The sequence below is a fragment of the Calliphora vicina genome, chromosome 5 (assembly GCF_958450345.1).
Source record: "Calliphora vicina chromosome 5, idCalVici1.1, whole genome shotgun sequence".
Classification (NCBI taxonomy): domain Eukaryota; kingdom Metazoa; phylum Arthropoda; class Insecta; order Diptera; family Calliphoridae; genus Calliphora; species Calliphora vicina.
Window position 1 is genome coordinate 26,816,584 of NC_088784.1, and position 122,160 is coordinate 26,938,743.

At 32.0% G+C, this 122,160-nt stretch overlaps 4 protein-coding genes and 1 non-coding gene across 8 annotated transcripts in view; 4 read left to right on the forward strand and 1 right to left on the reverse strand.

The window, feature by feature from the left end:
* The window catches only part of CCHa1-R (CCHamide-1 receptor), a 65,490-nt gene extending 63,024 nt beyond the window's left edge, over window positions 1-2,466 (forward strand). Inside the window, exons 7-8 of the mRNA XM_065512123.1 lie at window positions 1,129-1,245; window positions 1,649-2,466. Coding sequence (XP_065368195.1) covers window positions 1,129-1,245; window positions 1,649-1,820 — 289 coding nt within the window. The 3' untranslated portion in view covers window positions 1,821-2,466. The remainder of the gene's footprint in view (window positions 1-1,128; window positions 1,246-1,648) is intronic.
* Window positions 2,467-44,901: 42,435 nt separating this feature from the next.
* On the forward strand, window positions 44,902-45,007 carry LOC135962580 (U6 spliceosomal RNA). Its single transcript, XR_010576674.1, has one exon. It is a non-coding gene; the product is annotated as a U6 spliceosomal RNA (small nuclear RNA).
* Window positions 45,008-55,735: 10,728 nt separating this feature from the next.
* On the forward strand, window positions 55,736-107,090 carry LOC135960204 (MOXD1 homolog 1). The gene is made up of 11 exons (XM_065511437.1): window positions 55,736-56,152; window positions 91,214-91,369; window positions 94,934-95,116; window positions 95,186-95,298; window positions 99,898-100,091; window positions 100,243-100,344; window positions 105,630-105,793; window positions 105,890-106,105; window positions 106,165-106,468; window positions 106,540-106,706; window positions 106,773-107,090. The coding sequence occupies exons 1-11, from the start codon at window positions 55,736-55,738 to the stop codon at window positions 106,953-106,955; spliced, it is 2,199 nt and encodes a 732-aa protein (XP_065367509.1). The 3' UTR covers window positions 106,956-107,090.
* Window positions 91,476-93,533, reverse strand: plu (plutonium). Its single transcript, XM_065514124.1, has 3 exons — window positions 93,338-93,533; window positions 93,050-93,253; window positions 91,476-91,681 (listed from the first exon to the last, which is right to left on the reverse strand). The coding sequence occupies exons 1-3, from the start codon at window positions 93,480-93,482 to the stop codon at window positions 91,593-91,595; spliced, it is 438 nt and encodes a 145-aa protein (XP_065370196.1). The 5' UTR covers window positions 93,483-93,533; the 3' UTR covers window positions 91,476-91,592.
* A 3,685-nt stretch (window positions 107,091-110,775) lies between the features above and the next one.
* LOC135960995 (protein RER1) lies at window positions 110,776-117,482 on the forward strand. Of its 4 annotated transcripts, none has more exons than XM_065512430.1 (5): window positions 110,776-110,857; window positions 111,200-111,682; window positions 111,751-111,961; window positions 116,148-116,362; window positions 116,430-117,482. In XM_065512430.1, exons 2-5 carry the CDS (start codon window positions 111,608-111,610, stop codon window positions 116,514-116,516), a joined length of 588 nt encoding a protein of 195 aa, XP_065368502.1. In that variant the 5' UTR covers window positions 110,776-110,857; window positions 111,200-111,607; the 3' UTR covers window positions 116,517-117,482. The 4 variants fall into 4 exon arrangements, with proteins under 4 accessions (XP_065368502.1, XP_065368501.1, XP_065368500.1 ...); XM_065512429.1 differs by having other exon boundaries at window positions 110,781-110,857; window positions 111,197-111,682; XM_065512428.1 differs by having other exon boundaries at window positions 110,796-110,924; window positions 111,197-111,682.
* Window positions 117,483-122,160: the final 4,678 nt, after the last annotated feature.

The window sequence follows — 122,160 nt, forward strand, 5'->3', positions numbered from 1 at the left end:
AATTTTACATGTCGAAGGTATCCCCTACTTTGAGCCTGCCCTGGATCATTTGTAGGACCTATTTTAATAAGTTAAACTCGAATACTCCTTGACTACGCCCACGGCAAATTTTATTCCAATCGGATAAAATAACTACAAAATAATGTTTACAAAATAAACGTTTAAAGTGACTACGCGCTAGGTTACTTAGAGCTACTAAAATGGCAATTGACTTGACGCGAGGTTACATGGGATTTCAGTATTCTTAAGTAAAATGAAACTAAACTGTATGAGAATTATATCAACACAATTTGTGTAAAACCAAAAAAATGCAGTACAAAATAAAAGTTTAAAGTGACTACACTCTGGATTACTTAAGTGACAATTGTTTTCACTCTAGATTATATGGGATGTATAAAGTAACCAATTGACTTCTCTCTGCACCACAAAGAGTACATACGTGTCAAAAGACTCAAAATATATAAATTGAAGACAATCAAGTGATCAAACATTAGTGACAATTACTGTCTATCATTAAAACAGATATATAAAAGTATCTGAGATATCCTTTTGTTAAAATATAAATTCAATCGATCCAGCTCGTAAGAAATTATCGATCTATTATCTGGTTTTTATGCAATTAATTGGAAAATTATAGACAAATTAGTTTTGTTCTGAAAGCAGTTTAAATTTTATTAAATTTAGCCAAGTGAAAGGGGTTTGAATCTCCAAAAAAATTTTGACTTTATAAATCTTAAATCTAAATTTTCTCTATTTAATAGTAAACTATTGTCAAGAACCTATCTTAACTATGCTTAATAAAATAATTTACAGCAACGTAATTGAAATTGCATGTATTTAAGTAAAATTTAATATTTCTAAACAAATTAATTTCAATGTTTCTTTAATTATATAAATATAAAAAGCTGCTATTAAATATTATACTTTAATTATGTTATAAACACTACACAAATAATAAATATTAAAAAAAAAATATATAAAAAAAGTTTTGCTTTTAAAACAGATTTTTGGAATATTTAGAAACTTTATCTATCCCTCATAGTCAACTTATTTTTTTGGAAATTTTATTTTTTCTTTTCTCCCTTTACCTTTTATCCAATGTGTTTCATTTTCATTATATGTCTCCAGGTATTTGTTCTGCGAAGGCTCGCGGACAATGTGTAAACATCGCGATACATCGTTGACAGCATCTCGCCGTTACTATCATTCCAGAAGGTCATGTTTTCATCAAAGCACTATACGAAGGTAAATATTTGTTGAAATATGTTTATATTGTTTTAGTTTTTCAATTATGCTGGGTATTTGGGATTGAAAGCTTAAAACTCTAAAGGTTAGAGAGTATAAAAAACTGGCGTATTCTTGGAAATTGAATGAAACTAATAACTAAATTTTGAAGAGTATTTCATTTGAATTGAGATTAAAAATATTTTCACAGAATTTAAATACCGTAAAATGTTAAAAACTTTGCTTACAAATCCTACGAACCAACTGAGCTATTAACACGAAATGTATGATCATGTTAATAGTGAAATAACTTATCCTAAGCCGCTTTGCAATGCCATTTCATTAATACTCCTAAATTATTTTTCGTTTTTATTGTGAAACTCAACATTAAAAACCATTTCCATAATCCTCTTTATATTTTTAGTCGTCTTCAGGAGACCACAATAACAATGCTAACGAATGGCAACAATCATAATGGTTGCAACAATGTTGTGGGTGGCATTGGAGCTAGCAATTGTTCTAACGATGACACAATAGATGTGGCACTCACCAGTGATTACTGTCAGCAACATCAACACTCGCATCAGCTCATGTGAGATTACAGGAATCATCATCATCAGCCCCATCAAAATCAAAATCATCAACAACAATATCATCATAAAACAACTTTAACGGAGGGCTGTCAAAACGAGTGCTACGAAATGGGCACCATGCTAAAAGGTAGACCTTGTCCAGGACGTAGAAAATCTCTGCAACAGTCACAACCATCTGTCGCAGCATCTGCTCTATCATGTAAATATGCTTCGAAAGGACCGGCACCTTTGCATCATTGTAAATGTCAATCTTACAAAAAATCAAAGTCAACAAATGGACACTCTAGAAATGGTCTTAAGTCCCAACAGCAGGCTATGCCTTTGGCTACAATGTGTGAAAGAGTGTAAATGTTTCGTTACAAATATAATAAAAATTATGCAGGGATACAATGATTTCTATGAAGCTAAATAAATATAAGGACTTTTGGAAGTTTAAAAAACTTAATTTTTTATCATCACTTGCTCTATCATTCTTTATTTTTAAACTAAGTTACGTAAAGTAAGAAAGAAACTAAAATTGCATGTAATAAACCTGAAGCTAAATCATAAGTTTAAAGGGAAAAATGGGGAGACTTTAATAACACAGAGATGCAAAAGTGCACGAATCAAAATTATACAGGGGTTTTCTTGCAGTAATTCTGTTTTGTTGGAGTCCATAGAGCTCGAAACATCATAAATATCGCAATGGTTCCTCTAAAGAGCGTCAACTCAAAATTTTTCAATTTTCACTTTATGCAAGAAATCGATGTACAGTGGTCATATCTACCCACTGTAAAAATCTTAAAGTCTTCAAAACAAAAAGTTTTTTGACTCTGCTGAACATTTTTAAATTTTGACTTGACTCTCTTTAGAGGAGCCAGTGCGATATGTCCTTTTAAAACTAACAAACTTTAAAATTGTTTCATTTGTTTGAATGAAATGACTTTTATCTTTTCAACAGAAACAGATTTGTAAAAATCGGTTGGCAAGTGGCTGAGCTGGAAATCTTTTTTAATATGCTTTTTCACCAAAATAAAAAGGACAAACTATTTTACAGCTTCACGATCTACTTTGTTTTTCAAAAATTCAATGTGTGCTCACTATATATTTTATTTTCGCTGTTATGTTCTATATATTGTAGCAAAATTTATAGATTTTTAGTTTGGTTTTTGTCTTCATGTTTCCAATAGTAGTGGCACTATCCTGGATCTACAGTTCAAATAGCAATTTTTTAATTTTTTTCAATAAAATTTGTCGCAATCCAAGATATAATTGGGAGTTAACTTTGCTATCCAATATGTATATTTCCAAGAAGAATAAACCAGCCATTGAATAAAGTTCCATGTTTGAGGATAATTTTCTTTGAGACTTTTCCCGATCCTGGATCTAAAGACCAGTAAATTATGATTTTTATAATGAGACTTGTCCCGATCCAAGATCTAATAGTTAATTTACAATCTGTTCTATCCAAAATATGTACTCCTAAGAAGAATAAAATAGCCATTGAATAAAGTTCCATGTTTGAGGATAATTTTCTTTGAGATTTTTATCGATGCAGGATCTGAAGACCAGTAAACAGTAAAATATGAGTTTTTGTCATAAGACTTGTCCCGATCCAAGATCTAATTATTAATTTATAATCTGTTCTTTCCAAAATATATACTCCTAAGAAGAACAAACCAGCCATTGAATAAATTTCAATGTTTGAGGATAATTTTCTTTGAGACTTGGATGCTGGATCTAAAGAACAGTGAACAGCAAACTATGAATTTTTTTCATAAGACTTGTCCCCATCCAAGATCTAATTGTTAATTTATAATCTGTTCTTTCCAAAATATATACTCCTAAGAAGAATAAACCAGCCATTGAATGAATTTTAATGTTTGAGTATAATTTTCTTTGAGACTTTTCCAGATGCTGGATCTAAAGTACAGTGAACAGCAAACTATGAATTTTTTTCATAAGACTTGTCCCGATCCAAGATCTATTTGTTAATTTATAATCTTTACTATCCAAAATATGTAATCCTAAGAAGAATAAAATAGCCATTAAATAAAGTTCCATGTTTGGTGATAATTTTCTTTGAGACTTTTCTCGATGCTGGATCTAAAGACCAGTAAACTATGAATTTTTGTACTGAGACTTGTCCCGATCCTAAATCTAATTGTTTATTTATAATCTTTACTATCCAAAATATATAATACTAAGAAGAATAAACAAGCCATTGAATAAAGTTCCATGTTTGAGGACAATTTTCTTTGAGACTATTCTCGATGCTGGATTTAAAAACCAGTAAACTATGAATTTTTGTCATAAGACTTGTGCCGATCCAAGATCTAATTGTTAATTTATAATTTTTACTCTCCACAATATGTACTCTTAAGAATAATAAAATAGCCATTGAATAAAGTTCAATGTTTAGTGATAATTTTCTTTGAGACTTTTCCCGATGCTGGATCTAAAGAACAGTGAACAGCAAACTATGTATTTTTTTCATAAGACTTGTCCCGATCCAAGATCTATTTGTTAATTTATAATCTTTACTATCCAAAATATGTACTCCTAAGAAGAATAAACCAGCCATTGAATAAATTTCAATGTGTAAGGATAATTTTCTTTGAGACTTGGATGCTGGATCTAAAGACCAGTAAACTATGAATTTTTGTACTGAGACTTGTCCCGATACTAAATCTAATTGTTAATTTATAATCTTTACTATCCAAAATATATAATACTAAGAAGAATAAACAAGCCATTGCATAAAGTTCAATGTTTAAGAATAATTTTCTTTGAGACTTTTCCCGATGCTGGATCTAAAGTACAGTGAACAGCAAACTATGAATTTTTTTCATAAGACTAGTCCCGATCCAAGATCTATTTGTTAATTTATAATCTTTACTATCCAAAATATGTACTCCTAAGAAGAATAAACCAGCCATTGAATAAAGTTCCATGCTTGAGGACAATTTTCTTTGAGATTTTTCCCGATCCTGGATCTAAAGAACAGTAAACAGCAAACTTTGATTTTTTTTCATAAGACTTGTCCCGATCCAAGAACTCTTCCCGATCCAGAACTTTGCTCATGTCACAGGCATCTATAACTTGACATCCGTCAAAATTTGAAAAAGCTGCGTCATTTAGTTTGTGTTTGACAGCTGACTACCGCGCACAGTGTAAGATTTTGTTAATCTTGCTGGACAAAAGTCGTTTTTTTTTGAGTTTCAATTTGAGTAAATATTTTTATCAAATATGAAAGAGCACTTGTTATCAAATAAGAAAATGCAAAAACTTTGCCTAATTTGACAACAATAACAATATAACGGTACTTTAAACTGTTATTTTTGAGTGAATTGAAATCAACAAAACACTTACATGAAATTGCTCATTTTTAAAAGAGTGTAACCTTTTACTGGAATGAAATTTTTTAACGATTCTTTTTTTTGTTTTGAAGCTCAACTTATTCGCTCTTAATATCATCAGAATTTATTTTTAGAACATAGAAAATTCTTTTAGTACTATTTCACTTAAAAAATTACTATTTTCGTTAAGTTAGGAACAAAAAAACTAAATTCTAAAATCGATAAATTCTTTTCTATATAAGGCTATATCATCAAATTATTTTTAAACGATCGTCTGAAGTACCTGCTTTAAGGCACATATAAAATTATATGCCGAAATTTGCCGATTAAAAAAAAAAATAATGAGTGATAAGACCACATACATACCACGAAATTTTTGATAATAAAAAGTAAGCAGTAGTAAGTAGTTCTAATTCTGATATTGGTTATGAGCAAGTACAAATTTTTGTAAAAAAGGCTAAACCGAACAAAACGTGATTTTTTTTGACAGGTTAAGCATAAACATTGAAATTTCGCAATTTATTTATAACACTCGCCGCTTTTTTACGTTTTGATTAACCGACAGGAATAATATCAGATTTAAATTTTTGCAGTTGTATGGCAGGTGGGCGCGGCAGTGGTCCAATTTCGACAATGGTACATATTGGCCTAGTAACACCTTGTACCAAAATTCATAAGTCTATCTTCATTTTTTTCCAAGATTTGTCTCCCTAGATTGGCTAAATCTTACACTGTGCCGCGTAACTTGGGGTGAAAATGGAAAAAAAGTGAATTTCGTGTGCTCATTAAGCATTTTTTTTGCGGAAAAATAACATCACTCAAAGCAAGGCTACGTTTTATAAATACTATGGGAACTCTGCACCATCAATTTCAATGGTAAAAAAAAGTGATTTACTGTATTTTGTTGTGGCCGTAGAAGGACGGAAGATGCCGAACATTATGAACTCCCAGTTGAGGTTATACACCCGAAACAATTGAAACAAATCACTATCGGAGAATGAAAGTAGAAGATTGTGGAAGTTTTAAATGATCACTTGGGTATGATAAAGCTTTCTTTAAGATATGGCTGTCGCGTTGGCTCACAATCGGGTGCACACATGTGCAGTTTCCATGATTTAGGCTACGAAATACTCCCTCTTCCACTCTATTCTCTGGATTTAGCGCCGAATGACTGTTTAATGTTTCCAAACCTGAAGAAATTTCTCAGCGGAAAGAGATTTGACTCAAATGGTGAAATCATCTCACAACAAATACTTATTTGGATGACCTCGACAAATCTTAGTTTTTGGAATTGATAAACAAATTGCAGAAACGTTGAACAAAGTGCATAGAGCTCATCCAAAAACCTGTGTATCATTCCAAAAGGCACGGACTTTTTGAACCACCTAGTGCCAAACCAATTAACTAACGTTGCTCTGCAATAAAGTTAGTGAATAAAGTTAGTAGTTTGGGAAGGAATTTCATTGATACATGTTTCTATTCATGATCTAAATAATAATTTGCAATTATCATTGATTTAACTTTGAAATATTAAAGAAATTTAACTTCAGACTTGCCCCTTTCCAGGCTCTTAAGTTTAAGTGGACATTTTTAATAAGTAAGTTACATTAATTTGGAGTAACTTTTCTTAAGATCTGCCCAGTTCCTAGTACTAAATGTCAATTAGCTATTGTAAATAAGTAAACCATGATCTGTTGCCATGATACATGTCTCGATTGAAGATCTAAATCTTAAAAATGCATATTTCTGAGAAGTAAAACATTGAAAAAAGTCTACAACAAAAATGTTATGTTTGTGAATGTTTTTCCTAGAGATTTGAACTATGTACATAAACTTACTTGAGACTTGGACCGATCCAGGATCGAATGAACAATTACAAAACATTCGCTATCCAAAACTTATATTGTTAACTTTGAAAGTTTAGAATAAAGGTTCTGAATTCCAATTGCAGCTTTGCTTTGAAGTATTTTTTTAATAAATCTAACAATATCTTTAGTTATAAAATCCTAGAATAACTATTTCCTTAGAAGTTAATATTAAACAAATATCTTCAATCACCTTTAGGTTTTGTATTCGTCTTTCTATTTTTCTTGTGATTGCATTGGTGGGTGATGTGAAATCATGAATTTATTTGGGATTAATTTTCAGAGGATTGAATTTTCTGGTCTAAAATTAAATTAAAAAAAAAACAAAAAAAAATAATTTTTGTTGGAACCAGACAATGCTTTTATTTTATATCCAAAACTAATTAAAGAATATCGGGGTAGGTTTTAGCAGTGGCCAAAAATTGCAATCCAAAAGTGGAACTTTAATTTATTACTATCGGATCATTACAGAATATGGTGCACAGTTAAATATAGCACTTTTACTTTTTTAATATTGAACTCAGATATGAACCCATATGGTGTAAAAGCATCTTTAACACAGGTACAAAATGAAAAATTAAACAAACTCTTGAAATTTTGTCTCCCCATTTTCCCACCAAAGTAAATGTTGCCCAACACTTTGGCTGACAGCAGCTTAAACTTTGACATACGAAAATACGAGTATTAAAATTTAATTTTTCATGCAAAATTTCTCACTTTAATAGAAGAAACTAAAATTAATGAGACCAATTTTTTATACATGGTTTTCAAAATTTAACTTTAAAAAGATGTAGAAAAATAATAAAATCTAAAAAACTTATGATAGACAAAACGTTTTGAAAACCAAATTAAACTATTTTCTTGTTAATATAAAAGTGTGACAGAATTTAATATAAAAAACATGTTAGAGAGCTATATTCGGCTGTGTCGAATCTTATATACCCTTCACCAAATTATACTTTAAAATAAATTTGTTTAAATATTTTTAGGTAAACAAAATTTAATTTTTTTTTTTAATTTTTTTAAAAAAAGTTTTTTCCAAATATTTTAAAAAACAAAAATTTTTAATTTTTTTTTTAGTTTTTAATTTTTTTTTTTTTAAAAAAATGTATGACAAAAAACATTTTTTGATGAAAAAAAATTCGGGTTAAAAAATATTTTTCCCGATATTGACCCATTGTAGGTCCAACTTACTATTGCCTTATCTATATCGTTGCAATGGACTTTGAAATATCTATCATTAGATATCCATATTGTCTATATTAATGACTTAGTAATCCAGATATAGATCAAAAATATGTCAAAAATCGAGGTTGTTCCGGTTTTTTGCTCATATCTCCGTTATTTATGGACCGATTTTGCTGATTTTAAATAGCAAACTTCTCGAAAGCATGTCTGACAGAATTATTGAAGATTTGGATCCCGAAGATATCTGGGGTCTTCTGAAAATTGATTTCAACAGACAGACAGACGGACATGGCTTAATCGACTCCGCTATCTATAAGGATCCAGAATATATATACTTTATAGGGTCGGAAATGAAAAATGTAGAAATTACAAACGGAATGACAAACTTATATATACCCTTCTCACGAAGCTGAAGGGTATAAAAAAAGATTTTTGAATTGTTATTTTAATTTTTTTAATTCGAGTTAAAAAATATTTTTTTCCGATTTTGATCCATTGTATGTGCAATTTACTACGGTCTTATATACGTCTTTGCAAAGGTCTTTGAAATATCTATCATTAGATATCCATATTGTCTATATTAATGACTGGATTACTAATCCAGATATATGTAGGTCAAAAATTGAGGTTGTCCTGGGCATTTGTGGACCGATTTTGCTGATTTTAAATAGGAAACTTCTCGAAAGCATGTCTGACAGAATTATTGAAGATTTGGATCCCGAAGATATCTGGGGTCTTCAGAAAATTGATTTCAACAGACAGACGGACAGAAGACAGGCATGGCTTAATCGACTCCGCTATCTATAAGGATCCAAAATATATATACTTTATAGGATCGGAAAATTATATTGTGGAAATTACAAAGGGAATGACAAACTTATATATGTATACCCTTCTCACAAAGGTGAAGGGTATAATAACATTGAAAGGTCGTTAACAAAACAAAATGAGTAGGTACAGGATTAATTATTGGTAAAATTCGCGATCGTAGATCGTAGCTGACAAAGAGATCTAATAAAACTTCCTAGCTAAAACTTTCAACTAAGCAGTTACAGAACAACTTCTATGTAATGCACACGGTATGTAGTAGTCATTGAAAAGTAAGTTATTGAGTAATTGCCTATTATTATCTAGTTTTTGCTGGATTTTTTTGTTCACTTTTAATAAATTTCATTTAAAATTTTAGCGACAACATCGATAAATAGTAATGTTAAACCTATAATAATATAAATTATAATAAATTGTAAATAAAATAAGTATTTTTTAAATAAAAGTAAATACATTTTAATAAATATTAGTAAAAATAACTAATATTGTTAATTTTAATTAAAATAAAAACTACTTAAATACTAAATACAACTCTGTTTCAAAACAGTATTGCATTTTTAAAATACCTATTTTTATCGAGAAATAAATGTAAATTTTTTCTATGTTAAACCTAAATAAATAAATATTTTATTTAATTGTAAGAAAATTTATAAAATATTTTAAGCTATTTTCCTGTAAAAAAACCTTAAAAGAAAATGATAAACGAAATAAAATTTCATGTTCGTGGTACATGTCTGTTATTTTTATTGTAATATAAATAGTTTTCAAACATTTTCATTGATTATTATTTTGTCAAGACAGAGGAATTGAATTTTGTTCTCAATAAAAATGAAGTCTTATAGAAATAAACTCTTCTGAACATGAAAATTTAAATTTGTGATTCAAACTGGGATCTCTTTAACTCCTTGATGCTGGTGCTATTACATCTCCCCATAAGTTTGTTATATTAAAGAAGTAACGTTTTAATATTTTTGTAGAATTTAAAATGATTTCATCCTAACGTGAATTCTTCCATTGATGATTTACTACTACTTCTATTTCTACTGCTAATCTATTTCTCTATGATGTGTTTCGTGGAAAATACACCAAAAATACTTTTCCAATTTTTCCTTTTCCTAGAAAACTACAATGTATTTTGATATATTTTCGTTGTTCGCCATCACTTGTGCACTTAAACGATTAACTATTGAAGTAAATTTTTTTCAAGAATGTGTCAAAATCTTTCTTGTTAAAATCCATTGAAAAACATATTTCATATTCGACAAACAATTTTTATAGAATAAAATGTTTATAAAAGGGTGTTACTTCGACAGACTTTAAGTTGGCATATTTTTTTTTCTTCTTGGACCAGCACTCAGGGGATGACCCCTACTCATGCAAAGCATTGTATTGGAACTAGGAAAATAGTTTATGGGAGGGAGGAAAGAGGGAGTAGTGTTTGTGGACATTAGATTTGAACTTTCCTACATTGAAAATGACAGGAAACACTTCAGCTCGAAGTTTGTTCCACATACGTACAGTACGGAATTTTCTCTGTAGTGTGTTGTGCGGTCCACTGGCAAGTCGACCACAAAAGAATGTGTTCTTATTTTGGGTAATAGAGTCGCCAATACTTCTCCATTCCTAGAAATGCAAATCCCAAGAATACTCTCATATAGAGAAGAAGGCTGCTTCAGAAAATTATTGACCCAATAGAAAACAAACTAAAGTTTGAGCAAAGATCGCCTTCATACCAAAATCATTAAAAGGGAGCTATGCAAATACAAAAGCCTATGGACCTTGTAGAGAAATGTCCAGATAATTATGTTGATATACATAGAGGGAAGCTTTCAATAATGTTCTGACCATGAATCTTAATGGTTTCTTATTTCTATTGGCTCTTGCAAAAAACGGGTTTCATAATTTAAGCAGAGCACATTCATATGTAGTATCGGTAGAACAGTAAAACACAACCCACATTGTAACGATGTTCCAGCTCTATTGGTTACTGTACGTCACCGATAAGCAACTTCGCACTCTCCTGTAAGCGGTAGAGTAACTCTAAAATAGACATCGAAACACCCACCCATATATGAGAGTTGTATTCCATTTTGGATCGGATATAAGTAGTGAAAATATTAAGGAGATCACATGGGGTTAAGTATTTTCTACACCGTTTTAGAAAATCGAGGCACCCGAATGCTTCCTTCGACACTTGAAAATTGTGGTTTGCACAGCGAACATCTCACTGAATACTCATGCCTAGAACATAAAGAACTTCTGATTCTATTTAATATTATTACATTTTTACCTTTTAACAAGTAATAGAGCTTTATTCGGGTGTGCCGAATCTTATATACCCTTCATCAAATTATACTTCAAAATACAAATTTTAAATATTTTTAGGTAACAAAATTTATTTTTTTTCCAAAGTAGTTTTTTTTAATTTTTTTGGATAAAAAATAATTTTTTGAATTGTTATTTTATAATTTTTTTTAATTTTAAATTTCTTTTTTTTTAATTAAAAAAAAAAATAAATTTTTCAATTTTTTTTGGTGAAAAAAAATTCGGATTAAAAAATATTTTTTTCCGATTTTGATCCATTGTAAGTCCAACTTACTATGGTCTTATATACGTCGTTGCAAAAGTCTTTGGAATATCTAACATTAGATATCCATATTGTCTATATTAATAGACATAGGTAAAAAATAGGTCAAAAATCGAGGTTGTCCTGGTTTTTTCCTCATATCTCAGCCATTTGTGGACCGATTTTGCTGATTTTAAATAGGAAACTTCTCGAAAGCATGTTTGAAGATTTGGATCCCGAAGATATCTGGGGTCTTCAGAAAATTGATTTCAACAGACAGACGGACAGACGGACATGGCTTAATCGACTCCGCTTTCTGTAAGGATTATAGGGTCGGAAAATTATATTGTGGAAATTACAAACGGAATGACAAACTATATATATACCCTTCTTTCGAAGGTGAAGGGCATAAAAACGGGAGTTTATTTCCTTTAAATAATCCGGATACTTATGATTGCAAATAAAAGCCGTTTAGTAGTTGACAAATTGTAACAACTCTTTATTTATTTAAAATGTACAACAACAACAATTTAAATTGTCACTATGTGTTCTAATACACACACACACACACGTTTATAATGTACACGAATTCACTGGGAAATACAACACAATTTAAGGCACACAGCAGATAAAGCTCCATATAAATCGAGAGAAATTATTACCGACACCCTATCGAATGCCTTAGGAATACGGCAAATCTGCCGTAGAACGTCCTCTACGGAAGCCATACTGCCAGTCGATGAGTAAATTGTTCGACTCTAAATATGTAACAGGATAGAAGTTAACCATACTCTCCATAACTATAGAAAGTGCAGAACAAATTGCTATTGGACGATAATTTTTAGAGTTGTTAGCCTCCACCTTTTTAGGATTTGGCGTTACATTAGCAACCTTCCAACATACATGAAAGTGCTGAAGAGTTGATCGAATAATACTTCCTCAAGACCAGTGCTGGCATACCATCAGGCCCAGGAGACTTATTAATGTTGAGTTTATGAGAGCTAAAGAAAATATCCGGAATAATAACTAATACTCTTTCGAGCTCCGGTAGTGATTGATTGCATTAGCTTTTTGAACTCAGTAAATGAATGATTGGCCATCCCTTAAAAGAGTAGGAATTGAGGAAATAGCATTATCCTTTATTCTTTTAACGATTGACCAAAAGCTTTTACTACCACGGAGAGTAGTAAGAACCTTGGCTTAGAGACCCTGCTCATGTAGAGATTTTTCACACTCTTTTGCGCAGCGAATCAGTTACGGTATTTTTGTTATCACACCAGATTCCGAATATTTCCTCTCTGGGTCTGATTACAATTTTGCATTTCTGATTAAACCACATTTTTCCATAGTTTTAATCGAAATTTTCTTTATTGGAATGAAGGTTTTCACACCCATCTTAATTATGTTTTCGACTACTGTCTAAAAACAAAGTTTCGAATTAAAATAAAGAAGCCCAACGATCCTTTTCGCAAATATAAGTTGAACATTTTGTAGCTGTTCGTGAAACGTTACGAAGTTCCTAGAGAAAAAAGGATGCGGAAATGGTACAATGATTCGAATTACCAAGATGTGCAAAAGCTTCTACTTTATATTTGTCAGGGTGTGAAGTTAGGAAATGGTGTTATATTGGTGCCCATCAGTACATGAAATATGTTTTGGTTCATTCACTAGTTGTGCAAGGTAATTGTGCTCCTCGAATAATTCAAGATATTGGCCTTCTGTAGTTGGTGAAGCCAAAAGGAAATCACCAGCAACAACAATTTCACTGTTAGGAAGAATCTCAAGATTCTCTGATATAGAATCGGCATCGAAACAAGATAGAGAAACATAAAATGCGAACAGTGTGCCCTGATTTTGAACTTAACCCAGAGACACACACTCTTTTGCGCAGCGAATCAGTTACGGTATTTTTGTTATCACGCCAGATTCCGAATATTTCCTCTCTGGGTCTGATTAGAAATTTGCATTTCTGATTAAACCACATTTTTCCATAGTTTTAATCGAAATTTTCTTTGTTGGAATGAAGGTTTTCATACCCATCATAATTATGTTTTCGACTACTGTCTAAAAACAAAGTTTCCAATTAAAATAAAGAAGCGCAACGATCCTTTTCGCAAATATAAGTTGAACATTTTGTAGCTGTTCGTGAAACGTTACGAAGTTCCTACAGAAAAAAGGATGCGGAAATGGTACAATAATTCGAATTACCAAGATGTGCAAAAGCTTCTACTTTATATTTGTCAGGGTGTGATGTTAGAAAAGGTCGATGGTGTTATATTGGTGCCCATCAGTACATGAATCATGAGTTGGTTCATTCACTAGTTGTGCAAGGTAATTGTGCTCCTCGAATAGTTCAAGATATTGGCCTTCTAATGGGTGAAGCCAAAAGGGGTTGTGAGCATTGAAATCACCAGCTTCCTAACAATTTCATTGTTAGGAAGAATCTCAAAATTCTCTGATATGGAATCGGCAAGGGCATCGAAACAAGATAGATAAACCCAAAATGCGAACAGTGTGCCCTGATTTCGAATTTGTGAAATTTAAAAAGCGATAGAATGTGATACAAAGGTATCAGAAAATCCTGTGGATCAGCCGTCTCAGATACCTGTGATTCACATAATTTAGTATATAATCCTATCCATAGCGCTGAGTCTCTCCGTTACCTCATCCATTAGAATCTGAAGTGGAATTGATATTGTTATTTTATGCATAATTTAAACTTCTAAGGTCTTCGGAGAGTATCAGAAAGCTCTGGAAATAAACAAAGACGATTTTATACAAAATATCTCTTAATTATCTCTTAACTTGAAAAATAAAATACATATGCTTTAGAACCCATTAATGCCGAAGTGGGTATTTAAATACCCACAACCAGGTTATTGGACCTACCCAGATGAGTATACTTTTTTAAAATAGAGGACATCTAAATCTATAATGGCGCAAAAATGTTTTCTGGAATTCCAGAGCCATTTATGTTAATATTTTTGGTTAATTTTCTACCCATCCGTCGTTAATGGGTTAAATCATATGTTTTATGTATCATCCAATATCATATATGATTAAATTCTACTAACCTGTCACTGTAACCGGTTCAACAACAATGAAAATCTCCAAGCTTTTGTGCTCCACATCACGCAGCAATTATAACAGTCTTTAGAAAACATGATGGGTTGTTAAGGACCACAAGTACTCTACAATAAAATAAGCTTCTTAAATATACAGCTGGTGCAAAAAAATGTGTAGGATAGTAATACTGTTTCCAAAAAACTAGCATATTCCCGTTGTCATTGCTCTATCTAAAAATGACAAAAGCGAATTCTTTGTTTGCGGTTTGCCAGCAAACTTTTTGTTCGTTTCAATTTTTAAACAATGAACGAAAAACATGATGATGAAATTGGTTTGTTGCGATGACGACAGTGTGTACATATGTAGTATTGATTTTGCTTACAAGTGTCGTGTTGTATAATTTTTAATTCAGCAAGTGTAATGTGTAAACAAGATAAATGGTCATCCAGACAAACTACAGATACTTGGAGCAGAGACTCAATAATGACTAAATCATTTTTATGATTTTTTTCTACTTTTAAATCAGTTTTAATAAGCAGAAAGTGTGCAAAACCGAAATTTAAAATCACTAGCCAAGTGTGCAGAGTTTAAGTAGTTGCTTCTCATTGAATTTCAGATTGCTATACATATGAAAAAGATCAATATTTATACCGTAAACTTATCACTAGGATGCAAGTTTACCAACAATGGCTTCACATTTTAAACTGTCTATAGTAATGACTAAAAAAAACCATTGTTAAAATTAATTGTTAATAAAATATGTAATTACTTAGAATAAGTCCCATTTCCTTAATTTGTCTGGTTTAGGCCAGTAAAAAAAAATTGAAGAGCAGGAATTGTAGATTGTTGTAAAACTCAACAAGAGCTTGCAAAATCATTGGGAGCTACTCAAGAAGCAATTTCGAATTGAAGCCTCGAGACATTGAAATGCAGCTTGAACGCTATAAAACAAAAAAATTTTTGAATCGTATAGTTAGCGAATTATATCGTTCGTGATGCCCGGCCAATCAGCCGAATATCCATGGCGCTAAGGTAATGCTCTGTATTTGGTGGCACCAAAAGGGTGCTATCTATTATGAGCTACTTATATCTGGCCAGATCATCACAGGGAAGCTGTGCCGAACACAACTGATTCGTTTGAAGCGAGCATTGGACGAAAAATGTCCAGAATATAAGGCCAGAATTGAAACTGTAATATTTATCATCACAACCTCGGCCACATATTGCAATACCTGTTAAAAACTATTTAGAATGAAGTGGTTGGAAAGTATTGCCTCACCCGCTTTATAGTCCAGACCTTGTCCCTTCCAAGTAATATTTGTTTCGATCGAGGCAGAACGCTTTCTCTGGGATACACTTCACAGAGTATTCGAAATTGGCTTGATTCTTTCAGGGTCTCAAAAAATGAGCAGATCTTTTGTCTCGGAATCCATATATTGCCAGATAGATGGGAAAAGGGCATAGCTAACAATGGACAGTACAAATTTTAACTATTTTTATCCCATAAAAGATACGAATTTCAAAAAGGTATCAAACACCTGCCAGCCAATTTTTTAGGAAGATAAAGAATCCCCTAAAATTATGTTTGTATCTATATTAGTTTAGCCGATATAAAGTTACTAAATTATAGTCTAATTTATCGACCTTTTTTATTATTAATTTTATTTAGTTAGTTAGTTGAGCTTGAGGTCACTTTTTTATATAAATAAAGTTACCGAATTTTACACACTAAACCTTCAAAAGTCCTTTCATACTGAATGAAATCGTTTAAAACATTATCCCCTAGATGAATTCTCAAAAGACTATATGCAGGCAACACACTTACTGGGGCTCTCGACTAATGAATCCCAGAGGTAGACAGCTTTATAAAGCATTAGTTAATCGCAACAATGGCCTGGATATTGTGTCCCCTGGACAACCAACATACTGACTTTGCCATAACAAAAAATATTAATCGAAATTCAATATCTACAGAAATTTCATATGATTTATCTTCTGATCATTCCCCAATTATAGTATCTTATTACGGGAGGACTAACATTTCAAAATTTCATACTGAAACATATTACTTTAAAATAAATTGGCTTAAATATAAAAAATATATAAGCAGTCATATCCACACAGATCTTTGTATTCAGTGTAGATAAAAGTGTCAATGACTTTACGTCATTAATTGTATCGGCTCTAAATCATTCAAAGAGTTAAATATTTCCTAAAACTGATATGCACATTTCCAACTCAGATATTGAACGACTTCTTTTAGAAAAGAGAAAACTCTTAAGAGAATGGCAACAAAGTAGATCACCTGCTGCAAAGCAGAGGCTGTCTGCTGCTAGTAAAAATCTGAAAAAAGCCCTTCAATTAGAGGAGGATCGCAGAAATAGAAATTACATTCAAAGTTTAACAAATACCAAACACACAAATTTTTCCCTTTGGAAGGCAACGAAAAATATCAAGCAACCGGTAGAGGGGCAAAGCCCTTTAAGGAAAGCTGACGGTACCTGGGCTCGCAGCACGGAGAAAAAGGCTAAAATATTTGCCGATCACTTAAGTACAGTCTTTCAACCAAACTCGCCAACTACTGTTTTTGAACTTGAAGAGCCACCTGTGTCAACATTATCTAATGATGACATATTAGATATAAGCCCAGAAGACATTAACGAAGTAATCAAGGATAATATAATATTAAAAAAATCATCTGGAAATTATTCTGTTACACCTACTATGATTAAAAACCTACCGAGTGTGGCAATAATTGTACTGTCTACAATATTTAATGCGATCTTTAAACATGGAGTTTTTCCGACAAATTGGAAAACTTCTCAGATAATAATGATACCAAAGCCAGGTAAGGACTTGACCGTACCATCCTCCTATAGACCAATAAGCTTGCTTCCTTGCTTATCGAAACTGTTCGAAAAAGTGTTCCAAAAGAAAATCATACCATTTTTAAATGAGAAAAATATAATCCCAGTTCATCAATTTGGTTTCCGGGAACGCCACGGAACAATCGAACAAGTTAATCGTATAACCGGGGAGATAAGAAAATCCTTTGAATTAAAGAAATATTGTTCAGCTATATTTTTGGATGTCGCTCAAGCCTTCGACAAAGTATGGCACAAAGGCCTGGTATATAAAATAAAATGTTTGCTGCCACCATCTACTCATAAACTATTGGAATCTTATCTATCGGACCATATATTTACAGTTAAGTACAATGATTACGTGACAAGAGAATATAGGATTGGAGCAGGATTACCACAAGGAAGTGTTCTTGGACCTACCCTCTATTTGATTTACACCTCTGATTTGCCTACGAGCGATGAATTGACTATTTCTACATTTGCTGATGACACCGCAATTATTAGCTCTCATGAAAACCCATATATAGCATCTAGTATACTAGATGGCTACTTAAGATGTGTGGAAACATGGTTAAACAAATGGAGAATACGTGTAAATGAGTTAAAAAGCAAACATGTTACGTTCACACTGAGGAGGTGATGCTGTCCACCTGTCACACTTAACAATGTTAATATACCTCAGTCCGATTAAGTTACATACCTTGGTATTCACTTAGATAGAAGACTTACATGGCGCCGTCATATAGAAACCAAGAGACTTCACATGAAGTTAAAAGCATCTAGCCTTCACTGGTTAATAAGTGACCAATCAAAGTTAAGCCTGGACTATAAAGTCACCCTGTATAAAATCATTTTAAAACCAATTTGGACATATGGAATCCAATTGTGGGGAACGGCCAGTAATTCCACTATTGAGCTTATACAGAGGGCCCAGTCGAAAATTCTTAGGACCATGACGGGTGCCCATGGTACATAAGAAATGAAAACATCCACAGGGACTTGGAAGTGCCACTAGTGAAGGATGAGTTTAAGAAAGTCCGCGATAAATATATACTGAAACTGCAATCACACCAAAATCCGCTTGCTCGGCTTCTCGCACAGAGCCAAACCAGATCAAGGCTTTGTAGAGGTGATCTACCACCCCGCTAAGATGAGGTCCATGCATCAAACAATGCTCTCTTTAGAGAGCAATTAGTTTTAATTTTAGTTATAAGATTTAATCACTTATTGTTAGGCCTAATGATATAGGCAGATTCAATAAATAAATAAAAAGTTAAAAAAAAAAAATAAATGTACACAGAGAGAGCGGAACGTATAGTCCCAATTTCATGTTTCTATCTTTTGGTGTTTAGGCTGGGCGATGTTGAATCAGTCAGTTCCTCAATAACGTTAATCTTTATTGCCCAATTCACAATTAGTGTCGAAGCGTTGTATAGTTGTACGACGATTTTTGGTCAGAAATATAAGTGATCACAGATCGAGCTCCTTTTCCTGACTAAACGCTTATTGGCCAAGTTATTAGCGAATTTAGATATTTTAAGTTTTTATATAAAAAATCTATTTTTGGTCAGAAATATGAGTGATCACAGATCGATCTTCTTTTCTTGATCAAACGTTTATTGGCCAAGTTATTAACGAATTTAGATATTTTGAGTTTTTATATAATAAAACGATTTTTGTTCTGAAATATGAGTGATCACAGATCGAGTTCCTTTTCTTGATTAAACGCTTATTGGTCAAGTTATTAGCGAATTCAGATATTTTGAGTTTTTATATAAAAAAATCGAATTTTGGTCAGAAATATGAGTGATCACAGATCGAGCTCCTTTTCTTGATTAAACGCTTATTTGCAAAGTTAGTCGAGCTCGAGAGATAGTAAAAGGTATAGGCATCTTACATGGCTCAGTGGTTTAAATTTTAAATGATCACTTGGGTATGAGAAAGCTTTCCGCAAGATGGCTGCTGCGTTTACTCACAATGACTACAAATGCTGTCGTGTGAGAACTTCGCAGGAGTGTTTGGCGTTCTTCAACGAGTTTTGCCCCGTTTCGTAACCATGGACGAAATGGATTTGACTCCAAAGTTAAATAATCTCATAAACAAATAACTATTTTGAACCTCGACAGATCTTATTTTTTGGAAGAGATAAAAAAAAATTTTAAGAAATGTTGGACAAAGTGTATAGAGTTCAAAGGAGACTATGTTGAAAAATAAAATGAGCATTAGCCAAAAACCTGAGTTTCATTCAAAACTTATTAAACCGCCCTCATATATTTCTGAACGAACATATGTTAAACCATCTATCTGAAGTATCGCGAGTTAGACTGTGTCTCTATTTAGATATTTTAATGCCAAAAGTTGGATCCATTACACTTTTCATTAGCATCTCTTATTCAACTAGTTCATAGAATTCATAGAGTGCAGTTGACTTATCTAAACGGAGTCATATCGATTCTACTTGATTGCTTTTAGGCAGCGAACTATCATATCATGTAACTCACCAGATGGATTTGAAATCCCACATGGAATACGACTGTATACGAATACATCAAAGGTTCTTAACATGTGATGAATACATGAATACAAATCAAATGATCTTTCAGTTCGCTGTACAACTTCTAATTCATATTAAGGAATGATTTCTGTTGGATAAGAATGCTATCAACTAGCCTGCAAAAAAGCGTCTAGGTCATCTCTTTAGCGATTCGTAATGCTTTGAGTTTCAGGAAAATACTGGACTTCATTCGAAGGCCACCATTAAGAAGAGGTTTCTGTCTCGCACTCTTCAACTGTTTCCACAATGTCCTTACTAAGTCACTCCCATGTCTATCACTCGTGAATCCTAATTTGATTTGCATGTCTGTCGGCAAAAAACTTACTTAAGAATGTGTTTAAAGATCGTGCTAGTTTCCTTGATGAGATTCGTCAATATCCCTGTCATTTAATGAATCGCTGTCGGGCAACGTCTGTTATGGAATGGAAGCACTACTCAAATATTTCCACGATAATGGGCATTTTCACTTCTACGTTTATCACCCGTAAATTGATTTGCAAGACTGTTGACTAATAAAATATCCCAATCATATACATTTTCGAGAGTATTTACCATGTACCGCAATTAATATCGATTATTAAGGCCCTTTTTCAATTCCCCACTTTTAATTCCGTTAATTTCTAACGCCATTTAGTTAAAAAGTCAATGTTCGAATACAAAAGCATTCAATTAAGAAACTTCATTAAAATTCCAAACGAACTTAAAACCCAAATCAAATGCATCTCCCAAAGACGTTACGGAAGTTACATTTAAATTACAATGAACGGACAACGTTAAATGAACATTTAATAGAAAATCCAGGCGAAATGCTGATGAAGCAAAACAAATTTCGATTGGTAATAAAATGCCCTTGATAATGGATAGTGTGCAACACAATACCCAACATGACCTTTTGCATTTTGCAACAAATCCCACCGTTTATCTGGGAGTGGAGTGCATACACCAAAGGACAAACTACCAAACTACTTTCAAAGATGAGTAGAACAAAAAAAATAAAAACAAGAAAAGCTGAGGAAAAATATTCTAGCGAAAGTGTTTTAAAGTACTTTAGACCAAGTACACTGTAATAAATTTTAATGTAAATTTACTCCATTTATAGAAGTTAATATGTTCCAGCTACAATTAGGGTAAACTACATGTTCAATTATTTTTAAAATGATGTTTATTTAAAATTAAATAAGAACTGAATAATTTGGATTATTCACGATTTTCTTGAAAAGTTTTACCATCACTACATTTTTTGAAAAAATCTGTGCTTAATGCTAAAATAGACATGTATTAAAATAGAACCAACTATTTATTAAGCAGGTCAACTGGATGGGGTATCAATCCTAGTTACGTTAATTGGCCAATTGAGCCGGTGATCAAATCTATCGCTTTGTACGGGGTCATTGTCTGGTGGCATGTACTGGATTGGACTTCTCAGTGGGGCAGAATCAAAATTATAAATAAATAAATCTGGCATTAAAGGGCTGGTCCGATCAGAAAAAAATTTGACTTGGGCATAGACAAGGAGTATTCGCGTTTAAGTTATTAAAACGAAACCTAAAAATACTCCAAGAGCGGCGCTATGTGGACCCAAAGTAAGGTACCTTCGACATAAATAATAAATAAATAAAATTTTTAACCACTTGCTAATTTTTGGTTCCCATCCGATTTAATTAATAATTTAGTAATCCAGATATAGAAAAAAAATGGAGGTTGGCCCGGATTTATGCTCATATCTCCGTTATTTATGACCGGTTTTTGCTGATTTTAAATAGAAAACTTCTCGAAAGCATGTCTGACAGAATTATTGAAGATTTGGATACCGAAGATATCTGGGGTCTTCAGAAAATTGATTTCAACAGACATAGGGACAGGCAGACAGACGGACATGGCTTAATCAAATCCGCTATCTATAAGGATCCAGAATATACATACATATATACTTTCTAGGGCAGGAAAATTATATTGTGGAAATTACAAACGGAATGACAAACTTATATATACCCTTTTCACGAAGGTGAAGGGTATAAAAAATAATTCGCTATTAAAATTTTTAAACAAATTTTAGTTTTAGAAACTCAAAAAATCTTTATTTATTAACAAAACTCAATGACATTATCTTAAATTTGTCAATCTAAATAACAAAGTGTAAATAAAACTTGTAAAAAGGTCAAAGAGAATCACGTAAATCCTAAAAATTGGAGCGAAAATCCCTAAAATGGTATTTTTACAATTTTGCCCATAGGGTCCAAAGATTTTCAAGGCTGCTTTTCATTTTCTGATACCAGCTTTGAAATTTTAGAACATGTGGCCCAAAGTTGAAATTTTGATAAAAAAAAATTTGGTCAAATTGCGATGGGCGTAGGGGCGACATATTCGAAAAATAGGACATGTTTTTTAAACCAAAATGTTCTCCGTAAAGAAACCTTACAGAAAAAAATAAAATTGTTAAATATTCTTAAAGAATGGTTTTTTATACCCTTCACCTTCGTGAGAAAGGTATATATAAGTTTGTCATTTCGTTTGTAATTTCTACATTTTTCATTTCCGACCCTATAAAGTATATATATTCTGGATCCTTATAGATAGCGGAGTCGATTAAGCCATGTCCGTCTGTCTGTCTGTTGAAATCAATTTTCTGAAGACCCCAGATATCTTCGGGATCCAAATCTTCAATAATTCTGTCAGACATGCTTTCGAGAATTTTGCTATTTAAAATCAGCAAAATCGGTCCACAAATGGCTGAGACATGAGGAAAAAACCAAGACAACCTCGATTTTTTACCTATTTTTGACCTATATCTGGATTACTAAGACATTAATATAGACAATATGGATATCTAATGATAGATATTTCAAAGACATTTGCAACGACGTATATAAAACCATAGTAAGTTGGACCTACAATGGGTCAAAATCGGAAAAAAAATTTTAACCCGAATTTTTTTAAAAAAAAAAAATTGAAAAAACAAAACAAAAATTTTTAAAATTAAAAAAAAAAAAATTTAAATTTAAAAAAAAAAAATTGAATTTATAATAACAATCGAAAAAAAATTTTTCCAAAAAATTTAAAAAACAACTGGAAAAAAAATTAAATTTTGTTTACCTAAAAATATTTAAAATTTTGAAGTATAATTTGGTGAAGGATATATAAGATTCGGCACAGCCGATTATAGCACTCTTACTTGTTTTTTAATAAAGAAAGTGTTTAGTCACCTTTTCTTTTCAAAAATCCACAAATTTTTTTAATTTTTAAATTGAAAATCATTTATACTTGGATCCATAATTGATATTGCTCTGAAATCTTTTGTATATTATTGTTAATTTAGTTTTTCGATCCAAAAGTATGCCCTATATTTTTAAAAAAGCGGACAAAGTTATATCAAAGTTTTAAAATTTCAATTTTGAAATGCCTGTAACTCGGAAATTATAAGAGATACATAGCACACGCAAGATTTAGGATTTAGAAGCAGTAGCTTGGAAATCTATTGGTATGAACTTATTGTTACGTTTTTACATTTTAAGCGATGGTTTATTTCCTTTAAATAAACTGGATACTTTTGATTGCAAATAAAAGCTGTTTAGTAGTTTAAAATTGTAAAAACTTTTTATTTCTTCCAATTAACACAAAAACAAGAATGCAGTTGATGTTAATTCTAACAGGGTCTTCTAATAAGCTAATCACCGACTGCAACTGCTGCCACTATTTATACACAGCGTCAAGAAAATTATATTTCTACAATGACGAACACAAAGCTTATATTCAATGTTTTGTGTTCCACAGCTATGTGAAAAATATCCACAGATATGTTAATAATGTCCACAGTTATGTTAACCAGCCATAAAAATATATGATGGCATGCTACTGTTGGAGTATCACAGGAGAGTTTTCTAAGGATCTACATCATAGAAAATCTTAAAAACTAGATTCTGATTTCTGTAAAATAATTACTTTACCTCAAATTTTTTAAACTGAAATTTAATATCATTCCCAAAATAAGTAATTATGGCATCAAGTACAAGTAAGCTCCTTTATATTTTTATTTATGGATCTGATTTCATCAAATTTTCAAAAAAACATCCTCTATACGTGATCCAAATTTCAATAAATTTTGAAAGTATCAAGGTATCTTCTGACTGTCCCATCGTAGATGAGATCACAAACTCGATCAATAGCTTTAAATCCAATAAATCACCTGGTGTAAACGGAATATCCGCTGAATTATTAAAGGCAGACTATCATACAAGCGACAATCGACCCACTGATCCGCAACTTCTAGGAAAATGAAAGTCTACCTGACGAATTGATAGAAAGCATAGTGATAAACATCCCAAAAAAGGAAGAGATTTTACAAATCCAAATCTGTATTAGGTTGTCGCCATCATTAAGGCAAGAACAGGCGGGATTCAGACCCCACAAATCCACCATCGACCATATAAACAGTATCCGTGTTATCGTCGAGCAGTCTGTGCTTTATAGATTTCGAGAAAGCCTTCGACAAACTAAACCACAGTGTGATTTGGAACACACTAAGATGTAAACAAGTCCCGCTCAAACTTATCTCACTTATTAAGTGCCTTTACCAGAATTTTAGCTGCTGAATTAAACACGACAAAGTGCTAAGTAGAACTGTAAAGGTTGAAAGCAGTGTTCGGCAAGACAGTTTAATATAGTCCTGGATACAATTCTACGAAGTGCTCTCCATGGGATTGCTTGATCGTCTGAATGATCTTGACTACGCAGATGACTTTTGCTTATCGGAACATGCATCAAATCTCCGAAACATAACTACAAAAACAAATGCGGCTGATCTTAAAGAGACATCCCAAGAGTTATTTAAAATTAGAAGATGTCAGCCATTTTTGCTATCTTGGGAGCATCATTTAAAAAAAAAAGCGGCCGGTCAGGTGAAGACATTTACAACCGTGAACAGAAAGCTCAACAAACTTTCGATCGTTTAAGAACTATTTGTCATTTTCGTCTTCAATTTTCCTGCGTAACGAATGTAAAATCCACTCTTTTTTATAGTTGTGAGACGTGGAACGCTGCACAGTGGTATGAGAATAAAAAAAGAGGGAAATAAATATGTAACTTCTAAACCCTTACGCCGATTTGAATGAAATTTCACATGCACAAAGAGGAAGTGTAGTCGAGTTTAAGTTTTGGACCCCATGAGCCCACCAGAAGCGGGACCAGTGGTTCCCAAAGTAGGACACCTCGGGTATGTTCAATTTTTAAAATGATCCTATTTCTTCATTTGTGCTACGATACATATAGAATCTCCTCGTCGAGCACTACATAAAACCTCGTCGTAGCTATCAATTATCTCTTATAGCTTAGGAGATATTCGCATTTGAAAATTTAATTTTCAAAATTTTTACCCACCCTACTCCAGTTTTTTGGTGACCGTGGTTCCAAATATTCCCCGATTTTATCCATTTTCTTTTATAGGATTAACAATAGATCTATATATCAAATAAAGAAAGAAGTGTTTAAAAATCATGGCTGAGTCCAAAGTTATATTCATTTGAATTTAAAAAAATCGATTTTTCGCAATTTTTTGGGGAAAAAAGTACTTTTATTCTTTTTAAGTTATCTAAAAAATTTCTAAGAGGATGTATAATGAATTTGTACTTTTTGAAAACCTAACTTTACGCCAAATATTTTAAATGAAAAAAACATTTATAATTTTTGATACCGACGGGAGCAGGTCCATTCAAAAAATGCCTATTTTTTATGTAAAATTCAATTTTAGTGCAAAAATTCTCAAATCGCATATTCGATATCAAAATATAGTAACCTATTTTAGATGGCCCAATAAGTTCTTAATTATTTTGTAAAGGGTTCGGATAACCCCGCCCCTGGTATGGATATTATAGCCAAAAAACGAAAAAAACCCATTTTTGTGATTTTTCAAGATTTTTTTAGGAATTGCGGGATACTTGATAACAAATTTCAAAATTTGTTTTCAGTTTTGCATTTTAAATAGAAAAATCTACATAATTGTGAAATTTTATTAAAAAATATTCATAAATAAAAATTTTATTTCAATTTGAAAAATTTGTATGTATGCAAAATTCAATAAAAAGCATTTTTTGTCATATTTTTCAAAAAAGTATTCCATGAATTTTTTAATTGTCAAAAGTTATATACATTTTTGAAAAATAGACAAAATCCTCTATCCATTGATATATAACATGTCTACCTTATGTTTTTTACGTGTCAAATAAATTAGGGAAAACTAAACAACTCGCTGAGAATTTACCTAGCACTGTTATTTACATTCATAAAAATGTTGTTATGTAGGGAACATGCTTTTTTATGAATTTCTATGTTAGGTAAATTCTCAGTGAGTTGTTTAGTTTTCCCTAATTTATTTGACACGTAAAAAACATAAGGTAGACATGTTATATATCAATGGATAGAGGATTTTGTCTACTTTTCAAAAAATTATATATATTTTGACAATTAAAAAATTCAAGGAATACTTTTTTGAAAAATATGACATTACCTAAGTCATCCTGTTAAAAACTGAATGACTACAAGAATTTTTAAATTTTTTTCGATGCGAAAACTTCTCACAAGTTACAGAAACGGGTTACAGGTGTTTCTGAACTAGTGTTTTTGCAGCATCTTGCTATTATTCTTTCCGAGGCTGATATCCAATATTATGTTCTGTGAACAATCTAATCAACAGTCCATAGCCTCGGCAATAAAAAGACGTATGGCCAATGGCGACGGATTGGCCATACATTGAGAAGGCCTTTGGAATGACATCACAAGAAATGCAATTGAGTGGAATCCACAAGGCAGCAGAAGAAGGGGACGACCAGATCATACCTGGAGAAGACAAATCGACTCGGAAATATCAGGAATGGATAAGGGCTAAAGCGAAGTGAGAGTGTTAGCACAAGACAGGAATATGCTCAACCAATTTATTGAGGTCCTATGCTCCTTATAAGATCAACGGGAACATATATAAGGTACGATGCCTCGTCGAAAAATTTTGTTTCGTTTCACATATCTTTTTAAAGTAAATTTATTCGCATTTTTTAGAGTGTAGAAACAAGTTTTATCTTGGCTCGTTTATGGTTGTTTTAACAACGTTGAACATTATTAAAAAAGAAATCAAATTGAGCAAAAAGAACTTATAAAAAATACAGAATTGCAATTTTTATTCGCACGAAATTAAACAGTAGGAGTTAAACAGCAGAAAAAAATACTGTAACGAAGCATTTTAAACTCTTTGGCATGTTCCATTTTATATCCAGGCATTCCAGATGTAAGAGAAAAACTAACAAATCCTCATGTTACAATATTGTGTTCATTTATCAATAATTCTAGTTGGAAAAAACACTTATAAAGATAGAAAATTCATAGAAAATCTCCGGCTTATTGCTGGAAACATCAAAACAATGCCATTGAAAATCATTAGCAAGACAAACGTTTAAAATACTCATTCATGCACTTTGATCAAGAGGCCTGGGTTAAAGGGGGAATATGTATTGATTTTCCTTAAAAAAAAATATAATTTCCCATTAATGGGAAAACAAACATAATTGAAAATTAAATTACACTTAAAACCCCCCCCTTTTAAACCACGTCTTTAATAGACTCAATTACCAATTTGCTGTAACTGCAACTGCAGCAATATTCTACAGCATTAAACGATTTACGGCTTGACTACTGCAACGTTTTATATATAGAATATAGAAACAAACCTCTGCTGGAGGGATAAACGTTTTTAAATAGCAGCACACGCTGCCAAGACACACTTACTTAACGTCTGCATTCATGAATGCCAGCCAAAGGCTGTAGCACAGATGCTGTCCTCAGGCCAATCAATGAGACACAACAAAGCCGACAGACCAGACCAACTTGTCGCAAGTGAAACTGGCAAACAACCACCACCAGTTGATAATAATGATCTGCAGTCTGCGATTAATAATGTTCTTTTATTTCTTTTTTTTCTTCTATTTTTTTGTTTTTCTTCTTTCTTCTAAAAGGTATCAAACCGGTATTATGTTTAGTTTGGCATTGCTTGAGAAAATAAGTTGGCTGAAGTTGGTATATTTATTTAGAAATTATTGTTATTCACCGATTTGGCAGCACTTTACACTAGACCTTCAAAGGCTGTGAACACTAAATGGCTGGATATCTAGAACTTATGATAAGCAAGGTTCTTGTATATGCTTCATTAGGTTCTAAATAAATACTTCGACTACTTAACGCCTTTTACGGACTTTGATAGGATTTTCAATATTTGTAATTCTTTCTAGATGCAAATGTAGGAGGAGTAACATGATAACTGGATATGACAAAAGGATATCTTTCGCCATCTTCTGAAATTATGGTTATTTATAACCAGCTTAAGTTAGTATCTCTCAAACCGAGATGTTGGCGGTCAGAAAGTCATGCAAGGTTCTACATGAAAGGAAAATCAATGAGAGCATTGACATATTTGTCAAAAGACCAAGTCTTATACTTAGATGTGAGCTGACCAAAGGATCGACATTAAGTGTCTCAATATCTGTCGCAACACCGCTTGGGACTATTAAAAGCGAAATCATAAGATAATATCTTCAAAAGTCCGTCAATAGAAATGGACAATTGTAGATAAACAATAGACGACTGATAGGAAAATGTGGACTATATACGATGTTATTGCGGAAGGTTATTACGAGGCTAATGGCAGTGACTTGGACTTCCGCCCAACATTTACTGTCACAGTTGACGCAACCACTGAAAAGATAAAAAATAATGCTGAAAGATATAACTGATCTATCTAACTCACCATATGGAGATTTCGAGAACCTGTGACCTTAGGTTAAGTTAACAGGCAGCTACATGATGAAGACAGGAAAGAGAGCAGCTCACTTGGGCAATAGGTCCCTTCACAGAGAAAACAGATTCGTGATAGCAATCGAATTTGTTGCCAATCGAATGATTCTACCTTAGTGATCGAATTTTACAGTTGTGGCTACAGAATTTTGGAAAGGGTAACAAAAGTTTGGTTGCTTCAACCGAAATTCTTCTTTATCAACTGACTTTCTGTTGATAGAACTGAAAAATTCGATGTGTGCAACCGAATCATTCGATTGGCAACAAATTTGGTTGCTATCACGAATCTGTTTCCTCTGTGTTTGTGTTACCTGAAAATAAAGCTAAAAGTGGGACAGATATAAATGAAAAGAAAAGGGAAGGGAAGTCAGATGGAATAAAGAAGTAGAAGAAGGGAACAGGAAGGTGGTCAGAAGAAGAGAGGATAGGAGAATATTATGCACCAGTCAATATTAGGTCTCTCCGTGGAAATTCCCGTGTCTGGCTTGATTAGCCAATTGCTATTCCTCATAAAGGCATTGATGCACTCTAACATCATGTCCAAAAGCTCTGAAAGAATATTTAAGATTCGACATCCCAGAAACCTTGAGAAGATGTTGAAAAATGGTCTCATCCTTTCATTTTGACAACTTCTGCAGAAGTCGTTATAGGGCAGGCCAAGTTTCCTTGCATGGTTGCCAAATGTGCAGTGTCCTGTTATCACCGCCACTACATTACTAAATTGTGAGTGTGTTAGGCCCCAGGTTTAGTCGGGGTCATATCATTCTGGTTGTCGTACAGTTGGGTTCACATCCTCATCTTGTCTGAGTGAGCTCTTAGTAACAGTTACTAATTTGTAGCTTGTAATTAGATATCAGTATATATGTATATGAAAATCCCAGTCTAATGTCTGATCCAGTTAGCCTCCCTTTTAATGGCCGATATTTCAGCTTGAATATCCCCCGTTCCTAGAACCGTCCGTATAGACTGAGAGACTCATTGTGTTATGTATAGGTCCGTCCATTAGTTCCATATTGTACGCAATTGAGAAACCAGAGTTCCTCGATATGAATGGCCTGGATTCTTCTCTCGACTCTCTGGTAGACATCTAGGTGCACAAGGTCAAAGGCCTCGATTTCCTAAGAACGACGTTGTAGAGATGATAATTGTGCTTGAAACGAAGATTTTTTTTTCCACAAATACATATGTGTCTTTACGGGTGATTCGTGTTGAATCCACATCTTAATTAAAGCAACAGGATGGCTGTAAAGAGACCGTGGCGTACCACGAATGGTGCAATAAGTAATACCAAAAATCATAGGGCATCCTATGTTTGGAAATATAACCTAACCTAATCGGACGATAATCATATAGAAGTCTTGAATTTTTACAGAAAGTTGATTTAAATAATATTCTAATAGTTGGGGAACTGGAGGATGTTTTCGTCTACCGAACAACAAAACTGACTTTCAGACCGAAAATGTGGTGTTCACTGAAGGAATATAATGTTTAAAAAACCCAAATTATATTAGGATTTTCATGCACATTCGAACTGCGAACTGCTTTCACACTACCCTGAACAGTTAGGGGTATATTAATTTGTTCTCCTGATACTGGGAAATTGGATATATTAATGTTACTATGTAAGTAATGGAAAGACAAATTTAAGAAATAATTGTCAGTCAAATAATGAAATTTCAAGAATTGAGCTGTCATTCTGTGACATTTATTTAGTACAAACTGCGAAATTGCATTGACTTAGATGAAACAATCGAGTCTAATGTATTTAGACTCAAATATCCTTAATAATACAATGAGATAAAGGTATAAAGCTCTTCTAATTAAGCTTTTTATCCTCTTAATATCTATACTTGACAGATAAAGAGTCTTACTATCTTTAAATTTAAATAAAACAAAGTGTGTTTGAGATATCATCTACATTTTATATTCATTTCGAGGGTCTACGATGTAATTCGATGTCTGAGTCGTGGAAATGTTTCATTTTCCATGACTCTGGCATATAAATCAGGGTGAATATGACCGATGACATGAGTTATGTTGGCTTTGAGGGCCGCAGTAGTTTGTGGCTTATTCGCATAGACGTTCGACTTAAGAAACCCTCGGTGAACAGTTCACATAACCTTCACGTGAGATGACCAGGCTCTCAAATCACACATACAGAATGTCCAATGAGCTGATTGAATCCACTTGACGTTGGTGTCCATATCATCCAATGCAGGATAAAAGAAGTTTGTAATCATCGACCTCTAGCGCTGATCTTTGTGACTTTGGTGACTTTTTCGGGATGCATTGAACGCTCTTGGATCTCATGTGGATTGGTATCAGCCCAAATTCAACAATTCTATTTGCTGATGTACCCAATCATCCAGAAATGTGCCTCCCTCTAAAATGGGCGAAGAGCGCGGAACGTTTCCCGAACATAACACCCATTTTGATAAAACAATTTTATTATTTGCACATGTTGTTGAACGCTATATCCGTCCATGGTGATTTGGCAAAACAACCTGAATAAACGACAGCTAATTCGACAGAAGTAGCTTCATCAATATGGCCGCTATCAACTGTCAAATTTCAGAAGTCCCTATTGGAAGACCTTTTAAAAACGATCATTTATTGATGACCATACAGAGCTTAGTTTGTATAAAATGTTTTAATATTGCCTGCGAAAATCAATATTCATTGAGATTAAGATGTCTCTCACCGACAATTAGTGTAACGATCATGATGTAAAGTAGCCTCCATGAACTTCCATTGACTATATTATGTTATACCGAAGTTTAAGTTTACTATAGGCTGGGGAAATACAAAAAATATTAGGAAAGGAGATATTCACTGCAATTGTGATTTGATTGTGACAGATCTCCACAAATAATTCCCAAATACCTGGATTCACAAATTCTGTACATTGAAGAAGACACTTATATTTCAATCAGAAGTCGTGGTGTACTCTTTTGTCACAAATCAAAACCAGGCTCTGTAATCTTTATAAATTCGATCTATACGACGATGAAATAAACGCCGAGTAGGACTATATTAAGTCCAACCGACCTTTTAATGTTGTTTTTATGATTTTGGTTTGAAATTCAGCTAAGTTCAGGAATAATAAGGTATTGAAGTTTGTAGAACTTGATTGATCTATAGGAATAATTAACCGGACTAAGAGCATGTTTGTGGGTGGAAATTTTCCCCAAAAGCAAGATCGTCAAAGTAGGATTCCATGCTGACTTTAACGTCGAATTTTTTAATGAAAAACTTAAAAAAGAATTTGGCATTATGATCATATTCTTCATAAGTTTTTATTGGATTAAAAACAACATTTGTAAAGTGAAAAATGGCGAGAACCTTAGAACAAATCCAATTAACCAATACAATTTCGAGTAGGGTACCTTGAAATATTGACTATAGACAGTAAAATGCAGCAAGTCTTTTGCGAAAAAGTTCCCAAGCTCAAAACTGGTTGGTGGTTTAATAAAGAGCAAATAAAAACTGAAGACATTGTATCTTTTTTTCATATACTTACTTATTTTTTTGTTTAATTATTGTTACAGATGTGAAACATTTAAGAACTTTAAACTGGAATATAAATTTTATGAACTCTAACAAAAAAACAGAAAACTACATTTGTGATGCTCTTGAAAACAGCACCAACACTCAGGCTACATATGAAATATTTGTAATGATGACAAGCGAAATAACGATGAGCATGTGGCAGAAAACATAACAAACTACAGCATCTTGCAACCCTAAAATTTATTTCAAGAGCAGGCAGGCAGCCGCACACTTTTTACAAAGTTTGGAAAAACAAAACATCTGTAGGTTACATTTTGTAGGTACATATTTGTATTTGAGATGAACCTATGGACTTTTCAACACACATTCGACTCAGGCAATAGAAAACAGGGATTGATAGCGTTAGGGATAATAGTTCATTATCAGCAGCTCTTAATGAAACAAATAGGGGATTTTGTTAAATTATTAAGTGGTCTTTTGTTATAATTAATAAATAAAATTTGTTTGTTAGGGTTGGAAATTGTTGAAATAGTTTAAAATATTTTGTGGGTTTAGTGTGAAATTAATAGAATGTTTCTTGTGCTAAAGCATTTTAGAGATTTGAAGTGTTTTAATTGGAAGGATTACCTTTTCGAAATGATTACTTTTTTAAAGTGTGTCCTTCATAAATAATACTTATTATGTATAAACTACAAACAATATAAATTTAATTAAATTATGTATAAATAACAGCTGCTTATGTTTTTACAAAATTTTTAAAAATATGGGACTGAAGAAATTTAGGTATACATTTGAATCATCTAAAGGTGAGAATAGAAATTAAACATATTAACCTCATACTACTCACAGTGGGGGAATTAAAAAAAAAACAATTAAGGGAGTTTTACAGAAAGAAAGAAAAATTTACCACGCCCACTTTGATGTCTACTTTTACGCCCACTTTTTTCGATTTATCTAAAATCGGAAAACGGCTGCACTGATATGGCTAATGTTTTTGTTTAATGTTCATACGAATCCAATTTATGTTTTTACTGAAAGAAAAATTGGCCATGCCTACTTTTACGCCCACTTTTTTTTCCATATATCTAAAAGCGCAGAATGCCTGGACCGAATTCGCTAATTTTTATTGTCCACAAAATTTGTTTACAGAAAGAATAACTGTACATTTAGCCGTTTATCTGGAAAATGGTCGAAAAGTGAAAATTGCTGAGGAGAATGTATTACAATGAATTGATCGACACAAACGCTGCTATACTCCGAAATGCCAAAACATTATACTTGGAATCGATCGTCAAAGAACTTTCAATGGCGGAAACAAGGAAATCCAGTTCCAAGTTTCTCCCATTTTTTTCCACCTACGCATTAGGTCATATTTAAATAGTCCATCCAAACGTCAAATGCATATCCAAGGGAGTATTCCCAATGAGTGTCATTCTCTAACAATCGCAAACGTTGATACGCTTCTCTATATGAGTCACATAATTCACCATTTATAGTTCGCAAATCTTGGAATGATGTTGGGCCACTAACGTTGAGCATTTGACGTCAGATACGAACATTAGTTTCGATAATTATCTGAACATGCTTCCCATTCAAACCGATTGATCTGTGGAGCAAAAAAAAATTGTCATGTGTGATGATATTTTGCATTAGAACATCAAGTCGAAATTTCCAACTGAGCGAGGAAATTTACAATGAGGCTTTGATACTAATTGAAGACATGTGTTTGATGATGTCGAACAAGGTATTATCCAATGCACGATACATTTAATCAAGAGTTGCGATGCGAAAAACAATATGATTGCGATGCCTTGAGGGAATGCGTACGAGACTCATATGAAAGTTGTGAAAGATTGAACTGAAGTGATTTTTTTTTTGATGCTCCCGGTTGAACTGGAACAACTTTTTTGATTTTGGCAATGATACACTCGCAGAATGATATTGAACTTGCTTCATTAGGAATTGTAGCTATCTTGTTGGAAGGCGGTCGAACTGCTCATTTAGCACTGAAGTTGCCATTGAATATGCAAATCAATGAAAATCCCATATGCAACATTTTCACGAACAGTGCGATGGCCAAAGTTTTGCAGAAAAGCAAACTGATCGTTTAGGATGAGTGTTTAATGGCTCATAATAAGTCTTTGGAGGTATTAGACAAAACGTTGCAAGAATTACGAAACAATCAAAGACGTTTTGGTGGTGCCATGATTCTGTTGACATGTGATTTTTGCCAAACATTGTCAGTGATTCCACGGTCAACGCCAGCCGATGAACTTAATCCTTGTTTGAAGTCGTCCGTATTTTTAAAACACGTCAAGAAACTCAAATTGACTGTGAACTTGATTGGTTTAGCGAACGTGCTAGATTGGCTGCGAAAAACATTGATGTCGACGAATTGAATTTCAAGAATCAATGTCAAATTGCTGTCGAATTGATGACGTACAAATTGGTGGATTCCGTTACTTCCCAAGATGATGTCCTCAACTATCCAACCAAGAGGAATTACCCGGATTACCACCTCACAATCTCCAACTGAAATTCGGTTCGGTAATCATAATGTTACGAAATATAAATCAACCACGTCTTTGTAATGGCAACCGACTTGCAGTAAAAAACCTGATGAATAACGTCACACAGTGGTATGAGAATAAAAAAAGAGGGAAATAAATCTGTAACTTCTTTTGAATGAAATTACACATGCGCAAAGAGGAAGTATAGTCGAGTTTAAGTTTTTAATTTGGACCTCATGACCCCACCAGGAGCGGGACCAGGGGTTCCCAAAATAGGGCACCTCAGGTATGTTCAATTTTTAAAATGATCCTATTTCTTCGTCTGTGTTCCGATTTTAAAAAAATTACACATATAGAATCTCTTCGTCGAGCACTACATAAAACCTCGTCGTAGCTATCAATTATCTCTTATAGCTTAGGAGATATTCGCATTTGAAAATTTAATTTTCAACATTTTTACCCACCCTACTCCAGTTTTTTGGTGACCGAGGTTCCAAATATTAACCGATTTTATCCATTTTTATCTATATTTTAAATAAAGAAAGAAGTGCTTAAAAATCATGGCTGAGTCCAAAGTTACATGCATTTGAATTTAAAAAAATTAAAAAAGGCGATTTTTCGCAATTTTTTGGGGAAAAAAATACTTTTATTCTTTTTAAGTTATCTAAAAAATTTCTAAGAGGATGTATAATGTATTTATAGTTTTGAAAAGCTAACTTTACGCCAAATATTTTAAATGAAAAAAACATTTATAATTTTTGATACCGACGGGATCAGGTCCATTAAAAAAAACCTATTTTTTAATGTAAAATTCAACTTTAGTGCAAAAATTCTCAAATCGCATACTCGATATCAAAATATAGTAACCTATTTTAGATGGCCCAATAAGTTCTTAATTATTTTGTGAAGGGTTCCGATAACCCCGCCCCTGGTATGGATATTATAGCCAAAAAACGAAAAAATCCCATTTTAGGGATTTTTCAAGATTTTTTTAGGAATTGCGGGATACTTGATAACAAATTTCAAAATTTGTTTTTATTTTTCCATTTTAAATCGAAGAATCTACATAACTGTGAAATTTCATTAAAAAATATTCATAAATAAAAATTTTATTTCAATTTGAAAAATTTGTATCTATGCAAAATTCAATAAAAAGCATTTTTTGTCATATTTTTCAAAAAAGTATTCCATGAATTTTTTAATTGTCAAAAGTTATATACATTTTTGAAAAGTAGACAAAATCCTCTATCCATTGATATATAACATGTTATGTTTAGAAGTTACAGATTTATTTCCCCTTTTTTTTATTCTCATACCACTCTGCGTCGTCGAAGCAACAATACTTAAAGGAAAGTCCAAAGGAGAAGACGTTTTGATACCATGGATCCCAATGACTACGACCGACATGCCATTCTATTTTAAATGCTTGCAGTTTCCGGTACGGCTTGCATTCGCAATGACAATTAACAAATCTCAAGGGCAGAGAATGCGCGTTTGCGGCATTATCCTTGAAAATCCATGCTTCTCTTAATTCGAAAAGAAAAATGCTCGATTAAACTCAATTAAGCTTCCAAAGAAATGTTTTTAAGATTCACTTCTCAAATAAACTGAATTATTAGGAAGACATACATTTATTTTGAGCCATAACTATAGGAAACTTTCTTTTTCCAAAGATTTCAGATATATCCAATCGCTCTGTAACTATAATCAGCTTAAACAATCTAATTTTCTGCGATATTTTATATTCTTTCTGGATCTAAATTGTGCTAATGTTGTCAAGCTGCTCTAAAATTCTTAAATATTTGAAATTCTCTGCAAGAGTCCATCAACTGAAAGGCAAACCGGGTTCAAACCACAATTGTTTCATTTGCAACTTTTACTCAATTTGTATTAAGGCATAATTACAAGAAAATTTCCTTTCCCAAAGAGTTTCGCATCACGTTATCGCTCTTTAACTATTCCAATTCGAATATTTTGTTGCAGTAGATGTTCTTCCTGGTTTTAAATTGGCCCACAGTAGTCAAGCTCTTTTAAAAAGTTTAAAATTTCCGGAAGGCTCACTTAAATTATTTTATCTACTACTTTTATTCCGTCTATTTCTGGCAAATATCTGCAGAAGATTTCCCTTTCCGTAGAGTACAATGGCTCGTACTATTGAAATGAATTTAAAAAATTAAGTTTCAGTAGATGTTCTTCCTAGTTTAAAATTGAACGTACATTGTCAAAATCTTCCAAAGTCCTCAAAAGAAAATTTACTCTCCTTCAACTTTCTCTAAACAAGTACTACTTAAATTATTTTTGTTCAATTTCATTTCAGGTAATAACTGTTAACAAATCAAAAATAGTAAGATGGCTTAAACAATCTATTATAGAGTCGGATTAAATTTAATCCATCTATTATAGAGTCAGCTTCCTTGATTTATTTTACAACGAATTAGACAATGTTACTTCATTTGATGTTCTTCCTGGATCTAATCTAACATAAACCCAAAAATCCACTAAAAAATACTTGGAATGAATTTGAATATGTTGCTAAACTCACCTAAACTCAAAAATTCACTAAAAACGACTTCTGAAAGTCTCCATCTACTTAAAAGTAAACGAATCTTTTTTGGTTCAACATTTGGAAATTATCCTTTCCGAAGCCTTCTAAGGTAACTTGATTTATTTCCCAACGAATTTGCAAATTTTGCTACTTTTGATATTCTTCCTGGATTCAAATTGAACTAAAGTGGTCAACCTTTTTCAAAATATTAAAAAGTTTGAACTTTCTGAAAGACTTCATTAACTTAGAAATAAACAAGTCCCACTTAAAAACATTTTGCTATAACTTTGATTCGATTTAATCCATATAGAGTCAGATTCCTTGATTTATTTATCAATGAATTTGAATGTGTTGCATCATTTCATGTTCTTCCTGGATCTAAACTCACCTAAACTCAAAAATCCACTAAAAAAAACTTGGAATTTTCTGAAAGACTCCATCTACTTAAAATTAAACGAATCTTTTTTGGTTCAAATTCGGAAATTTTCCCTTCCGAAGTGTTCTAAGGTACCTTGATTTATTTCTCAACGAATTTGCAAATTTTGATACTTTTGATATTCTTCCTAGATCTAAACTGAATCAAACTTGTCAGCTTTTTCGAAATATTAAAAAGTTTGAATTTTCTAAAAGACTTCATCAACTTAAGAATAAACAAATCCCACTTACAGACTTTTTGCTTTGATTCAATTTAATCCATATAAAGTCTGATTCCTTGAATTATTTTCCAACAAATTTTATGTCCTTCCTAGATCTAAACTCACCTAAACTCAAAAATCCACCAATACTTGGAATTTTCTGAAAGACACCACCAACTTTAAATCTTTTTTGGTTCAACATTTGAAAATTTTCATTCCCAAAGCGTACTAAGGTACCTATTCCCAACGAATTTGGAAATATTGATACTCTTCCTGGATTTAAATTGAACCAAATTTGTCAGCCTTTTTAAAAATATTAAAAAGTTTGAATTTTCAGAAAAACTTAGGAATAAACAAGTCCCACTTGAAAACTTTTTGCTGCAACTTTGATTCAATTTAATCCATCTATTATAGAATTAAATTACTTGCTTTATTTACCAATGAATTTGAATATTTTGCTTCATTTGATATTCTTCCTGGATCTAAACTCACCTAAACTCAAAAATCCACTAAAAAAACTTGGAATTTTCTGAAAGACTCCATCTACTCAAAATTAAACGAATCCTTTTTGGTTCCGAAGCATTCTAAGGTACCTTGATTTCAACGAATTTGCAAATATTGCTACTTTTGATATTCTTCCTAGATCTAAATTGAACCAAAGTTGTCCACCTTTTTCAAAATATTAAAAAATTCGAATTTTCAGAAAGAAAAGTCCCACTTAAAAACTTTTTGCTGCAACTTTGATTCATCCATCTATTAAAGAGTATGATTATTTGATTTATTTACCATTTGAATATGTTGCTTCATTTGATGTTCTTCCTGAATCTAAATTTACCTAAAGTTATCAACATCTTCCTAAATCTTGAACAAATTTTAATTTTCTGAAACTTAAAAGTAAACAAATCCCACTTTAATTCTTCTTGAATACAATCACCCCTATCGCGAATCAATATTTCACATGAAATATGTTCCCTTTTCCCATTTCTTGTTCATCAACTTTGCTCACGTGAAAAAATTGCCCATGTTGTGAAATTTTTAGAGGGAATTTTGTAAACAATAAGAAGCTTGTTACGAACTAAATCCACTATTGTGAATTAAAAGTTCATGGGAAAATGGAAAGTTCAATGGATATTTCAAGGGAACAAAATTTCACAGTTTAAACCATCGATTCTAGAGTACCTTCGAATGTTGCTTCTTTGAATACTCTTCCTAAAATCTTTAAAAGTAAACAAATCCCACTTACATTTTCCCCCTGCTTCTGGATGAATCCTTCTGCTTGCAAACATTTTGAAATTGCTACTTGAGTAGCTCTAAATGGTTTTGCAAGCTTTTGTTGAGTTTTACATCAATCTTCATGGAGTAATGCCTCCAATTCTTGATCTTTCAACTCTTTTGGCTGGCCTCGGCGATCTTTGTCTTCCGTGTCGAAATCAGCACTTCTGAACCGAACAAACCATCTCTCGCATATTGAAACCTATAGGACACAGTCACCATAAGCTTTGGCAAGCAATCAGTGTGCTTCGGCGGCACATTTTTCAAATTAAAGAAGTAAAGCAAAACTTTCCTCATATGACCCTTTGTTGGAATTTAACCATGTTTCAAAAGATTGTTCATACCAAAAGAAACCACCTTAATATCTACTACAAATGTATGTCTATTTGAATATTCGTATTAGCTTAGGAAACCAACGCCAACTTGATGACTCAACAAACACCACCACTAAAACTAGTTTTTAAAGTCTTGGGAACGAACTGGTAACACTCTCTCTACACTCTTCTCCCTCCAACAATGTTTGCACCTAAATAAATATTGAAAATTTAAATGCGTCTAGAAAGTGAAAATACTTTAAATAACAAAAATTCAACATGTTCACAGGCAAAAAAAAAAAAAAGAACTGGCTGTTATTGTTTGTATTTAATTAACTTTAAAGTCTTCTTCCAACAAAACAACACAAAACCAGAGACTTCTTCCTTGCGCATCATTTCTTTTTGACACTGCAATTAAAGACAATAAAATCCTCAACTAAAGAAACCATTTTTCTTACCAAAAGAAGTAAAAAACAACAGCAACACAAACATTATTTTAACAAAACCACAAAATTCCGGCAAAAAACCCCGACTTTTTTTTTTGAAAGACAACTAAAACAATAACAATGCGAGCATCAAATAATACAAGTAGCAGCAACAAATACACGAAAATTGCAGCTCAACGAACCGTAAAACATTTTTTATCCCATCATACTTGTACTCAACTCATACTCATACCGCTCATACATGCAGCACAAAAGTAAATGGACAGACAGCAAACAAAAAAAAACAGAACTGAAATAAAGTCAGGAGTTTAAGCTTAAACTATAACTTTGACAAGAGTTAATACAACTGCAATAAACTATAATGAAATTGGCACTTTTGTTGGAGGGAATTTCATAAAAACACAGTTAAATAGAGTCAACAAGTATTCGATTCACAGCATTCGTTACATTATATAAAAATTATAAAGAAATGTGGAGATCTTTTTGTATTGGGAATAGTTGCATTATACTAGAACTGAAATCTGTACAGTATAACGCATCTAGAATAGACATCCGAAAAATATACATTAACATTAGATTAGCAGCAACTGAAAATCCGGGCAGTATGATTTTTCTGGACTTAAGTAGACCCATAATCCAAAAAAAACACTTTCTATATAAACTAGATAGATGTCAACATTTCCGTAGGTAGAAACTTAAGCAATGTTGATAACATGATGTTATTAACATTGCTTGTAAGTATGACAACATTAATCATTTTGGAAATAGTACATTTTAGTATTTCCGTTAGATTATTCATGAGACTTCTAGAATATAGCGCTGTATACATAAATAGTAACAGCGAATTGTGAGTGACTCAGTGTATCGTAGGCGCTGTTAGAGTTAACATTACCAGTGTGTTTCACAACACAGTGACTATTTAAATTTTTGTGTAAATTTTAATAAAAAGAATCCGGTTTATTTAAAGAAAATAACCACTGATTTTAAAAGGTAAAAACTTAACAATATGTATCGGCATCTAGAGCAAAAAGAGTATGATTTGTTCTTTATTGAACATAGTAGAAGCTTATAATTATGATGAATCTAGCGTCATCCCGTTTACTATGGACGGTCAAATTTGCAGAATTTCGCGATTTATCGACAAATATAATTCGGGATATATGTAGGTCATTCGGTGTTAGGTGGGCATCTTAAAACATTTATGAAACATGGACAAAAACAGCCTACATTAGTCACTATGTTTAACTGGTTTCCAGTGGAGTTAATAGCGACAAAATTGACTCCCAACTCTGCTAAAAGGTTTAGCGCTGGAGGTTCATGATCTGGAAAGGACTATTGGCATGCCAGGACCTTGAATCACTATGTGGATATCTATAGCAATGAAAAATACTGCGAACGACTTCAAGAGGTGTAAGAGAATTGGTGGTGGCTTCTTTCATCATCTCTGCTATTAAATGTACAGATAACTGGAGGCTTATGTATTATCGAATATTTACAATAAATATAATATGGGTTCTGGCCGTGGAAATTGTATTAATTGGTCGTACAAGAGCGTTGATGGATAATGAAATTATTTAACTATCCCTGAGATTCATCTGTGGCTGCATGTTGTAGTGGTTAAAGTGCTTGTCAACAAAACCAAGCACCCCAGGTTCGATCCCTCGCAGAGGACGACAAATTTTCATCATGGTTTTCGAGTTTTTAAAAATTAACCAACCTCTAAACAATCCATCCAAGAAGCCCCCTGACCACCACTCCCCCTGGAAAAGGGGATAATATCATGGTAAATGTCTGGCAGCCCGCCACCACCCCGTGGGAAAAAAGGTAGGAATCAAAGATTAGCAAGGTTCCCCTACACTACACTAAATACACATAGGGTTCCATTATCCTAAACCAGCTACAACAGATCAATAATCTACTTAGCTGGAACAACAACCGATTAACAAAACTGATAAAAGGCAAGAATAACAGCAAGCTAGATCTTATGGCAACATCGTACATGTATCGCTGGACCCGCTACAGCAGACCAATCATCTACTTAGATGGAACAACAACCGGTTAACAAAACTAATTTAAAAATAACATTAAACTGGATCTAATGACAACATCGTACATGGATAAGCACGATACTCCAATAACATGCGAAATAAACAACTAATCGTATAAGTGCCATTTTTACAACTTGCCGTTATAGTTAAAGGTAACTTTAAGCAATAGGAAATGTATAATAGCCCTAAGATGCTTTGTGGAAGCCAAATTCTCCCAAGAGGGGTAATTAAGAACAAAAAGATTCATCTTACTTATTGTAAAGCGCAAGTTAAATGGAACAATATGAACTTGCTAAGGTCTACAATATATTCGTCTGAAAAGCCTATCGATGCCATTATGTTTGAAAAATAACATCGTGCTAATATCGGCCGCGGTTTCGCTGGCGCACTTCCGAAATTATAAATTTTCATTAAGTCTCTGGAGCTAAATCAGACAGAATTTGACCGATGTCAGGAGTTATATTGGCTTTGAGGACCGCTGTGGTTTGTGGCTTATTCGCAAAGACCTTCTACTTAAGAAAAGCCCACAAGAAATAGTCTAACGGGGTTAAATTGCATGATCTCGTTGACCAGTTCACATCACTTCCACATGAGATGAGAATGCCCTCAAATCGGTCGTGCAGAATGTCCAATGTGGTGTGAGCTGTATATAAAGTAGCGCCGTCCTGTTGAAACCACATATCATTGGTGTCTATGTCATTCAATTCACGCCATAAGATGTTGATAATCATGGACCTATAGCGTTCGCCGTTGACAGTGGCCTGACCAACTCCGTCTTCAAACAAATTTCGACCGATGATGCCAATGATCCCAAAACTCACAACAAATAGTGAACTTTTAGACACTTTTGGATATGATCCTATGGTCCCAAATTCAACAATTTTGTTTGTTGACGTATCCACTAATCCGGAAGTGGGAATCAACGCTGAAGGGTCAGTTTCCAAGTTCTTCAGTGCCTATTCAGCGAAAACAAGTCGTTGTTGTCGAACGCTATATCCATCCATGGTGATTTGGCAAAACAAATTGAATAAATGACTGTCATTTTGACAGATGTTAAAGTTCGGAAGTCCCTATTGAAATGCCCTTTACAATACTTTAACAATATTGTAACTGGTCGGTGTAGGACGTAACTGTCCAGACTAGGTTATTTAACCATCTTTGCTTTAGTATAGGTCCCTGCTATATGAAAAGATAATGCAATGGTAATGTTGGCCTGGGATTGATAAAAGTGGAATCTTTAAATACTATCTAGAAAAGACTACGAAGCTGTCCAAAAGGTGGCGTATTCAAGAGTCTAGACCCTGGTTTTCGATAGTTTACTGGAAAAACCTTAAAAAAAACTGTTGCGAACGCTGACAATGTGGTTAAATCTGTTACCAGTTTTGATGCAGGAATAATATAGGAAAGGAAGCAGCAGGCTCTTGATGTAATGGTGGGAGAAAAATGGGCTGACATCAACCCTAAAAAGACTATCTTTGTGACAGTTAGATGACTCAGATCATTGAGAACTACTAATCTAATATTATACCACTCGATGATTGAGTTCTCTGAACCTCCAGAAAGGGAGGCCATCAAGTCGCTTTAGTCTTGACAACGACTGTTTGGTGGAATATGGTGTTTTCGATATAGAATGATCTACTGGTCATTTAATATCATTGTGAAACCCTCATTGACTTATTCCACCTTGGTGTGGTGGAAAAAATTGGAACAGTTCTCAACTACAGCTTTATTGAATAAGATTTAAGACCTCATTTGCATATACATCAGTGGGACTATAAGAACCACATTCCAACTACGCACATCTTGGTTAAGAAAACTTGCAGTTCACTTACCAGGAATAGTCGGCATTAAAAAGGGGCTCATACGGATTCTCAAAATGGAATAATTAGACCTGGTGGTATGAGTTGATTGGTCGAGTATGGATCGCAGACGGAATTCAAACTTCCAATTGGTGAAACTGGTGAGAATAATTGAAGTCCATATTTCAAAATATCATCCGCATGGTAAATATCACTGAATCTTCGCTAGAGAGTGATGAGAAGAATTTTAGTGATGTCGGCTAGTTAGGATTCGTTTTTGACTTATTATTATATAAAATAAGGTAAGGAGTTGTTCTGGACATCTCTGAATGAACTAGGGAGGCGCACTAGATTTATATTGTGCTAGATCCCTGGCTATGAAGGTTAGTAAGGGAGTAATGATGCAAAGAGACTGCTTAGATTCTGGCGGATGTAAGATGAAAACTCGGAGGATATACCTTGTGATTGTCCTCCATTAGGGTCAAGTAGAACGAGGTTTCTTAGCTGTATTCGTGAACTTAACTTGTTCCAGAGTGAAACCCCTTTAATATAATTTAATCTAAAAAGGCTACGAATAACACAAACATGATATACATATGAAGTGAAGTTTGAAGAACCACACTAAGCATTTGTTTATCCAAATCGATAAGATCTACCAAAACAAATAACACAGGTCTACAATGATTTTTATGCCGCAAATTTAACCTGATTCTAGTTTTCAAGAAATTGCTAGTGTAAAAAAAACTATTTTCCTTAGAACACTCCCGTGTGGTACACCAAAAGCCATCAAATGTTCATCATAGTGATCTTGGTATCTATTTTTCATCACTTTGAAATCTTCATTAAGATGTTCTCCTTGTTATTCGCTATAAGATCAAAGATTTTCAGAAAACTTATCTAAATGACTGGTCTTGCTTCGGTAGAACATATACTAAAATTGGAAAGATACAGAGAAGATTAGCATGGCCCTGCGCAAGGATGACATGCAAAATCGTGAAGCGTTCCACATTTTTTTATTTTATCAAAATGGAGTAACTTCGACTCTACTTGAGTGTTCGCACGCAGTGAACTACCATGTAAACCGACTGTTCATATAGTGTACTTTTATACCCAAGATTCCTGGAATTTTTAATCTTTTGATTTCCTAACGGCAACACAAATTTCCAAGCCGCTTCTTCTAAGTCATTCATTGAATTTATAAAAGTTGTCTTTCATTAAAAGTCTTATTTTTGGGCCACCAAAAATACCATCTTTTAGTTTTTATACCCTTCCCCATCGTGAATTTTCCGACCCTATATAGTATATATGTATATTCTGGATCCTTATAGATAGCGGAGTCGATTAAGCTATGTCCGTCTGTCTGTCCGTCTGTCTGTTGAAATCAATTTTCTGAAGACCCCAGATATCTTCGGGATCTAAATATTCAATAATTCTGTCAAACATGCTTTCAAGAAGTTTCCTATTTAAAATCAGCAAAATCGGTCCACAAATGACTGAGATATGAGGAAAAACCCAGGACAACCTAGATATTTGAACTATTTTTGACCTATATCTGGATTACTAAGTCATTAATATAGACAATATGGATATCTAATGATAGATATTTCAAAGACCTTTGCAACGACGTATATAATCGGAAAAAATATTTTTTAACCCGAATTTTTTTTTCACCAAAAAAAAATTTAAAACTTTTTTATTTAAAAACAAATTTTTTTCAATTTTAAAAAAAAAAATTAAATTTATAAAAAACAAATAAGAGTGCTATATTCGGCTGTGCCGAATCTTATATACCCTTCACCAAATTATACTTAAAAATTTTAAATATTTTTAGATAAACAAAATTAAATTTTTTTTCCAGTTGTTTTTTTAATTTTTTGGAAAAAAAATTTTTTCGATTTAAATTTTTTTTTTTTAAATTTAAAAATTTTTTTTTTCTATATTTTAAAATTTTTCCCGATTTTGACCCATTGTAGGTCCAACTTACTATGGTCTTATATACGTCGTTGCAAATGTCTTTGAAACATCTATCATTAGATATCCATATTGTCTATATTAATGTCTTAGTAATCCAGATATAGGTCAAAAATAGGTCAAAAATCGAGGTTGTCTTGGTTTTTTCCTCATATCTCAGCCATTTGTGGACCGATTTTGCTAATTTTAAATAGCAAAATTCTCGAAAGCATGTCTGACAGAATTATTGAAGATTTGGATCCCGAAGATATCTGGGGTCTTCAGAAAACTGATTTCAACAGACAGACAGACGGACATGGCTCCGACTATCTATAAGGATCCAGAATATATATACTTTATAGGGTCGGAAATGAAAAATGTAGAAATTACAAACGGAAGGAAAACTTATATATACCCTCCTCACGAAGGTGAAGGGTATAAAAATAAAATTTTTTGTTTACCTAAAAATGTTTAAAATTTGTATTTTGAAGTATAAATTGGTGAAGGGTATATAAGATTCGGCACATCCGAATATAGCTCTCTTACTTGTTCTGTACTCAAACCTAGAACCTATCTTGAAAGATAGGAAAAACATGGACCAGTTTTATCAAATGCCTTATAAATACTTCTTCATAAGTCCCAATTTGATGTGTAATGGAGGCAAAATGATCTTATCTCTGGAAACAAAACACATTTCGGTCATTGCGAAAACTTTTTCGCGATGAGGCCATAATGTTAAAATCAATTTATTTATAGAAATGTACATATAAGATTTCCAAAGGGGCTCACGAATTTACTTATTAGTTTTCTTTCTGTCAGTCGAATCTGTAGCAAAATCTTTCGACACAATTTCAGTTCTTAATACAAATCTCACACAGTTCTATTTCCTTAACTTTGGCACGGGTAATCACAATGATCAACATTAAATTCCAAATAAACTTCTCACCAAAATAAAAATAAAAAAAAACGATACTACCAAACCTTATCAATAGGTAAGTAAGGTAAGCAAGCTATGAATGCAATGAGTCTCTCCAGCTGTACATACCAAACCAGAATACAAAGTGAGCGAGTTAGTTAGACTAACTGAGTCAGTCAGTCAAGCAGGCAGTCAGTCAACCAAACCGTGAGTCCATAAGCAAGCACAATCTTGTTTAGAGGAATATACGATCAGTTTAGTTCACATTAGTTCAATACTCATTATTCAGGGAGGGTATTTTGTTACTTTAGTTTTATATTTTTGAAATTTCCTAAGAAGACTTCTTTAATTTTCACTGCATGTACGACGTGTATTGGACTTGTTTTAGCGAGACAAACCAAAAAAAAAAGATTGTTATGTGAGTATTATGTTTTTTTTTTATTATAAAACAAAATGTGTACAATGAATGATGATGCGCAAGCGCACAGCACATTTCTGTCGCTGCTGCTAAAATTGTGTACATGTACGGATAACATGTATTGAATTTAAAATTCAAAACCAACTAAAAAAAATGTATAACAAGTATGAGAGTTTTGTTGTGGTGGAGGTAGAATTTCGAATGTGCTATTTCAATTTTAAAAATACATAAAATTTTTTTATTGGATCCAGATTTATCTTTCGAACTTAAAACATTCCCTTCCCTTTCGCCTTTAAAGGAATCCATTTCAATTATGCTCCTTGCCATTTAAAATAGCTTATGATCTTTCTGATCAATTGATGCTAGACTAGCATCGATCTCTCGTCGATTACTTGATTGTCTTGGTTTTATTTCATTCAGGGTTACAAAAGAATACAATAACTCACTTAGATTTCTGTTAAAAATGTCAAATATCTCCTCGATATTGGAAACAGGATTCTTATGTACAAGTGATCTCTAGTGATCTAGCATTTCGCCATTATATTGACATGTTAAACTTTCTTCAGTTTTAATCTTGCTGGATCAAAAAAACAAACCATCAGTTTCACTTTCCTTTGATCATGAAGCGACATATAACCTTTGAAATGAAATTTTTTAAGGAAAAGTCTTTGATTCTCAGTTATTCTTGGTGAAATGCTAAAATACTTTGATTAGTATTTTAGCTATTGATTAGAAAAGCCATTTTAGTCTTCAAATTTTATAGAAGATTCCTAGAACAAGGCAAGAATAGCAAATTTCTGGTCTAAAACCTGTAATCTTGTAAGATATTGACACCTTTTTTATACCTTTCAAATTCGCTCAATTTATTTATTCCCATTTTACCTTTAAAACCACCTGCCATCATACCCTAACGTAGGGTATGTTAAAACAAGCAAAAAGGCGTAGCAAAAAAGCATTATAAAAGAAATACATAAATACTTATGTATGTAGGTATGTACATAGTAAGTATTTTACATTAAATGCGATGGATGAATATTGATGGCGTACGAGAATATCATGACTTTAAAATTCAGTTACACAAAGTTCTCTTCATCAGCCAAGAAAATATCCATAGATACAAAGAGAAAGATAGAGCCAGTAAAAGAGAGAGAGAGCGAACGAACAACAATAAAAAAACGGCAGGTTTAAGCAATATATTTTGCGCCATGGTTAATATATGTGAACCCGATTGGAAATTTTTGTATACCAATCCACATGAGATCCCAAAGCATCCCGTATAAGTTATTGTTTGTTGTGGATTTTTGGCTGGCACCCCATCGGTACGTATTTATTTCAGAATGACGTTGGCCAGGACATCACCGTCAACGGCGAGCGCTACAAATTGGATGATATGGACACCAACGACATCTAGTTTCAATAGAATGGCACATTCTCCACGAGCGATTTGAGGTCATGGTCATATCGCGTTCCCCCTTGGGACACGGATATGCATCTTGGTTAGCTCCAGACCTTGATGTTGTGCCTCGAGGGGAAATTTATAGCGAAACCGGGGCTCCGAGGTGCACGGACCTCTTTCCTGGTGAGAATTGAATTTTTTTAAATTCGCAGGTGACTACAGTCTTATCTAATACCACGGGGATCATATGGCCCAGGACTTCGTTCCTGTAGGATCATTGGTGATGGTCACTTCGGGTGATGTCGTGGTGGCTGTGGTTTAAACCCAAAATCGCGGGACGAAGATCGTTGGTTAAAGTATCTTCTAAGTGCTGTTGCTGAGTACAACAGAGCCATTTAAAGTAGCAGATAACAACTAGCGTTGTGCTCAGGAAATGTATTGGGGTAGTAGCATTCGTGATGTACTGGTCGTTGAGCTTGGTTTTCGGTCGAGGTCTGTAGTGTGTATTATATTAGCACACTCTGACTTTTATCGGCCGTGCACTTATGAAGTCAGAGATCATACATCGGACTGGTTTACCAGGCCGGATGTTTCTGCTCTGTTAATTGTCCTGGGCTTGTTAGTTGATTAGGTAGCCCGAGTTCTCGAGCAAGGGGTTTGTACATTGATCTGTGCAATCTTTGTACAAGAATTTGCCAATTGAACGTTCTTTGCAAGGCGTTCAATGGCGGTGATAGATGCATTATTTCTATCCGGTGTTAAGTCACCCGTGTGGTCAAAATTTTATTATCAAATTTAATAAGAAAGTGTAACATTTATTTCTCATTATGTTTTGAAACACGAAAAATTCTCTCGTGTCATAGCATAAATATATTGTATAACGAAGCACCATCTCGAGCTACCACGTTGCGTAGCTTTACAGGTAAATTATTATGTGAATGTCCCAAAAATGGGTCTCCTGTGCGCCCTTCATGAACATTGAAAAACCAACCTATCTTAGCTTTCCATTTCGTATTCTTCAAAATGTTTCTTAAATTTTTGTGAACAACTTCGTTCTTGTTTTCGGATGTTTGTCTGAACTAAGTGGTTCAATCATTGTTTTGTAAACGATCATTCCGCCAAGCTCATTGCTTTACATGAAAATCATGTGGTTCACTCAGAAAATGAGGAATATGGCTTAAATATTTGGATACAAACGTATTTACTCGTTTATCTACCGAATAATTTAGAAGTCGTCATATGTCAATAAAACTGTTCAATAATATTTGATGAAATTTATTGGCGATCAGCTGCATTTCTCTTACTTATTTCTGTAATCATTTGGAGATAGAGCATAGGAAATAGTTCTTGCTTTTCAAACTTGGATTAACTTTACTTATCACCCCTAAGTAACCTATGGATAGATCATTCACTACATTAGGGAAATACTTAAACGGAACTGGGGTACTTCTGACCGAACCTAGAAAAAAAGATCGGATTGCAAGGTTTCTTTAGCTACATATAAGGGCACTGCTACACGTTCAATATATATTGACCGCGATCCAGTATCGCGATATTTATTGAACGTGTAGCATACGGTATTGATGGATCGCGATCCAAATCGCAGAATAACCTCATTTTGCGTGATCCATTTCAATGGATCGCGATCCAAATATCACAATATATATTGAACGTGTAGCAGTGCCCTAAGACCTTAGTAAGGAAATTTGGTGCATTTATGATTTTTGACCTTTAACTATCTTTCTTATCTATAAATTCTGAACTTTCTGGATGTCAAATATGTACTTTACTGTATACTGCAATTTCAACTAAACATAACGTATCATAAAGTATCTGACTTTCGAAAAAAAAAACAATTTTCGTGGAGGCTGTTCACTACTTCTTTTGGCCGCAACAACCATACTGTCTTGGCAATTGAAGAAAAACTCATTAGTATTATTTCTTTTTCATTACAGTGTTCAATCGAATAAACATTGCGATAACCCTTTGGAATCAGATATTTTCCTTTAAGGACCCATACAAAAGATTGTCTCATTTGGAAGGAAGGAACATCCAAAATATCATTATCAAGTTTTTAAGTCTTCATCCTTTGCTGATTACTTGTGCTTCTCTAAGAGCTGAGCTGTGACATCATTTAAAATCATGGTACAATCAGTTACCAGGTACAATTATTAGAGAGAGCTTCCAATGTTCACCCCTAAAACGTCAAACTATGTATTTAATCACTTAACTTTTTTTAATTTGTTACCGCGATATTTTTTAATTTTGTTACGTTTTAACTGAAATTATAAACACTTATTAAAAAAAATATAGTTTTTCTTCAATTGTTAGTAAATTTTTGTAATAAAAATTTTAATTCAATTATTTTTTTTGGCATTTCCTTTTTATATTTTTTAATTTTCTTTTGTTTGACGTTATAGGGAATGTATAATTGAGAACATACTTCCTAATAATTGTACCTTGCTTATTCTACAATGATTTAAAATAACCTGAGTTCAGGTTTCTTCCAGTCCGACTTGAGCTTGAACAGTGTTCAGCAAATCATCTATTTTGAGCCTAAATCTAACTTTAATAAACGTTTCCCTTCGGCATTATATACAACCGCACCATTCCTCTAGGACCTGCAAAAATGCGGCCATGAATTTGGTCGACTATAATCGAACGTGGAACACAAATATAGTATCTATTGGGAGTCTTCGAAATTGCTAGTTTTCCTTTATTGGTCTTTATTATTTATTTCAAAAATGCCTGCAATGCCTATATATCTCTACAGAGTAGGGTTCCTAATTTCCAGGACTTTTACCATTCCCGGGAAATATTGAGTATATGACTTGAAAATGCGGAATTTTTTTCAAATTTGTATCTTTAATTTTGAAATATTGTGAACTTTTCCCAACATTCTGGCTACATATGGATTCCGAGCCAATAGAACTGCTCATCTTTTGAGGATAAGAACGAATCAAGAAAATTTCAGATATTATATTCCAAAGCGAAGAGTATCCAAGAGAGTGCATTCTTCATCGATCGAAATAAATAGTAGTCGGACGGGGTACGGTCTGGACTGACCAGACCTTGAACCTGGTCGGATAACAAATAGGAGTCTTTTGACCCTACAAAATCACATTAGCGCCATGAATATTTGCCGCTGGTGTCGATTCGGATAGTTGGCCACGCTTCACATACGATCTCTACTCTGGATATTGTAATCGATCCATTTTATCGCAAGTAATGATTCGGTACAAAACTGATTATCTTTTATAGCGTTCAAGCAGCATTGCGGAAATGCAAAATAGTTTTTCAAGGTCTCTTGGCTTCACTTCGTATGGTACAAAATTTCCCTGCTTTTGGATGAATCCTGCTGCTCGCAAATATTTTGCAATTGCCGATTGAGTAACTCCCAATGATTTTGCCTCCAATTCTTGATCTTCAATATTTTTCGTGTCAAAATCACCACATCTGAACAGCACAAACCAGGGATGGCAAATGGAATTTAAAAATTGTACCAATTAGCATCAGAAATTGTACTTTTTCGACTGTAATTGTACCAAAACTAGGGTTCCTCCACGGAAAAAGTTTTTCCGAGAATATTTTTTTTTTAAATTCCAGTGAACAATAAACAGTTGTAATGAATACATTTGGATCGATTCTATTACATCCATTCATTCTTTTGGTTCTAGCAACAGATACTCAGTTGATAATGAAGTTTAAATTATCCAATTTATATCACCCATCAACCTTTTTTAGCCACAGCAGAAAAATGTTGTCATTAAGAATTACAAATTCTATGGATATTCATATTCAACAGAAAATAATTGCAATAATAATGGCTTAAATTTATTTATGTATATACTTTTTGGTTTGAAAAACAATTAAAATAACAAGTGTGACAATTTTTTTTTTCTTTATTTCAAAAATTCATAAGTATAATTTTAAAAATTGTATTGTTAATATTTTGATATAATTGATAGAGAATATAAATTCGTAAATAGTACCAAATGAGTCATTGGTATATCATTGTACTTTTTAAGATCAAATTGTACCAAAAAAAGTACAATTGTACCAATTTTGCCATCCCTGGCACAAATCATCTCCTTCGTTGGAACACATTCGCCATAAGATTTGGTGAGCAATCGGTGTGCTTCAGCGGTACTTTTTATAACCTTCACCTTCGTGAGAAGGGTATATATAAGTTTGTCATTCCGTTTGTAATTTCCACAATATAGTTTTCCGACCCTATAAAGTATATATGTATATTCTGGATCCTTATAGATAGCGAAGTCGATTAAGCCATGTCTGTCTGTTGAAATCAATTTTCTGAAGACCCCAGATATCTTCTAAATCTTCAATAATTCTGTCAGACATGCTTTCGAGAAGGTTCCTATTTAAAATCAGCAAAATCGGTCCACAAATGGCTGAGATATGAGGAAAAAACCAGGACAACTGTAATTTTTGACCTACATATATCTGGATTACTAAGTAAGTCATTAATATAGACAATATGGACATCTAATATAAGACCATAGTAAGTTGGACCTACTATCACCAATTAAAATTGAAAAAACAAAAACAAAATTTTAATTTTAAAATAATTCGAAAAATTTTTATTTTGAAGTATAATTTGGTGAAGGGTATATAAGATTCGGCGCAGCCGATAATAGCTCTCTTAATTGTTTTAAATTAAAGAAGTAAATCAAAACTTAAGTGAGAATAATAACATATGTATAAGTTATTAAAAACAAAAACTGGGATCTATTGATATTCAATCCTGCATGTTTAGTCATAATAAAAAAATCTGAAAAGTTCTGGAAATAATAGAAAAGCTGACATTTCCCGGGAATTTTTATACCCCTCACCATGAGTGTATATATATATATATAAGTCTGTCATTCCGTTTGTAATTTCTACATTTTTCATTTGTGACAACACAAATGTATATGTATGTATTCCGGATCGTTATAGATAGCGAAGTCGATATAGACATGCCTGTCTGTATATTGAAATCAACTTTCCGTAACCCACAAAAATCGTATATACATGATTCATACATCAATATATCGGGAATTCCGGCTCGGTTGCTATTTAAAATCGATAGAATCGGCCCACAAATGCCTGAGAATTTTTTCCTATTTTTTATCTATATCTAGATTACTAAGTCATTAATGTAGTCAATATGGATATCCAATGATAGAGATTTCAAAGTCCATTGCAACAATGTATATAAGGCTATATTAAGTTGGACCTACAATGGGTGAAAATCGGTAAAAATATTTTTGTATCCGAAATTTTTTCAAAATGATTTAAAAAAAATAGAAAAATTTGAAATTTTGTTTATCTAAAAATATTTAAAACTTTTATTTTAATGTATAATTTGGTGAAGGGTATATAAGATTCCGCACAGCCGAATATAGCTCTCTTAATTATTTAAAACTAAAGTAGGACAAAAACCAGTAAAATTTTTTAAATATTTGAATATGTTACTAAAAGATTTCGATTGATAAAAAAAAAATCGTCAAAATACTACCTCAGTCGAATTTAATCATTATAAAGAGAGAGGATTGTACATTGCATTTGTACATTATATAAATATATTTCTGTCACCATCATTAATCCGTATTATTAAATAATTAATTGCCGGCTGCTGGTACATAACAAATTTAGACTATGATAACTTTGTTCAGTAGTGTAGTTGACTACACTTTTACGCTGAATTATTAAAAATTTGTCCTCTGCCACTTTTAACTTTTCTCTTAAATCATATTTAAGATTTTTCTGATTTTCACTAATTGTCATTAAATAACAAAATTCTTTGGAAAAACGCTTTTGCCTAAAACATAGTTAATCTGTTTATAATAAACCATATTTGGCGAACGGCACAACTGGCAAAAATTTCCTACCAGGTAGAAAAATAATAAATTGAAAAAAACCAAACATAACTACACACAAAAGCCGGTATTTACAAGAACTATGAGGAGGGAGGGAAAGAGAGTGAGACAAACAAAGCAAGAGAGAGCCACATGAAAGCAACAAACAATTTCAGGTCAAACTAGTTCTAGTAAAACACAGCGGGCGCATTCGCCAAGGAGTTAGCGTTAAGTAAGGATGTGAGCAAGAGTAAATAAAAGTAAAAGAAAAACGGAAAAATTAATAAAAAAGGATTTAACAAAAATTGTGAAATTAAAAGAAAATTATTAATAATTGGAAAAATATAAATAAAGATTTTTAAAAAAATTGTTTAAGTTTTAAAAAAAAAAAAAATATTTATTTTGAAGTCAAAAAATCCATATGAAATTATTAAAACAACCCCTAAATATTAAAAAATAAGTGCAAACATTAATTATTTTAAGAGCCAGGCATATGCCAGCTACAAAATAAGCACAACAACAAAATTAAATAACAAAACGAAAAGGTGTTCATCGATGCGAATGCAGTTGTTTGATCGGTAAACAGAACAACAAAATCAACTGTCAATTATTTGCCCGACAGACAAACAACAAAACCGCTGTTCATCGGAAGTTATAAAAACGACAGCTGCTACAAACAAACAAAAATACTCGTTCTTCGTACACACGCATTTATAAAAATAGGTACGAAAAACAACAACAATCATATGTACATTAGTGTTGTTATTGTTTTTACTTGGTCTTCTTCATTATAACGAAATTACAACAGGATTACGCGTGCTATTTTTGGAGTGATCTCTCACGCACACACACTCGCGTATCCATACATTCTTCGTGCTCTGAGAAATTTGTGTACAACAACAATAAATAATAAAGAAATACAACTCTGTTAGCTGTAGCCCAGGATTAACGGCAACACAGTGTTGTTTTATAAATTACAAAAAAAACAGTGTGGTGAAGTGTGGTAGAAAGGAAAAAAGGAAAAATTAATTAAAAAATAAGAAAAATAAATATTCAAAAGTGTAGCTATTTAAAAGAATATATGAAATATGCTAAAAATTTACATAAAATTATTAAAATAATTTAAAAAATATAAAACAAATATTGAAAGAAAAAAATAAAATTTAAAAACCAATAATAGCTAATAAAGACAAAATAAAAATGAAATTCTCTCCCTATTCCCAAAATCAATGCATCCTTACCTCCTCGCTTGTGTGTTTGCTAATATCTGCCACATTTGCTTGGCCCCATGATGCCACCAGTGGCCATCATGGTTTACATCATGCTGATCACAGCAGTAATAATAACCACAATGATTCCATAGATTCGTCCTCCTCCTCATCAGCATCTACTACGACAGGTGTCCATCATAGTGATTGGCAGCGCATGGAGGTAATGGATGCCAATGGCTTATATTTACTTGAATGGTGGACGAAAGCAAAGGATATTTATTTTCGTGTTACCGTCAATACTCAGGGTTTTATTGGCTTGGGATTTTCGCGTAAGTCCGGTAAAATGTCGGGTGCTGATATGGTTTTATTGTGGGTCGATGATCGTACGGGAAAACCAAATGCTTTGGTAAGTGGAATAATTTATTATATTTTCATATTGTACATAAATAAAATTTTTATTATTCAAACATATTTTGTAATAGATTAAGGAGCTCATTCAGATAGGATAAGGTTTTGAAAACTAAATGGTACGAACAAATATATAACTGATTTTGAACTCCTATTTCGTGATTGAATTTTTATTTTATAAGGTTTTGAGTATGTTAAAACCATTCAAAATTAGCGATCAGAAACACGGACGGAAAATTTATTACAAAACTTTGTATGAGAATCACTACGTTTTCAAAAAATATTTGAGTGTTTTTCATATACATATGTACATATAAATTTGAAAATAGTTTTCAAGTCTTTCTGAATTAGAAAATTTAATAATGAAATGTTCGGTTATAACGAACTCCTTGAAACTAGGAATCATTGAAACTGAAATATGATTTCGATTTTACAGCAAGTTTTTGAATATTTTGATTTCATATTTACTTTGTAACGATTTGATTATTTTAAAAACCATTCAACATTTATTACGCTCATTTTAGATTACATTAATCTAACCTTTCAGTGTTTATATTAGCTTGTATCCACTCTTCCGACTTTTAATCAGTGTTTAAAAAGCTGCGATAACTAACAACTTTTTAACTGTTGCTACAACTACTGCTTCAAAAAAGTGTATGTAGCGGTAGCAGTAGCATTTGTCTTTTTTCGTTTTCTTGTTTTTTTAAAACTACTGTTACCTTCAAAATATAAAACTCTTAACAGAGCAGTAGTAATAAAACATGAATTGTAAATGGAGTAGTAGCATAAAAATACAAATCATTGCTACTGCTCTATATCGTTTATAGACTCGCATATAGTCTCCTGTAAAGTCTCATATAATATCAAGTACATAGTCTCGTCTACAGTCTCGTCTAAAGTCTCATCTAATATCTCGTCTATAGTGTCCTATATTCTCGTCTATAGTCTCGTCTAATATCTCGTCTATAGTCTCTTTTATGTTATTGTTTGTATAGTATACAGACGAGACTATGTATAGTTTCGTATATAGTCTCGTCTATAGTCTCGCCTATAATTTCGTCTATAGTCTGGTACAAAGTTTCGTCTATAGTCTCGTCTAAACTCTCGTCTATAGTTAGGTCTAAAGTTTCGTCTGTAGTCTCGTCTAGAGCTTCGTCTATAGTCTCGTCTATAGTGTCGTCTAATATCACGTCTATAGTCTAGTCTAAAGTGTCGTCTAATATCTCGTCTATAGTCTCGTCTAATGTCTCGTTTATAGCCTCGCATATAGTCTCCTGTAAAGTCTCATCTAATATCTAGTACATAGTCTCGTCTAAAGTCTCGTCTACAGTCTCGTCTAAAGTCTCATCTAATATCTCGTCTATAGTCTCCTATATTCTCGTCTATAGTCTCGTCTATAGTCTCGTCTATATCCTTGTCTGAAGTCTCGTCTATAGTTTCGTCTATAGGCTCGTCTATAGGCTCGTCTAAAGTCTCATATATAGTCTCGTCTATAATATTTCCTGCCATTTAGCAGCCAATTTCATACGATATTTGCGAAATTATTCCTTGAGCAACGGAGGATAGAGAATGAATTCGAAATACCAACGAAATAAGGTGTATTAATCATAAGATAAGTCATCAATTCGTCTATAATCTCGGCTATATTCTCATCTATAGCCTCGTCAACAGCATCGTCTATACTCTCGTTTATAGTTCCGTCTATAGTCGACGAGACTATGTATGATTTCGTATATAGTCTCGTCTATAGTCTCGCCTATAATCTCGTCTATAGTTTCGTCTATAGTCTCGTTTATAGTCTCGAATATAGACTCGTCTATAGTCTCGTCTATCGTCTAGAGTCTCGTGTAAAGTGTCGTCCAATATCTCGTCTATACTCTCTTTTATAGTTCCGTCTATAGTATTGCCTATAGCCTCGTCTGTTTGACGAGACTATGTATAGTTTCGTATATAGTCTCGTCTATAGTCTCGCTTATAATCTCGTCTAATATCTCGTCTATAGTCTCGTATACAGTCTGGTCTAAAGTCTCGTCTAATATCACGTCTATAGTCTCCTCAAGGTCTCCTATTATGTCATATTGTAATAATGTCATAATATTTCACGACTCGGCTGCTTGGCTTAATCGACTCTTAGGCGTTTGTTACGATAACACAATAAATAAATCATAAGAGTAAAAGTATTATTTTAGAACATTATTTTTTTTTAAATATTTGGACATTATGACAGTATGACATGATAGGAGACCTTATGAATTGACCAAATGATCAAAATTATGTCTAGAACTTTACAACCAATTTATAAAGCATTCGATGTGAACATTTATAATAAAACAGAATTAAAATTATTTTACAAAAATAAACGAAAATGTTTTGTGACAGATTAATAACATTATTTTTCCATTTCTTAAATAAATTTATGCCCTTGCATTAGATAAAAATCACAGGCAGTGTGAATGAATTCCTTTAACAGGATTATGTTTATATTAATAAATTTATACTGGTATTAAAACAAAGTTTGTATATATTTTGAAATTGTATACTTTCTGGAATATTTTAAAACAAACTTCCGTTATATTCTTAAAAAAAAAGAAAAGAAATCCTTTTATAAAACATCCTTGTAAGGTTTTAGTGATTTTAAAGGTCTTCTTTAACACCACCTTTTTATACACAATAATGCAGAGATTTTGTTACGACCTCTACTGAAATTTAATACTATATTTAGGCGGCAAATAAACAAAAAGGTATAACAATTTTATGTTAAAGAAAAAATCCTTTAAATCAGGCTCAGATTTTTGTTTGTTTTGTAATTATTTGAAATAAAGTAAGGGTTTGAATTGAATATTTATTTCAAGAGTCTTAAATAAATGATAATACATAATGGCAGCTGCATTAAAATATAAATATTTGTTATTTATGCCTGTTAATTCTAGCTAATATGATTTGAAAGATTTTTTAATTCGTTTTCCTAATTCCTTTAGCATTTTTTTCATTATAGATTTTATGGCAAATTCTTTCCATTACATCGCCCCTGTCCCAAATATTCAATGTCATTGTAATATATTAACTAATCCTAAAACTTGTCAATAGGCAATTTAATTATGTACCTATAAATATTTATACATATTTGTTTATTCAAGGTTATTTCATTGTAACTACTGTAGGCAATAACACCTTAAAAATTATACAATATAATACGAAAAATGTTAATACTTAACACACACCTGCAGCTAGGAGTGGGTTATAATAATAAATCAAGCCTAAAAGTCGACAACATATTGTGCATAGACATTGACATTAACAGCTATGCTATGAATACAAAAACGATTAAAAAATCACAATTCTGCTTAATTGCCAAGCCACATGTAAACAATTATAAGCAGCCAAAGGTACAATTTATTACAAAAATTTGTTGTGCGTATTACCATAAATTAACATTTTAGCACTTAACGGCGGTATAAGGTTGGCCCCACCCATGATAATTTATATATGTAATATAGAAAAAGCGTGATTTAAAAAGCTTAGTCGTGAAAATTGTGTATGGAGAAAATATATATTTTTACATATGTAAGTGGTTAATTGAGTTTTAAATGCTTTGTAGAAAGTGTTTTGAAGGACTTAGTTATATTAATAGAAATATGCATATTTAATCAATGTAATTAGTTCATAGTTTATTTATTAAGTGCGTGTTTTTATGATATTATGTTTAGCCTATGGTCTTGTATATATCGTCGTTTCATCTATAGTATCTACTATAGTTTCGTCAATAGTCTCATATATAACTCAACAATCAATATTTTCGTCTAATGTCTCGTCTATAGTCTCGCATATAGTCTCGCCTATAGTCTCGTATATAGTCTCGTCTAAAGTTTCTTCTATAGTATGGTCTAAAGGTTCGTATATAGTTTCGTCTAAAGTTTCGTCTATAGTCTGGTCTAAAGATTCGTCTATAGTCTTGTTTAAAGTCTAGTCTATATTCTGGTCTAAATTTCGTCTATAGCATCGCCTATAGTCCTATATAGTCTCGTCTAAAGTCTCATCTAAAGTCTCGTCTAAAGTCTCGTCTAAAGTCTCGTCTATGGTCTGGTCTAAAGTTTCGTCTATAGTCTCGCCTAAAGTCGTGTCTATAGTCTCGTCTAAAGTTTCGTCTATAATCTCGTCTATAGTCTCGCCTATAGTCTCGTCTAAATTATCGTCTATAGTCTCGTCTATAGTCTCATCTAAAGTTGCGTCTATAGTTTCGTCTATAGTCTCGTCTAAAGTTTGGTCTATAGTCTCGTCTATAGTCTCGTATTTAGTCTCGTCTAAATTTTTGTTTAAAGTCTAGTCTATATTCTGGTCTAAATTTCGTCTATAGTCATATATAGTCTCTTCTAAAGTCTCGTCTATAATCTCGTGTAAAGTTTCGTCTATAGTCTCGCCTAAAGTATTGTCTATAGTCTCGTCTAAAGTCTCGTCTGTAGTCTCGTATTTAGTCTCGTCTAAATTTTTGTCTATAGTCTCGTCTAAAGTCTCGTCTATATTCCCTTCTATAGTCTCGTCTAAAGTTTCATCTATAGTCTCGTCTATAATCTATAGTCTCGCCTACAGTCTCATCTATAGTCTCGCCTATTTATGATCTGACTTATTTTTGCACTTTTATTGCAATTTTCAGCAAACTTTGCAATTTACATTATATGTTGAACATTTGTTGACTTTTTGGTCCTTCTCTCTGTAGAATACATACAAATATTTATGAATAAGAATTCACATGTCTACTAAATTTATATGCTAAAATGAATTCAAGGTCATGCATATGTTTTTAGAATCAATATTTTCATTTCATTTATTTATTTTATGTCTGTGTCTGTGTTGAAACAAACATTTTTTTTATTAAAACTCAGGCACTTACACATTGCATATATTTTGTTTAATTTTGAACACCAGGTGCAAATAAATTAAAAAGGAATCAAAAAATTGTAAACGAAAATAAAACATAAATGTGCATATGTATGAGAATATTTAAAAAACGTGTGTAAATATTACAAATTAACCCTTATAAGAGAATGGATGCTAAAATGCACTCGAATTGACATTTCTAGTAATCAATAGTGACATTTTCACATGTCAGATAGCATAATAGTGTAGCCAACAAGCCACACTAATCTTAATCTATGGAAATGTGGCCAACTATCTTTACTAAATCATTTTATCTACGGACTATATTTCACACTAATTGCTTTAAACCATTCATAGTAATTTACGGTATTACTCTGCAATATTTCATTAATTTGTCCATGAGAAATATGTTTAATCCTTGGTGGGTTAACTTTACAAATTTTTGTTGCCAATTAAAGCAATGGTGTGCATTTTTACAATCACATATGTACATATGTATAAATACATTGCTAGTCAAAAGTTAAGTTCTTTTTATTCAAAAAAGGATACAGAAATAGTTTTCTTTTTTTATTATTTATTTCATTTTTTAATTTGCACAATATTTTTGCTGTTGTGGCTTGGCAAAACCGGCTTAAGGATATCATATATTTATATGTATGTTTGTATTTTCTAACTGGTTCAGGTAAAAATATATGTTTTAGGAACAAAAAATTACAGCAAACATGCACTGAGTTAGTTGTGTTTGTATGTCTATAGTTTACAAAGGTAAACACATGTGGCCAATTGTAGGGGTTTCGTTGCATTTTTTCTTTAAATACTAAATAGTACTAAAGTTTTCAATAATACCAAATATTTGGACTCATAAACATTCCATGTCTCGTCTATAGTCTCGTCTATAGTCTCGTCTATAGTCTCGTCTATAGTCTCGTCTATAGTCTCGTCTATAGTCTCGTCTATAGTCTCGTCTATAGTCTCGTCTATAGTCTCGTCTATAGTCTCGTCTATAGTCTCGTCTATAGTCTCGTCTATAGTCTCGTCTATAGTCTCGTCTATAGTCTCGTCTATAGTCTCGTCTATAGTCTCGTCTATAGTCTCGTCTATAGTCTCGTCTATAGTCTCGTCTATAGTCTCGTCTATAGTCTCGTCTATAGTCTCGTCTATAGTCTCGTCTATAGTCTCGTCTATAGTCTCGTCTATAGTCTCGTCTACAGTCTCGTCTACAGTCTAGCCTATAGTCTCGTCTATAGTCTCGCCTGTAGTCTCTTCTATAGTTCTTCTATAGTCTCTTCTATAGTTCTATTATAGTCTCTTCTGTAGTCTTGTCTATAGTTTCGTTTATTGTCTCGTCTAGAGTGTCGTATATATTCTCTTTTATAGTCTCTACTATATTCTCCTCTATATTCTCTACTATATTCTCGTCTGAAGTCTCTTCTATAGTCTCGTCTATAGTCTCGTCTATAGTCTCGTCTATAGTCTCGTCTATAGTCTCGTCTATAGTCTCGTCTATAGTCTCGTCTATAGTCTCGTCTATACTCTCGTCTATAGTCTCGTCTATAGTCTCGTCTATAGTCTCGTCTATAGTCTCGTCTATAGTCTCGTCTATAGTCTCGTCTATAGTCTCGTCTATAGTCTCGTCTATAGTCTCGTCTATAGTCTCGTCTATAGTCTCGTCTATAGTCTCGTCTATAGTCTCGTCTATAGTCTCGTCTATAGTCTCGTCTATAGTCTCGTCTATAGTCTCGTCTATAGTCTCGTCTATAGTCTCGTCTATAGTCTCGTCTATAGTCTCGTCTATAGTCTCGTCTATAGTCTCGTCTATAGTCTCGTCTATAGTCTCGTCTATAGTCTCGTCTATAGTCTCGTCTATAGTCTCGTCTACAGTCTCGTCTACAGTCTAGCCTATAGTCTCGTCTATAGTCTCGCCTGTAGTCTCGCCTGTAGTCTCTTCTATAGTTCTTCTATAGTCTCTTCTATAGTTCTATTATAGTCTCTTCTGTAGTCTTGTCTATAGTTTCGTTTATTGTCTCGTCTAGAGTGTCGTATATATTCTCTTTTATAGTCTCTACTATATTCTCCTCTATATTCTCTACTATATTCTCCTCTATATTCTCGTCTGAAGTCTCTTCTATAGTCTCGTCTATAGTCTCGTCTATAGTCTCGTCTATAGTCTCGTCTATAGTCTCGTCTATAGTCTCGTCTATAGTCTCGTCTATAGTCTCGTCTATAGTCTCGTCTATAGTCTCGTCTATAGTCTCGTCTATAGTCTCGTCTATAGTCTCGTCTATAGTCTCGTCTATAGTCTCGTCTATAGTCTCGTCTATAGTCTCGTCTATAGTCTCGTCTATAGTCTCGTCTATAGTCTCATCTATAGTCTCGTCTATAGTCTCGTCTATAGTCTCGTCTATAGTCTCGTCTATAGTCTCGTCTATAGTCTTGTCTATATTCTCTTCTATAGTCTCGTCTATATTTCTTCCATAGTTTATTCTATATTCTCGTCTATAGTCTCGTATATAGTCTCATCTATAGTTCCGTCTATAGTCTCGTCTATAGTTCCGTCTATAGTCTCGTCTATAGTCTTGTCTATATTCTCTTCTATAGTCTCGTCTATAGTTCTTCTATAGTATCTTCTATATTCTCGTATATAGTCTCGTCTATATTTCTTCCATAGTTTATTCTATATTCTCGTCTATAGTCTCGTCTATAGTCTCATCTATAGTTCCGTCTATAGTCTCGTCTATAGTTCCGTCTATAGTCTCTTCTATAGTTCTTCTACAGTCTCTTCTAAAGTGTTTCTATAGTCTCTTCTATAGTTATTCTATAGTCTCGTCTACAGTCTCGTCTACAGTCTCGTTTACAGTCTCGTCTACAGTCTCGTCCATAGTCTCGCCTATAGTCTGGTCTACAGTCTAGCCTATAGTCTCGTCTATAGTCTCGCCTATAGTCTCTTCTATAGTTCTTCTATAGTCTCTTCTATAGTTCTATTATAGTCTCTTCTGTAGTCTTATCTATAGTTTCGTTTATTGTCTCGGCTAGAGTGTCGTATATATTCTCTTTTATAGTCTCTACTATATTCTCCTCTATATTCTCGTCTGAAGTCTCTTCTATAGTCTCGTCAATAGTCTCTTCTATAGTTCTTCTTTAGTCTCGTCTATAATCTCGTCTATAGTCTCTTCTAGAGTTTCTTTTATAGTTCGTCTTAGTTTCTTCTATAGTCTCGGCTATAGTCTCATCTATTGTCTCTTATATAGTTCTTCTATATTTCTTCTATAGTATCGTGTATATTCTCGTCTATAGTCTCTTCTATAGTCTTGTTTTTGTCTCGTCTCTAGTCGCCTATATATCGTTTTTTTAGATATGCTTGACGTGTGAAATCTTATATAGATACTTTCAGTTCGTACTGAAGACATGCACGATTTTTACGTACTAAAACACACTACTTTTCGAAGGCAGCTTAGGAAGGAAGTTATTTCAGACGTTCCCACCCTTTTCCTGCCACTTATGACAATCAAGTCCGTTTTGTGCTCAGTCAGTTGTAAATTTATAGATGTTAGCCAACTCTATATCTATCTCACTAACTGTACTTTGTAGTCTATACTCCGATCTATATTTTAGTCTAGCAAAAATCCTTGAAACGAGAACCCTAAACAATTTAGTCAGCAAACTAAAAAAAATTACAAAATTTTTTTTTGGTTTTCATAAGTTGGTATTTTACCTGGTCTTCGGCTCCATACCTTTACCACTGCATACTGAAGCTCTCTCGCATATACAGCAACAAATATTGGTTTATCCCTTGTTAAATTTCTATGTCTTGCACATATTTTTACTGGTTTCCTTGAACAACAATAACAACAAAAAAATCCTTTTTTGTAACTATATTTTGTATAGATGGCATGCACCGGCATGTTCTTTTATAAATACATAAATAAGAAGAGAAAATACCAGCTCTACAGTTCATTACACAAGTTTATTTTTATGGAAAAATAGTAGAGATCATTTAAATAGCAACTATATTATTTATAGATTAAAATATTTTCTAAAAATTTAAAGTTTTATTTAATTTTTTTATATATTTGAAAGCAATTTGGCTTACTGTTTAATTTCTGTGTGTGCTATTAATTTCACCTCTCATGTTTTATTATTATTTACCAAATTTGTTTTTAATATGTTGCAATAACTGCATTATAAGATATATTTTCCTTAATAATTGCTAGATATATATGTTTAGATGTATAAAATAGTTTATAATACTATAAGTATTTACAAAAACCTTTACTAAATATGAATTTGTAAAGTCTATTGAAATAACACAGATTTCAGTTTACAAACTATTTTCCAGCAGAAGGTATACAAGTTAAATTTACGAGTAAACATTAATATTTTTCCCAAATATTTTATGTTCTCATATACTTGTTTATGTTCATATAATTATAGAGTATTATATTTTAAAATAAATAGTTTTTTTTTTGGAGAAATTCTAGTTTAAACTATTTTCTGGTAAAACAAATGCAGCATTCACAATAATATTTTAAACTGTAAAATAACAATCATTCACAATAATATGTTGTTTTTAGTAAAAGGCAAACATTTACAATAACTAATGGCGTTTTCCTTTCTGGCATAAATGATGCCTTAATTTGCCTTTTTAGACTTAATTGTGTTCTTTTCTGAAAAAATGTAGTTCTGTTAGCGTATAACGTGATCTTTTCAAAAAATGTTGCCCTAAATACCCGGAAATATGCTACATGTTTGTCCCCTAATTTTATGAAACGGTTGGAAAGGCAGTACTGTTTAAACAGCTGTTCTTGTTTTTTGTATTTATTGATTAAAAGAGTTAAAATGGAAGCTAAATGTATTGTTTTAGATTATTTAGAAGCTACATGAGATCGTTTAAAATGTAACATATTATGAGGGTATAAATAACCTTTAATAAATGGTACAAAATATGCTGTCAACATTTTGTGTGAGAAAAGTTTTTAGTTCAGGAAATTGTAATTTGAACTAAATTTTCTGCCTGGCCCACGATGTCGAAAGAAAAACGATTCGAACAAATTTGTATGACAACTATTCGAAAGAATTTTAAAAACTGAGTGTTTTTCATACACATTTTATCGACTCTGTGTTTTGTTAAGCCCGATAGAACTTGAAATTGTTAAAAATAACAAAGTAAATTTGAATCAAAATTTTTGCTTATTAGAAAGATCAATACATGGCATAACATTTAAAAATTATTTCGGGCATATGGGCTGTTCTTGACGAAACCAATTCTGGACGACCATTTTTGGGAAACTATTGCGAGCATTGCTGGCCGTATGTCACTTATAATACGAACAATGCTGGCCTATAAGGTGTCAATTGCTGCTGGCTCCACAGGAAATAATCGAGAGGGGTCAAATCGCACGACCTTGACAATTACATTTCTCTTAATCAAGTTATCGGCCAATTTTGATTTCAATAAATCGATGGTAGCGCCATAATGTTGAAACTACATCTCGCTCGGATCAATGTTAGCCATATTCTCAAATAAAAAATCATTGATCATGGTGCGGTAACGATCTCCAATGACTGTAACCCGAGCTCCGTCTTCATTTTTGAAGAAATTAGGTTGGATGATTCCACCGAACCAAACTGTGCATTTTTCTGGATGTAATGGAGTCTGTATGATCTATTGTGGATTGGTCTCAATCCATAGGAGCCCAAAATGAGCCTCATCACTGGCCCCACAAAATTACATATCCTGGTTTACTGTCTGCTTAAAGGCATCTATTATACTCAGACCACTTGCCGACTAATATGAATCAATATTTCTCAGATTTGTCGAACACAGATATGCTGGAAGTTTTTTCGGCTGAATATTTTTTTTTTTTTTTTAACGCTTTATTGATTTATTGAATCTGTCTATTTTGACCTTACAATAATTATTTAAATCTTATAACTAAAATTAAAACTATTTGCTCTTCAGCAAGAGAGCCGTAATGGTATGGTCGGCTGAATATGACAGTGATTTTGAAGTATTAATGTTGCCTTAACTTTTTTCACAAGAGACATTGAGCTTTTGAAAGCGAGGAGCTACTAGCATCTAGATTTTAGAATCAAGGAACCAAATCTTTTAAAGTCTCATAGTATCGCGATCGCGAAAAATATTTTTCCATATTTTAGCTCACAAAATGATGTGGTCTTTCGGAGCTGCTAGCATCTAGATTCTAGAATCAAGGAATGAAATCTTTTAACTCAATATACGAAAGTCTCATTTCATTGGGGCGGCGAGAAAGAATTTCTTCCATTTTTTAGCTCACAAAATAATGTGGTCTTTCGTAAAGCCATTGATGGCCTTTTAACGAAAATGGGACTCTCAAACATGGTTGCTACAAAGCTGATAAATGGAGATTTGTTATGGACAGATCAAATCGAAGTTTCCAATGTGTTTTACTAGATTTTGGTAATAAGCATGCAGCTGTGCTTATTGCTCATTCTACGAAATTAAAGGTGGAGTATCAAAACGTAAATCTTGCTTAAAAATAATTTAAGAACTCGGATCACCAATGGGTTATATGTTTAATCTCTTGCTAGGTCAACAAAGTGTCTCAACTAAACTTCCATGTTTTATCGGTTTATGGGACTACTGAGCAAAACATGACAATTGGATCAAGAAAGACTGGCCGCTAAGAGAAAACATGACGGTTGAAAAACAAAATGTTGTAAACCCGCCTTTGGTTGACTCCATTACTCACAAAATCGAGACTTATGAAGCAGTAAGTGAGGGCTTTAGATAAAACTGGTCCATGTTTTGCGTTTCCTTCAGTAAAGTTTCCAGGTTTAAGTACAGAAAACCAAAAGCTGGTATTTTTGATGGCCCACAGCGATTTCATGCATTCAATGAATGATTTAGAGGCAGCGACTTGGAAAACTTTTGTTGCCGTAGTGAAAAATTTCTTAGAAAATTAGGAAGCTGAAAATTAGGAGGAATTCGTAATAAACCTTTAAATTAGCTTTAAAAATCTAGGATGTAAATAATATGAGCATAAAAGTACACTATCTGCACAGTCATTTAGAGAAGTTTCCTGAATATCTTGATGCTGGGATGACCATAAGATGACAGATTAATGTTGGAGTCGCACACAGGAGTGTCCTAAAGACACACATCGTAGAAAATCTAAAAAAAAATAATTTCTAACCTCTAAAATAATTTAATAAAATGTTATAAAAACGTTTATTTTCATTGTTTACCCCTGCAATTTCACGAAAACTAAACGTAGCATTGAAAAATTGAGTATAACTACAGTTTTTGTCTTGGCGGCATCAAAATCGTTTATATTAAATGACCATTTTGACTTAAATTAAATTCTTATGTTTGTTTACACATAGCGTACGCAAAACTGTCATGTCATTTTGAGGAAATCATTTGGCAAAATCAAATGCCAATGGTGCTCTATCTAACCTCACATTAATTGAAGCATAACATTTGGGCGGAAAACAGGATACAGAATGTGGAAAATTGTTTAACTGGAATTCAACAAATGTTTAAGAGGAAAAATTACACTATGTACTAAATTTAATTAAGCGTAAAGTACATGAAAAACTGCAACAATATGTTGCATTATAAACTTATTATAAATGCTTTGAATTCATGAATTTAAATAACTTTTAAATAAATTTATTTGCAATTTATAAAAATAAAAATGTAAAGATGTTGTTAAAAATTTTAATGTTAATATCAACTCAGGCCGTATTATAAACTGAACTTGAGATGTTGTTTTGCAAAAAAAGAATACAGACTTATGTTTGTAAATTAAAAAGTTTCTTTTATCACAAAAAATATTATCGTAGGTTTATTTTCTTATAAATGCCATAATTCAAACTTTATTTATAACAATAGCATAGACATATTTTGTGACATTTCAAAGAACGCACTTACCAAACCTCTACATGTCTACAATGTAGATATAAAAACTTTGTTATTTAATGTCAAAGGAGTCAGATCTTTTGTTTTTATACAATAGAAGATAAATGAATAAATAGCAAACAGGCTTCCTTAACAATATATGATTATTAATTCCAAAGAATTGAATGTAAATAATAGGTAGGCTTATAGTAGAGAGTCGGGTTTGCGAAGGTATTTGGAAAGGTTTTGATTTTGGGTTAGCATTTGTACAATTTTCTTTCAAGTGGGTCAAAGTTGTAGTTTTGCTTAAATTTAAAGCAGGAAGATAGCATTGATAGGTCATAATATTCTTTTCAAATTTTCAGCTTTTATTTTGAAACATTTGTACAATATAAATTTATTCAAAGTATTGGCAATTGTTAGCTATGACCTTTTCCCATCTTTCTGGCAACAAATAGATTCTTCTCCAAAAGAACTGCTCATCTTTGGAAGCCAGGAACGAATCAAGCCAATTTCAGATACACTATTCTGAAGAGAAACGTATCCCAGAGAGAGCAGTCTGCATCGATCGAGGAAAGAAAGCAGCTCACTTGGGTCCAAGCAATAGGTCCGTTTGATTTACCAGAAATAAAAGAGGATCAGATAGAAATGAAAAGAGCAGGCGACAGCCAGATGGAATAATGAAGTAGAAGAAGTGAAGAGGAAGGTGATCAGAAGAAGAGAGGAGAATATTATGCACCAGTCAATTGAAGGATATTAGGTCTCTCCGTGGAGTTTCCCCTATCTGGCTTGATTAGCCAGATTGCTATTCCTGATAAAGGCCTTGATGCACTCTAACTTCATGTCCTAAAAGCTCAGACAGACTATTTAAGGAACTTTGTCCAGGAAACCTTAAGCGTAGCTCTACTAATGCTGGACAATGACAAAGAAGATGAAAAATGTGTGTTACCCGAATATAAAGATAAAAGAGGGTCGATAGAAATGAAAAGAGAAGGGGACAGTCAGATGGAATAAGGAAGTAGAAGAAGTGAAGAGGATGGTGGTCAAAAGAAGAGGGGAGAGTAAAATATTATGAACCAGTCAATTGACGGATATTAGATCTCTCTGTGGAGATTCCCCTATCTGGCTTGATTAGCCAATTGCTATTCCTGATAAAGGCCTTAATGTACTCTAACTTCATGTCCCAAAAGCTCAGACAGACTATTTAAGGAACGATATTCGAGAAACCTTAAGCGTAGCTCTACTAATGCCGGACAATGACAAAAAAGATGCAAAAAATGGTCTCATCCTCCTCTTCATTTTGACAACTTCTACAGAAGTCGTTATAGGGCAGACCAAGTCACCTCACATGGTTGCCAAATAGGCAGTGTCCGGTTATCACCACCATTACATTACTAAATTGAGAACGTGTCAGGCCAAGAAGATATGTTGTGAGCCCTCGGTTTAGTCGGGGCCATATCATTCTTGGTATCGTACAGATGGGTTCAGATCCCCATCTTGTCTGAGCGAACTCAGTAAAACTTACTAATTTGTAGCTTGCAATTAGATAACGGAATTCCGAATAGGAACTCCGTGTCTCCGTCAGGCATCATGGTGACATTTCTCGCCAAAGCATCGGCAACACAGTTGACCGTAATATCTCCGTGTCCACGTACTCACATGACTACGAAAGTTGAATGTCTCTCATGTTTAAGAATATTTGATGTTATGGACACACCTGTCAGAGATTTTATTGCGGCCTGACTATCAGTATATATAAGAATATCCCTGACTGATATCTTGTTATAAGCCATTTTTCTGGCCATTAGATCCACAGGAAACCAGTTTAATAGAGTAAAGAGCGACTTTGACGAGGGACAATTTCTTGCCACACATGAATATGTCTCGTATGGACAGCAACATAACATCAACCAAAGGTGTCCAAACAAGACAAATTCATGTGCGCACACAAAATTTTTCGCTACGTGAACAAATTTATGTCTGGTCAAGACGGGAGGTTTATTCCAAACTATGGTTAGAATATATGAAGTTGCTCGATAAGAAGGGTCCGGAGATGCAATAATCAATATTATTCGATTATACTGGCGTGACAATATGGAGCATGTTCCCATGCACCAATCGCATTTAGCCTGAAGGATCTAATACCCCAATGCCTTCCTGCAGACATACATTGCCGTCAAGGCTGTGCTTGATAGGGTATTGGATTTCCAGAATAGTTTACTATCCAGAAAAAACCTCCAAGTATTTTGAGCTGTCCAATAATGTTAGTTCAACACCGTTTAATCGAGGTAGCGAGAATGATCTTAATATTGATTCAGCTAACAATTTATTGTCCGCACATGAATTTGTCCCGTTTGGACACCTCACGTCAATGTTATGTTCTTATCCACACTAGACATATTCATGTGCGGAAAAGAAATTGTACGCTGTGAGAATAAATATATGGCTTGTCAAGACATGTATAATTTTTTTGTATTCCTACTCAAAATGACAGGAAGGTCTCTCTTTATGGTCTCTCTATATGAACTAAACCTTATTATTTTCAAATTGTAACTCTTCAATTTTCCATCTTGTAACTCCCTAATAGTCTCTTCAATTTTTATTAAATTATATTCACATGTACATTCATATTTCTTTTAACACTTGTAAACTACATGAGCCAGAAAATCTACATAAATTGAAAGCTTCTTGCTTTCTATTACTTACATCCATATTTTTTTGTTTCACAAAATATTTTCTAAAGAACATTTTTTATTAAGAGTTAAGCAAACAGTTTGCTATGACTGCAGTACTTGAATACAAGTAGATAGAGTAAATAAAACAATTTTTTTTACAAAGGATTAAAGATAAAAATATAAATTTTTAAAAATCTAAACAGCCCAACCAAAGTAATGCTCTTAGTCTGAAATGAATAGAATTGAAATAGATTTTTGATAGTAATTTGTTCTGAGCTAAATATTTAAAATGAAAGTTATGGAGAAGAGAAGAGGAAGGAATTTTATTATAATTCTAACAAAATTTCTTAGTTTACAATTATTGTAGTCATCTTTAGAATAGTGTAAAAACTAGTTATGTTTGTTTCGAGAACCCCACATGGTCCTATTCAGAATTTTATATATGTTTTTAATAGAGCAATGGCTCATATTTAAGTAAAATCTTTGAAAAATGTAAGATGAGCATTTAACCATAGTTTAGAATTAACTACTGATTAAATATATATATTTTATTATCTAGACATCAATTTGTGCACGCAGCGAACAATTTTGTGTGAGCACATGTTTGGACACCTTTTGTCGATGTTATGTTGCTGTCCACACAAGACAAATTCATGTGTAGAAATTGTCTGCTAAGTAGACAAATTGATGATTAACAAATTAAATTTATCTACAGACAACTTAACAGGTCATACTATTAAATAGCGATTTTTACATTGTTATATTTTGTCTTTAGGCTGCTTTATTATTCAATAAAACTCCCCCAAATGTATTCGATAATATAACAAAATATCCTGTGGTGTCCTAAAATAAAACAAATATTTATTTTAAAACAATTCTTGGAAATAAATTCAAATATATTTATGAGAACTTTTGTTAAAAATTTCAACTAAATATAGCTACAATATGAATTTATTAAAGAATTGCATATTCATTTGGCTTCTTTCTAAATATATGTACATTTATAAATTGTTTAATGTCATAACTTAAACATAATCTCCAATAATTTCCTTAAGGGGTCTTACATAGTATGGTTTTTCTTTGAAGTACACATATGGTTTTATATATTTAACAAAATAACAACAGCAAAAAGGATAAAATAACAAAAATATATAGGACATTTATAAATATATACTAAGAATTAGAATGTGTATGAGGATTTCTATGAAGCAGTATGGATAAAGAGTTAATTCATCAATGGAATTTATATTAATCTAAATATCCTAAATAATTTAAACAAGTAAGAGAGCTATATTCGGCTGTGCCGAATCTTACATACCCTTCACCAAATTATACTTCAAAATACAAATTTTAAATATTTTGTGGTAAACAAAATTTATTTCTTTTACCAAAGTTTTTTTTTATTGTAAAATTTTTTTTTGAATTATTTTAAAATTTTTTTTATTTTTTAATTCAAATTTTTTTATTTTTTTTAAAAATTTTTTTTTTTGTTAAAAAAAAATGGGGTTAAAATTTTTTCCGATTTTGACCCATTTTAGGTCCAACTTACTATGGTCTTATATACGTCGTTGCAAAGGTCTTTGAAACATCTATCATTAGATATCCATATTATCTATATTAATTACTTAATAATCCAGATATAGGTCAAAAATCGAGGTTGTCCTGGTTTTTTTTCTCATATCTCAACCATTTGTGGACCGATTTGGCTGATTTTAAATAGGAAACTTCTCGAAACAGAATTATTGAAGATTTGGATCCCGAAGTTATCTGGGGTCTTCAGAAAATTGATTTCAACACACAGACCGACGGACATGGCTTAATCGACTCCGCTATCTATTAGGATCCAGAATATATATACTTTATAGGGTCGGATAATTATATTATGGAAATTACAAACGGAATGAAAAACTTATATATACCCTTCTCACGAAGGTGAAGGGTATAATAAATGTACCAGTTTGACCTACTTGAAAGTTGGAGCACAATATATGCTCTTCTTTCATTTTTGACGTAGTTGATAGTGATTAATCTATTAAAGTGGACCACAAAATATTGTTATTCTTCCCACATGTAAAGGATAAAAAAATGTACAATGTTGACCTACTTGAAAAATAATACTGATTCACCCTTTTTAGCTGAAGTATGAAATAAAAATGAGCTTCTATTAGTAACATATTAGAAGCTCTTGATATTTTCTGCAAAATGTTATCAAATCTTACAAAAGTCTTTAGATGTACATATATATTTCAATGGGAGTTATCAACAAGCGAAAGAGTTTTTAACTTTAAAAGAAAAGCTTCTAAAGTCTCTTCTGGAAATAGAACATTCTAGATTTGTCCATTAGATTATTCATGAAACTACTAGAAGATGGCACTGTGTACATAAATTGTAACAGTGAGTTGCTGAGCAGTCAGTATATAGTAGGCGCTTTTAGATTTAACATCAACTGTATTACCAGCGAACTCTTGTAAATTACAAAGTGCAGCGTTTAAAGCAATTTTAAGTTTAAGAAATAAAAAATTCCAAAACATCCTTTGAAATCTCTAGTATTATATTTCAAGGTTACTCTGTTTTAATTTCCAAATACAAAACATTTAAAATTGTTTGATATTTTTCAATATTTAGCTAAATTTTAAATTAATTCCAATAGTTCAAATTCCGTAACATAAATAAGCAATTTCCTACCATTACTGTTTGCATTAAAACCACAAATTGACCCTTTGGCGGTTTCAGAAACTACAACTTATTTCCAGCCAAACTAAATGTTTTATTTAAATGGAATTTTCCTATAAAATGTTTGCTTTTAGTTTATGAACAGCTGACATTTGTTGAAGATTTTCTTTAATTAAATGAATTAAATCGTTAAAGAATTAATTCATTTGTGGCCTTTAAACTGTTTAGCCTTTATAGAGTCCCACTCTTATTTCAAATATTCATTATATAGTATTTCAACAATGTAACAGCCTCACAAATATTGTCGTTTCATGAGCCAAGTAAAATAACTGGCCAAATTATTAAGGACACTTATTTTTTTTAACAATTGAAAATATTTTCTTTCATATTTTACAAAGAATGAGCTTAAATTAGTAATGTCTACTGTACAATCACGAAATACCTCCATCTACCTATCGTAGTTTATTTGAAAATTTATATATTGTTACGTTTTAACCTTTTCAAAACGTTTGTTTATTTCCTTTAAATAAACCGGATACTTTTGATTGCAAATAAAAGCCATTTAGTAGTTTAAAAATTGTAACAACTCTTTATTTATTTAAAATGTACAACAACCACAGAATTAAATAGCCACTCAATGTTTTTTTTATACACGTTTATAAATTCTCAGAAATACAGACACAATTTATAATGTACACGAATTTACTTGAAAAACACAACACACTTTAAGGCACTCAGTTGATGTTTATTCGAAAAGCGTCTCTGATCAACTCACTTACTACTGCAACCTCTGCCACTATTTTATAACGCTGCCATCTGCACTCTAGATTGTTCTTTAACTGTCAAAATTCGAATATAGCGTTGCCAACTTACGATCAAATCAACTGAAAGCCCTTATTTAATAATGCCCACAGATATGTTACAGTTTGCTATTACAGCACTGTTATTTGAAAGCATTATGCTACTTTTAAATCAGCCCTTAAAATCGTTATATTTGAATTCAAGTACAATTTCGTAACAATATCTTGTTCTCTCCAATGACAAAACTTTCTAGTCCACGAAATCAGTTAATAAAAACTGTCCAGCTGTCCCATAGGCTACTGTCTCGACATCACGACATTATGAGTGCCCCAACAGACCAGTCGATAGTGTGCAGAACTATTAATCTGAGGGTTGCGGGTTCGATTCACGCTAGAGACTCTAGGTGTATCTGCAGACAAGCAAAACGCTACGCAGTTTGTGTTTGTTTTTTAAAAAAAAATACAACAACCTTATTGTATTCCCGTTTGATCTTTAAGGACTCCATCCGTTGACACTCAAGTCTTGCAGAAAACCGGAGAGGTGGAAATTGATGAAGCCAACTTTTGTACATTGAATGATGATGCTCCCGAGTATGGTAAATAATTGGATCAGACCTCTTAACCATAATCGTTTGTCTGGATAGACCAAATGATTTTATAGTTATCAGAACCCCGGATTTACATCAACCAAAATATAGCAGGGAATTTACCAACCGCATCTTCAATGGTCTTTCGATACCCTCCAACTTAAATTAATCATAGAGACAGATCTGAGAAACTGTAACCGCAGCAGCAGCTTGCTTCAATCTATCTGATCGATTATTCGTTGTTCGATCGTATTTCATAGTCGCGAGACTCTCATCGAGCGTGATGACATCCGAAATACCAAGTTTACCGAAATAACAAGTTGCCCAGTTAAATTGCAATATCAGCAAGTTGAAAAATTAGAACAAGCTTAAAAAAAGTAGGATCATTTGAGGAACTGCAACTTGCGAAGAAGGCTGATAGTGTCGCCATTAAGTTTACGAACACCTGCCTATCTGACCCTAAAGAGAGCACGCATTATTTCTGAACCCATTTTTTATCATAACTTCAGAGAATTTACCAACCGCATCTTCATAGAGACAGATTTGAGAAATTGTAACTGAAGCAGCCGCTCGCTTAATTCTATCTGGGCCTACCGACGTAAACGAATCATAGAGAAAGATCTGAGAAATTGTAACTGCAGCAGCCGCTCGCTTCATTCTATCTGGTCCTACTGACCCCAGGATTGCCCATCTGTATTGCAACTGTCTTCCGATACCCTCAAACGAAAACGAATCTGAGAAACTGTAACCTCAGCAGCAGCTTGCTTCATTCTATCTGATCGATTATTCGTTGTTCGATCGCACTTCATAGTCGCGAGACTCTTAGGCGACTGTGATGACATCCGAAATATCAAGTTTACCGACCCCATGATTGCCCAGCTAAATTGGAATATCAGCAAGTTGGAAAATGAGGGCAAGTGTAAAAAAATGGTTAGATCATTTGAAGAACTGCAACTTGAGCTTAGGTGTTGTGAAGTACTGTCTCTCTCCAAGCCTATGAGGAAGGCTGATATTGTCGCCATTAAGTTTGCGAACTCCAGTATATCCATTTTCTGAGCATCCGGAGATAGAAGTAATAAATTGTTTTTCGCAAACTACATGATCTTACAGTCTCGTACACACAAAACTTTATAGGCCGCGTTGAATTGAAACACCTTAGCGAGCGATAAGTAGAGCACTGGATAACTGGAAAATCCCGATCGAGGTACTATTTCCCACTCGACACATGAAATGCTTCTGCTCTCGCAGCTGACCCGCCAACTGTCAACAGCTCCTCTACATAAATTAATAAAATCTCCTTCAATCTACAATTGTCGAAAGTTCAATTTTTAATAATAACATAGAAAAAATCTTTGGAGGAGTAAATATTAAAAAACTTTGAAAAAGAAAAAACTACGAAAAGCTCTAGGAAAATCTCTGTTTTTTCTTCCTACTAAACTATTTGGTGTAAGACTTAAAAATGCGGGATTTTTTCCAAATTTGTAGCTTTTATCAAAGCCAATATCGGATAACCTGTTCCAAAGTAAAGCGTATCCTTCGAAGGGGACAAGGAGGGTGAGGCAAAACTTCCCATCCACTTCATTCTAAATACTTTTTAATAGGTTGCTATGATGGAATATTCTTGGTGTTGTTCGGCCAATGCTCGTTTCAAAAGAATCAGTTGCGATCGTTAGAGGTTCCCTGTGATGATCTGGTCAGATTTTAGCAGCTCATAATAGATGGATCCTCTTGCTCCCACCAAATACAGAGAATTACCTTAATGCCATATATATTTGGCAATTAATGATTCGGCGATCGTTAGAGGTTCCGTGTGATGATCTGGTCAGATTTCAGCAGCACAAAATAGATAGGATCCTTTTGATCCCACTAAATACAGATAATTACCTTAGGACCATGAATAATTAGCTTTGGTTTCGATTTGGCTGGTTGGTCGGGCTTCACGATCTCTTACGCTTCGGGATATCGTAATGGATCCATTTTTAATCGTAATTAATGATTCGGTGCAAAAAGGTCTCAAGGTCTTTCGGCTTCAATTCATATGGTACCCAATTTCCCTGCTTTTGGAAGAATCCAGCTGCTTGCAAATATTTTGAAATTGCTGCTTGAATAGCTCCCAATGATTTTGGAAGTTCCTGTTGAGTTTAACAACAATCTTCAATTTGTCCTCATTTGTTTGGCCAGCTGCTTATGAATAGTATCGTATATATTTATGTATTTCCCTTAAACTTTAATTTATAATATTTTGCAGCCGCACAATGTCAAGACAACACCCACAAACTGTCTATCGACAACTTCAAGCAATCTTTTCTTCTTCTATTTTTTTTTTTTTTTGCTTTTCTATTGTTTGTTTTAGTCTTAGTTTCTGGGTTCTTTTCTTGGTCAGTAGGTCTTCAATTACATAAAACCACAATCATATTTCTTAATATGAGTTACAGCCATATGTATTTTTATACATTCTTACTTGAGGTCTTCCATTTGACAGTTGGTTGATAATGTGGCTGGCTATTCGCCTTAAAAATACTAGCTGTTTTATTAATAAACTAATTTATTGGATGAAACGTAGACATATTTTTCATGAAAAATGACCAAAGGAAAAAGTTTTCTTTCTTTTTTTTGTGGGCATTATCCTTTAAAGCACCCAAAATGTGTTGGCAAATCTTTTACGACATGTTAACACTTTCTTAGGGTGAAAACTTAAATAATTTAGATAAGAATGTTAAACTTTGTATGAAATGAAATTGATAAGGGATTAGGTTGTATGAGGAGTATAGAAATAGTTCATAACAATTAGGATGGGGGAATTGTTACAAATAGTTACAAATTGGTTTAAAACTTTTCAGATATAAAGGGATCAAATAGTTAGAGTTTATTAATGTTTATATTTTGGGTATTAAATATAGTTACATGTCAAATATATAAAAGTTTTTCTTTTTCTTTCCTTAAAATATTTAATTATAAGCTTACTTTAAGAACAATTTAGCTGTTACTATTAGATGATCACTAATTTAAAGTTTAAAATAATTCTAATAACATTAAATTTAACTTTTAATTATTGCAAAATCTAAGATTTATTACCATATCCTACCCTTAATTAGCAACTGTGTTTATTTACATTTAGCAACTCTGTTTATTTAAGTTGGCCACACTATTACTTTCGCCACCTTGGCCACTTGTCAAAAGACTTAATTAATTTGACAACCAGACTTATTTGTTTCAACAAATAAATTGTTTAGATTTGCCTCAATTAAAATAATCTCTGCATTTTAGCTAATTTAATTATGACAAACATTTATGATAATTTCTTTTAATTAACACATAAAATTAATTTAAAATAAACAGTATGTTTGTTCTTTTGTAATCTATAACATTTATTAAGTTTATAAATACATATGTATGTACATCTTAAAAAGTATTATAAATATAACTCAAGGTCATGTTTATAAAGCAAAAACCCTGTTATTAAACCGTCTTAAAATAAGAAAAGTCCATACAGAATATACAAATAAATAAAAGTCACTTATTTATGATTCATCATGTAGAAATAACATCAAATTATTATTAAATAATAGAAATATGCTGATATATTGCTTTATTTAAGTAATATTTTTTCTGTTCTTTTAGGCCAAAAGAAGAATATTTATTTACACAGAGCCATAGAGTTTATGGCAGTGTATTAGAATATGTTATTTATATGAATATGAAAACAATATTTATTATAGCCTTTAGCTTTTACTGTTATTGCGAAAACAGCTGTTATGGTTTGCTTGTTACTTTGACAGGCGTTCATCAAAAATATTGTTTTGGTATTTGTTTGAGAGTGTTGTAATCCTTAAATTGTAGTCTTTTTCCACATTTAGACAAGTGTAATGATATGACATCTGTACACAGGTCATGGTCAAACAATTGGCCACAAATTCGGCGTTTAGGCTAAGCACTGTAGGTGCATTAAGGTCTGGTACCGGCCAAGCGAATTTTTTGGAAAGTGTACCTTATTTCCCTGTTAACAGGGACACGTTTGTCACCTATACGGTTGGGGTTGGTGGTGGCTTCTATATTCCCCATTTCATTTTCAAAAGGGGGTTTGTTTCAGGCTACAGGATCAATGTAGTGTAATCAGCGATCAAAACGGAGGTACACTGGATGAAATACTATAGGTTATTTGGTGTAAATACCCGAATCTGTACTAACAGTAAACCTGCTATCAAATCCCTATCTGGTGTCTACTCGACATCGACATTGGTACATGAATGCCGGGTACCTCTTAACGAAATGTCGAGACATTCTAACCTGTAGTTATTCTGGGTACCGGGTGACACTGGTGTACATGGCAATGCTTTTGCGGATGAAATGGTCAAAACTGGCTCACGTCTACAAGTTGATGAGATCGATCTTCTGGTCAGTTTACCGCTATCCTGCTGTAAATCACTCAAACAACGTAAATTATTTGAGTCTGCCCAGCTTAGATGGTCTGATCTGACAAATTGCTTAATATCGAGGCCCACATGGCCCTTTTTTGACCATCATAGGCCAATGTCTCTCACGGGCTAGGCTGCGAGCTCTGATATCAGAGCTTACTGGGCACTGCTTGATTGGTGCGCATGCTAGGGGACTGAACACTCCATACAATGACTTCTGTAAAAGTTGCCATGATGAGGACGAGGAGGAAATGGTTTACCCTGCTCTACCGGGGGCTCGGGCTTGGTTCGGTACTGAACCCATTTCGGACATGTGAAGGACCTCTTGAGGACCTGAGCATGATCCTTAGGGTAACACAAAGGGACTGGCTGCCTTAATAACCTAACCTCGTCTATAGTCTCGACTGTAGTCTTATCTTTAGTCTAATCTATAGTCGTCTAGAATTGTCTTCAGTCTCATCTATAGTTTCATCTTTACTCTCGTCTGTAATTTCGTGTTTAGTCTCGTTTATAGTTTCGTCTTTAGTCTCGCCTATAGTCTCGTCTGTAGTCTCATCTTAGTCTCATCTATAGTCCCGTCAGCAGTTTCGTCTATATCCTAGTTTGTAGTGTCGTATTTCGTCTCATCTATAGTCGTTTCTGTAGTGTTGTCATGCGTTTTGTCTCGTGTTTAGTCTCGTAGTAGTCTCGTCTGAAATTTCGTCTTTATTCTTATCTATAGTCTGGTCCGTAGTTTTTTATTTAATCTCGACTATAGCCTCGTCCCGTCCACAGTTTCGTATTTAGTCTCTTTTATAGTTTCCTTCTTAGTCGCATCTATATTCCAGTGTACAGTTTCATCTATAGCCTACTTTGTAGTGATGTCTTTAGTCTCATCTATATTTTCGAATTAAGTCTAGTCTGTAGTCTCGTCTTTAGTCTCGTCTGAAATTTCTTCTTTATTCTTATCTATAGTCTGGTCCGTAGTTTTTTTATTTAGTCTCGACTATAGCCTCGTCAATAGCATCGTCTATAGTCTCGTCTACAGTTTCGTATTTAGTCTCTTTTATAGTTTCTTTATTAGTCTCATCTATATTCCCGTGTACAGTTTTATCTATAGCCTAGTTTGTAGTGTCGTCTTTAGTCTCATCTATATTTTCGTCTTAAGTCTCGTCTATAGTCTAGTCTGTAGCCTCGTGTTTAGTCTCGTTTATAGTTTCGTCTTCAGTCTCGTCTATAGTCTCGTATGTAGTCTCGTCTGAAATTTCGTCTTTATTCTTATCTATTGTCTGGTCCGTAGTTTTTAGTTTCTTCGGTAGTCTCATCTGAAGACTCGTCTGTAGTCTCACCATTAGTCTAGTCTATAGTATCGTATATAGTTTCGTGTTTAATCTCGTCTATATTCTCGTCTGTAGTCTCATCTATAGCATCGAAATAATTTTTACATTAAATTGGAAAAAAGTCGAAACGTCGACTTTTGACAAAATGGATAAAGTCGAAAAGCCGACTTCGCAAAAATGTATAAAAGTCTATAGTTTGACTATTTAAAATTCGAAGAGTCGACTTTTTTTTTACTATACCTACCTTCAAAATCACCTTGATTTATAGAACTTTAATACAAATTTCTTGCTATAATAATTGTTATTTTATTCTCATAACATAAATTGTATTTTCTATTATACATTACAAATTGCAATATAAATAAATTTTATTTCCACACCTTCTCCTACTCAAAAAGAAAAAAAAAATCTACTTAAAAAACATTTAATACAAAAGTATAAATTACACTTAAATATAAATTTTAAAAGTTTTCTTTACTCAGTTAGATACTAAAAACCATGTTCTACAAAACTGGCCCAAGAAATATAACCAAGCACAATGGAAACATTTTAAGTATTAAATGTTCTTAAGAATAAAATATAAAAAAAGATTCACATTTTCTTGCTAACAAGAAAAGTCACACAGAAAAACTAGAAAAAAAAATAGAAAATTTCCACATAATTTGCATACAAAAGAGTTGGTGAATAAACAAATCTCGGCACATACCACAGAATAGTCTTGTATAGTATCGTATACATGGGTATTCCAAAGAAAACTTTTACTTAAACAAACATTAAATCAAGAGTTTATCGATATATTCATGTTAGAAAGAAATATTTAAAAAAAAATAAAAGAACTTGTGAAAATGTTAAAAAAGATAGTTAAGTGTTTTTTCCTTTATTATTTTGTAAGTTTTCTGGCAAAGAAACTTATTCAACCGTAGTTTGTAAGTCTTAGGTTCTGTTTAATACTCAGCAATAAATATGGGTTAAAATTGCGGTTAACCGCTTTAAGTTGTTACAAGTATTTATTTATTTATATTTTGTACAACATAAGTGAATTGTTTTTAACCATATTTACATGTTTATTTTATGTAATATAATCAGGGATTATTAACGGATTATGTTAATGTTAAATAACAAATGTTTTCATTAATTCTTGTAATGTTAGTTACACACCTCATGTTTATTTATTGATTAATTTATGGTTTGTTAACTTGACGTTGTCATGTTATCGCTGTGAAGGTTAAAATGTATTGTCAATACAACCGGTTTTGGGGAGGACAAAAAGCCTTATTCATAATCAATTATTAAATTTGTGAATGGTTAGGAACAATTTTGTTAGAAATTCAACGTTATGGCAAGGGAAACTGTTATAGAAAATCGAAGTTAATTTGCGGACAAGATTTTCTCCCTCACTTTTCAAACAAATATTATCGCTTTACAAATTGCAGATATCTCGACAAATATCTGTCTTATTGTTCCACTTTTATGTAAATAAATCATGTCCAGTTATCTCTGGGCTGTATTCTCTCACATTTAATTAATGTTACTTTCCTCTAACATTCAATATTTAATAGCTAAAATAAACAAAAAAAACAAACTTCCTTAATTTTGCATAAAACCTTCTTAATCCTTAAATAACTTTATTCTTTTAAGATTTACATCTTAGCTTATAACTTTTATACTTTACCTACTATATGTATTCATACATATTTATTATTGAGTTGAAAACATAACTTTTTTTCAAGTTTGTGTAAAAAAAAATAAATTTTAAGCAAAAAGTTTTTTATCTCTTTTCTTAAAAACAAATCAAACCATCTCCCACATTGTTTAAACGAGTGAAAAGGGCAACCCCCACCACTTGCAACATAAAAGTGTTATGAGAGGGAGTTATTCCCCTAAGCAAATTATGCAAACAATTAACACTTGCCTCAAATTATTATATAGAAATTGTACAAACAACAGCTTAGGAAGAAGGAGACAAAATTCTCTGTTTAAGACTTTAATACCCACAGGAATTTTAAATCAACTGCAAAAAAAGAATTAAATAATGTTGATAATTATGACCACAAGAATAAAGGAGACCACAACAATAACTAAATAATGAAAAGAACCCTTAAAGGAGCCAATAAATAGAAAGAGAAACAAGCAATTGAAGTATTGTATGGGAATAAAACGAATTTGAAATATCATACAGATTTGTAATCTATGTCTAATCAACTTTTCTATAGAAAAGTTGAACACAAACTGATCAACTTTTCTATAGAAATAATCAACACAGTCTGATCAACTTATCTATATAAAACATCTATACAGTGTGATTAACTTATCCATAGAAAACTTCATCACAGTCTGATCAACTTTTCTATAGAAAACTTCATCACAGTCTGATCAACTTTTCTATAGAAAACTTCATCACAGTCTGATCAACTTTTCTATAGAAAACTTCATCACAGTCTGATCAACTTTTCTATAGAAAACTTCATCACAGTCTGATCAACTTTTCTATAGAAAACTTCATCACAGTCTGATCAACTTTTCTATAGAAAACTTCATCACAGTCTGATCAACTTTTCTATAGAAAACTTCATCACAGTCTGATCAACTTTTCTATAGAAAACTTCATCACAGTCTAATCAACTTTTCTATAGAAAACTTCATCACAGTCTGATCAACTTTTCTATAGAAAAGTTCATCACAGTCTGATCAACTTTTCTATAGAAAAGTTCATCACAGTCTGATCAACTTTTCTATAGAAAAGTTCATCACAGTCTGATCAACTTTTCTATAGAAAAGTTCATCACAGTCTGATCAACTTTTCTATAGAAAAGTTCATCACAGTCTGATCAACTTTTCTATAGAAAAGTTCATCACAGTCTGATCAACTTTTCTATAGAAAAGTTCATCACAGTCTGATCAACTTTTCTATAGAAAAGTTCATCACAGTCTGATCAACTTTTCTATAGAAAAGTTCATCACAGTCTGATCAACTTTTCTATAGAAAAGTTCATCACAGTCTGATCAACTTTTCTATAGAAAAGTTCATCACAGTCTGATCAACTTTTCTATAGAAAAGATCATCACAGTCTGATCAACTTTTCTATAGAAAAGTTCATCACAGTCTGATCAACTTTTCTATAGAAAAGTTCATCACAGTCTGATCAACTTTTCTATAGAAAAGTTCATCACAGTCTGATCAACTTTTCTATAGAAAAGTTCATCACAGTCTGATCAACTTTTCTATAGAAAAGTTCATCACAGTCTGATCAACTTTTCTATAGAAAAGTTCATCACAGTCTGGTCAACTTTTCTATAGAAAAGTTCATCACAGTCTGGTCAACTTTTCTATAGAAAAGTTCATCACAGTCTGATCAACTTTTCTATAGAAAAGTTCATCACAGTCTGATCAACTTTTCTATAGAAAAGTTCATCACAGTCTGATCAACTTTTCTATAGAAAAGTTCATCACAGTCTGATCAACTTTTCTATAGAAAAGTTCATCACAGTCTGATCAACTTTTCTATAGAAAAGTTCATCACAGTCTGGTCAACTTTTCTATAGAAAAGTTCATCACAGTCTGGTCAACTTTTCTATAGAAAAGTTCATCACAGTCTGGTCAACTTTTCTATAGAAAAGTTCTTCACAGTGAGATCAACTTTTCTATAGAAAAGTTCATCACAGTCTGATCAACTTTTCTATAGAAAATTTCATCACAGTCTGATCAAAATATCTCATATCATCTATAGTCTCATCTCGTCAATAGTTTCGTCTCATCTATAGTCTGGTCTATCTAAAATCTTGTCTATAAACTCATTAGTCTCGTTCATAATCTCGTAAATAGTCTTGGTTATAGTTTCACCTCGTCTATTTATCCAAAGTAACATGTTATGTATAGTCCCGCTTATAATCTCGCCAATTGTCTCCTCTACCTATAATCTAGTCTATCGATACTCTATTCCCATTTATAGCCTTATCTCATGTACAATCTCGCCTATAGTCCAGTCTATAACTTCGTCCATAATCTCGTCTATAGTCCAGTCTGCACCTATAGTCTCGACTATAGTATCTTCCATAGCTTCGTACATGGTTCAGTCTCTGGCTTTGTCTATATTCCCGTCTTCAGAGTTAGGTCTTACATGGTGCAAAACGTCTAATAATGTCTCATTAACTGTAAGGTACTGTCCACAATTGAGAATTTTTGCAAAAATATACTACATACAAAATTAACCAAGTCATTCACTGCACAAAAATTGTATTTAAATCAAAAATATAATAAGAACTTTTTGTTTTAAAAAATAACCAAAGAAACCTCAAACAAAAACACAGAAAATACAAACTGAAATTATAATATACCACGTCTCGTATATATAAAAACCTCTATATAAAATGTAAGAATAAAAATAATAACCAAAGAAATCGTGGACAATAACCCAAACATTTATTTTGTTTAACGAAAACTTTGTGAAAAAATTCAATCATTTTTGATTCTGTTTTGAAGCTATAATTTTGTAATGCTTCAGTAACTAACCCTGATTTAAATTTTTTTCATATTGTTTTTCCTAAAATTGTTTATCTTTTGTTGGGAAAACAAAAGAAGTTTTTTTGTGGTTTGATAAACTGATAGGTTTTTGATATTGTTTAACTTTTTTTCTGCTTTATATCCCTTATTTACCCTTTTTTTGGCAAGAAAAATCAAGTCAAAAAAGTCTTTGTTTTTTTATGAAATGCAATATATGTATGTAAGTATTTGTTTGATCAAACGATATTATAACACATAAAGATAATTGTGTCTTTTCTTTGTAAAAATCGAAACAATAATGCTTTTAGTCTTTTTGTGTATTATTTCTTAACAAGGTTTGACTAATAAAATTGTCTAAATTTGTTAAATTGTCAATTTAAATTATTGTCACAACAAAAATAGAAAATCAATGAAAAAGGAAACGGTTTGAAGTGGGGCCAAAATGTTTGTTAATTGCCTTTTGTTATCTTAACGCTGAAATCAAAACAGAAATAGCGTGTCATTAATAACAGGTTTCAATACAATTGTGAAATTATTTTTGTTAATTATGGTAAACAGAGTTAGGTGGAATGGAAGGTGAATAAGAAGGAATAAGACAAATTTAAACAAATACCTATAATATATAAACCTTTTGCTTTTAGTTCATTATCTAGTTGTCTTTTAAGGTTTGTACATTTCACACTTTAAAGGTCGTGCCAATGAAGTGCCATAAAAAGTAATCTAATAAGCACTTGTTGATCTCTGTCACTCTTTCTGTAAAGTTTGTTTTATTATCACACTATTTCAATATTCCTTTAACATTCTATCATAAATTAAACTCTTGGCATTTCCTCTAAAAAACTCCATTTCCATAAAAATAAAAACCAATGAAATATGACAAATATTACTCAATCTACTTGTTTCTTTACCCAGAAAAATATTTCCCCATTGACACTGATTTAAAGCAATGTATTAAAACAAAATCTGACAAAAGAATCCTTTCAAAATAAAGGGATAAAAAGTAAATATTAAAAAAGAAAAAGTCACCTTTTGTAATAAGGAAAATGTTGATGTTGTTCTATTGTTAAAGTCATAGAGGTTCCCAAAACACGGTCACAAAAATGACCTTTCTATAGAAAAGTCTGATCATATTGTGATAAAGTTTTCTATAGAAAAGTCTGATCATATTGTGATAAAGTTTTCTATAGAAAAGTCTATCATATTATGATAAGGTTTTCTATAGAAAAGTTTATCATATTGTGATAAAGTTTTCTATAGAAAAGTCTGTCATATTGTGATAAAGTTTTCTATAGAAAAGTCTATCATAAAGTGATAAACTTTTCTATAGAAAAGTCTATCATAAAGTGATAAACTTTTCTATAGAAAAGTCTATCATAAAGTGATAAACTTTTCTATAGAAAAGTCTATCATAAAGTGATAAACTTTTCTATAGAAAAGTCTATCATAAAGTGATAAACTTTTCTATAGAAAAGTCTATCATAAAGTGATAAACTTTTCTATAGAAAAGTCTATCATAAAGTGATAAACTTTTCTATAGAAAAGTCTATCATAAAGTGATAAACTTTTCTATAGAAAAGTCTATCATAAAGTGATAAACTTTTCTATAGAAAAGTCTATCATAAAGTGATAAACTTTTCTATAGAAAAGTCTATCATAAAGTGATAAACTTTTCTATAGAAAAGTCTATCATAAAGTGATAAACTTTTCTATAGAAAAGTCTATCATAAAGTGATAAACTTTTCTATAGAAAAGTCTATCATAAAGTGATAAACTTTTCTATAGAAAAGTCTATCATAAAGTGATAAACTTTTCTATAGAAAAGTCTATCATAAAGTGATAAACTTTTCTATAGAAAAGTCTATCATAAAGTGATAAACTTTTCTATAGAAAAGTCTATCATAAAGTGATAAACTTTTCTATAGAAAAGTCTATCATAAAGTGATAAACTTTTCTATAGAAAAGTCTATCATAAAGTGATAAACTTTTCTATCATAAAGTGATAAACTTTTCTATAGAAAAGTCTATCATAAAGTGATAAACTTTTCTATAGAAAAGTCTATCATAAAGTGATAAACTTTTCTATAGAAAAGTCTATCATGTGATAAGACTTTTTCGATTTTTGATTTGGAACCTCTGTTTTCACCAGATGTAACGATAACAGCCTAAGCCATCTTCATGATATCGCAAATGTCAACATAAGATTTAGTTTGGAATGTCAAATAACCTAAAATAACAAAAATTACTAATTTTGTCATATCCTAGAGAAGCAAAAAGTAGCAAAAGTTGAAATATTTAAAGCTTAAAATAGCATTTATTACTTAAGCATAAATCACCAACAATATCCTAAAATATTTTCCTTTTTTCTACTTCCTAAAAAGAAAAGTCACTCACTGCATATGACAAGCTTAATGACAAACAGTTGTCATTCGAATGACAAACACGACACTGTATTCAGAAGAATGAGTGCTGCCATACCACATGAAATTAAACAGAAAACAAATTGTATCAAACAAACCTTTTTGACAGCCAACATAAAAATTAACAAATGCTAGCAGGCACATGATAAATAATAAATTGTGTCTATTTGCCTAAATTAGACACAAACACAAAAATAATATTCAACAGTATTTGTTTTGTAATGCTGGTAATTTGGGTAATTATTTCAAATAAATAAGTAAAACGTATGAGCTGTTTTTTGTTTCAAATATTTTAGCAAGTTAAACTTTTGTAATTAACTTAATTAGACTTATGTGTTGTCGCTTGTATATTTAAAAAGAAAATATTTCTATAGATTTCTATTTATTCTGCTGCTGCTGGCAAACAAAAAAACAAAATAAATGTTATTGTCTTTTGTGTTATCAGCTTAAATTACTTTCAAACGAGTATTTTCATGCTGCAATTTTCTCAGGGGGAAAACATGTAGAAAATCAAGTGTAATTATCAAGTGTTTAACAAGTGTTACAGTTGACATTCTTTGGAAAATGAATTAAATATGAGTTTTTCCTGCTGATATGCTTTGTAAGCTATTTTATGTAGTATGTTCTTTTAGTAAATTAAATTTGCAGTTAAAGGAAGAATTATAAAAGACATTAAAGTAATAGGTTTAAGGATAAAAAGTATATTTTTTTTAAAGGAATACAGAAGAATAAAAATTTCTTGCAGTTAACATTTAGGAAGGTTATGTGGATAATTGTTAATTAATTGTTCAATTTGTTAAATTGTTTAAATTTTCACAAATAAAATTTCCTTTTTATTTCTTGCTGTTAAATTTAAATTAAACTCTCACTTTTTCTAAATAAAAAACCATCATAATTTATAATCCCCAACACAAGAAGCAGAACAAAATAAGACATTTCTCAAATAGTCTTGTGTAAATTTGCATTTTTGTATACTTTAGTCTATTTTTATTATTCTTTTTATTACATTTTCATTTATTTCTGCAGACCATAACAATAAATCATATGAGTATTTTGTGCATTTCAAAAAAGAAGAGTTTTTGTCCTTCTTTGGGGTTTCAATGATTTTTATTTTCACAACACTATTTTGTTGTCCTTTTTTTCCAAAAAAAAACAAGTCATTGTACCTTATGGAAGGTCAAGTAAACTATAGGATACCCTTGAAACAAGAAACAAATTTAAAAAGTAAAAATTCATAGAATTTTTAAACAACTTTTCTATAGAAAAGATCATCACAGTGTGATCAACTTTTCTATAGAAAAGATCATCACAGTGTGATCAACTTTTCTATAGAAAAGATCATCACAGTGTGATCAACTTTTCTATAGAAAAGATCATCACAGTGTGATCATCATAGTCTGATCAACTTTTCTATAGAAAACTTCATCATAGTCTGATCATGATTTCTATAGAAAAGTTCATCATAGTCAGATCAAATTTTTTATAGAAAAGATCAATCCCATACTTTATCAGACTTGATGAACTTTTCTATAGAAAAGTTGATCAGACTATGATGAAGAAAAATCGTATAATATGAATACTCTACTACTGACTATAGGGTATTGTTTCCATTACATAATTCGCATATAATACTTAAACTACCATTTTCTGCATAAATTAAAAACCTCTTAATTAATTTAACTCACTCATAATTCTTACATTAAACAATTTAAAATTAATTTAACTTGAACAAAAGCACACATCACATTGTCTGAAACTCGATCTTATTTATAACGTAATGTAACATAACGCTACGTATGTTAAATATTGTAATAATCTTGACAAAATACCAGAAAAAAGGTGCTGAATGATGATTATGCCTTGAAGGTATTAAAATACAATGGATTTGCGCCTTTTATTTTTATAACTTTTTATGCATATTTTTCTTATTTTTGTTCATACTCAGATATGAATGTTAAACATGATTTGTCATGATATACATACTCGTATATTGTATAATTTATTGTAAGAAGCCCGTAAATAAATTCATTAAATTAATTCTAGACACATGATGATGTGTGTAGTATGTAATAAGTACACGTCTTTTTGCCAACAGAATTTTAACTTCAATCTTTATACGTTTTTAAGAAACAGTTTTTATACTTATGTCGTTTAGTCATTTCTTTTTTTGTTCGAATTAAATATTTCTCCTTTCTTTACATTTTATTTGTTATACTGTCGTCTTTTGTATTCTTTTGTGTCTCATCAGGTGACATTTTGAATTATGGTTTTATTGTTTTTAGCAACTAACTGACTATAGACCCCAGTTTGGGAACAACACAAATAATGTTAAAGGAAAAATTCCATAATAATTTCGTTTATATGTGAATGAAGAATGGAATAAAATTAAAGCAGTGATATAACATATTTCAGTAATATGTGTGAGAATTTTTGAAATGAAAAAGATTTCATATTAATAAATGCAAACAAAAACTTTCTAAAAGAAAACTGAGTAGAATAAGTTTACAACAGACACATTGTAAATCTAATGAATTTTCAAAAGAAATATTAAATTGGTAGGTGTTTAAAGGAATTCCAAAAGGAAATAAAATGTGGCTTTAAAAGGCTTTGACATTTGCATAAATTCTCTAACTTCCCTTCTATTGGGCAACCCTTAACCTAATAACGGTTAACTAACCCAAAGGTGTGAAGTGAACAATGCAATAATGTTTACAAATTGCTTGATTTGTAAACACTGTTATCGATACTAATGTTTTCAATTTATATCGACATGCACTTAAAGAAATAATACAATATTATTGACAAATTTATTTAAAACTCATAAATACAAATGATAAGATTTTATTTATTATACAGAATTACTCTAATTTTTTTATTAACATATTATTAATTTTATTCATTGTTTTTATCTCTTCTAGGATTGTCATGGCTCATATTCTCAACATAATGCCGCACCCATACAAGATGATACACAAAACTATATAGTTTTAGATGGTTTTCAAAATAACACCCACACTCAAGTGGAATTTTATAGACAGATTGAAACATGTGATCCTTACGACATACCATTAGGGGTAAGTAATCTAAAGACACGACACACGTTTAAAGAACATAAGAACATTATTTTTATTATTTAGTACACAAATTTAAAGAAACCCATTCAAAAAAATCATCAGCTAATAGCTACACAATAAATAAAATATAAAATGAACATAAAGAAAAGAACAAGCCTCACAAAATAAGTAATAATTTTAATAACAAACAATTATGGTAATAATAATAAAGTATAAAAAACACTTAAATATGCATATGTTTTTGGTGGTTATGTTGACATGTGCTCATATTGCGTAATTTTAAAAAGCCCATAATGTCCTCGTAATTTAAACCTAAAAAAAAATTGGTTGGATAATGATGTTCAAATAAACAAATACATATGTATGTCTAAACTGGCAGTGAAAAATAGATTAGTATCTTCAAATGTTTCGTCCAAGTAGGTAGTTAAATGAAAAAACTTAAAATTTTCTATAGAAAAATTCCATAGAAAAGTTGATCAGACTGTGAAGATCTTTTCTACAGAAATATTTATCAGAGAGAGAAGATCTTTTCTATAGAAAAGTTGATCAAACATTGATATACTTTTCTATAGAAAAGTTGATCAAACATTGATATACTTTTCTATAGAAAAGTTGATCAAACATTGATATACTTTTCTATAGAAAAGTTGATCAAACATTGATATACTTTTCTATAGAAAAGTTGATCAAACATTGATATACCTTTCTATAGAAAAGTTGATCAAACATTGATATACCTTTCTATAGAAAAGTTGATCAAACATTGATATACTTTTCTATAGAAAAGTTGATCAAACATTGATATACTTTTCTATAGAAAAAACTTGATCAAACATTGATATACTTTTCTATAGAAAAAACTTGATCAAACATTGATATACTTTTCTATAGAAAAAACTTGATCAAACATTGATATACTTTTCTATAGAAAAAACTTGATCAAACATTGATATACTTTTCTATAGAAAAAACTTGATCAAACATTGATATACTTTTCTATAGAAAAAACTTGATCAAACATTGATATACTTTTCTATAGAAAAAACTTGATCAAACATTGATATACTTTTCTATAGAAAAAACTTGATCAAACATTGATATACTTTTCTATAGAAAAAACTTGATCAAACATTGATATACTTTTCTATAGAAAAAACTTGATCAAACATTGATATACTTTTCTATAGAAAAAACTTGATCAAACATTGATTTACTTTTCTATAGAAAAAACTTGATCAAACATTGATTTACTTTTCTATAGAAAAAACTTGATCAAACATTGATTTACTTTTCTATAGAAAAAACTTGATCAAACATTGATTTACTTTTCTATAGAAAAAACTTGATCAAACTTTGATAGACTTTTCTATAGAAAAAACTTGATCAAACTTTGATAGACTTTTCTATAGAAAAAACTTGATCAAACTTTGATAGACTTTTCAATAGAAAACTTGATCAAACTTTGATAGACTTTTCTATAGAAAAGTTGATCAGACTATGACAGACTTTTCTATAAGAAAGTTGATGAAACTTTGATAGACTTTTCTATAACAAGAAAGAAAAATTTGACTCAAGTCTTCGCAGTTTTAGTTTATTATGTTCTAATATTTTATTGCCAGTGTAAACCATTTTCCATTAATCTGCTTAAAAAGCAAACATTTATTACAAATACATATTTACCATGTGCTGTTTGTATATCCTCACTATGAGGATGATCCAGTTCCTTGTAAAATTTAACTAATTGCCAATTTTGGCGCAACGTGGCCACACACAAAGCTGGTGTCAAAGTGGTTTTATTAAATTCCTTATAGGTGCAATAGCGTAAAAGTTCACAAATTATTTTTAGATTGCCGCTACAAGTGGCCAATGTTAAGGCATTTTGACCTTAATTAAATTCAAACAAATAGAAAACAGAGAACATATCAAATTTCTAGTTCAGCTTAATTTTTTGTTTCATTTATACGATACCATAATGATTAACAACTTTGATGTCGGCTCCAAATTGCAGAAGGGTTATGACCGCCTCCAAACTACCCAAGTAGCAGGCCTTTAACAATGCAGTATTGCCATAGTAATCGGCCTGCTCCAGTTCATGTTTCTTATCACGGGCCATCGTGCAGACAATGCGCAATGAAATGATATCATTTTGGGTAACACATGTTAAGGCTGTCAAAGGGCGAACTAGTGGAAGAGATAAAAGTGGAGAAAAAGAAATTTTGTTAAATTATTTAATTAATTAAATTGTGTATATTTATCCAATTTAATATAAAAAATTCAATATTTTTTTATATAAAATAGTTATTTAAATATTCTTTTTTGTTACCAGTATATTTTGCCATTTTTGTTTTATTATTTTATTAATATCTATCCAAACTTTATGGTTAATTAATATGTTGGTGTAATATTACATATTAGTTATCGATATTTTAATTATTTAACGATTTGTTTATTGTAATTTACCGAAGATATTAAACACATTTTTTTGGGATGGGTTTACACTCTGATCGAATCAGTGGTGGAGGGTCACACGGTATGTATTCCATATGTATTGGGACATATATACGATTCATAATTTTCACATAGATATGTGGAGCCGCGGAACAAAGGGTACTTTTTCGAATTTTTTTACAAATTGATTTTTTGATATTTTTATAATATTTGTGTTGAAATCTTCTAGAAAAAATCAATTTCCCAAAATTTTTAAATTTTCAAAAAAGTACCTGCGGCTCCTCATATGTAATTGCGTGTGACATAACCTCTATTACTTAGTTTATAGAACTATATATGTATTTAATACATTTTTAAATCACAATAAATATATTTAATTAGATGAAACATATTTTGTTATGGTTTTTGTGGAAAAATGTCCCAATACATGTTGCAATACATACCGTGTGACCCCCTCCCCTATAACTTAACATGATTATTCTACCATCACTAATACTATGTTCACATTTGCAGAGTTAATCATCTCAAACGTGATTAAGCTCTAATCACTTCAAAATCGAGATGATTATCCATACATTTAAATGATTTGTTAATCACTTCAAATTGACATGATTAAATCTTAATCACTTCATTAATCACGTAGGATCAACTGAACATACCTCAAACTGATGATGATATAGCATCGGCCATAAATAAATTTTGACAGAAGTTTTTTTTTCCTTAAAAAACCTTAAATAATTCATCAATGTTCACAATTTCATAATTAAAAAGTTTAAAATAATCTGCTGGTATCTTTTATAAAGTATTTATTTCCATATTTAATGCCTTAAAGAAATATAAATTTGTTTGTTGTTTTTTATTTGTCAACTTAATCATTTTAGTGTCAATTTAATCATCTCAAATGTAATGTGAACGGCTTTGATTAACTTAATCAAAATTTTGCTTAAACGCGTTTAAAAGCCCAAGTGTGAACATAACATAAAACTCAATCAAGTACCGTTACTATTATTAAGCCGTACTTACACAACAAGGTTGCCATATTACAAATAAAATAACTATTAAACCTTAAACTGACACCAAAATTAATTCAATATTTTTGTTCATCTTTTCTTGCAGACCGATACAATTAAAGTTTTATGGTCATTTGGCGACACCGATCCCATTCACGGCAACCTCAAAGGCCATGGTAAAAATCGTGGTTCCAAACCTCTACACTTACTGGGACCCATGTTTCGTAAATCTCATGCTCCCAGCCGCAATCGTCAGGATGTGCAGAAATGGGATGTAACCGTGCAAAATGTAAGTTTGAAATTAAAACTAAAAGTCACTTTCATATTTAATTTTAATATTTATTTATTTTTTATACAGGTAACCATAGATGCCTCCATGGACACTTTGTATTGGTGCAAAATTATTAAGGCTCCTGCACTGACAGAAAAACATCACATTATTGGTTATGAAGCTTTGTTGACACGCGAAAGGTGGGTGGCTAGTTGTAGTAATAGTAGTTTGTAAAATCCTTGTTAATCCCTAAAATATTAAACATTTCTTGTTTAGTTTTTTTTTTGTACACATTTTTTTTAAATCGGTTGTCATATTTTATGACATTATATTTTTTTGTCTCCGGTTACAAGCCGTCATTAGTCTTATGTGTACAAAACAGAAACTAACATACATTATTCATAAGATTAGTGAGCAAAACAGCCATGTTGCTTTTTAGAAATTTGATAAGAGACATAAAAATATCTTCTAAAATGTTTTGTTTTATATATTAAATAAATTAGTTTTCTTATTTAGAATGATTTGTTATATCAAAATATGTATTAATACATTTGAATAATGTATGTTGAAGTTTTTGGTATTTAGCTTAATTTGATGATCAATTCAGGCACTGTTTAATTACTTATTCTAACGTTTTGTATCAAAACTTAAATTTTCATAAAATGTGGACTTAGCTTATTTGCATGCTAAGCTAACACTTATGTATGAATGTTTGGACATGTGTCTTTCTCTATAAAGTACCATAATGTTATGTGTCTTTCACAAACCATAGTAAATAGTACGATGAATGTTAACAATCTTTGTTGATAACAGTGATTCCCAAATGATTTGGTGATGAAATTTTTAATGCTAGAAATAAACTATATGGGAAAAAAATTATCATAATATTTTCTATTGGGTGGGAAATAGCGGACGGAATTCTGATCCATCCAAAGTCGAAGATTATACATTAAGGAGCCAATCTAGTTTCCTTCCAGGAAACTAGATTGAAAAACATTTTCATTATCTCTTCAGAACGCTCCACATGATTTGGTTTTTAGATCATTCTAAATCAGTTTTTCTCTGAGAACCTATTAGTGTTCAAGGTCGTGGCAATTAAAGATGGAGAATGTTATAATTGACAATTTGAGTGGCATTCCATTGTATAAAATATATGAATTTGGCACTTCTATTACTGCGAGTTCGATTTGAAAATTGTACGATGCTAGAAACCGAAATCAATTTTTTGGATTCCTGCGATTTCCTATTTTAACTGTGTAATAAATCAATATAATTATCAGCTTGGCCCTAATAATGAATATACATATATGGCCAAAGCTGTCATAACGAGAAGGAAGACTCAGTGTGTCATCCACTTTTTTATGACGAAGGGACTATTAGAGCTGTAATGGTAAGAAGAGCTATCAAGGAAGGATTTTAGATTTATTAATATTTTCATTTTGTTAGGTTTAGCAAGGCAACGGCAAGTGAAGTCTCATTAATTGAGTTGCTTAAATAGTTACTGTCCAGGGAACTTATTCTAATACTTAGTTCAGGAGGCCTTTTTCCATCTAATTGTTTCTGATTAGGCAGATATGTATGTTGTGTTGCTGAACTTTTGTTGAAATTAAAATATTTCAAAATATATTTGCTACTAAGAAACTAGGTTGTGGAACAATATATTTGGGGTCTTCATAAGAAAATACGCATATCAAATGGTAAGGTAGACTTCCACTTGGAGGATTATGCTTCCATTTCCTTTTCAACGATGAACTATGTCTAGGAATATGTCACACCCATTAAGATATCAAGAACTGCCATAAGCTAATAACTATAATTAAACCACTTTATTCCTCTAATAAAGCAAAACATATCCCCGGCTTACAACCACCGATATCTTCTAATACATCATGAAATTGTGGACTTAGTTCTGTAGCAATCCGGGAAATGACAGACAATATGCTATACAATATGCCAAGCCTTGCCTTGGAAGCTCATCCGCAATTTAATTGCTCTTGATGTTCCAATTTTCTGATACCTAACGCAGTCTTAACTTTTAGGGTTCAATCAACCCATTCACGGCTCTCGAACAGTCATATAACAGCTTTGTTTTTTCTCGTATTCGGCCACAGTATTTAATGCAGCTTGTATACCAACATATCAAGTCGCCTCCACGTGACACTTTCCAACACAAAGTCCGCCAGTACTTCCGCCTGGAAGACCTACATTCATCTTAAATTCTTAGCAGGTGCCTTTTTTCAACTTCTTACCCCTCCATCCGTCAGTAAATACCGCATATCTAACCTTGTAACATATGGGAATTTTTCCAAGACATACCTAACAGAAATCTCTATTGAGGTTGTTCTACCGATGCTTATTTTCGTAGTCATGTAGTCTGAGAGAGCCGGATCTCCGGGAATCCATGAAACCAATTTCGCATAAGATCTTCGTAAGGCACATGCTTCTTGATTAAAGTTATACGACGATGTGTATGGCCGCCTGTGGTTTGCCTTTTATGGCTCTGGTAATACAAAGTGAGGCACTTTTTCAATTTTGGCCAGTGTCTTCTTATGAAACTCAGTTCTCTTTATCTCCCACCATACAGTACATCCAAAAGTTAGAATAAGTCTAACAACTTTTTCATTTAGCTTCCTCCATTTTATAGTTAGATTGGATATCAAGATAGCACGCTTGATGATGTCGGATTGGGGCTTGTTAGCATTTTGCGGTGCTTTGGTCTTTCTCACATCTAAGTTTAGTCAAGCCTAGTACATTACATTATGCTCCTATCCGTCACCTGGGTACTTCCGATGGGAGAAAAATTCGTCCTTTTGATTAATATGGATCATTTAAGGTATCCGTTTAACCGATTGTGGATCTCTTACTTTAAAATTACCTCTAAAAGTGCTCACAAAATCCAGTTCTGCCGAAGAACTAACTTTCTTTCCCATCTCAGTATAGATGGATGTAGAAGGATCATTCGCCTTTGGGGCATCCCGTTGACTTTCCATTTGTTGGCCTCCTCTCTGTTTAATATTTGCTGTTTTTCTCAGCTGGGTACCAGGGATTTTCCTCCATTTTATAGTTAGTTTGGCTATACTAGCACATCATCCTCTAACATCTTGTCTACCTCAGCAGTATATTTTTGCATCATTATTATTATTATTTGAGTCAGAAGATTCACAATCATTCGGGGTTTTCATAGAATCCAATCATTGTTGGAATCGGTTTTGAAAACAACAGAAAAAGTACATTGATCTTGTGAAATCGAAAGTTATCGGATTTATATTCGATTTAGAATTAAATTCTTTATCGATTAAACAAAAAATTACATTGGATTTCAAGTCAAATGTATTACATTGAATTTCAAGTCAAATGTACCTTTTTGTAGTTTTCAAACCCGATTCCGACAATGATTGGATTCTATGACAACCCTAATTGCCTGACTTTTATGGATGGGGATGCGTTAAGCTCACCCTTAAATACGTTTCTTTGTACTCTATTGAGGCAGTTTCACTTACAGAATCCGAGTTGCCCACTTCCGATATCGTTTCCTTATGACTGGGGGCTTGTTTTCACACCACCACTAGCCGCCTGTAGTGAGATTATTTTGGTATTCACCGTGATTTTACTTTCATTGAAAACTTTTATCATTTTAAACCAACTACTCTAAGGTTTGATAAGTTCCATGCATTGGGGTACGTTGGTTTTTCTCACATCTATGTTTAGTCAGGCCAAGTATACTACATTATGCCCCTATCAGTCACCTGGTAATTTCCGATGGGAGTAAAATTCTTCCTTTTGATTAATAGGGTTCATTTAACGTATGTATCTGTTTAACCGATTGTGGATCTCTAATCTAGAGCATTAACCCAAACGAAAGGCAACCTAAATAAAAAGCGTCACTTAAATTCCCAACTATACAAACTCAACATATTTATATGCAAACATATTTATATACATCCTTGCAGTTCTGGAGGATTTTTTTAAGCTAGTGATTTGGTATATCATTAGAGTCACTACTGACTTAGCATGGTATCAGTAATTTTAACATGTTCGTATCCTAGGCGGAAGTCAATTGACTCTACATACATTACAACGACTAAATGCCGGATTACAAAAGGGCTTTGGGTCAATTTACTCTTTAATAGATTACTTCTGGTGGATAAAATAAATAATTTCTAAAGTAATGTACAAAACAAACTAAATTGATTACACCTTAGATTACTTAGAGACACTAAAGTGGCGACTGACCTCAAGCTAGACTACCTGGAATGTATAAAGTAACTAGTTGACTTCTCTTTATAGTACAAAAAGCTGTTTAATGACCCAAAAATATATAAATTGGACAAGTAATTAGACATTACTGAAAATTACTGTCATAAAAGAGATTCATTAACTTCTTTAGTAGTCAATGCAGAACTACTGGGAAGTATGTATGTTTGAATATATGTATATATTTGAAACCAAATAATATAACTTGATTATATATTTATATTAAATACTAAGTATTAAAGTATTTACATACTAAACTATTGTGGACACAAAATTTCAAAAACATGTAACATGATTTCACTACCCTCTGGTATTTTACAAAATCTGTCACTGTCGACAATAAAGAACCCAGCAGGAGAATTTACATGAAAGATACCAGAAGCAATACAACGACGTACGAAATAATTCAATTCCAATTCCACAAAAACTAAAATATCTGTTGCCGACATTTTATTAGAAGATTTTAAACAAAAATTAAAACAAATTAAAGTATTGAAATAAATAAATTTTTATTATAATTTTTTTTGGTTTCTTTTTTATTACAGTGGCGATTCACAACCTTTGGTACATCACATGACTCTATTTGAATGTTCCACTAAATCATATCCTGGCTCTGATCCGGCCTCTTGGGATGTTTGGGTGAAGAGCAGCGGTGCCGTATGTAATAGTAATTTATTAACGCCACGGGATTGGGATGCTTGCATTACACCAGTGGCTGTTTGGTCAATTGGCTCTTCAGGTTGGTAAAAATAAATAAAATAGCAAACATTCTGTTTTTATGGCAAAAACTGAGATTTTTTTTCTCAGCTTGTTTAATGAAAACATTTTTCTACTTCATACATATAAAATAATGTTTTGTTTCTTATTTTTTTTTAATTTTTTTGCTACAGGACAATTTTTACCTCCACATGTTGGCATACCAGTGGGTGGCAAAACGGGTCCCAAATATTATATGCTGGAAATCCACTATGATAATCCTCATGCTCTTAAATGTAAGTACTCTTTTTTACGTTCGTTCGTTCGTACATTTTTTTTGGTACCCTTCATTATAGTCTTTAGTTGACAACAGCATTTTTGTGCTGCCATCATGTTGATGATGATGAGGGTAAAATAAGTTTGTCATACTTTTGGCAACAAACATTGATTAATATTTATTGGGGTGTAAGTAGATTTTATATTGAAGACTTATCAAATTAGTGCAGGAGTTAACGTAGATTTTTTTTTTGTTAAAAAATTGTTGAATAATTTTGACAGTTTTAGTGTCAGTTGAAGAATAGAGACAGTTTTATATATTGTATGAAAATTTAAAGGTCTGTAGTTTGTTTTTTAACAATGATTATTAAGTTTTGAAGGTTATGTTGTTTGACAGTTTTCAATTTAAGTTTCACTAAACAAGAGCAAATGTGCTGTATAATAAAAATTAAGTTTGGTAAAGAGAGGAAAATATTAATACCAGAGACCGAGTTGTCTGGAATCCACAATAAAGTGTTATTTAAAGGGATTGATTGTGAGCATTAGGAACTATCTAAATCATTAAATGATGAAGTGAGTAATTTACATGTTCCTTGGGGAATATCTCAATAGAATCCCAACATCTACACTTTTCTATTACTAAAAACTGAACAAATTTGTTGGTTCTCGGTCTTAGAACCATATTGACCCATGATTCCAAAATGTATGGTCTTAGGTTAGATAAAATTGACAATCGTTTAGAAGCCTTCTACTCTGGCGATCAGTCCTAGTTTGAGTTTTAAAAATATTGAATCCCAGTATTCGAATTTATGTATGTCTTGCTACAGATTGTTTTTTAAACAAACTAATCCAGTTACAGATGCAGTGAATATGCCTCGTTAGTAACACAATATCTTCAATTTTCTATTTGCAAATGCTCAATTCTATACACAGAGAAAACAGATTCGTAGTAGCCACCGAATTTGTACCAATCGAATGATTCGGTTGCATATATAGAATTTTTTGGTTCTAGCAACCGAATTTTTGTAGCCACAACTGTAAAATTCGATCACTAAGGCAATCATTGATTGCAAACAATTATGGTTGCTACTACGAATCTGTTTCCATATCTCGGATCGCTTGTGTCTCTAGAGAACAGACATATTGGCTTTATTAAATATTGAATCATATTTGCTAGGGAAAAACAAGTCGGTGAATAGCTTGCATTAGCTTGAATCTTTACACTACTTAAAGCAAAAAACGTCACTTACGATTAATCGTAGTTTAGAGATGAAGTCTACCACATCCAGGAGGCTGTATGTCTCATTGTCTTGACTTGTAAATGATTAAGGTCTCTGAGAAGCTAGATTTATTGCATGTATTAGTTTTGCAGGCCTTGGACACTTGACAATCCGCCCTACTATTCCAGGATTGGTTTGTGGAGTCACGGAATCTTTCAAATATTAGCCTGTAGTAGTGATAAAGGTGTCGGAGGTGTTACTTCCCATTCCCTAGTTGAGTAGTGTACCAATAACACTTCAAGAGCTCTCCTGCAGTCTTCCACTAAGCTAGAATGTATTAAATAACATTTCAAAGTCATAAGTAATGCCTGACTGTCCACATAAATAATCACTACAGACCCCTCAGTGATGTGAGCTTTTATCAACTATGTGGCTTTCCAGATCGCAAAGATCTCTGCCTGGAAGCGCTCGTCAGAGAGTCTATATGATCGTTTAATATCGTTGTCAACCATATAATTTTACTCGTGTAGATTAATTCCGAGGAAATTTGTCCAGATAGAGAGCTCGGAAATTAGTGCATAGAATGATATAATTAAAGTGAATAAAGTGAATAAAGCGAATCAATTAGACTCGTAAAGACTAGGAGATGTCAGTATGTAGGAAAGGATGTATTGGCCAGAATTAATACATATATTGGTACAGTAATACATTTGTAAACTGAAGAAGGAGAAGCAACTTGAAATATGGTAAAACTAAAAGGAATACTGTGAATGATTGAACATAAGTAGATAAGATTGTAAAACGTGGGTCGTTTGCAGTTATCGTGTATACTTGAAAGTTCTTAGACCCATTGTGATAGATTCAAGTAATTTTTGTAAATAAAATCTCCATCGCTAGTCCAGAACTATTTACAATGCTTGGATCGTGGAAACCATCCAAAACTTTTGCCTGCAAATTTAACCATATCCATTACCAACATATTTTTGATACAATCCAAATCACGAAATAAGCAATTTTCCTCTAAATAATGTTTACATTCCGATATACCTCCAATCATTCATTGAACAGTAAGTATAACTATTAGAACTCAGATTGAGTCTTTATAAGAAGCAAGATATTTCTGACAATCAGGACCAGAACATTTTGGTTATTCAGCAAGTGGCAATCGTAAACCACCACTGCTCTCAAAATAACCCTTCATTCAATAACGCAATCGTTAGGAAATTAATGATCCTTTGAGCCCGAAAAGCATAATTACTTGAGATAGTGAAGTACAAGCTGTGCCAGAGAATTTGTATAGTTGACAGACATTTCTATTTCACTACGTTGTGAATTAGAACCTTGACTGCGGCCAGATTATCCAAGTAGATATCAATGGTCGAAATCTCGAGATGATATTCTCGAATTCGTTTGTATTCGTTTGAAATATTTGGCAGCCTGAGAAATATCAGGAGGCCAAGATCATCTTCTCATCTATATTTTATCCATCAGTGAAGACAGAGTTTGCTCATTCCCACGACAGCCGGTTCTACGCACCGGAATGACCTGAGTTCACTCTGCCAAGGGCTGTCAACTCAGCAATCACTGCTGCTACAACAACAACAACAGAGTTTGCTGCTGCATAGTCTGATTCCAAGAGTTCACTTAAAATGAGAAACACTTTCATCGTTATAGTGAGATCGACGTGATTATCATATTATGTGAAGAGTGGCGATGTAACATCTGCTTGTGTATTGAATTTCATTGCAATCTCCTTGTACACATGTAACAAGTCAAGATTTAGTGAATGATATCTGGACAAGTTTTATCTCGGAGATTTGTCAATGAAACTGTTCTGATGCATCTTCAGAATCTTTTCAAACCATAGGCGAAGTTTTTGGGTGTTTTCTAAAAAGGAAGAGATCTCTCTCTTAAATTTAATGTCGATAATCCATCTAAAGTTTAATGTCAAATAACTCTTCCTTGAGTCATTTTAATAATTAATTTAACCCATAAGCATAGTTGTTAGTGTTTTCTAAAAAAGAGAGATCTCTCTCTAAACTTTTGAATCCATAAGCGAAGTTCTAGGTGTTTTTGAAAATGAAGAGATCTCTCTCTAACATTTAATGGGTATAATCTATAGAATGGAAATCTGAAGTTTAATCTAAAATAACTCTTCCTTTAGGAATTTTCCGAATCTTTTGAATCAATAGCCGGTGTTTATGGTATTTTCTAAAAAAAGGAAAGTTTTCTCTCTAAAATTTAATATCTAAAACCTATAGAATGGGAATCCATCTATTGTTTAATGTCAAATAACTTTTCATTGAGGCATTTTCAGAATCTTTCTAATCAAAAGACGAAATTTTTGGTATTTCCTTAAAAAAAATTGAGATCTCTCTAATATTTTTAATACATAAGCGAAATTGGATGTGTTTTCTAAAAGAGGAGAGATATCTTTCTAAAATTCTATGTCTAAAACTAATGTCGATAAAATATAGAATGGGAATCCATCAAAAGTTGAATGTCCTTGAGGCATTTTTTGAATCCATAGGCGAAGTACTTGATTTTTTTGAAAAGGAAGAAATCGATCTCCAAACTATTGAATCCATAGGAGAACTTCTTGGTGTTTTTTGAAAAGAATGAGGGCTCCCTCTAAAATTTTATGTCTATAATCAATAGAATAGGAATCCATCTAAAGTTTAATGTCAAATAACACTTCTATGTGGAATTTTTATAATCAGTAGGCTAAGTTTTTGGTGTTTCCTAAAAAAGAAGTGATATTTTTCTCTCTTTCTAATATAATGTCAAAAACCTATAGAATGGAAGTGCATCTAAAGTTCAAATGAGTTCGTCTTAAGGAAAACGTCGAATTGATACAGCTGTCACTAATTAAGCAAGTATTATTTGGGCCACTCCTGAGTGCAGAAGCAGTTATAATGGGGATCAGGGAACTCAAAATTTAACTTCACATTGGTTATTGATGATATTAAAATTCTAAGGCTCTGTGCATAAATGAAAACTAGATACAGAGAGCCAAAACCCTAAGTCTGTTGTCAAAACCCTGATTAATACATTCGAATATATTTTTTATTGATATTTCCCTCTCCTTCCCTTCTATGTATTTATTCTATGGCTATCTGATTGTCTACTTAGCGAAAGTAGAATTAAAAAATCAATTGGGAATTAGTTATAAATTACATATTATTTTACTTTGCAAGATTGATTATCATACACAAATTTAAAATTCAGAATATTGTTACGTTTTTACCTTTTAAAAACGGTGGATTATATCCATTAAATAAACCGGATACTTTTGATGGCAAATAAAAGAAACAGTTTAGTAGTTTAAAATTGTAACCACACTTTATGCAAATTTACACAACAACAGTTTAAATAATCACTATATGTTTTTATACAAACACACGTTTATAATTCACAATAATACAAACACTTAAATTACACTTTATAATGTATTAGAATGCAGTTGATGTTTAACAGCACCTATTATAAACTAAACTAACTGCAATTTCTGCAAATATTTATACACATCGCCATCTTTCTTCCAGTAGCTTCATGAATGATCATAACGGACAAAACTAAAACGCTCTATTTCTAGAGCTTTCAGAAGCTTAAACATTTAGTTTTGCCATACTTACAAACAATGCTAATAACTATCAACATTGTTGATGAAGTTTCTACTGATTGACATGTTTATAAACATGATGAATGTTGCAAACAGTCTTTACTGACCGTTAAATTCAAATTGATTGAAGTGCTATTCCGTAACAATATCTTCAAAATTATTTTTTAAAAGCCATGCTAGTCAATAGATTTAAGATGATTATGTTTTACTTGAGCTTTTTATAGAGTACTCCAAATTCTTGTAAACCAAATATTTGCTCTTTAACTTTTTATTTCGCTACATATTCACACAACTTTATTCAATTTCAAACAACAAAATATTTTTGCATGTGACACCCGCAGCAAAATAATTTGACTCTGCTTTTTTGCACTGCACAAAATTCCATTTACCTCATACATACTTGTATGTACTTAAGTATTTCAGCATGTAATTTTATAAATATTTTTGTGTTTTACATTTTTAGCTTCAGACCATTCTGGCTTTCGTATACATTATAGCAAGCATTTGCGCAAACATGATGGTGGTGTAATGATATCAGGCGTTTCTGTCTCTGATACACAATTAATACCACCAGGTCAAAAGCTTTATCGTAATGTTGGCATCTGTGGTCCTTCGTGTACGAATGAGGTGAGTTATAATGAAAATTAGTTTAGTGTGGTTATATATTGTTTTGTGATTTTTACAAATGTATTTATTTACTTTTTTGTTTGTTTAATTTAAAAGATGTTTCCTAAGGATGGCATAAAAATAATTTCCGGTACTTTGCACTCACATCGTGCGGGACGTAAAATGACTTTAAGGCATGTACGCGATGGCATGGAATTGCCACGTATCATTGAAGATGACAATTATGATTATAACTATCAACAAGTTAGACAATTGGAAAATGAAACGGTGGTCTTGCCGGGTGATTATATTATAACAGATTGTGCTTATGAGGTAAGTTTAAATTATAAGAAACTATTTTAAAATATATTTTAATATGATTATCATTTTAGACTTCTTCACGCAAGCGTCCCACATTTGGTGGCTATTCCACCAAGCAGGAAATGTGTTTGTCTTTTATAACCTATTACCCGCGCATAGAGTTGGCTGGCTGTTATAGCATGACTCCGGTTAGAGAATTTTTCGAAACGTTTGGTGTTTATCAGTTCTATTCTCTAAATATGACCGATGTGGAGAATTTATTCTTGTATAATGGCAATGTTTTGGACTATATACCCAATACCATATATGCCAAGACTAAACCAAATCGGGCAAATATGACGGAGGAGGATATACTTTATGAGGAATCTTTACTAAGTGAGTTAAATTGTTTTGTAAGAAAAATTAAGAATTTCAATTAATTTTTTATTTAATTTAAAATTTTCCAGATAAACTCATCATTTCCGATCCAGTGGAGTTTCATGATCGCACTTTTCTTTCCCATCTCAATCAATTGCCCTGGTCGGAGCCCTTGTTTACCAAGCGTGTGGAGCAGAGCATGATTAATGGCAAACATATGACCTTTTGCCGGGTCTCCAATGATGCCATTTCTATTGTAAGTCTATAATTTACATAATTTTAAGTATTAAAATGGTTTATTAATTTATTTTTCATATTTTAGCCCTCCGAAATTATACGTTATCCGAATTTCACCACCTTTGTTAAGCCGCCCAGCATTTGTCCCTATCAAATGCTAATGGACAGTTCTCCTCTAAGTTCTCCTGCTGCAGATTTAAGTTTAAATAGTATATTTGTATTATGTATTAGTTTGAATTTATTTATTTTAAACTATTTTGTTTATTAATTAAAAAAAAGGTTTGCTCAGCTCAATGAATTTCATAAAATCCTTTTTGTAAATAGAAATTCACTCAAAGTATTATTATGATTTAGCCATAAGTTTAAATTTGAAACCGTAACAAATGGAAATTTTTATAAAAATTAACTATTTTTTAAAACAATTTTACTATTTTTGGAACAACAAATTAAATTTAAAAGATTCGCAGCCCCTGGTATTTAAAATTCTAGAAAAATACTTAAGACCTGTTTCACGATGTCGAAAGGAAAATGATTTGAACAAATTTGTATGAAAACTATTCAAAAGAATTTTAAAAACTGAGTGTTTTTCATACAATTTTGACTCATTTTCCTTTCGACATCGTGGAACAGGCAGTTAAATTCCCAAAAAAAAATATTCAAATTTGTAATTTCAAAAGTATTTCCTTTTGAACCCCTTTTTGATTTATGTTTAAGTTATTTCTGAACTGTAATTATTTAAAAGACACATTAAGACAAAATTTAAATAATTTTGACTTTTCCTAATTTTCTTTAACTTTTCCTAATTTTTAATTTCCAAAAATAGTGAATTTAGTTTTTTTAACTTTTAAATTATAAATGAGTATTGAGTCATACATTTTAAGGTCTTGAAAAGTCATTTAATTTTATATTTAATTTATGTGCTGTTTTTCTATAGCGAATGAGCGCTTTGAGTGGACGTTTTACATGTATTTTGTTTTTGTTACAATAACAAAACACATGTTAAATTTCCACTTCGCTATAGAAAAACAGCACATTAGTATATTTAAAACGAATTATTTAAATATTAAAAAAACTCAAAGGTATCACAGTTCAATTAATCGCTTTTCATAAAATTTTTAAAGAAAATAATTAAAAAAATTATTCTAAATTTTATTATCATACTCACAAGTATTTTTCAGTTTCAAACATAGATTTTCAAAATTGTCTAGAAACTGTGAATACCCTTAAGAGTTCTGTACTTATTGTGACATGTTAAGTTTAGAATTTTTTCAATCCAAAGATTTAGTTTTTAAGTTTAGCTTTGTAAGTTTGAGATCTATTTTTTTTATAAATAAAAACATAAAATAAAATGGTATAAAACTAAGGTGTTATTATTTGAAAAAAGAATTGTAATCATAAAACATATTTGAAAATGTTTGAGATGGGATGTTTTAGTAACTTCAATGTAATGGAATAACTTAAATTCACTGCTCCTAAGTTTGATGAAAATTAGACACCTTGAAAAGTGATGTACAATGAATGAACTAGTTCTCCCGTATCATCAGTCGTAGTTTCAAAAGATTATATCCAAATCATTTAATCAAAATAAATCTCATAAATGGTATGATTTGTTTGAAAATTTGAAGATAGTAATTTCTCTAATACAATGTTAGAGCTCCATATGTAAACAAGGTAAAACATGGACTAATAATCAATTTTATTTTAGACCTACAAATCATAAAAAAAGTTCGTGAGACAGGTACAGTATTTAGAAACTCAGAATTTGGAGGAATACTTCGTAAAACCACTCCAAGACAAAAGATAATTTAATAGAAAGTGTTTAAGAAATATCCAAAAATGACATCCCGGGAGTTATCAATAATCTAAAATAGGAAATTAGTACTTGAACCCACGAAAAACTGATCCCATTATGATACGCAAGGGGTAAACAGCAGGGTATTTATAATACGTCTGTTGTCTCCGAAGTGAACCAACCAGATTATCGGATGAAGGAGTGGATTCGTCTTAGATTCACCTTTGATAGCTCATCAAAACAAGTTTATATAGCCGGGCATTGGCAGAACAGATGAGACACAGTCTCCTACTCTTCTTCATTGTGACAGCTTCTACAGTAGTCGTTGTACCGTATGCCCAGTCTTCTATCATGTGTCTCAATTATACAGTGTCTTGTAATAATGGAAACAATTAGGCTTATTTATTCACGAGGGAATTCCATAAGTAGATTCGTCCTGCCGGTATCATATGCGGGCAAGACGACCTTTTTATCCATCTTCGCACCCCTTTTGGCTAATTCATCTGCTATACAATTACCGTAATTTCCATCGTGTCCAGGGACCCATATCAGCGTCATCGTAGAATGTCTCGCTATCTCATTCAGGGATACCAGGCATTCCTCGGTTAACCTAGATGTGGTGAAGACACCCGAAATTCCGTTAACGGTAGCCTTGTTATCAGTAAATATTCATATATCACCAGATATTCGATAATACCTCAGCCAATTGAATGCACGTTTAATAGCAGTAATTTTCGCCTGAAGAGCAGTACAAAAGTTAGGTAGCATACAGTAGGATTTTGTTCCAAAGTTCTCAATAAAGAAACCTCCACCGACCCCATTACCCTTTACAGCCGGTTCGGAATTATAATATGAAAAAAGGTTTTGCGATGCAGTAATCGACATTACTATGTAAATGCCCATAGTAATTTAGTATCTTAGAGTGTCCAAAGTCCTAGGTGGTCTATAGTCATCGATCTAGTACATTCTCGTGAAGAGAACCAGTTCTGTCTTTTGGAGGTTCACACTAAGTCCACTCGAATACTCTGCGAAAAATATTCCCCTAGTTTGGTGATTCCAGCTTGACTATGATCCGAAACACAACTCTAAGGTTGTAACCGAGTGATTCCAATCCATTTGAAGTGGCCTGTCCAATCATCAGATCTCAATCCCACAGAAAACCTATGAGAAATTGAAGATCGCAAAATACGGATGATTTTAAGGGAATCGCAAACAATTTCAAAGGAGACGATTGATTTTTTAAATTGGTACAATGCACGGTCGATGTGAAGGAGTAACAACAACAAGGGATACTCAACAGAATACTGAGTCACTAAGCTGCCAGGCAAACAAAAATAAACCTAAGATTCCATTGTTTTGTTAATACTGTAATAACCAATGCTTAATAGTTTCTTTTCTATTTTCAGAATTTAATTAATTATGTTCTTAACTTTTTGTTAATATACTAATAAGTAAATAAAAATTCTAAAAAAAAATTAAAATTTCTTCAGAATTTTTGGTATGTTGGCCTATTAATTGAATATTTTTAAAAGCTTCATTGTATTGCCAACCACTGTATGTACATAAAGTCCTATTCTGCATGTTGGAAGGTATCAATATGATATTTTGTTTTATAGGCACAACATTTTAAGATAACTAAAAATCCTTATGCTGAATGTTGGACTTTTTGGTCTAAAATATGTTCTAATAGATCTCTCAATCTTGTTCTCATCGAAGTTATGAAGTAGTAAAGCTCTCGGTTCCTAAAAGAAAACTTTTCACCATATCCAAAACTATTTTTAATTGGATAAAGGTCTATAAAAACAAATTTTGTATGGATGTTTTATAAACCTTTGATATATTAAAAAATTGTTTCTGAATATGGGGATTAATCTATAGTTGCATAATTAAATCATATTCTATATATCAAATGCAGACGTAATTTAAGGCACACATTTTAATTTAACGGTTAAACCATATTGTCTTCTTTTATTTAACGTTTATATTTTACTGGTTACCCTAACATTCAGTTGTTAATGCGTTACCATAACTATCTCTTTCTAACACACACAATTTAAATGAACCAAAATATTTTAAAAACTTGATTAGTTGCTTAAAATAGTACTAAGTTATATTACAGGTTTTATTCATAATTTTAAATAAAACATAACAATATGCTTAAATATACTTACAATATACAGCAATTTTTTAAAAAATTATATAATCATAAAGTAATCATAATTAATTGCAATATAAAATAAATTTAAATATGTATTACTTTTTAAAAGGTATTAAATTCTTTAGTACTTATTAAATACAACCCTGTGTCGCAGTGACGTGGGCTTGTCAGAAATAGGAGAATACTAAAGAAGAAAACACAGAAAAGAAATCTGCCGACTGTCAGTGGAAAATTTAGTTTTACGAAAAAAATTAGAATTTTTAAGAAAAGTTCTTGTTTTTCTAGTTGTAATAAATTAATTAACCTAATGTTTGCTAATATTTGTTATTAATTGATGTTTTCTTCTTGAAAACTAATAAAATATAGCCACATCAAAGTGAAAAAATTGAATTGGTTGTGTTTTTTCTACATTTTCTTTTGAATTGTTTGTCATACTTATTAAACAAAAAATATATATGTACTGATAAAATATAGAAAAACTTGATTAGAATAAAAACACAACCAAAAGTAGGCAAAGGCCGCTTTAATAAGTGACGTGCTTTTTCTTTTTTTTTTCTAGTAGACAAGCTTAGCAGAACAGCGGCAGCAGCGAAAAAAAATAAAGAACATGAATTACAGAAAAAATGAAATAATTAAAGTACGAAAGTCATAAAAAAACGACGATAACACAAGATAGAATAAGAAGAGGAGTAAAGAAAAAGTGACGTGTGATTTTCTTTTTTTATTAGTTTTTATTTTTCAATATTTTGTAATAAATTCCTTAAAAAAATACAATTAAAACAAACTTTACCTAAAAAAGCGTAACTACCCTTTATTGGGGTTAAAAACTACAAAATTAGCAATCTAGTTACTAGAAATTTTGTAATTAATAAAGAAGCAGTATAGACAAGGAGGCTACAACAACAAAAAGAAACTACAAATTAAAAAAAACCTTAGTGGCAGAGAAGGAAGGTCGTAATCATAAGTAAATATGATGAATGAAGATACGACGGCGTCAACGTCATCCAGTGGCGGAGTGAAAAAGTTTTTTCAACGTATATCACAAGTAAGCAGTTTGTAATATTTATATTAAATTTTATATTAATTGCTTATTATTGTTTTGATTTTTTATAGATTTATCAATCTGCCTTGGATCGTTCTACGCCCCATACAAAAGCACGTTGGTCTGGTGCTGCCTTTTTGGTTTTACTCTTCCTGCTACGCATATTTTTAAACCAGGGCTGGTATATTGTTTGCTATGCTCTGGGTATTTATCATTTAAATTTATTTATTGCATTTTTAACACCTAAAATCGATCCTGAATTTGATCCATATGCCAATGAAGGTAAGTTTATTTTATTATTAATTAAATTTTGATTTATTGTGTTAATAAACTTAATCAATAACTAAATGGCATGTTGTTATATTTTTTATTACACTTTGCTAATGTCGTTATTGATTTTTTTTGTTTTGTGATTTAAATATTCACAAGTATTAGCGCTTAAAATTAAGTTGGTGAGAAATTCTTTAAGTTGTTTTTTGTTAAATCGTTAATTGATAGTGTTTGCAATATAATATAGAGTTTTGTTATTAATTTATTAGATTTTAAGGGTATTAACCTTTATATCTTTTTATTTGAGTTAGCATTTTTTCACCAAATGTATGCTAATAATCTTGCCTGATTATTGTCATAATTTTCCAAGTTATGAAGTATAATGTGTTTGTTTGTACTTAATAAATTTGTTTAAATATTGATTGCAAAACATTAACTAAGCAAGACATTTTTATATTTTTAACAAAACTAGGTCACTTTTAATCTTTTTAAAAGTTCAATGGTAAAGTTCAAATCATACATTTGAGTGTAGACAAGTAAATACGAAACTAAAAACAAATTTCAATTGTTTAATAGGTTTTAGTATCATAGATTAGTAAATGTATATTTTCTCTATGTTTAGTGTATTTAAAAGTAAAGACAATTTTAAAATAAACAAATATTCTGTTTAGAGTGAATATTGTTAGAGCAATAGCTTTAAAATTATAATAACATTTTAGTTTTTATTGTTCATGTCACTTTAAAGATTTATGAAACGAATACAGTTTGAATTCTTAAAGCAAAAGCTATAAATAGTGCTAGTTGTTTTTGTTGTTGTAGCAGCAGTGACTGCTGAGTTGACAGCCCTTGGCCGAGTGAACTCGGGTCATTCCGGTGCGTAGAACCGGCTGTCGTGGGAATGCTAGTGCTAGTGATCATTTTTTATATACACAATAAGTCTACATACAGAAATTTTAATTAATTTTCTTTCATTGAAAGCTGTATTTGTAAACTGTAAATTTCAGTTATTAGAATAATTGATTCTGAGTCAAATAACGTAATTGGGGTTTTGAGTTTTAAAGTTCAAAATATTAAAAAAATATTTTTTTTTTAAAACCCGGTTTATTAGTGGGATATATATTGACGTTCTTGCTCGCTTCAATTAATCATGTCAAATCCTTTTTAAAAAGGAATACCGCATTAAAGTGGTTCAAGGTTGCTTCAGAATTGACACACACCACCTCTTCGTTGATTAAAAAACCGCCTTTGACAGGTTTTTTTTTTAGCTGGAAAAATATTGTCGTTCTTATATACGAAACGAGGCTTCAGACAACCTGTTCAATATACTGCTGCAATGAATTGAACATAGGAAGTACCATAATACTATCGCACCCCAAATACGCAAATGACATTGACATCGTGGGAAGAAAAACAATATGTGACTGCTCTCTATGCAAATATTGAAACGGAATCGGTGAAAGTAGTACTGATTATAAATGAAGACTAAACAAAGCTAATGGTTGCAACTGCAAGAATATCCGCACAGCAGAGTAGCTACCGGCAGTGAAACTTCAAGGTGGACGTCAAATTCGTATACCTAAAAACTTGGAAATTAAACGAATATTACCCCCTAGTCTGTAAATCGAATATGAGTAGCGATTTCGGTTTAAAACAAATTTACATATTTTGTTGTTCTGTAAAGCGAATCCACATCATTTATACGTTTTATTTTAAAGACCATAGATTTTTCGACTACTCGTTTCTAAAATCGCTCGATTTACTTAAGATTAGCAGAAAAATAAAGCCATATCTCGATGAACAAATTACGCCAGCCATGGTTCTTGGATAAATCCCTGAAACTTAAACCTATACAGATAAAGCAGATACATAGGATTCTCACAGGCCACTTATTTAGCCTAAATTCCCTTTACGAATGTATGTTACTAAAGATGAACAAATGTCATGTCTATTATGAGACAAATGATGATTCCCACATCATCTTTAATTGCACACAAAAAAAGTTACGCTTACAAAATGCTAATCCTAACTGTGCTTCTTTATGGTGCTGAAATATTGGAACTTGCGCAAGATGAAGCTGTGGGAAGAGAAAGATTATTCGAAAAATCGGTTATGGAGTGATAGTGAGCTACAATCTGCACAACTAAGATCAGGATGGAAAAAATCTTAATGCCTTTCGGTCCCACATAGACAGTGCCATCATCATCTTATGCCAGCATGTGGTCAGGGTCCTCATGACACCCTCCACATATTCAACTGTCCAGCCAACCCTACTTCACTACGTGCTCTGGTTTTATGACTCATCCAGTCAAAGTAGCACAATTCCTTGGACTCGAAAAACAAGCAATTAAAATTATTTATGCTGCTACAACAACAACAACCTACAATCCGTTGGAAAGACCAAGTTCATGAAGATCTGCTGAAACTTATTCATATGCGTTAACGGGGAATATCGAGGACGAATGAATAGAGAGCTTTATCAAACTCCAACGATTTCGTTGGCTGGGTCATGTTATACGAATTGTTAAAAGAGTGGACGATCCAGACTCCGGTGGAAAGATCTACTGAAATTTGTGTAACTAACTGTCATGCCTACAAGACCGAAGCGTATGCAATTCTACTTCAAACGCGGCTAAAGACCATTTATGGTTGAGAATAGACATAACACGGATGAGCAGCGTGACTATATGGTAAAACTTTGTTTTCCAAATGAGTGTACGTTAGATTTTGCGATAACGGCATCATTAGTACGTTATTTTTTCGAAACGATGTTGCTGAGCCCATCTTCGCCAACGTCGAACGCTACAGATCAATGATAACCAACCAAAAGTCATTTAAATTTGGACCTCACAGATCCGCGCCAGCTTGCGAAGCCACGTTTGACAGTTGAACGATATCATATCCCATATACATTGGGTGTATGACTTAAGCATTTATTTTTAAACATTTGTGCAATATAAATTTATTCAAAGTTTTGGCCATAACATTTTTCATTTTTTCTGGCAAGATCAGAGCCAAAATAAATGCTCATCTTTTGAGGCAAAGAACGAATCAAGTCAATATCGGATACTCTGTTCCAAAGTGAAGCGTATTCCAGAGAGAGCGTTCTGTATCGATCGAAACAAAGGGTGAATTCCAAAATGTATGTATGCAATGCAACCTTAAAAAGTCGAGCGATTCTTAACGCAACCGTGTAAACTTTGATAATGTTTCATATCGCAAAATGTATGACAAAGTAATAACAGGCAGTATGATAAGTTTTTTTTAAATTTTAACTACGCGTTTGCATGCTTTGTCTTGTTAAAGTTATGACTGCATTGCATACATACATTTTGGAATTCACCCAAATAGTAGACGACGGGGCACGGTGAAGGAAAATTTTCCAACCACTTCCACTAAATACTTTTTAACAGGTAATGCAACATGTGGCCGATCGTTGTCATGATTAAATATTACGGTTTCAAGTCTGGGAGTTCTTTGGCCAATGCTCGCTTTAAACAAATCAGTTGCATTCGGTAAAGGTTCCCTGTGATGTTCTGGCCAGATTTCAGCAGCTCATAATGGATAGGACCCTTCTGCTCCCACCAAATACAGATAATTACCTTAGTGCCATGGATATTTGGCTTTGGTTTCGATTCGGCTGATTGGCCGGGCTTCACTCACGATCACTTACGCTTAGGGTTATCGTAATGGATCCATTTTTCATCACAAGTAATGATTCGGTGCAAAAATAATTTTCTTTTACGACTTCCTCAATTGTGTACCTATTTTTTAACTATATCTGCATTACTAAGTCATTAACATGGTGAATGTGGATATCTATGAATTTCAAAGTCCTTTCTAATGATGTAAATAACGCCATTGAAATTCAGCTTGACAAAATCGAGAAAAAAAAATGTTAATAGCTCTCTTACTTGTGTTTAATATAAACATTCTTATGTTTTGGTGTATCATGCATTCAATAATTTATTCCAGGTCTCGGATAATTGATTTTATGGTTAAGGAAATTAAAATGGTTTTAGTTCGAAAAGAAAATTTAAACATTAGAATTTATTTTAACAATTCTTAAACCGATTTATGCAAAAAATACAACCCTATATCTGTAATTTATATATCGTTACAACATTATTTATAAAAACTAATTTTTCCCACTTGCTAATTAATTTTTATCCTCAAATTGTGTTCTTTTCTACAATTACAGATGATGGTCCAAATTTACCAACACGTAGCAATGAAGAATTTCGGCCGTTTATTAGACGTTTGCCAGAATTTAAATTTTGGCTAAGCATTACAAAAAGTACATTGATTGCAGTTGTCTGTACATTCTTTGAATGCTTTAATATACCCGTATTTTGGCCCATACTGGTCATGTACTTTATAACCTTATTCTGTATAACAATGAAGAGACAAATAAAGGTGGGTTTTATGAAATAAATAGTTTAATAGGAAATTTAATAACAAATTTTATTATTTATACTTTTAGCATATGATTAAATATAAATATTTACCTTTCACCCGCAATAAGCCACGTTACCAACGTGTGCCTGAGCCAACGGAGGCATCAAAGTGACAATTAGCCGCACAGACATTGCCAGCAACAACATTAAGCGATAAAAAAGAGGAGAAACCATCAGACGCCACAAGCGCCATGTTGGTGGGTTCAGCATCAACAACAGCTACACCAATTTTAGCATCGTCATCATCTAAATCAGCAATAGCAACCAACAATACAGCAGCAACAGCAGTAACTAATGTAGCAAAACCACCGCAAATTATAATGATTGATGAATGAATAAATTCGTAAAAAAAAAAACAAACAAACAACCAAAAATGTTTTGAATTTATTTTCTTCATTTAAATAAGAAAATCTTTTTAAATTTATTTTTATTTTGTTTAACAATTATAATTTTCTTTGTATATTGTGGTATTAAAACTAGCTGCTCTGTTAACTTCTATTCTAAAGTTGCCTAAATAATTATTAATTATTATTAATTGTTTAATTTAAATGTTGTGTCGTCGTTGCAAACAATGTCTTGTGCATATAAAAGTGATAGAAAGACAAACAAATGTTGTTCTATCTTTAAAAACAAATTCAAATTTTATTAATTTACTTTAAATATAGTAGAGCTCTTAAAACTGTTTAAATTACTAGAAAATTTCTTTAATAATTATTATTGTGTTTTTTTTAAATCTTAATATGTATAATTTACCAAAAAAAAATAATCAAAACTTGCTTTGCAAAGAAATTCTTTCAATTTTCTTTGTTTCTCTTAAGTTTAATTATAAATATTTTAAATTTGTTTAAATGTTAAAATTTAGCCACCAATAATAGTTTTCTAGTATTAAAACTAACAACCAAACAAATCTAGTTTTCCTAACTCTTAAAATTTTTCTTGGAATTTTTTTTTTTCTTAAATGATTTTATTTTTTGTAAATTTTTCTTTGTTAATTTCATTTTATTTTATTTTCACTGTAATATAAAACAATCAACCAACAAAAAACAAAAAATTGAAATAAACAATATGGTAAAATAGTATTATGATTTGTAGTTTTATTATTTTTTTGTTTAATTTAAAAAATTCACCTTCAAAATCTTATAATAAAGAAACGGCTAAAGATTTCCTTTAAATGAAATCAATGAAATTTAAATATTTCATTTTATTTTATGATAAGACTTTTTGGGTTATTTTACTTATTTTGTCTTGGAGTGTAGTTTGTTTAATTTTTTGTGCATGTTTCTATTTATTTCTACTTTCTAAATTTAGCTGTTTGTTTATTTATTCATTATTTAAATGTCGTTTGTGACTGACTGGCTGTATGTAGTATGTACGTGTTGTGAAAGTGTATTTTTCCATTAATAAAAGGCAACGAAACTAAAAATTTAATGTTAATTTATTGTTTATTTAAGATCACGTGAATGTTTCCATCATATCAATCTATTGACAGTTTACGTGGTGATCTACAAACATAAATTTGTGTAAATCTTGGAAATTTGTTATTGATTTTTGATTTAATTAATACTTAACAACAGCAATTGTTTCTTTTTGTATTAACTTCTAAAAATCTTTTAATTCTTGTTAATTTTAAAGATTTATAGCAAATAGAACGTTGATCTGCACTACTATCTCTTTATTAATATTAACAAGTAAGAGTGCTATATTCGGCTATGCCGAATCTTATATACCCTTCACCTTTGTTGTGGATGCATTATTATTTTTTATAATTAGTATATAGGTATGTATGTACATTGCCCACTTTCAGCGTACAGCATCCTAAATTTATCAAGAACACAAAAAACAACAAGAACGCCAAACGAAACAGAACACCAAAAGAAAAAACAAAATACGCAAGGCAATGAAACCAACACACATCCAAACATACGTTTAATTGTATAAAAAACAACAACAACGCCAAAAGAAACAAAACACAAAAGAAAAACAAAATACGCATAGCATGCACATTCAAACATACGATTTGTTGATTTTTTGTCAAAAAAACCAACACACAACCAAACAAACGTTTAGTTGTATAAAAAACAACAACAACGCCAAAAGAAACAAAACACAAAAAAAGAAAACAAAATACGCAAGGCAATGAAACCAACACACATCCAAACATACGTTTAATTGTATAAAAAACAACAACAACGCCAAAAGAAACAAAACACAAACAAAAAAACAAAATACGCAAAGCTTGCACATCCAAACATACGTTTTGTTGTTTTTTTGTCAAAAAAACCAACACACAACCAAACATAAGTTTAGTTGTATAAAAAACAACAACAACGCCAAAAGAAACAAAACACAAAAAAAAACAAAATACGCAAAGCCAACCATACTTTTTGTTGCTTTTTTGCCAAAGCATGCAATACATTGTGTTTTTTGATGAAATTTTCAGAGGTTGTCTCGGATTTTTGCTCATATCTCCGTTATTTATGGACGGATTTTGCTGATTTTAAATAGCAAAATTCTCGAAAGTATGTCTGACAGAATTGTTGAAGATTTGGATCCCGGAGATATCTGGGGCCTTCAGAAAATTGATTTCAACAGACAGACAGACGGACAGACAGACAGACAGACGGACATGGCTTAATCGACTCCGCTATCTATAAGGATCCAGAATATATTACTTTATAGGGTCGGAAATGAAAAATGTAGAAATTACAAACGGAATGACAAACTTATATATACCCTTCTCACGAAGCTGAAGGGTATAAAAATAAGCTCAGAGAAGCACTTTTAATTCTAACTAATAACACGGGACTACAATGATTTTGGTGCCGCCAAAATATGTAGTTTCCGGGAAATTGCAGGGGTAAATAAAACGATTTTATCACATTTTATTAAATTATTATTTTTTTAGATTTTCTACGATAGAGGACACTCCCGTGTGATACTGCAACAGCAATCTGCCATCATATGTTCATCCCTGCGACATTAGTATCTATCTTCCATCACTTTTAAATCTTGATGGAAACGATTCCCTTGTTCTTCACCATACTATCCAAGATTTTCAGGAAACTTTTCTAAATAACAACAATTAACTCCTCGCAATTTTCAGCCTTATGTCTTTAATTAAATGCATTATTTGTGGGCCATCAAAAATACCTATGCGGTTATTGCGTAATTCAATTCGAAAACAAAACGATTTCCTTTCGAATCGAATTAGGGAGTAAGCCCCCTGCCAGGTTTGAGTGCAGAAAATTTAAATTTTCTGTACTCAAACCTGGAAACTTTCTTGAACTTTTATCTAATGCATTCACATACTGCTTCATAAGTCCCAATTTGTGGCAAAATGAGTTTATCTCTGGAAACCAAAAACCGGGTTTATAACATTTTCTTTTCCAACAATCATGTTTTCTCTCAGAGGCCAGTCTTTCTTGATCATGTTTTACTCAGCTGCACAGTGGATTAGAAACGGTTTTTTTTGGAAATAATTAGGTATCTCTGGATGTATTAGAGATGTTATTACGAAATTACACATGGTTGGAGCTGAGGTGTTTTCGAGTTGTTCACCTCGTGTCTTAAATTTAAAAAAAAAATCGCAAAAAAATCATTTATGATCCAAATGAACTGAAATTTTAAATATAAATAGTACTTGAGAAGAAATACGCTTCCATGTGTAGGTTATCTCTATTAGTTGAAGAGATATTCAGGTTTATTGATTTATTTTTTTTAATTTGGCTCGATCTTTTTATGGTTTTTTAGATATGGCGGGACTATGGAGTGTCGAAAGTTATTTTTAACAATATTAGAGATAAAATTCTAAATAAAATAAAAACACTTGCTAACAGTCATCTCGTCTCTACATAAAGTTATACTCATCAAAAGTTGGAACTTGATCCCGTCCGCCACAAATAAGTTTACGTTTCCGGCAAACTGAATGAATGCAAATGAGTATTCGAGCCGTTGTCGACAAGTTATTCCCAAGTCTTACAACCAACTACAAAAATTCGAATTAGCTCTGGGAACGTAAAATTTTTGACAAGAAAGGACATAAAAAGTTAAACATTATTTCCCAGAAAATGAAACAGCATTAGGTTTCCAAGTTATTCTTTCAACCAATATGTTATTTTAAAAATTCTTTAAGTCATATTCTTCTCGCAGTATTAGTTTATGATTGGACCGATAGTACTTCAAACATATTGATTTCATTCCAGAACTTCGAATTAATTAACTTAATTTTAGCTTAAATCACTGAAAACTTAAACTAAAATAAAAATTTCAGCCTTTCTGTCCATAAATCCATTCCCAACATAATTATTTAGTTAAATTAATTCGTAATGGAATTAATTCACAACATAATTCATTCAACCTTTGAATGATTGAATTATTGTTCATTCAAATTTAATACAAATTTAAATATTTTTTCTTCATTCAGTTTTGTTTGTTTAGCTTTTAATCATTTCGTTACCTTAATATAGAAAGGCCCGGTAACATTTTTATTAAAATGTTGGTCATAGTCCAACTTAGATTTTTACAGAAATAAAATTTGTCCACGTGGACAAATTTTATTTCTATTATTAAATACATACATCTGCAAAATACATCGATCTGTGATCGGTCATATTTCAGACCAGAATTCGATTACTTAATCACGAAATGAGCTCGATCTGTGATCACTCGTATTTCTGGCCAAACCCGATTTTTTTTATAGAAAAACTCACAATTCTTAAATCATTAATAATTGGCCAATAAGCTCGATCTGTGATCACTCATATTTCTTAACAAAAATCGATTTTTTTATAGAAAAACAGCTCGATCTGTGATCACTCATATTTCTGGCCAAAAATCAATTTTTTTATATAAAAACTCAAAATATCTAAAATCGCTAATAACTTGGCCAATAAGCGTTTAAAGAAAAGGAGCTCGATCTGTGATCACTCATATTTCTGAACAAAAATCGATTTTTTTATATAAAAACTCAAAATATCTAAAATCGCTAATAACATGGTCAATAAGCGTTTAATCAAGAAAAGGAGCTCGATCTGTGATCACTCATATTTCTGAACAAAAATTTATTTTTTATATAAAAAGTCAAAATATCTAAAATCGCTAATAACTGGGCCAATAAGCGTTTAATCAAGAAAAGTAGCTCGATCTGTGATCACTCATATTTCCGACACAAGCATTTTTTTAAATTTGACAGGACAACGTCTGTCGGGTCAGATAGTATTTGAATAATTATTCGTAAGAAATTGTTCGATTATTCGAACGATCATTATTCGAATGGATACCCTAGTGAATACCCATATTGACTTTCTACATAATCTGTATGTATTTACATTGTCGGTGCTAAAGTAACAATGAAAAAAAAATTTAACAGAATTTAGATTAATAAAAAACATACAATAAGTGATAAATATGTATGAATATTATAGCCTCCATTATTAAATAATTCCGAGTGCAAATGCACTTGACAAACTAATGCGTATAAAAAAAAATTGTGCTGATAACAAGTACATTACTATTATTCATAAAAAGAAACACAAATGACTGGTCATTTTCATATAAGGGGACAATCGCTATCGGTTAATTATTTAATAATTAAAGTCATATAAACATATGCACTTAACATTTTCAAACAAGATCGGAAGCAAAAGTTTAAAATAAACAAAAAAGCACGTGGGAAATTTGATAAACAATTTAAGAGAATGTTAGCAATGATTTATTTATGGGTAAACAATATTCTCTTGCTACAAATATGCATTACCA

Excerpts from the sequence above, each read along its gene's own strand:
- LOC135960995 (XM_065512430.1), top strand. The coding sequence starts at position 111,608 with ATGATGAATGAAGATACGACGGCGTCAACGTCATCCAGTGGCGGAGTG. Across the intron at positions 111,683-111,750 it reads TTTTTCAACGTATATCACAA|ATTTATCAATCTGCCTTGGA; the intron begins GTAAGCAGTTTG and ends GATTTTTTATAG. Across the intron at positions 111,962-116,147 it reads TGATCCATATGCCAATGAAG|ATGATGGTCCAAATTTACCA; the intron begins GTAAGTTTATTT and ends CTACAATTACAG.
- LOC135960204 (XM_065511437.1), top strand. The coding sequence starts at position 55,736 with ATGAAATTCTCTCCCTATTCCCAAAATCAATGCATCCTTACCTCCTCG. Across the intron at positions 91,370-94,933 it reads CTTACGACATACCATTAGGG|ACCGATACAATTAAAGTTTT; the intron begins GTAAGTAATCTA and ends CTTTTCTTGCAG. Across the intron at positions 105,794-105,889 it reads GTCCTTCGTGTACGAATGAG|ATGTTTCCTAAGGATGGCAT; the intron begins GTGAGTTATAAT and ends TTAATTTAAAAG.
- plu (XM_065514124.1), bottom strand. The coding sequence starts at position 93,482 with ATGGCCCGTGATAAGAAACATGAACTGGAGCAGGCCGATTACTATGGC. Across the intron at positions 93,254-93,337 it reads CAAAGTTGTTAATCATTATG|GTCAAAATGCCTTAACATTG; the intron begins GTATCGTATAAA and ends AATTTAATTAAG. Across the intron at positions 91,682-93,049 it reads GGATATACAAACAGCACATG|GTTTAAATTACGAGGACATT; the intron begins GTAAATATGTAT and ends ATTTTTTTTTAG.